Here is a 127,873-nt window from a genome sequence, read left to right on the forward strand (position 1 = left end):
GACTTCAGCTCAGGTCATGATCTCACAGTCTGTGAGTTCGAGCCCCGCGTCGGGCTCTGTGCTGACAGCTCAGAGCCTGGAGCCTGCTTCACATTCTGTGTCTCCCTCTCTCTCTGCCCCTTCCCTGCTCATGCTCTGTCTCTCTCTGTCTCAAAAATAAATAAACATTAAAAAAAAATTTTAAAAATAAAGTAAAATAAAATGCTGTTAAATGGTAGGCATGGAGTGAGAATCGTAACAATGGAGCATGATTCTACATTCAGTTTGTTTTTCAAATGTTTTGTTCCCCCTCTATTTTAAAGGAACCCAAATTGGGAATCATATCGGAAGATTATCTATGCGGAAGAAATCTGAGGCAGAGGACCCACATCCATATAAAAGGCCTTAACCCTGAAGATAGACACGGAGCACATGAATAGATACAGTGTGTGTTTGTTGTGTTATCAAAATTTCATAGGCAATGGGAGGAAGGATGCTTTTAGGATAAAAATAAAAGTCTGAAAAAGCTCTTTAGTGAGGGGTGCCTGGCTGGCTCAGTTGGTAGAGCATGAGACCCTTGATCTCAGGGTGGTGAGTTCAAGCTTCACAATGCGCATAGAGGTTACTTAGGAAAAAAGAAGAAGAAGAAGAAGAAAGCTCCTTAGTGAGAAATAGTGATTTATAAGGGATCTTTAAAAAATAATGTTTAGGGGCACCTGGGTGGCTCAGTCAGTTAAGCAGCCAACTCTTGATTTAGGCTTAGGTCACGATCCCAGGGTCATAGGATCAAGCCCCGTGTTGGGCTCCACACTCAGCAGGAAGATTCTCTCTCTCTCTCTCTCTCTCTCTCTCTCTCTCTCTCTTCTCTCTCTCTCTCTCTCTCTCTCTCTCTCTCCCTCTGCCCCTCACCGCAGCTTGCACTCTCTCCTTGTCTCTCTAAAAATAAAATAAAATAAAATAAAATAAAATAAAATAAAATAAAATAAAATATTAATAATAATGTTTAAAGCATATGTCATTATCGTCATGATCCCTGATTTATTTAGTTTTTCAATTAACCCATCAACCACTATCCTGGTCTGGTCAGAAAAGAGGGCTCTCCTGTGTGGCAAGTACAGCGAGCATAAAGGAGGATGGGTCTAAAAAAAGAGGAAAGGATTCACAGAAGACAGCGTTCAAGCTGACTATGGGAGAATGAATACAGATTTGCTGGATTGATAAGACTGAGACAGGCTTGGGGGAACAAGGTATGAGAAAGCAATGTGTATGAACGGTACTACAAGTAATTCAGTTCTGCTAAAGCTTAAAGTATAGACAAGAGACTATAGATAGATGAGAGTGGACAGATAACCAGAGGAGGGCCAGATATTAAACAGCTTTACTTAATAAGAAAAGGCATTTGGAATTGACCTTATAGGTAAAGCCAAGACATCAAAACATGTAGACTGTGGCAGTGACACGATCAGATCTACACGCTTAGAAGATCATTCTGGTAGTGGTGTGGGATTGATGGGTCAAAACAAAAGGAGGGAAATCTGCAAGAAAGTTATTTCAAAAGTCTCAGTAAGAAATGTCGGGTGCTGAACTAGGAACGTAGGCAGACATGGCAAGGAGGGATATGGTGACCTTTATTAGTTTCCTCCCCACTTCAATCCCTCTTGGCCCCACCCAAAGGGACCCAAGAATTGACTCTGCCCCCAACTGTCAGGGTCGGTCCTGAGTAACCTAAGCCAACCAAGGTATCACATCATTCTAAGCATATGTTTGTTTCATGGATGGCACATATCTCTTCTAGGACATTGGGGTTATAGAAAATATTTGCTGGGTGCTTCTGGGAGAGCAGCTTTTTCTCTCTTCTGCTAGACATGAACAGAGAAGCGTAAAGACCTAACTGTGGTTGGCAATCGTGGGACAACCATGAGCTACGGTGACCATTTTACTTCCCATCTCAAACTAGGTTACAGGTGAATGAAAGTCAATGCTATAAATAATTACGTTAGGACTTTAGGATGAAGCAAACACCGTTGAAAGCCACAAGGAGATTAAAAAGAAACTGAGGCCCTCATGATATTAACTACTCTTTCAAGTTTCAATTAAAGTCTACCTCATCTCTGAACTTCTTAAAGTAAAAATACCCTTTCTTTTAATTTCTCTTTAAGTATTTAAAAAGCATAAAGGTAGTAGAATGAACCCTCATATTCCGCAAATCCAGATTCAACAATTGTCAAGATTCTGCTGCAATTCTTCATCTATTTTCCTTTTCTGATGAAGTGTTTTAAAGAAAATCAAGGTATCATGTCATTTCTGATTATTTCTGATTATTTCAGTAGGCGTTTCAGTGTGGACATGTTCTAATGTCACGTCATTGTGAACCTAACAAAAATTGTTGATAGCCTTTTGTGTTGTCGGGGAGGAAGACTGTCCTCTGCCTTTCACAGTTCTTCTAGCTGGACTTGGCATCAAATTGACATGAGACGGATTAAGAGGAAAAAATCAAATTTGACAGGTGTACGTATGAGGAATCCATACAGACATCGAATTCCAAAGACAATGAGGCAACATGAAGTTTATATGAGCTAAGGAGAGGGGTAGGGTCTGAGGAGACAAAAAGTAGGAAGGCCACTAGCAGGAAGGTGAAAGGAGATGTTTTGGAAAAAGTTTGCTCTATTATACAGGTAAGTTTCTTAGGTAAATGGGAATTTCTGTTAATAGCTCCCTTTCTGGTACGGGCTCTTCTTTCCAATGTATATCCAGGCAGTTGAGAATCAGGAAGAGGGCTTTTCCTCCATCTGCTGTGTTCAGATTATATTTAACTCAAAATAGTGTTCATGCCAAGGAAACCCACCTTGGGGCAGCCTGCCCTTGTACAGTACAGTGTCATCTAATATCCAGTACTTATCCAAATTTCCCTGATTGTTACAAAAAAAAACTTTAAAATAGCTGGTTTGTTCATGTTGGGATCCGAACAAAATCCAAACAAACATGCAGCAGCTGATGTTTATGTCACATTAGTCGCATTTAATCACAAAAATCCCTTTCCCCACATTTTTCATACCATTGACTTGTTGAAGAAACCATCACCCTAGTTTTAAGCCAGGTTTTAGTGGGATTTTCCATATTTGTCACCAAAGTAGTGTTACTAATCCAAGGGGAGAAATCTAAGGAGTGAAGAGATAGTGTCAAGAAGACAGGGGATTGAGCAGATAGAAGGGAAAAGGAAAAGGGAAGAGTTCGAAGTGATTCTTAGATTTCTGCCAGTGGCAACTACTGGGGTAGGAAAACACATATAGAACAAAAAGAAAGAAAGAAAGAAAGAAAGAAAGAAAGAAAGAAAGAAAGAAAGAAAGAAAGAATTAGACTCTGTGCACACCAAGACTGAGAAAGCAGATGGGAGGAAGGGAGAGAGGAAGGAAACTACGAATAAAAAGCCAGAAAGGTAGAAGAGGTAGAAGTCAGGAGAGAGTGGGGTCATGGAAACCAAGGAAATTTCAAAAAGGATGAAACAGTGGAAAATGCCAGATACCTGTAGGTAAACCAAGTAAGATGAGGGTCTAATGTGCCCATTGAATTTGACAAGTAGGTATGACATAGGCAGGCCAGACCCGAGGACCCAGAAGGGGTCCCATAGGACCAGCCAAGGGGGTCCTTGGCTTCACGTAGGATAGAAATCAAACATCAGCTGGAAGGAAGTGAGAGCAGGATTTATTGAAGATAGAGAAAGAATGCAGATACAGACAGAGCATCTGGGAAATTGGGAAAGGAAAGGAGAGTGAGTCTCTCCTTTGCTTGGGGTCTGCGGGGTTTTTTGAGGATTGTGGTCTCATGTACGTGTCCTCTCAGGCAACCAGGAACAAAGACAAAGACAAGCATCTAGGCATCCTCCATAAGTCATTTATGTCCTGCAGCCGGTGGTGGTTGTGTCAGGTATCTGGAGTCAGGGGTCTGGAAAACACACATGACAGTCTTAAAGTGACCTGGTCACTCCTCAGATGTTATCTACTGTGCTGGAAGCTTCCAAAGAAATCATGAACTCTTTGACCCTTACAAAGAGGACATACCTATTATAAGGCATGTGGGGGGGGGGGGTGCAGGTCCCAGCAAAAAAAAAAAAAAAAAAAAAAAAAAGGCTGGAAAATGAACAAAAAAGCAATTCTTCATGGAGTCCCCTTAGTTTCCCTATCTCAGGTGCTCACTTGTGACCAGAGCAAAAATAGTTTCATCCATCACCTCCCATCACACACTCTAGAATATTCTAAAAAATATTCTTCTAAAAAAAAAGTATGAGTTGAGCAATGTGGAATCCTATTCCCCTGTGCACTGATATCAGATAGTTTACGTAGCACAAAGAGAAGGCAAAAAACGAGTTAATTTGGATTTTATCAACCATCAGATGATTAGTTTTTTAAAATGACTATTGCTCACTCCATGATGGCTTGGATAATTGCTACAAAGTTCATCCCTTGGAACTTAAGTAGGAAGACAGTGAAATACTCTGCCTTCTTCCCCGTAATAAAATTCACTGAACTACCTAAGGCAAAGAAATACAGCTGAGGCGTGGTTTCAGGACTGTATTTCTAATCTGATAGGAGATTTTAAAAACAAAGAAATAAGCCTCCAGGAAGTCACTAGGGGATAAGCCAAACAAAAATGCATTTTCAGTTTTTCGCTTCAACACGTATTTTCAGTTGACTGACTGCCAGTAGCTGGAAAGCTGGTTCTGGCCTATGTCAAAGGCAGTGAAGTAAGTGCCCTTCATGGAGGTGTCCACTCATGGAAAATGGGAGTCTACATCATGTAGGCTCGTCTAATGGTCACCCAGAGCAGCTTCTGCTGTTCAGGTGCCAGCTAGAGATAATCCCATGAAAGAAAAGCTGGCGCCCGTATGCACATGTTATTTTCTGGAGCCAATTTACATTTTGTGCTTTTGTCTATCTGAGCCAGAACAGCATAAACAATGCCAAACCCGGTTTTCTGATTATTTTCAGGCTGATTGAATCTGGCACATGACATGGTTTTATCTAATTAACCCACATGTGGTACAAAACAAAACAAATTTGAAATGGAAAGCTCTTTCTGCTTTTATTGAAAGACGGAGGTGAATATATAATTATTTTGTCCTTGTCTCTCAGCCAGATTTATAGTTGAGAGAGGAGGTCTTTCTACCAGATACCAAAACAAGTTCTTTGTATTACCTGACTATTATAATTAGAATTTATTATGTTTGACATGTTCCCGAATCTGGCCCTTCCTTTTTCTCTCTCTGTTCCAAAAGGAGAAGAAATGTGTGGAAGACGTGTTCCTAATTGTGGTATAATAAGAAATATAGTTGATCTTTGCCCTTGGTTCCTGTCACAGGTCTCCTAAAACCCTCGGAATTGCTTCAGCAATACAGAGGAGCATCTCTTGCTATCCAAACTAAATTGCTTTGGGGCAGTCTGAGTGTATGCTAATGAGTGGCTTAGGGTGGGGTCCCTGGATAGCCTCAGGATAAGGGGGTCACAAAAACCAAGTAATTAGAAGGTTGCAAATTTCAGCCCCACCCACCAACCTCTGCGAAGGAGAAAGGGGCTGGAGGCTGCACCTTAGGCTGTTAAAAAGTGCTGAACTAGGAGATTTGATGAGCCTCCTGGTCGGTGAACTCAGGAGCAACCTGCACCCCAGTTCTAAGGGGATAGAAACTCCTGTGCTTGGCACTCTTCTGGACTTTATCCTATGCACCTCTTTATCTGTATCCTCTATAACATCCTTTAGAGGAAACTGGTTAACAAAAGTAAATGTTTCTCTGAGTTCTGTGACTTACTCTAGTAAATTAATCAAACCCAAGGAGGCAGTCTTAGGAACCTCCAAATTCTAGCCAGTCTATCAGAAGCACAGGTAACAACCTGGACTTGTATTTGGCATCTGAAGTGAGACTGAGGTTGCAATTTTGTGGGTCTGAGCCCTTGGCCTATGAGAGGTACAGATACGAAAAAGGGAAGATCAGAAAAACCCTGTGGTATTCAATCAGAATCAGTGTAAATTCCGTTTTATATTTATCTCATAGTCTATCTGTATAAGTTTCTATTGCTACTATAAAATTACCACAAATTCAGTGACTTAAAACAACACTCATTTATTAATTGGCTCTTAGTTCTGTAGGTCAGAAATCCAAGGGAGTTCAGTTGGGTTCTATGTTCAAGGTCTCACAAGACTAACATCAAGGTGTCCGTCAGGCTAGGCTTTTATCTGGAGGCTCTGGGAAAGAATCTGTTTTGGTCAGGTTGTTGACAGAATTTAGTTCCTTGTGGTTGTAGGACTGAGGTCCCTGTTTCTTTCTGGCTGTCAGACAGGGCCATTTTCAGCCACTGGAGGCCACCTGCATTCTTCAACATATTGTCCCTTCATCTTTATCTTTAAGCCAGCAACATTATGTCAAACCTTCTTGTGCTTCACATCTTTGACTTCTCTTCTGCTTCCAGCTGAAGAAAACTCTCTACTTTTAAAGAACTCACCTGAATAGGCAAGACTTACCTACCTGAAGCATCTGATTTGGGGCCTGAATGATATCTGCAAAACCACTTAAGAGCAGTACCTACATTAATGTTTGATTGAATAAATGAGAGACAAGAATCTCAGGGAAGCTATCTTTAGAATTCTTTTTTTCCCCATATTGTTATGGGAATCAAGGGAATTAATCCCAATGGATTAAAATATCTGTATGGATGGATATGGAAGAGTGTGTGTGTGTGTGTGTGTGTGTGTGTGTGTGTGTGTGTATTTCCTATACATGTCTTTGGAAAGAGCTTAGAAACAATGATACCCCAATAAAAATATATACACCTTGCACTCAAATGGTTTCTAAATATCATTCCTTACTAAATGGAGAGAGGGTTTCTTGGATAATTGTATGGTTGAAGCAGGAAAAGTACAAGATAAGCCTGGAACATCTTGTAACAGAAAGTAAGGAAGTACTCAAAAAATGATGGGGACAGGTCAAAAGTATCAGGAGCCAGCATGAAGGGATTTCTCATTGGCCAAATGTGACAATCTAAATAAATAATGATAATAATGGATTATAACCCATTGAATAAAATAGATACCCATGAGTCCTTATTTGTATAAATGGATATATAAGGGAAAAGAGAAAACTCTTCCTTAAAGCAGAATGTCACCTAATAAGTGTTGAAGAGATGGTGGAGCCAGAATTAATTTTGCAATCACAAATGATTCAGGAAAAAAATATCAGTGGATGTTAAAACCAGTGTGTAAAAGTCTGATGAGGAAAGGGATATTTACATAGTCTCAGAGTATCTTCCCACAGATGACAGACCAGTTGCTTATTAATTATTCATTAAGTATACAATGGAGAAATTGAACATGTACTATTTTCAGCAAATGATAATAGCATGACCAATATTGGAATAAACTGCCATAATACATTTCCCAATCTGGTGTACTGAGGAAAAAAGACAACCTCTGTTGTATTTCTGCCAAAATGCATAGCTTTATTGGAATCTTGAGGAACCATCAGACAAACCTTTGCAAAGAACACTGCAGAATTACTGGCCTTTACTCTTCAAAAAATGTCAAGGTCACTAGCAACAAGGAAAAATTGGGAACAGGTCTAGCTTGAAAGAGATAAGAGGCACGACAGCTAGATTGTTCTAGACTGGATCTTTGATCACGAAGAAAGGGGTCATGGGGGAAAACGTTTGCTCTTTGTTTGCTTAGTTATGAAGGATTTTTTGAGGCAAGTGGTAAAATTTAAGTGGCATATGTGGCCTAGATGGTAGTATGGTATCGATGTTAATTTCATGATTTTTATGTGTATACTATGGTTATGTCGAAGAGTGTCTCCATTTTTAGGAAATGCATGCTCAAGTATTTACGTGTAATGGGGCTGTGTGTTGCTGAAGGTTGAATTACGATCCCCCAAAGAGATAATGTTGAAGATCTAACCCTATCCCTGTGAATGTGTCCTCATTTGGAAATGGGATCTTTGCAGATATAATCAAGGTAAACTTGAAGGCATACTGGTTAGGGTGGGCCCTAAATACAATGACTGGTGTCCTTATAAGGAGAGAGAGATTTAGAGGCACATGGACACACAAGGAAGGCCATGTGATGGCAGAGGCAGAGATAGGAGTGATACAGCTATAAGTCAAGGATTTCCAACAAATACCAGAAGCTAGAAGGCAAACACAGAACACATTGTCCCTCAGAGTATCCAGAAGGAACCAACCCTGTCAACACCTTGATTCCAAGCTTCCAGCCTCCAGAAATGTAAGAGAATACATTTCTGTTGCTTCAAGCCACCCAGTTTATGGTACTTTTGTTACAACAGCCCTAGGAAACTAAGACAAATCAAATCACTTGCTTGCTATTAACAGCAGCATCATCGTATGTATATGATTTTCTGAACTTGAATATTTAAGAGGAACTGAAAGAGCTATACAATAATGTATTTCCATGTACATGTAAAAATATTTGTTCTTTCTCTATGCACATATCTTTTATCCACATACCAATGGAAGTCTTGCAAGTGATGTCACTGTGTCTGCTGTGGTCAGAATATGTGTGTTAGGGTTGAAATCCTAACCCCCAAAGGTGATGGCATTAGTGGGTAGGCCTTTAGAAAGGCAGTTAGGTCATGTAGGTGGAACCCTCATGAAGGGGCTTAGTGCTTTTATAACAGAGATTGACAGAGCTTTCTCCGCTCCTTTTGCTATATGAGGATACAAAACAAGAAGTCTTACCCAGAAGGCCCTCACCTGACCATGCTAGCACTTTGATCTCGGACTTCCAGGCTCTGGAACTGTAAGCAGTACATTTCTGTCTATAAGCCACCCAGTCTGTGGTATTTTGTTCTAGTAGGCCCAAACGGACTATGACAGTATCTTTTAATTTTTATTTTCTTGCTGGATAGTATCTCCTTTAAAATGCCCAATACGATGAAGCAGAGTAAGATAGTGCAGAGGGTAGTAGAGAATTAGAGGAATTCGATTTGAAGCCTACTTTGGGAACTGACATAACACAGGTAAAAATGCCTGACCATGTCTGACACACAGCAGTATGTACCAAGTAAATGTATATGTAAATATGTGTGTGTGTGTGTGTGTGTGTGTGTGTGTGTGTGTGTGTGTAAGAACTCTTATGCAATAGTTCTGAATTGCTTGCTTGAAATTAAAGATCAAGAAACTAACATTCTTCACAGGTTGTGTCAGGGTAAATAATGAGATAATAAATGGAAAATTTCTTTTTAACCTTGAACCTCTCCTGCAGAGAACATTTCCATTATCTGTAAAAATGCTACCATCACACTACTGCATGCTTACGATACTATTTATAGATCCAGATTATTGGGTATGCCATTGTTAACTTGTTAAGTAATAACTATAAAAAACAAAAACCTTTATGATTTCCAGTGTGGAAGGATCGCATTTGGCCCTGAAGTCATGTAAAAGCAAATGGGGAAGAGTGGTTTTACACAGAGGGAAACAGTTTCAGAGAGTCGCATAATTCGCTCAAGGTCATGCCACTTTTAAGAAGACACAACATGGGGAACTTTTCTTGTTTAAAATTCCTAAAGTGCCCGTGTCAGTCATCTCTTTGGAACACATCCTAGCCAGAAGTAAACACCTGGTTTGAAGCACAGATTGTTGATGGTACCAGAGAACGAATCCACCTATTACTATCATAACAGAATACTTTTGTTTGCTTCATTTATTTTCCCAGTGGGTTGAACATTCCTCTTGGCATATTCCGTAACTCAGGAGCATGTTTTTTTTTTTTTTAATTTTTTTAATGTTTTTTAATTTATTTTTGAGACAGAGAGAGACAGAGCATGAGCAGGGGAGGGGCAGAGAGAGAGGGAGACACAGAATCTGAAGCAGGCTCCAGGCTCTGAGCTGTCAGCACAGAGCCCAACGCGGGGCTAGAACTCATGAACTGCGAGATCATGATCTGAGCTGAAGTCGGTCGCTTAACCGACTGAGCCACCCAGGCTCCCCTTTTTAATTTTGTTTTAATGTTTTGTTTTGTTTTTTTTTGAGACCGAGAGAGACAGAGCATGAGCAGGGGAGGGGCAGAGAGAGAGAGGAGCATGTTTTTTTTCTTGGATTAAATACACCCCCTAAAAGGGAATAACAGCATGATGATGCAAGGCCATTTGCGTCTGAAAAGCATTGCTGACAAACACAACTAGGAAATACAAAACGTTGGTTTTTTGTTAGGGTCCTGACTTCGTGTTTTGTGGCAGCCTCTGTGTGAGTATGTGAGGTTTTGAGACCAAATCTACTGGGTTGTTTTAATCTACCGTGAGCAGTAAAGAACCCCTATCTAGTACTGACAGAGTACGAACTGTGCCACTTCCCGCACATTTTTCTTGTTCTTCCTACTTTACAGCCGTGATAAGTTATTGAATGCACAAGGGAGTATGGCTGTTGTGGGCTTGCTCTTCAAAATACTTTTATTTCTATAACACTGTGCCACAAAACTCATGTCATCAAGCTGACGTCCCCATATTCCAGCCACAAGAACAGTGTGAGCTTCTCAGGGTCAGCTGCACGGGGGCCAAGCAGAACCCACAGAATCTCTGACGAACAGATTTCCCAGATGTGTGTTCAGAAGGAGTTTTGAAAGCACTGTCGAACCAGAAATTTCTTACATCGGTAAACAATGTTTATATCCTTACCTTTTCCACATTCTCCTAAAAAGTGTCAGGTATTCCATTCACGGAACAGCCTGTGTTTTAGAACACTCTGTGTGCATATTTTGTTGTCCTTTGTTCACAGGCCAGCCGATGAGTCTGCTCTATGTGGTACAACACCTACTCTATCACAAACCTCAAAAAAAAAAAAAAAAAACCCGAATTGTTGTTCTGCGAGCAGCCAGTACTTAGTCTAGGCCTAATGTTCTGAGAAATGACCTACGGGAAGCAATACAAAATATAAGTTCAAGACTTCTCCCTATATATATATATTTTTTTTTCAGTCTTCTAAGCTGTTGTTTTGTTACAGTTTAGTAACTTCTCTGTAATGTCCTTCTGGACAAAAAGCAAGCCAAGAGCTGCTCCTAAAGGAGCTGATAAGGATGCCTTATGAACTGTAGTGTTGTTTTTCATCTACAGTGCTGATTCTCAACTGTGGCTGTACATGGGAATCCCTGGCAAGTATGTAAAACCCCCAGTGTCCATGCCGTACCCCAGACCAATGAAATTGGAAATCTGGGGTGGGACCCAAGCCTCAGTGATTCTAAAGCTCTCCAAGTGATTCCAAAGTATAGCCAACATTGAGAACCACTGAGCTAGAATATAAAGAGTTGGTTCACCAACTGCAGTGTTGGTCAACAGGTTTTCCACCTTGTCTGTGATTGTGTTCCTGATCGGACTTGAGTTTCAGAGGTTCGGGTATGTCTGTTTGTTCTTACACTCTCAGTGTTCACCCCACACCACCAAAACATTGGCCTGACTTGCTAATGCCCACTCCTGGATACCTATACATTCTTACTAACTCATGGGCCTAGATCTGGAGTAAGCAGGGAGAGAATTCTAGTTCTCCTTCGATATTGATGTTTCTCTTCCATAGTGATAAAATTCCTTCTATAATTTAAAACTAGGGAAAAGGACACCCAAATTCTCTTTTCTGTTTAAAATTTTTTTTTCAACGTTTATTTATTTTTGGGACAGAGAGAGAGACAGAGCATGAATGGGGGAGGGCCAGAGAGAGAGAGGGAGACACAGAATGGGAAACAGGCTCCAGGCTCTGAGCCATCAGCCCAGAGCCTGACGCGGGGCTCGAACTCACGGATCGCGAGATCGTGACCTGGCTGAAGTCGGACGCTTAACCGACTGCGCCACCCAGGCGCCCCTCTCTTTTCTGTTTAAACTCACTTTCTAGGTAGTCTCATCCAACCACTTGACTTAAAAACAGTTCATAAGCTAATGAGTTCCAAACTTGTATCTTCAGTCTGGACATCTTCCTTGACCCCACACTTGAACTTCAACAGCTTACTCTACTTGGATGTCTAATAGGCTCTTAAAACTCGACATGTCCAAACGTGAGCTCATGACAATACCCTTCCTCACCACCAATACCAGAAACACCCGTCTCACAGCCTTCCCTAACTTCACTGATGTTAACTCTATCTTCTAAGGCTGGAAACCTACATATCATCCTTGACTCTTTTTCTACAAGTCAAATCCAATCTGTTTCTGTTCATCCTACACTTAAAATCCTGTTCATTATACTTTTAAAATATATCAAGAATCTAGGCATTTCTCACCACCTCTACTGTGTGTGTGTGTGTGTGTGTGTGTGTGTGTGTGTGCACGTGTGCACGTGTGCATGGTACAAGCCAACATCATTTCTCATCTGGATTATTGCAGCTGCCTCTCAACTTGCCTCCCTGCTTCTACTCTTGCTTTCCTTCCTATCTGTTCTCAAAATATCGGTGACAGTGACCTTGTTAAAACATGCTATATCATGTTACTCCCCTGCACCAAATCCTCCAAATGTTTCCCATTTCACACAGAGTAAAAGCCAAAAGCTTTACTATGACTTAAAGGACCCTACATGGTCTGGCCCCATATTAGGCTTTTATCCTCATTTCCTAGTACTCTCTCCTTCTGCTCACATCAAACTTTTTGTTGTTTATCAAAGACAGACATTCTCTCACTTCAGGATATTTGACTATATTCCATTTGCTCAAGGCTGAAATTCAGCTGGGTTTCAACATGGGGCCCTAGGGAATGTTTTTGAACTGTATTAGCTTTTATTGGGTGGGACACATGCTGTGATTGGTCAGTACCTGTGTCATATTGGTTGTTTAATGTTTTGAGTATCAACATGCTCTTCCTGTACCCTTGTATCCCTGAGATCCCTATTGAGAGGTCACAAGAAGATATTCCCTGGCCACCCTATCTAAAATTTCATACAAATTTTACTTCCCATTCAATTTCCACTTTAATTTTTCTCCTTGTACTTGTATTAGTTATCCATTGCTGCATCATGTATTACCCCCAACATATAGTGGCTTAAAAAAAACATTCAGTATGTGTTTCCCCCAACAGTTTCTGGAAGGCAGAAATTCAGGAGCAGCTTGGCTGTGTGGTTCTTGTTCACGTTGCACCAAGATGTCAGCTAGAGTTAGGGTCATCGTGATAGGGGCTGGAGGTTACACCAGATGGTCGTCTTCAAAGTTGGAGGAAACTACTTAAGGGCAAGAATAGCAGAACATAAGAATCATTGGAGGCCACCTTGGAGACCAGCTACCACAATACGACCACTGGTCCCCACAGGTTCACATGCAAGTTATCCTCATCTCCTCCCAAGACCCCCTCCCCCCAAGTCTCATGCCATTACAGCATCAGCTCAAAATCTAGGATCTTGTTATCTAAAGCAAGTCTGGTGCAGGTGAGACTCCACACATGTAGTTCTCGCGTATAGCTCATCCAGTATGGTTTCTCTTGACCTGAGACCTGTGAAGTAAAGGGTCAAGTTATCTGCTTCCAACGTATCCCACATAAAATGGTAGGATGTGCATAGGATAACCAGTATAGGTGTTTATTCAAAGGGGGAAAATGGGAGGAAGCTGGTGTCATTGGGCTATAGCGATTCTAAAATCCAGCAAGATAGGGGTTGGTACTTCCTTGATTAGGACTCAAGGCATGAGAATAATTGTTTGTGGCATTTGGCTACACACTGTGGGCTTTAAGTTCTGCCCTTTGAGTTATGTTTCCTTTTCCATGAAAAACAACCCATGTATGTGGTTGCTGGTGTTCCCCGCCTGATCTCTGTCATAATGAGACTTTTCATTTCATCATGAATCTGTCCCTTTCAGTCCAAACTGGTGGTATTTCTGAAAATACAATTGTCTTAAAAAGTCTGAGGGGTTTTTTATAAATCTTACTTGGGCTTATCCCATTGGACAAAAACCATATCTTGTCTTCTGTCTTCTTTGGTCTTCTGCCAGACTGTTAAAGGACAACATTTTTAAGCTTCTGAAAGTTTTATTCTTTGACTGAATGGTTCCTTGAGATATTTATTTCCTTGGATCATTCTGATGTCTTAACAAAGGAATTAATAGCCACTCTCGCATTTTCCACTTTAAATCAGGCTTTCATGATGGTTCTCTGATTTGATCTCTTCCTGGAGCCAATTCTTAACCTTAGCATAGTTTGCCATTTACAGAGGTTGAGAACTACCAAAATCAGCAATTCCTAGCTCCTTTTTGGGCAATAACCTTTCATTTAGGCTATCTCTATCTTCCCACATCTTACTATAAGCAGCAAGAATGAATCAGGCAGGACCTTCCACATTCTGCCTGGCTATCTCCTTACCCAGCTCACTTAGGTCATTAGGTACCTTTGCTTCCCACATCACCACAGGTAACGGTGCTCCTATCTAACACCAAATAACAGGGACCCCTTCTATAATGTTCCTAAACTTGTGCCAGCATTGTCCTCAAAGACTTTCCAGCTTCTGCCCTCAGACCAGTTCTGAAGCCAAGCCCATGTTTTCATTTTAGACTGCACCACACTTCCAGGTGCTATAATCTATAAGTTGTTTCCTGCTGCATTACAATTTATCCCAAATTTGGGGTAGGAAGCGAGAATCACTGGAGGCTGGCTTGAAATCTGATTACCTCAGTATTTAACAGTATCTAACACATTATATATTTTACTTACTTGCTTTGTGAGTTGCCCATCTAGAATGAAAGAATGTGGCAGAGGGATTTTTTTTTAATGTTTATCTATTTTAGAGACAGAGAGAGACAGAGCATGAGCAGGGGAGGGGCAGAGAGAGAGAGGGAGACACAGAATCGGAAGCAGGCTCCAGGCTCTGAGCTGTCAGCACAGAGCCCGATGCGGGGCCAGAACTCACAAACTGCGAGATCATGACATGAACCAAAGTTGGACACCTAACCAACTGAGCCACGCAGGTGCCCTGAGGGATTTTTGTTGGGTTTATCCACTACTGTAGCCTCAGTGTCTGGTTTATACTAGATACTCAAGAAATGTGTGTTAGGTGACTAAAGTAAGACTACACTTCCTGGCCTTTCTTGTAACTAGGTGTAGCTGTGCAACTAAATTTGACCAGTGAAGTGTGAGCAAAAGTGATGAGTACAATCTCTGGGTTGTACACCTAGAGGTAAACTCGCCCTGCAGTTTCCCTTTCTCCCTCCTCACTGGCTGGATTATTTATGCATTTGATGTAGATAAGGGAAGCACCCTAGAGAAGACAGAGCAACACAATAGAAGCCTGGACCCTTGACACCATAGTAAGTAACACCATCACTGTGCCAGGCCTGGCCTGCGTGTGCTGAGACTAGCACCTAAGAGACAATTTCTAAGCTGCTAAATCACAGTTATTTTGAGTCTCGACTATTGCGGCTGAACCTGTAGTTTAATCTAGGTGACGTGAGTGAGAGGGGCTGGATAGAAACACCATCATGCCTGAAAAGAGCTTGAGGAAGTTAGAGAAATGGCGAACTAGCCCTTTAGGACGACGACTATAGAACTTCTCATATGTAGTATTACACTGTAGGAATATACCACCGTTTATTCGTCGGTTATCTTGTCTTTGCCTTATTTCGCGTAGTTTTCTGGTTTTGTTAAGATATAATTGATATCCGTCGCTGTATAAGTTCAAAGTATACAGCAGGATGGTTTGATTTACAATCCATCTACTACTGATAGGTATGTAAATAGTTTCTGTTTTAAACTCTGATGAATCATGCTTGTACTGGACTTGGTGAGCACGTGAACAGTGGAATGTCTAGGTATGAAAATACTCGGCCTTAGAAGGTTCTGCCAATTTTCCAAAAAGGCACTAATTTACCAGTCCTCTAGTGGAGCACCAGAATTTCAGTTTCCCATCCTGACGCATGGTAGCTTTTTTTTTTCATTTTAGTAATTCTGTTGAGTGTATAGAGGTATCTCATTGTAATTTCAGTTTGCATATCCATATATTTACTAGCCATTTGGCTGTCTTCTTTTTTTTTGAAGTTTATTTACTTATTTTGAGGAGGGGGGAGGGGCAGAGAGAGAGAGAGAAAGAAAGAGAGAATTCCAAGTAGGCTCTGTGCTGTCAGCACAGCCCAACGTGGGGCTTGAACCCACGAACCCAGAGATCATGACCTGAACCAAAACCAAGAGTTGGAGGCTTAACTGACTGAGCCACCCAGGTGCTCCTGCGAATTTAAATAGTATTGATCACTATATTTATTGAGGATACCATGTTGGATACATGGTACTGAGCACTTTATGCTTACCTAACATGTATGACAACTATCATCAGTAGGTTTAGAACTCATTCCATTCTATAGTTGAAAAAAACTGAAGCCCTGAGATGTTCAGTGGTTCACCCAAAGTCTCTCGTGTTACAAGTAGTGGAGACAAGATCTAAACACAGGTCGATCTGACAAAGCCTGAAGCGCGCATGCTGAACCCTTGTTGAATAACACGGGATTCACTCCCTTTCTTCAGACTGCATGAAACTTCATTATTGTAACCATTTTCATCACCCTCCCTTTGTTTTACTGGAGCCCCAAAAGAGAAGCCATAGAGTTGGGTGGCCGCTGAGGACTACTCAGGAGAGTCTTGAACTCTAGCCGCTGTGGTGTGCCTGCAGGGAATTCCTACCCCACATCGCACTCTTGGAAGCCTGCAAGGCCAAGGGAATTTCTAACATGACTCCTTTCTACAAGTAAAGCAAAATAGGAGGATCCTAAGTTTTATCCATAGAAATGGAACTCTTGTTGGCTGCCAGAAGATATTTGGGATGGAATACTGCCCCAGAATGTCTACAGAGTGCTCAGGGCCTTCCAGTTATGCCAACGGAATTCCAGCTTCACTGGGGACTGTACTCCTGTGACAGGCATTTATATAGTGGTAGGTAAAACTATATACTGCTTTATTTCTATTCTGAAAGGGATTTCAAGATAAAACACACTGAGGATATAGCCCTATGAGGTTTTAGCAATTGAAAGCTGGGAGCTGGTAGAACCAAAGTTAAGAACTCTTTGAGGACAAATTTAAGTACTATTGGAAAACATATATAAAGTGCTTGCATGGACAGCTCAAAAAAAGCCACAACACGATCTTCCATTTATATGGCGTCAAGGTACAATTTACGAACCACTTCCACAAATGTTATCTCATTTGGCCTTCACCAAGCCCCGAAGGTAGATTGGACAGCTGGTCTTATTATGATTAATATTTCATCTTACAAATGAAGCAACCAAAGCTCAGAGAGTTTCAGTGTTTGCCCGAGGTCACAGAATTCTTAAATGGCTCTGCCGGGTCTCAAGTTCAGGTCTTTCTGCCCTTTGCCCCTATGCCATACTCTCTGTTACATACCTGGCTATACTTACAAAGGATGTGAATACCCACAGGAGTTGGCTTGGAGTTAAGACATCAGGACAGTCAGAAGTTCCCTAAGAGAGGGCATTTTTGGAAAAGGCATAGTGGTGGGGTTTAAAATGGGCAGTGCATAAAACAGAAAGTTTCTGTTTGGTTCATTTATCATGGCTAAAGAAACTCTTCAGGGGAATTTCTCTCCCATGCCACTGACAGAGTCTTCAGAACTTTCCCCAGTGAAGGGAAATTTCTTTCATCCCTGTAGCCAGCAGAGGTCTGGTGACAGCTACCATACAGTGTGACAACTCAGAGATGGAAGCCATTACGCTTTCCTCAGATATGAATTTATAAACAAAGAAATGCAGCCACCTTCCGGAAGATCGCAAATATTATTAAAAGCACATTTCTCCTCATTTCCCCAAGTGACAGTATTCATTGTCATCAGAAAAACAGAGCGAACAAATGTACATCTTTCCGTTTCTACACTATGAAGCTCACTATTTTAACACAGTCAAAGAAGAGGAATTCTAACCCAAATTTAGCACGTTTTCTATTCACAAAAATTTGACATGTTGTACAAAGCACTGTCTATTGTAAAGATTATTTGACCACATAATTATAGGGATGAATGTTGGAGTGCAACGGTTTTTATTAATGTTGATTCTAATAGGTTTACAGACTTTGCCATAACCGTTCTGGGAAATAATACAAAGCTACTCGTGGGGAAATTATAACAAATGAAAAGCATTCCAAATTCTGGATTTTGTCAAAAGATATATATTGTCACAATCATCTTCCAAAATGTAGAAAGCTCTATGTGGACTCAGAAGACCTAAATTCAGTTCTGCCACAAAGTTGTCACACAATACTGGAAGTCACTTGACTTCTCTAAGTCTCTGTTTCCTTCTGTCTAAAATGAGGTGATCTTTATCAAGGGGTTAGCATAAGAAGGTTCTGTCTGTTCCCCACTGTAGCTGCTGGGTCTGATGGAGTGAATGGTCTGTGCTTATTATTAATAAATATTTATTACCTGAACTTAAGGTGACTTATAATTGTAGCATTCCATGATTTATGGCATAAACTTAAAGAATTTCTAAAGAATGTGATATTGCCACAAATATGCTCTTATGCAAACATACACACACACACACACACACACACACACACACACACACACAAAATGAGGAGTGCCTAGTAAAGTAGTCACTGATTCACGTAGATCCTTTGTTGGAAGAGAGAAATCAAATCTTTAACTGCTGTCCTCACCCTACTGGATTAATCTAACTTTTCACTGCAGAATCAAATTTAAGGAAGTATGACTTTTTGGAATTTTCAGAAATTAAGATTTTTCTCTTTCTTTCTTTCTTTCTTTCTTTCTTTCTTTCTTTCTTTCTTTCTTTCTTTCTTTAAGTAGGCTTCATGCCCAACACAGAGCCCAGTGTAGAGCTTGAACTCAGGACCTTGAAATCAAGACCTGAGCTGAGATCAAGAGTCCAATGCTTAACCAACTGAACCACCCAGGTACCCCTAGAAACTAAGATTTTCACTGAGACATTTTATGACAAGAAACAGCTGAGAATCTATGTCTGTATTTATTCACACTAATGAGAGAGTAATCGAAGGCAACTAATTTAAAAACCAGATATGTATCTTCATTTAGATCCTTGGAAGATAAAAGACATACTTGGATATGTTAGCATAAGCCCAAATTGGTGAAGTTTCTTTTTGATTTCATCTTATCTTTAATCTTATCCCAGCACGCTGGGCTAAAACTGCTCATTGTAGCCTTGAATTGCCATTTCCTATCAATGTCTCATTTTACAACGTTTTCCTTTGTGTATCCTTTTGAATCCTCTTTTTCTTTCCACTTTAGCTTCCCTCTTCCCCAACCAAAATATCTTTTGCTTAGATTAAACTCCTTTACCTAAGGAATGAATAAATGATTATTTCCCGGATGCAGTTACATTTTAAAAGAAAGCCATTTCCTAAGGGAATCTTTAATTGGCCAAATTTCAGGCCATTTAACAATCTCCCTAGATTCCAGGTAATCCCCCTTGTCCCTTAAAATATACAGGTAATTGTCTAGTACAATGATTCCTTGAACTTTCAAAGCCATGGAGCTCTTACTCAAACAAAACCAGGTAGCAATTCAGTAAATAGAAGAGATAAGGGCTGAGGCAGGGGTGGGGGTCCAGAATCTTCTCCACTCTCCCTATTTCTCTCCACTAGCCATTGCTGCAGAGGCACACATCTCTGAGCAACCCTAGTAAAAGGCCAGCCCATATCTTCACACAAATACACAGACACATAAGGTGAAAGAATATGTGATATGCAAATAGATAACCCACTCTCAAGTATCCTAAAGGAGCCTGTAATGTCTACTGCAATAATAAACCACATTCACATTTTTTAACACTTTAGGAATGTAGCAAAATGACAAATGAACAGAATAAGCAATCTAGATTTTGCCTATTATCCTCTATTTCTATTTCATGTTTGCAACTTGGGTGTGCTACGCGGTTGGGTTTTAAAATAAATACGGTCAACCGAGTGTATTCCTTGAAGTCAGCGTTACTCGTACTAGTTCCTTTAGAAGAACTGATTTTCCTTTATTCAAACTTTGAATTGAATCCAATCACCAAAACAACTTCTTTCTTATCCTCTGAAATAAAAGTTCCAGTGGTATTTTCCCAGCAGTTGACAATTTGAAGAAAATTGCCTCCAGGAAGATCACCCAGATCCACTTTTGGGGGGACTCTGGAACTGCTTTTCTCGCCCTGCAGGCACCTACAACCCGGAAGTTCCCCAATCAAAGTCTTTCACCCTTGCCAGAAACCTGTCCCTCCTCTTGGTTACTGATGAATGGTTCCGCTTTCCTCCTATACACAAAGCTAAAACCTTACAGTTACCATCAAACAGCAACCATTAAGTTACTGGGACTCTAAGCTAGGCATATTACCTAGATCAGCATTTTCCAACCTCAGCACTATTGACTTTTTGGGCAGGATGATTCTGTGTTCTGGGAGGCTGCCCAGTCCATTACAGTATATTTAGCAGCATCCCTGGCCTCTACCCACTAGATGCCAGTAGACATACCCCTCTCCCCCTTCTAGGCTTCACAAAAAATGTCTCCAGGCGTCGTCAAATGTCTGCTGGAGGCAAAATCAACTGCGTTTGAGAAGCGTTGATGTGGATTGTCTCTTTATTCCTCACAGTATCCCACAAGGTACATACTGTAACTTCATTCCACATAATGCAGATCAGGAAACTGGGCCTCTAGGGAATTGAGTGACTTGTCCTTGGTCATGGGGCCGGTATGTGGCAGAGCTGGGTTTCAGAGTACTGTACAAACTGTCTCCCCATCTGTCCCATTTGCTACCTCTGGAGCTCAGGTCCCTTCTGCATCTAGTTTTGTTTTTTTTTTTTTTAATCAGACTATGTTAACCTTTCATTTGGAACGTCACGGTTTTGTCCCCTCCTTCCTATTTCCCATGCTGTTGCCTTAGCTCAGATTTCCCACCTAGATTATAATAACTAGGCTTTTAGTTTCTCTCTCAGATTTCAGCCTCTTCGTTTTTCAATCTTTCACATTGCTGATAGAACTTTCTCAAACATATTATTACATAACTGCCCTAGGGAAAAACCTTCTGTGCCTCCCACGTTGCCCACAGCAGGGTTCTCGAAAGGTGGTCCCAAACCAGCCCCATGGGTATCTCTAGGAAACTTGTTAGAAATGCAAATTCTTGGGCAAGCTGAGGGCTAGGCAGCAATGATTCTCCAGGCAGCCTTGCTCAGTAATTGATCAAACATTCAAGAAGTATTAGTTTCATACCCGGTCTGTGCAAGACATTGGGCAATGATTCGACTATGGAATGGAGATTTTTTTCCTTCCAAATTTGGACTTGCAAGACTCTGTATCTGTAGGTCTGGGGGGTGAGTCTCAGCATCCATATTTTTAGAAAGCTCCCAGACGATTCTGATGTGTAGTGGGGTTGATCATGACTGTCCTAATGCTGGCTATACAAAAATGAGAGAAATCTCTTCCCTCCCATAACCTATGTGGTAGGAGACACGTAAACAAACGCTAATGCTGCCATCATAAATAAAAAGAGCTTGCTTCCCCTCTTTTGGGCTTTCTTTGGCTTTTGATTTCACTTTTGGCTTTTGATTCCACTTTACATTTCCTTTAACTTGAAAGTATGTGCACAACCAACGTAAGGCAAAATTTTGTTCAGATGATTTTATTTATTCACCTAATCTCTGGCGTTCCAAGGTTAATCTATTGTTCAGGGTCTCAAATTTCCAGCAGTAACCTCAAATTAGGGGTTACCTATTACACAGCCCTAAAGTACCTTTGAGGGTTCTAGTCCCCTTGCGGCTACCTCCTCATCAGGCGTCCGTGGTTGATCACAGGTCTCTTCATTATCCTCTAAGGGGGCTGCGAGACCTTGAACCATCACGGGTAGGGGCGGAGCAGGCTCACTTCTCCCCGCCAGGGCGGCGCAGCGAGAGCCTTCACCCGCGCTGAGGTCAGAGGGCGCCCGAGTGGAGCCCGAATGGGGAAGTCCTCCGGGGGCGGGCGCACCTGCCGCTGCTGGCGGGAAATCGAAACTCAAGCTGTTGAAACCGCTGCCCCTGCCCTTTCGAATCTCATCTCGAGACTCCCGAGGCGTCCCAGCCCGCGTCCCCGCCGCAGCGGCGGCCGGGCACCCGCGGAATCAGAGCTATGTTCACCCGCACTCCGGTGGTGGGCTCCGGGCTCGGCGCCCCCCCCGCCCCCCGCCCGGCCCGGGACCCCCCCGGGCGGCCTCGGGAGCCGGGCCAGCTGCAAGGTCCCAGACCGGGTTCGCAGGCGACCCCCCAGAGCCCTTCGCAGGAGAGCCCACGGCTCGCCGGCCAGCGGTGGTAAGTACTTAACAACCCGGCTTGGGGGCGGGAGCCCAGACCTCAGACAGACTCGCGAGCACTTTCTTGATCATCGGAGTTTGAAACCACGGGGGCCCAGTAACGGGGTTTCTGAGAGAGTGCAGGCTCGTTTGCCTACCCAAAAGCTTTCAGGAATTATTACCTTATAAATTGAGTGTGCCAGTCTGCGGTTCTTTGCTAAATAACAGCTCTCGTTCCTTTCAAGAACATTGCTTCCCCGATTCTCGTGGCTGGCTATAGGATTGAAAAGACGTGTGGAGAACTCGCCTGAGCTTCCTACGAACTTTACAGGTGTCTCCAGAACTCCTACTCTTTAGCATGAATTATTGTTTTCCTTCCTGGTTTAAACCATCGATGCCCTTAAGTGGTGTCTCCGCGTCAGCTGCCGGGGCAAGGGCGGAGAGGGAATGTGTTATGGGGTAGATGCTCCAAATGCTGGCTCTGGGAGCACGCTTGCATCTCAACCAAGTTCCCAGATAAATGACCTCTTAGGACCAGAGGAGTGGGACCGGGTGAGGTCGAGAGTGGCCGCAGGGTTTCCTGTCATATAGGTAACCTTGATCTTGGTCTTTGGTTCAGAGTCTACAGTTGGTACCCTGAAAACGTTTGTTACGCCGCGTCAGTGATCCTCTCTTTCCTCCCAATGGAAGGAGCTTCTTTAACAGGATAGTATGGCTACACAGGGCTCCGGAAGTGCTGCTTCTGTGCATTGGAATCCTCTGAATAGTTTCATTTTCAGTTCCCCCCTTTCCATCAACTTGTAGTCGCACAAAAGACCTCCTGGTTGCCAAGGAACAGTGTATCACCATATGACCCGTAAACAGTAACTTTTCTTTCATCCCTTAACTTTGAAAGAAGTCATGAGTACTGGGCTTTTGATATTATTCCACTTAGGGTTGCCCTTAGATGGGGTGGGTGACCCGGGTGGTTGCAGTTAGAGATTGCAGCATTTGTCACCTTTGCGGAATGAGAGGTGTCTTGCTACGATAGAGGTTCATTAAATTCAAGTAATCTCAGTAAGCTGTAGCATTTAATGTAGCAGAGGTCATGGGCATACAGTCTCAGGTTGATGATGAACGCCCTTTACATGCCTTTTTGTTGTTAAAGAGCATCTAGTTAGATACAATCATTTATTTGCAAGCTCATATCATCTCATAAATATTAGCATTTGCATCTATCTGTTTTTTCTTTTCTTTTCTTTCTTTTTCTTTTTTTTTGGCTGTCAACATCCCCAGAATCTTGCTGGACCAAATTGCTCGGAAAGGGGCGGTTTTCTAATTCATTGTCCAGGCCTCAATACCTGAAGACCTCACTGCATACTATTTTGTGATTTTTAAGATTTGCCGATAGACCATTAGAGAGTACATGGGAGAGTTGGCTTTCACAGAGCTCTTTTATTTTTAAAAAATGAGAACCGGTTGCAATAAGTAGAGTGTTATTTATTTATTTATTTTTAACGTTTATTTATTTTTGGGACAGAGAGAGACAGAGCATGAATGGGGGAGGGGCAGAGAGAGAGGGAGGCACAGAATCGGAAGCAGGCTCCAGGCTCTGAGCCATCAGCCCAGATCCTGACGCAGGGCTCGAACTCACAGACTGTGAGATCATGACGTGAGCTGAAGTCGGACGCTTAACCGACTGAGCCACCCAGGCGCCCCAGCAATAAGTAGAGTGTTATAAGAGTCATTCCCTTTTAGGTGTTCAGTAGAGGAGATCCTGTTTGGACCACTCCGAATTCTTACATCTCCATTAGTCACTTCTATTGTTTATTCTCACTTGTATCCTTTAATGGAACTGGAAAACCAAGGAAAATGGTTGAATGGTAAATAATATCTTACTAAAATGCACACACAAACCCTAAAAGAGGGCTTTATTCTTTTTTTTTTTTTTTTTGAGCAGAATTATAGCATTTTCTGGTGGGAAGTAGAGAAAAAGGAAGGATGAAGTGCTTAATAAGCTTCATTTGTTCATTCTCAATATGCGCTTATTTACATGACAAAGGATTGGGATTTCACCTTGTATTGTGCACATCTTTCCATTAATTCCTTAGGGAAGTGCCAGTGAGGGCACAGGAGCATGGGCTTTGATGCCAGACTCCATGTTCTCATTCTGCCATTACTTGCTCTCTGAACTTCAGCAAGGTGCTCAAGGACTTTATGCCTCAGTTTCCTCATTACTTAAAATGAGATAATACCAACCTCTGAGGGCTTCTTTATTTGTGTGTAGGTGTATGCGTAAAACAGAGCTTCATGCCTGGCAGGAAGGAAATGTCCAGTAAATGTGGGATGCTGACAACCTGAAATTCATTTAACAGATGTTAATTGATCAAGTACTGTGCCGTCACCCTGAAGCGGAGTATTTGTACATTGTAAAAACACACTGGTTTAAAACACCTACTTCCATGTGGAGATGTTAAGGCAATCTCTTAATATTTTAAATGACTCCTGAGAACCTCCAAATAGACTCTAAGGCAAGGCTGTGTTCTTGACTATGTTTGGATTTAAATAATTATAAGTGCTAATTCATGTTGGCTTTCCCAATTATTTTTAGTTGGTGATTTTTATCTTGTCCCTAGGTATCATAAGCAATTTACACAGATTTAAAGAGAAAAAAGGCTTATATATACTTCGAATCCAAAGTAACAATTTACCTTCACTGTCCCTTTCAATATTTTGCTTTTGTAAAAAAAATTTTTTAAATGTTTGTTTATTTTTGAGAGAGAGTGAGAGAGCACTAGCAGGGGAGGGTCAGAGAGAGAGAGAGAGAGAGAGAGAGAGAGAGGGAGACACAGAATCCAAAGCAGTCTCCAGGCTCTGAGTGTCAGCCCAGAGCCTGACATGGGGCTCGAACCCACAGACTACAAGATCATGACTGGGGCTAAAGTTGGATGCTCAACCAACTGAGCCACCCAGGTGCCCCAATATTTTGCTTTTTTGTAAATATCTCCCACTCACTTATATAATTTCTAGATAAGTATATGATTAAAACATGGGTTTAATCTTATATATGAAGAAGGAGATTTTTCACCTGACTTTACCCAATTCTGGGCAATAGACTCTTGCTTGTGATAGCAACACAGGGTTCCCTCAATTCAGGTACTTGTCTATAGTCATACCCAGAAATAGTCCTTTAGCTTGATGCCATTTAAAGTGAATAAAAAGATATTCTCAAAATGAACCTATAATGTGGAATTTTGCTATACAATTTACTTTAACATCAGGTGAACTGAATTTGTATATAAATTAACATATTTGTGGCCTACTTTATGCTGAGAACTGAAGAGAGTTAAAGATAAGCAATAAAATAACATATGTAACAGTTAACATGTGAAAGTGTGTTACGTATATGAACTCAGTCCTCACAACAATCCTGTAAGAAGAGAGGATCTCTAGCTCTGGATATTTAATTATGAATTCAGGGACAAATAACTACTCAACAAGAGATAAGCCCTTATATGGCTTATAGTCTAATTGATGGGGTACACAGTTATTAGATAATTATAGGAATAACAGTATATGCACTATAAAGGAAAGCCGGGGTCTGAGTTCGTCTTGGGAGCAGGAGAAGCGTTACCAAGAAGTGATGTTTGCGCCGCAGTCTACAGGCTGGTTAGGAGGCGTGTGGTTTTTTTTCTGACATCAAACACATTATTCCAGCACCAACCAGCTTCAGTTCAATTCAGTTCTGACACTACCCAGAGTTAGTGCAGACCCCACAGGTTAGAGCTCAGTTTCCCAAAACTACCCCTGTTTCAGACACCAGCCACAAATGGGGTCCCCAAACTACCCACACTTCTGCCTGGCTGACTACAGATGTGGGGGTTTCCGTGACCTCTCTTCCCCTAGTTTTCTAGAACGAATCAGAGAAATCATGGAAACTGTTGTGCTTACGATTACAGTTTTATTATTAAGGATACAATTCAGGAACAACCAAATGGGACAGATGCAAGGGTAAGGTAGGAGGGTGGGGCATTGCACAGAACTTCCATGCCCTGTTTAGGTGGGCCACCCTCTCCGCACTTGGATGTGTTCACCATTCTGGGAGCTCCTCAGTCCTTATTCAAGAATTTTTATTCAGCTCCATTACACAGGCATAGTCGATTAAATCATCCTCTAATCTCATGGTTGGTTTTCCTGGCAAATCACTCCTATCCTGAAGCATTCTGGGGTCCTCTCGTTAGCATATAATCAACACTCTTATCACGTGGAATCCCAAGGATTTTTGGAGATCTGTGCCGGGAACCAGGGTTAAGGTCTAAGTATTTATCTGTTATTATACCACAGGAGTTTATGTGGCCCCTATGACAGCCAGGGAAACTTTGTGTTCAGATGTCCTTCAGAAGAACTTACTGTGGGGAGCATAGTCAACTGGTAGCCCCAGCTGCCACCGTCCATTATGCCCTTTGTTCTGAGAGCACTCTTATTCTGCACCCTTCCAGCCAGTGTCCAAACTTTCCAGGGTACTCATGGAAGCGTGTTCCTGGCCTATGTGGGACTTCTCTATTGGGCAGCTTTTGCCAGAAGAGTCCCCACTGAACTCTCCGAGATTTTCTCAGAACTATACAGCAGTCTGAGGCTCTTCCCGCTCAATCCCCGCCTCACCTCTCTCCTTTCATAGGTATCAGACCTGCTCATGTTCTTGAGGCTTTCACTGCCTACCCGCGCGCATTCCACTTTGGTCCTTCCTAAGCGTTTTCCCCCAAAACATCTTGCATGTCTAATCCTGTCCTGATGTCTTTGAATTGGAGGACCCAAGCTGACACAGCCTCTCAGATACACCACAGCCCTGATTACTAACTGCTTAGACTCGATGCTGTTGAAGTGCTATATAAGTATACTAGGGAAACCCACTCCTTTTTCTTATTTCCTCCCTTTGCAGTTCTAGTTCCCTCATTTCCTTACTCAAAACTTCAATACTTTTCCCAGTTTGCTGTGCTCCAGGGAAGGAAATAAACCTGGTAACTCATACCCTTTGTCCTTTTCCCTTTGTCCTCAAAGTCTCAAGGAACAGTGAAGGGAAATAAAGGATGGCTTGATAAGACCACTTATTAATGGCAACTTCCCAATTTTTCTCTTTTCTCCTTAAAGAGCACTGTCAAACGTTAGTATTAAGCATTTTATAGATATAGGATGGGGTATAAAGTGGAACATATAGTCATTAAGTTATAGCGTTCAATTTTTATGAGCATCACTATTGGAATAATTGTTGAGTATATTCTGAATCCTGAAATATAATGTCTTAGGTCTAAGACAGATCATCAAAAACTTATGTTCTTGACTCACCTCACTTGATTCTGAACTGGCTACATAAAATAGACTTAAATTAAGTACAAGTTTTTACAAACTTATAAGAACTGCTTTCACTATTTCTTCTTCACCGCAATGCCCCAAATTTCTCTTCTGAATCCTCATATGACTCTGAGAAAGTAAGCTTTTGTTTATAGATGTTAAATGGCATGAAAGCATCAGGTTATTATTCCTCCCTGGGGATGGAGAGCTCCAGGCCCTTTTAGTGCTATGAAATAATAGTACATGGGAAGAGAAAAATCTATGATTGATTCCGATGAGTAATCTTCTTGACGGCTCAATATAGATGGCTATTCATTAGAGGACTATAACTCAATCTTCAGGCAAGGCTCATAAGCATTCAGAAAGTTTGTAAAACAACAGTGTTTAACTCTTAATGATAATTATATGGCTCAATGAGCTTGTTAGGTGTCTCAATGATTACTATATTCTACTAGCAAACTAATCAGTAGAACTCTGCCTATCTGACTTATTTTAGAAATGAGCTGTATGGCAAAGCATTCCAATACTGTGGTAGCTTAAAGTAAATTACTTGTGACCTAGAATAGTCAAAGTGGGCACCCCGAGAGAATAAAACCGAAATAACAATCAATAGCTTGAACTCTTATGTCTTGAACTCTTAACCATGTACTAGACCTCGTACTATGCATGTCCTATAATTGCTTTTTCTTGATACAGTAAACACTTTGCCACTTTACAGTTGAGGAAACTGAGTCTTTGGAGATTAAATGATGTCCCGGAGTCTCGTGGCTTTTTTTTTTTTTAGTAAAAGAAGCAGCACTCAAACCTGAGTCTATCTACCTAAGTCTAGATCCCGAACATGATATGGAGCTGGAGGAAGGAGTGGGAGTGCAGCTAGCTAAGCTTCCATCAATTGTCATATTTTCACATCAAGAAAATAGAAACTCTGTAGGCTAAAGGGAGTGGCATTGTACAAACGGTAATGTGACCTTTATGTACAGCTTTAAAATTATTTGGACAAAGAAGTCGTTTGCAAGAATGAAGTTTCTGTGGGGGTTCTCTTGTCTCTGCTGCTTTTCTTAAATGACAGCTTGGTGGGCTTGCATTAAAATAATTCTCTTACTGTTTCTGTTTATGAGCAACCTAAACAGCATCCTGCCTTCCAGTGATCTTTCAGACTTCTGACCAAAGGCTAGTGTATGCAATGCATCTGACGTTCATGATCTGGTACAGGTGTGGGTAGGTAGGAGTTCATATATAACTGAAAAAGTCTTCACAAAACAACTCTCACCTTTCTTCTATGTGATGAACACTGACCTTTTCTACACTCATTTGTTAAAAATAAGCCCGTTAAATTGGTTTCATGACCCATTAGTGGGTTACCTGTATAGTGTGAAAAGCATGGTTCTGTGCGTGTCAGAAGAGATTGCTGGAGTGGATGGAAAGGAGAGACAGTCTGGTTTGCTTAGATCCACTTTCTCTTCCTGTTTAGACAGGAGGATCGAAATTATGGTTGTGTTTAGAAGGAATTTCCAACTTTTCTGCACTGGATTTCACCCCTCGGTATGGAATACATTTGGCAGTCCGCCAAGTCTTGGGGCGCAATCACTTTTGCTCAAATACAATATCAAAAATGAGTGGGCATTTCTCAAAAAGTCTTTGACAGCTAAAACAGTGAAACAATAAATCAACAGGATGATGAAAGCCTGAAAATACATAATACCTGCAATAATCAGTAGACGCATAGCAGAAATGAGAAAAAAGAAACTTAGTTCAATTACACAGTAAGGTTACTTAACTCAAAGTCAGTAGAATGCTGTAAGGTTATACATATTGTTAAGGTTAATTGCGTCTATTCAGAATCTATTTGAATCTGAAACAAAAGCTTAACAGGAAAAAAAAAATCATCAAAGATGAAGACTGCTTTTGAAGGGTCTGTTCTGTATCAGAGAATCAGCTAATGACGATCTTCCTTTGTTCTGTAATGTTCATAATTTTCCCCCCAAATATGAAACTTAAAAGGCAGTCTGTTAAACTCCGATAGAAAACCTAACGACGTTTATCATCATTAACACTCAAGGGCTAGTATTGCCCAGTGTATATTTTACTGGTGCTCCAGAGAGTGGAAATCCTATGCGACCTAATCTTGTAAGCAAATCTGAGCCCCTGCTTGAAGTCTTAATTTTAAATATTTCCTCATTGAAAAATTCTTTTTTTTTTGGAATGTTTCCCCTGATTGTAAAAGTAAAGTTATATCTGCTTATTATAAGAACTCAAACATTACAAAAATAATATACAAAGTGAAAGTTCCCTGCAATTCTAATCCTTAGAAATAAACACTTCAAATGGTTTGATATGATGACATTTTAATTAATTAATTAATTTTAATGTTTATTTTTGAGAGAGAGAGAGCGCATGAGTGGGGGAGGAACAGAGAGAGGAGACACAGAATCTGAAGCAGGCTCCAGGCTCTGAGCTGTCAGCACAGAGCCTGGTGCGGGGCTTGAACCCATGGACCGTGAGATCATGACCTGAGTCGAAGTCAGATGCTTAACCAATTGAGCCACCCAGGTGCCCCAAGACATATTTATTTTTAAAGTGTAGGCTGTGCTTTTTGACTCTTTAGGCCAAGTAGAAAGTCTTAGAGCCATTATGCCTTCTGATTTCTATTGCCAATAGAAGGTGACAGGCAGGAGAAGATATGTTCTCTTTCTAATCTTTATTTTATTTTATTTTATTTTTTTTTTTTATTTTTGGGACAGAGAGAGACAGAGCATGAACGGGGGAGGGGCAGAGAGAGAGGGAGACACAGAATCGGAAACAGGCTCCAGGCTCTGAGCCATCAGCCCAGAGCCCGACGCGGGGCTCGAACTCACGGACCGTGAGATCGTGACCTGGCTGAAGTCGGACGCGTAACCGACTGCGCCACCCAGGCGCCCCTCTAATCTTTATTTTAAAATGTGATTGCCTGCTAACTTACAGGCAGATTCTATTCTCACATTGATTTATTATTTAGTTGTGCAAGGAAACAGCCCTTGTTCTAACAATGGAATCTTGGATAATATCTTTTATGTAGTACTCTTCCCCCACGTTTCACCTGACTATGTAATCATGAGGAAGTCATCAATGTTTCACATTCAGATTGTGAGGCATTCTATAAATTCTATTAGACAGTTTACCTGGTGTATTAGGGTTCTCTAGAGAAACAGAACTAATAGATTACATATATGTACTATATATTATATAGATTATCATTATAAATATATAATATTTATTACGTATATAATATGTATTATATATGTAATATGCTTATATATTGTATATGTTTGTATTAAGAGATTATTATTTCATATATATAAAGAAATTTATTATAAGGTTATAAGGTATTGGCTCACATAATTATGAAGGCTGAGAGGTCCCACGATCTGTCATCTGCAAGTTGGAGACCCAGGAAAGCCACTGTGTAGTTGGAAGTTCTAAAACCGAGAGAGCCATGGTGTACATTCCCCTCTAAGTGTGAAGGCCTGGGAACCAGGAGTACCAAGGGCAGGAGATCAATGTCTCAGCTCAGCAGTCAGGTTGAGATTGGTTTCCACCTTCCACTGCCTTCCTTGTTCTGTTGAGGCCCTCAAGGGACTGGATGATTGCCCCCCCCCCCAAAGAGGAAGAGCCATCTGCTTTACTCAGACCATGGATTCAGATGCTTACATTTTTCAGAAACACCCTCATGGACAACCCAGAAATAACGTTTAGCCAGACACGGGGGTATCCTGTTGCCAGGTCAAGTTGACACACAACGTTAACCATCACACCTGGACTCTTCAGAATTGTTAGTCGTGAAAGGAAGAAAAAAGTCAAGGAAACAGTCCAGGATTATAGGAGTCTATAGAGACTTGTCAAAAAACAGGCGTGTGTAATCCATGATTGGATCCAAGGTGTGGTGGGGGTAGGGAAGAATACTTAAAAAATTGGAACAGTTTAGAAATTTGTACAGAGACTACATAGTAATATTAATTTCCTTGGGTGTGATAGTTTTTAATGTGTAAGTAGGGGAATGTCTTTGTTCTTGAGAGACACAGGTTAAAGTATTCAGGGTTATGCATTAATGACTCTGCAGCTTGCTTTTATATCGTTCGGAAAAAATAAACATGAAGGGAGTGAAAGAAATATGGCCAAACGTGAGCAATCGGTAAATATAGGTAAATAGTATATGGGTTCTCATTTTACTAATATTTTAATTTTGCTTATAGGCTTAAAATTTAAGGTACAAAAATAATTTCAGGTGATATTCTAAAGTTTTTTATGCCTCTCTCTTTTTTCCTTTATTCTTTTGGAATCTGGATAAATTAAAAGGAAGTTTGTCATGGAGCTGTATACTTAAGATTTGTGCAGTTTGCCTAAAAATATTATATCTCAATAAATAATTTAGCAAAAAACCTGGGCTCAGAACCATGCTGTCTTCTACAGAAGACTATATACTAATCTTTAACGAGAGATTTATCAACACTACTTTGTTTCATGTAGTGGTTCTTATGACTCCTAAGACATGGATGAAAGGAAAGAATCAGGAACTAGGATATAGATGTGAGTGGCAAATGCCAGAACCAGGAAGTAAAAAGACAGAAAAACTAACTCACATACATTGTTGAAGAAGATGGGGCAAAGAAATGGAATCGCAGCATATGATTCAGGACTAGGTTTTATTACATATGGTAAAGGAGGTGTCATATTACACATAGGTTATATGTAATTATTATATTACAATTACATATAATACAGTATCTCCAATTAGGTATCTTGAGCAGAGATGGCTTTGTCTATTTGTTTCTCGCCTATGAGAGAGGTCTGAAGGTAGCTAGCCTATGGGTGATGTAGTACAAATAACAGGAAGCCATAATAGAACATATATTTTCTAGCATTGTCCCAAGTACTTTATGTCTGTACTCTAAGAAGTAGGTAGTGGTTAGCCCCATTTCACAGGTGAAAAAAATAGAAAAACTTAGTAATTTGCCCAAAGTTGTAGTTAGAACGTAACGGAATTAGGGTTTCAAGCCAGGCAGTTTGGCAATAGATTACCACTAATGTGGAGGTTTTATAGTCCCAGAGCACCAGATTGCTTTTGTCTTTCTGTTCTGCAATTTTTAAAAATGTTTATCTATTTTGAGAGAGAGAGAGAGAGCGCGAGCACGCGCATGCACACGTGGGGGAAGGGCAGAAAGAGAGGGAGAGAATCTCAAACAGGTCTGCACTGTCCGTGCAGAGCCCGACACTGGGCTGGAACTCCCAAACCGTGAGATCATGACCTGAGCCAAAATCAAGAGTTGGATGCTTCATTGACTGAGCCACTCAGGTGCCCCTCAGTTCTACCATTTCTTTTCTTTTTTTTTCATTTATTTTTATTTATTTTGATAGAGATAATAGAGAGCGAGTGGGGGAGGGGCAGAGAGCGAGGGAGACAGAATCCCAAACGGGCTCTGTGCTGATGTGGGGCTCAAACTCAGGAACTGTGAGATCATGACCGGAGCTGAAGTCAAGAGTCAGATGCTTAACTAGTTGAGCCACCCAGGCGCCCCATTTCTGCCATTTCTGATGCATATCTTCCATATTCAAGTTGCCTTGTTGACCAAGATACCTGTCTGAGCACCAGCTACCACTTCAGCCTTCCAGGTAGGAGAAAGCAACAAAAAAAGCTTTTCCTGCCTGTTTCCATTTAAAGGAGCTTTCCTAGAAACCTTTCTCAATAGCTTCCCCTTACATTTCAGGTTTCCCAAACTTAATAGCATGGTCACACCTAGCTATAAAAAAGGTTGTGGACTGTAGTCTTTTAATTGGGTACTTTGTGAAGCTGAATAATACAAAGGTGCCATTTAATAAGAAGGAGGTGAAAAATCAATGGTTGGGTAGGGCCAGCATCTTTCCTAGTTTAAGAATTGAGGAGAGTCAGGCACCAGAACAGAAATTAATCATTTGATCATACTGTTTCTGGGATTTTGGAAATGCAAATGAGATAGCTAAGGAAGAAAAATTTAAATGTCCACATTCCTGTTCAAAGTATTGATTTTTGAGGACTATTGTTTATTTATTGTTTTAGAGTTTTGTTCTGGTTAATATTCTGTGCAAAGCTGTATTTTTATGCTTTGTACATGGTGCAGTATTGTTTAAAACTGTGAACAATTGAAACACCTGACATAGTTGAGTGGCTACATTATGATGCATCCATGTTATGAATACTATGTAGCCATCTAATATTAAGCTTGTTACATGAATAGTTGGGAAAGCACCTACAAGTGAACGTAAGACATAAAATTGGACTTAAGATATGTTTGCAATGGTGTAATAATATGTACAGAATATAGATTGGACTGAAATTCACTCAAATGAAACTAATTGTGATCTCTGAGGCGTGGGATTATGAGTGCCTTTTAAATACTTAAAAATATATTTTGTGATTTTCTTCTATAAGCATATGTCTTTCAAAATCAGAAATAAAAGATGAATTTTGTTTTTAAATGTTTTATGCAGAGATTTAGATAAAAATCCCTCACGCCTTGCATTTATCTCTGACCCAGGAGTCTCGTGGCTTTTGCCAGTATCTATGAAACAGTAACATGGCTAAGGTTAGCTTGTTAGGTTAAGCAAGTAGTTTGCAAGTAGGCTCAAATCAAGTCCCAGATCCAACATCTCTATGTTCTGAAAATATGAATTCAATTTCATACATTTTGCAAGTATACCTAACAGTTGGTCCCCATCTCCACTCCCATCATTAGTTTTTGGCCTCTTAAAGATGGTGAGTCTCAATAATACTGTTTCATATATATTCTTTGTATCTTTAGAGTGAATCCTTCTTGCTTTTCTCAAAGCCCTTATCATTTATGTCTGTGTATGTGTTTTAAGTGATGAAATGTGACATCTTTCAGGTCTACCCTGTATGGTTGTGCAGGTTGGTAACTACACAAACTTGTCTGGCGAAGGTAGTAATTTGGAGCTGAAATACATACCAAACCATGCACCCTAGTGTAGGGTTACCTCTACCTGAAAGAAGGAGCACTTTTTTCTCATTTGCATAAATTTACCATATCCCACTAAACCACGAGCCTACATAGGAATGCTGGGATGGAGGGTGTGTGTGTGTGTGTGTGTGTGTGTGTGTGTGTGTGTGTGTGTATACCTTTTCGACTTTCCATAAAGTTATTCTATGCACAAAGGTGCTGATGACCTGTGATCTCTTGCGTATCTTTTCCCTCTGGGTGTCTGTTCTGCCCTCTGGGTATCTATTCAATTGTCCACCAGAAGCTGTGAGTTCAAGAACTAATTTGCTTCACATCAGCTTCTTGGATGTGTAGACAATGTTTTGGGCTCTGCAGATTTTGAGGTCAAAGAATTCATGAGCCCTTCCTCACTGGAGTTGTGTAGTGCTGGATCAGGGTTGGTGTAACAGGTGTAGTGGTTAAGTATGATTTACTCAGCCGGATCTTGTTATTTTTGGTTTTTCTTGGGAATATGGTCTGTTTATTAAACTTTTGGAAACCCGAATGCTTCAAGTTTTGACACATGTTGGCTAAAAACAGTAAGCTTCAGATGCCTATATTGAAGGTCATATAACAAAAGCCAATATGGAAAGCCATAGCAAGAAAAATCCAGTGCCTTTGATTAACCAAAAATCTTTTTTTTTTCAAGTTCATGCAAGGTTAAGGTTTTCTTGAACTAAGAAAACCTCAAACTAGTTTTTTGAAGAATGGTAGACTTTACATGTCTCCTGTACTGCTTGAAAAGATCTGTTTGTTACTTAATCTTCTGTTTCTGAATTTTTGCTCCTATGTTTCTTTTTCAGTCAAACCAGTGTTGTTCCTAATTAGAAATTTAAATTACATCTGCTGCAGTTTGTACACACCAGGGGATATATTTATGTAATACTTTTAGCCAGCCAAGATATTTTTCATAACTTCAGCATAACATTTTCATAGGGCGCTTATTGATGAGATGTTATAAAAATTGTGCAAGAATGGACACGAGAGAAGCAATTGTGTAGCTCAGGAGAGACCTTGCAAGAAAAACATTTCTTAAATATATTTTTCTTCTCTCTATTTTTTTTGTATGGTGCAGGAACACATTTTCTCTTTGTCTTCTGCTCTTCTTTCTATGTTCTCCCTCAGTATGTCTCCTGGATGTGTGCTGTTGGAAAGTGAAAATAATCTTACAAATTGCGAGATTTCATTAAATTTCAATGAGGTAATTAAGGAAACTCATTTTCAAAGATATACATTTACTTCAGTGGCTTGAATGTTGCTTAATCGGGAGATGCCCAGAATACTAAATATAGGGGCGCCTGGGTGGCTCAGTCGGTTGAGCGTCCGACTTCGGCTCAGGTCATGATCTCGCAGTCCGTGTGGTCCGTGAGTTCGAGCCCCGCGTCGGGCTCTGTGCTGACAGCTCAGAGCCTGGAGCCTGTTTCGGATTCTGTGTCTCCCTCTCTCTCTGACCCTCCCCCATTCATACTCTGTCTCTCTCTGTCTCAAAAATAAATAAACGTTAAGAAAAAAAAAAAGAATACTAAATATAGGCAGGTTGGGCTTGTCTGGATCTTTGAGAGTCAGGCTGTTGAAAGGGAAGACATGCAGGTTAAAACAGCAGAGGCCCTTGCTGTGGGTGGAAATTAATTGGCTGAAAACATGAATAAGTTATACTTGTTATTCATGTCAAGAAAAAGGGAGGAGAGAAGGGACGGATATTTGTATCTATCAAGGCATTACTCTCTGCCACATGATAATAAAAAACCTAAAAAGCAGATCCTTAGAAGTAGGCTCCTCTTTCCATAGCAAGTCAGAGGACTAGAAGCCCAAATACTTGCCATGCTTTCTTCTGGATATTATGTGTCAGATTTGGCAATTTCAGCCGAGAAAATGTTACTAAGAAGGTTACTAAGGAATTCTCTAACATGAAACATTTATTACTGGGACCTCTCCTTGAGCCTGGGGTTATGTTAAAAGGCTTTCAAGTTAGAAGGCTTTGAATTTAGGGTTGGATAATTCTTTCCCTCTTTTCATGGCCCCACACTATGTCTGGGTACGTGTAGGCTACACAAATTGCAATAGATTGACCGCAGTTCTATTCCTAAAACTAAAGATGCTACTGTGATGTTATCAGACTTGAACATATTCAGATTAGATATTGTGGAATAAGATCTTTTACCTATAGAATGATTTTTCTTTCCAGATCTTTAACGAAATTTAAATTTTGGGCATAAGGGAGGCCCATGGGACTTGGAAAATTCTCTGTGAAGCTGCTCTTGGTAAAGCCCTAGCAAAGGAACCCTTCTTTGGCCATTTCAGACCCTGTCTTTTAAACCTCAGCTGGCTATACTTCTCATTTCTATCCCTCTGTGACTGTCCCCCACCTTGAATTTCTACTTAATGTCCTCTTACTTCGACATTTGTTTGGATATTCTTGTGGTATGCTCCAGAGGCTTCAGAAATTGTTCCTAACTAAAATATAAGTTCCATTAAAGTGGTTGGTCTGCTTTTTCATATCTCCCTTCATTCTTCATCAACCCCTTAATGTGAGTCCATAAATAGGTGCTCAGTAAAGTAGGTTACTTTGGAAGTCTATCAAGAGGCTGGGAATGAGTGACGATCATATCTTCTACTCTCTGTGTCAAGCTGAAGGGTTAGCTGCAAACACCCAACAAAACAAAACAAAAGTCCTTGCACCCAAACAAAAGTCCTGCATTTGAGTCTGAGTACCATTGCTTAATTAACCTTGTGACCTTTGGTGTGTATCTGTATCTATATCTTTATCAAGATATTCCCATAAGTCTAAATGTTCAAATATAACTTGATTGATCTACAGCAGTGGTTCTCATAGTGTGGTCCCTAGATCAAGAACATCAACATTGGGGCGCCTGGGTGGCTCAGTCGGTTAAGCATCCGACTTCGGCCCAGGTCATGATCTCGTGGTCCGTGAGTTCGAACCCTGCGTCGGGCTCTGTGCTGACAGCTCAGAGCCTGGAGCCTGCTTCAGATTCTGTGTCTCCCTCTCTCTATGACCGTCCCCCGTTCGTGCTCTGTCTCTCTCTGTCTCAAAAATAAATGGATTTAAAAAAAAAAAAAGAACATCAACATTACCTGGGAACTGTTAAAAATGCCAGTTCTCACCCCTCGCCCCACCCCCAGACCTACTGAATCAGGAACTCTGCGCTTTAACTGACCCTCCAGGTGATTCCGATGCGTGCTAAAGTTTGAGAACTGCTGATCAGTGTAGAGTCAAATCCCTGGGATGGCGAGAATCTCTGTGCCACGATGTTGCTAGACTTGAAGGATTGTGCAATCGTGTCACGGCGAGCATTTAAATCCAGTACCTTGCGTTTCATCTTTAAGGCTCTGTACAATGGCTCACCATTGCATCATATTCAAGTGTGTAGCCATTACCCACAGAATTGCAGCTCCCAAGCTCCTGTGAATTGAGGAGTGAAAAATCTTTCTTAGGGTGAACAAAGAATGTGCAATGGACAAGGGATTAATTTTCAGTAGCAGCCTCCTCATTTTGTATTCATAACGTTGTATGCATGTGAGGCTACAAATGCAATGTCTGCTGATATATGTTAGGTAATTGGGCATCTTGCAGCCCCATTTGCATGCAAAGGTGATTGTACACTTCCCATTTACAAGTCTAAAATTAAAGCCCAGTTTGAAGCAGGCTGAAGTCTCACTGCTAGGAAAATAACAAGATAAGGAAGAAATGACTTCTGTTAATCAGCACTTTTGGCCTCTACTGTTCAATCTTTGCTAATTTGTCCTTTGAAATTGTACATTCTGTGTTGAAGAGAGAGAATTCTAAGAGTATCTGGGGTTTTTTAAAAAAACAACCTTCACTTACAAGCTGATTGTGTGTATTCATAGCATTCCCCCTAAAATTGTGCCCACACATATGCTGCAGTCTGTTGCTCTGTGAGGTATTGGTGCTCTTGTGGGGCCACATCCATCATCTCAAAGAAGAGCCTCTCTCCCCCTGCCAAACAGATTTACAGACTGGGTCTGTGGCATCATTTCATTTCAGTTCAGCCCACAGTCCTCCAGCAGGTACCCTGTGCCAGGCATTGTGCCAGAGGCTGGGTGGGTACAGATCAGTCAAGTTCCAGCCCTCAAAAGCTCACAGTATTTTAACAGCCTCCTGGAATCTCAGTGCTGTGTATATTTGGTTAAATGCCATCTTCCCAGATCCGCACCCCATGAATTAAAATGCTTCAAGGATGCTTCTCTGAGCTCCTGATTATGTTCTGTCTGTGTCCCCAGGAGAAGAGGAGACCTAGTAGATCCATGCCTAGGAGAGTCAGAGCCTGGAAGTACAAGATGTGGCCACATGGCCACTCAGATGGGTCATGAAGAGAAGGTGGCTGTGTTGCAAGTGGCATGGATTTCCAGTTTGTAGGACCCAAGAATGCATGAATGTTTTCTGTACTCCCAACGTGGGTCATGATGGAAGAGAATGCCCGGCTAACGCCATCTCAAAGGGACTTGCCCCTGAGTGCCACCTGGAGGAACGGTGGATCCCTACAAAGACAGTTTACTAGAGCGAACTGTGAAGCAGTCCCTTGTCGGTCTTGATCGGTTGCTTTATATTTTCATATTTGGCCACGTGTACTCGTTTTACTTGACAACTAGATTGTAACCTCCCAGAGAACAGAGCTGGGTCTTAAGAAGATTATCTTGCACAGTACCTATTTGATGGTGATGATCATAAATACAGTATATTAGCAGCAAGAGTGTCTGGAAGTTATATGTATTAGTTTCTCATGATAACCAATTTTTTTCCTCTTTATTCCAGCACAGGCGCATATACCTTGATAACACCAAATGAAAACCGAAGAAATCAGATACAGAGGAGTATGTATATTTATTCATTTAACATTCAGAATGCTTCTCATCTTATAGAGTAGGATTGATTTACTTTGGTTTATAGTTTTATTTTCTGGTACGAATAGACTCACCACATCTTACAGAGTTTTTTCTTTTTTTAACTTTAGCAGCTTTAATTATAGCTTTTAAAATTATTCTATTGTTAATCCTTCTAAATTAGTTTCTCTATGTTAATAGCAGAACTCATAGCACAATGGCAAATCTCAGATTTCTGTTGGACTTAAACAATTTCACATCTATTGCCAATAAATTATCTAGTTCCCATGAAATTGGGTTGACTGCAGATATTTTTACAGGACTATGAATACTTGCAGAGCAGATGAGTTATATATGAAACAGATCATGACATAATCTGTCCCCTTCTTGATCTGTCCTGTCCCATCCCTTCTTAATGGAATTTTTCTTTAACCTCTGTGCTCCCATAATTTTGTAAGTATCAGAGTCTGCCCTCGGCTGTTTTTATTTGAGAGTGTCCATTTCCTTGTTCTAGATTACAACCTCTTTGAGGGCAGGGACTACACTTTACTCAGTTTTTCCCTCCTTGTACCTAGTGGGTGCATAGCCTATTTGAAGTTGTACCATAAAATAAATGCTGCCATTTAAATTACAGCATTATAACTTAGAGGTAGATGGAGAACTCAAGTTCAACCAGTTCACAAAGAAGTTATGAGGCCTGTTCAATTCAAGCTGTGGGGCTAGCCCTGACATTCTGTGCTCTCGTGTATTAGATCTTTTTTTTTTAATTAAAAAAATTTTTTTAAATGTTTATTTTTATTTTTATTTTTTTTAAATTTTTTTTTCAACGTTTATTTATTTTTGGGACAGAGAGAGACAGAGCATGAACGGGGGAGGGGCAGAGAGAGAGGGAGACACAGAGTCGGAAACAGGCTCCAGGCTCCGAGCCATCAGCCCAGAGCCCGACGCGGGGCTCGAACTCACGGACCGCGAGATCGTGACCTGGCTGAAGTCGGACGCTTAACCGACTGCGCCACCCAGGCGCCCCTAAATGTTTATTTTTGAGAGAGAGAGAGAGAGAGAGTGTGTGTGTGTGTGTGTGTGTGTGTGAGTAGGGTAGGGACAGAAAGAGAAGGAGACACAGAATCTAAAGCAGGATCCAGGCTCTGAGCAGTCAGCACAAGAGGCCAACACGGGGCACAAACCCACAGGCCGTGAGATCGTGACCTGAGCCGAAGTCAGACGCTTAACTGACTGAGCCATCCAGGTGTCCCTCTCCTTTATTAGATCTTGATAGGAAATTTAGTATTGTGACTAAGAATGGACATACAGGCACAACAGGGAAGCAGTTGTCTAAATTAGAGACTTGAGTCTCCACCAGACATGTTGCACCCTGGATGGTACACCTGCATCAATGCAGAGTATGACGGTCACAGCTATGCAGAGACTGTGGGTATTGCCAGCAACTGAACCAGCGACCCAACTGAGTCCCAAAGGTTCTGGCATTTTACGAGCTTGTGATTTAAATACTTTCCAGGAATTTATGCCTTAGTGTGGTCTGGATTTGGGGTATGTTTCAGAAGTTTTTTCCCCCCCTCTAATTAAAAATACTACATATGGACGTTTGAAACAATGGGGTCTAAGGTGGGGGAGATCTGGATGCGCACTGAAGAACAGAATTAGTATCTCGGGCGCCCCCTGCTGTCATGCAGAGCGTGTATTTGGGCAGTGAGCACTGCTCCACCTAGAGGAGGCTTTCCTGCCTGGTGGTATGGAGTGCAAGGGGCTGGAGCCCTCACCCCTAGTTGCGGTAAGCTTGGGGGACGTTTGAAACACAGTGCTGTGGGCATCAGAATTCTCTGGGGCTTTGTTTACTGTGTGCAAAGAGTTCTTACTGACATACGAATATTCTAGTTTTATACACACTCTCTATAGAAAATTCAAAAAGCTAATTGGATCTAGGGTTTTAAAAATGCCAGAATGAGAGGAAAAACAAAACTCCTTTATTTTAGTAAGAGGTCAGGATTTTCCAAATTTGGACTTTCAGTTCATACTCTTGGAGAGAGAGAGAGAGAGTCTCAGGGGTGGGCGCAGCGTCGCCCCAAAGGGTGCCTTCCTTTACTGGCTATTTTGTGCACTCTTGCTTGCATGGAGTTAATTGCCCTCTGATGCTTGTTTCTTGTGCTATCAACGGAACTGTTTTCTTTTCACATTCTAATAATTGATGATTTGACATTTCTCACCTGGCTTAGTTGCTGAGAAAGAGCTGGAAAATCTTGAGAAGTGGAAAGAACAACAGCGAGCGAAGCCTGTTACCCTGGTCCCAAGGCGCTTAGGTAAGCCAGTAAACCAGGTCCTGGACTGGGGGAGACAGGGCCACCCAGGGATCCTGTTAGCGCCTTGCCTGCATCTGTCTTTGAACGTGCGTTATTGGTTTGGGGGTCATTGTGCTGCTTGGAATACAGTGCATTTAAACTTGAAACTCTTAGGTATGTAGGTATGTTGTTTTGGATCTTCTGCAAATGTATGATGCCCCAGTTATGTGGGAATAAAGTGATGGCTTAATTGCTGAATAATTTAGAGTCTCTTAGAGGATCACTTCTGAAGAAAGTACCTGGGATGCTGCATATGCCTTGTCATAGCACTCGACAGGATGGGAGTAAAAGCTATCACAAGCATATTAATCCTGGCAATATTGAATGCTAATGGGAAAAAAAAAAACAGATGGAGATTCAATTCTAAAACGAAGATGAGAGTGAGCTGGGGACATGGTGGTGGGTATAAAGAGAACTTCACCTGTGTTTTCATTCTACAGATAGAGACCTTTGGGCCCCCAGAGCACATGCCAGTGTGATGAATTGTGTGGGCTGCCTGTGCCTGGTGTTTGAATCATTCAACAGGGATGCCACCTAATGGGAATCATTCACATCCTTTCTTCGCTTTTCCTTTCTCCAGCAGCAGCTGGGAACTGAAAAGACTGGATACACGGTTCCCACAGATTTCGTTAACAACAAATGCATTAGAGTCAGGGGTTACTTACTGTCACAATAGTTTTAGGAAAGTATTTTTTCCAGGACAAAGGTAAAAATAAGCTAATTCGGAAATGATTTAATGGGTGAACGTAATGGTATTATCACTATCATTCCATTGTATTTCACGAGCGTCTAGGAGGTAAAGAAGAAAATCCTAGAATATATGAAACTTTGAGATGAGTTTGGAACAAAGCCTTCACATTCTTAGACATCTGACTTTCATTATTTCTTTTTTTAAATGTTTTTATTTATTTTTGAGAGAGACACAGAGCGAGCACATGCATGAGAGCATGAGTGGGGGAGGGGCAGAGAGGTGGGGGGCAGAGGATCTGAAGCAGGCTTTGTGCTAACAGCAGCAAGCCCCACGTGGGGCTTGAACTCACAAACTGTGAGATCGTGACATGAGCTGAAGTCTGGATCTCAACTGAGCCACCTAAGAGCCCCTTTCTTTATTTGTTTTAACTCTCCACTCCTCCCCTGTTCATCTACCCTTTAAAATATTGGAATAGTTCCAGGAGATACTGACAGTGGCTGTAACATTAGATAATAGCTTCCATATTCCTCACTGTTTCTTTCCCTTTCCCCAGTTCCCCACAACAGAGACCGAAGGGCCACAACCAACTAGGCCTTATATATCTTTTGGGACTCAGGATAAATGTCTCTGTGGTGTGTTTATCAGTTCAATTACAAAAACTACAGTGAATGCAAATTGTTTTAATGCATCTTCTGTGCGAATGAATCTTTCAGAGAACTGACACTTTTAGTGACCAAAGCACCAGAGAATCATTTCAAAGGAATCTTTATAATACACATACCAAGCTTGCATAAACACCAAGAAATCCCTAAACAGCAATTCTTAGATGATTGGCAAGCTGCAAGGATTTCTGTCCCTGAATTATTTTAGGTTTAAGAGAGAATAGGCAAATAATCTCACTTCCATATTTTTCTCTTGAATACCTCAAGAAAGAAAACTAAGGGGTATGGATTGACAGTCACTAACTAAAATATTAGTAGTTTTAAAAACCTGGTTATAAAGACTATGTAATTTTCTGGTGGCAAGACCCCTGAGGATTTCCTACACTATGCTACTAAAGAATGAGGCAGTAGGGTCAGGAGAAGACAAGACAAGCAAAGCAAAGCATCATCAGCCTGAGTAGGCTAAGGAATGGCCATCCTCAAGTAGGAGGAATGTTCTAGAGTATTTAAGACCGGCACTGTTTAGCATGTACCTTCAGGTGTAAATTCAGTCTAAGTGAAGACGTGACTACCCACATGACTGAAAACCTTTGTAGGATTCTCCTCTCCTTTTAGGCATATGGTATCATGCTCTGTCCAGAGCATGTTTCTCTTTTAAGAAATTCCCATTCTCTAATGTCTTGTTAAGAAAACTGTTTATATCCTCATTTCCAGGGGCATGAAAATGTTAAAGAAACTCCTGGCGTAGACTTATCATGTATTAATTAGTCTCTGATGGCTGACATTTGAGCTTAATATTCATGTTTCACCTTTGTGACTTTTTTCCCCGTAGGTGGAAGCCAATCGGAAGCTGAAGTCAGGCAGAAACAACAACTCCAACTGATGCAATCGAAATACCAACAAAAGGTCAGAATCCGTCTCTTTTAGTTCAGTTTTGGCAAGGAATTTGAGTACTGGCACTTTCAGTCGCCATGAAATAATACATTTACCAAAAGCATAAAACCTTGAAACCAATTACAAAAGGAAACTCTCAAAATCAAAGAAGTCAGGAAGTAAGAAATGAAGAGACGACTCTCTAGACTTCTTATCCAAGCCATACATCAGTCAGCAGGACCCTTCACAAAGGGATTTATTTTTTATAGTTCAACCCCTGCCACGTTTTGAAGGTTTTGCACCAAGAACATGGGTTTGCACAAAAGTAGTACAGAAAAGATTGAAGATGCCAGTGACTTTTTAAAAATAATGAGGCATGTGAGTTTTATAATAAGGAAATATCATCTGCTGTCTCTCCTCCCCAACCTGGGTGGGTGGGGTGGGAGGACAGAGAGACAGAGACCAAGGAAGAACCATGAGAGAAATGTCACGGACAGGAGATGCAGCCACAATTCTCTGTGATCTTAGTAGTGGGAAATGCCAGCCTATCATCATGGCGAGGTAGAACACAAACAATACTGTAATTTGTCTCTCATCATAATTTCGTGTTCCAGAGGTTCAGACTGAAAGATAGTAACTGTTTTTTGTCCTCTGTAATTTCAATACAATTTAGCTAAAAAGAGAAGAATCTGTAAGAATCAAGAAGCAAGTGGAAGAGGCCAGAATACAACAGATGAAGGCAGTTCAGAGACAGAAGGTAAGATAGTGGCAAGGATGCTGAGCTACCACTGACCGAAGGCTCCCTGTGTATGCCAGGCTGTCTTCTGCACACCGCCCATATGCAAATTCGTTCAATTCTCGAAACAGTCTTACGAGTATAGATTATTCTTTTTTTTTTTTTTCAACGTTTTATTTTATTTTTGGGACAGAAAGAGACAGAGCATGAACGGGGGAGGGCCAGAGAGAGAGGGAGACACAGTATCGGAAACAGGCTCCAGGCTCTGAGCCATCAGCCCAGAGCCCGACGCGGGGCTCGAACTCACAGACCACGAGATCGTGACCTGGCTGAAGTCGGACGCTTAACCGACTGCGCCACCCAGGCGCCCCTAGATTATTCTTATTACTTGCATTTACAAATGAGGAAACCGACACAGAGAGGGTAGGTAACTTGCCCAAGGGCTCACGGCCAGTAGATAGGAGAAGTAGGATTCAAATACAGGCAGACTGGCCTCAGCGCTAGGTTTTTTTGTTTTTTTTTTTTGTTTTTTTTTTGTTTTTTTTCCTGTGTTTGTTTAGTTCTTTTGAGAGAGAAGGAGAGAGGGAGACAGAGGGAGAGGGAGATGGTGAATCCCAAGCAGGCTCTGTGCTCTGGGTGCAGAGCCCGACGCACAGGCACAGCTCAAACACAGGGAACTGTGACATCGTGACTTGAGCCGAAATCACGAGTTGGATACTTAACCGACTGAGCCGCCCAGGTGCCCCTCAGAGCTGGAGTTTTTAGTGACCACACAATCTCACCTCCCAGGCAAGTGATCAAGTAGTGGCTGTGTATTTGACCAGAAGGCAAAGCGGTTAGTAACACCAGCAATTCACGGTGCACTGCCTTTTCCAGGGTGAGTGTTAGATAGGTGAACATGCCTCTCTTACCGGTGCAAGAAAAAGTGTGCATTTGCATTTCAGTATTAGTGACGTGATGAAGCTCACAGTGATGTGTTTAGTTTTGATAACTCTTTCTGGAGCTTGGCAAAAAATCTCTCTTAAAACATACTTTTCTGCTACAGAAGAAGGAAGAATGTAGTGTTGTTCTACCCCCACTCTTCTTCCTCCTCCCATTCCCACAAGGTCCTAAGCTGTAGTAGGTTTTAAGTATTGGAAGTATGGGGGCGAGGGGTTGGCTCATGATACTGACCACCAAGTATGGCACCTGCTCAAGTATAAGTCATGGAAACACACTTCCTATTCTTGCTGTCCTCCTGCCTGTCTGTCTGTGCAGCTCTTTCTCCCTCCCTCCTTCCCTTTCGTTTTTTCTTTTCAAGATTGAGGGTTGGTCAAAATTTAAGCCTGGTTACCAAGCAATGGATATTTTTACCAGTCACAGTTAATGAAGCCGAAAGGTGATGGCCTGTAAAACACATGAGAGTATATGAGCCTTACCTGCTGTTTACCTGGCTGGTGAGCAGACAGTCTTTCTTTATAAGGTGTCTTGTTGTATGATCTCGGGCAACTCTCTGCCATGCCTCTACACTAAGCCCCACCTCCTCTTCTTCCCTCACGGCTCCGGGAACATCTGTCAAGTGCAGAGATGTGGGCTCTAGGGTAGAGATAAGACTGGACTTCTGCATGCGGAACTGTAATGAAATGCTGGAGGTGTAAGACAAAAGAATATAGGAACTTTGCTCGCAAAATTTGATTTGGCAGTCTGTTTCCAATTGATCAGCTATTACACCTTCACTGAAAAGATTTTTGTGACACTAATTTGTTTTTTTTTTTTTTGTTTGTTTGTTTTTTTTTAATTTTTTTTTTTTTCAACGTTTATTTATTTTTTTTGGGACAGAGAGAGACAGAGCATGAACGGGGGAGGGGCAGAGAGAGAAGGAGACACAGAATCGGAAACAGGCTCCAGGCTCTGAGCCATCAGCCCAGAGCCTGACGCGGGGCTCGAACTCACAGACCGCGAGATCGTGACCTGGCCGAAGTCGGACGCTTAACCGACTGCGCCACCCAGGCGCCCCGACACTAATTTGTTTTTAATCTTCAAAAACATGATTTCGTCTTTCTACCTCTCTGTTCCCCATTCTTTTTCATCCAACCGCCCCCTCCCAATTTTTCTTCAAAGGGAAGTTCACACTTTGGTCTTGTGATTGTAGAGGAGACGGCCCCTTTACATAGTCCTTCTGCATTTCAGTTGGAACTAAGAAAATCGTCAGATCATCACCAGGAATTGAATTAAGAGTCTTGTAGATCCTGAAGAACTACTGTGTTGCAACTTCTTATTCTAAAAGCCATTTATTAGTTGTCATTTAATACCCATAATTAGCTGACTTGTGGGTTATTTATAGCTCATTTCTTCATGGGATCAAATAATGTATACTATTCAGAAATGTTAGTGGCCAAAATGGTCTTCATTTTTTTTAAGCTTGTTTATTTATTTATTTTGAGGGGGGGGTGGGGGAGAGAAAGGGGGCAGAGAGAGGGAGAGACAGAATCCTAAGCAGGCTCCACACTGTCAGCACACAGCCCAATGAGGGGCCTGAACTCAGGAGTCGGGAATTCATGACCTGAGCTGAGATCAAGAGTTAGATAGATGCTTGGGTGGCTCAGTTGGTTAAGCGTCAGACTTTGGCTCAGGTCATGATGAGTTCAAGCCCAGCATCAGGCTCTCTGCTGTCAGACTTATGTCCCCAACTCTCGCTCTGCCCCTCCCCTGCTGGTTCTCTCTCTCTCTCTCTCTCTCTCAATACATAAATAAACTTAAAAAAAGAATCAGAGTCTTACCCAACTGAGCCACCCGAGTGCCCCTGAAATGGTCTTATTTAACACTGAGTAAAAGCAGCATTTTCCTCTTTCCAAGTTGTACTATAACACTAGGTGTATAACAATCATTAACTACAGAAATCTTAATTGGATTTGCTTTTCTAATGTGATAATTGTAATGATTATTGGTATAATTTTGTCCAAAAATGAGAGATGGGGAGAGAAAGTTGATATGTTGATCCTTCCCATTCAAAAGATGTTCCTTGAACCAGCCCCATGGGCATCACTTGTTAGAAATGCAGAATCTTGAGATCCCCAAACCTTTGAACCAGAACCTGCATTTTAATAAGCTTCCCAGTTTATTCTTGTGCATATAAAATTGAGGAGCATTAATGTAATCTACATAACAAGATAAGGAGCAGCCTCCCCTGGTCCTTCTACGGACCTGATTTCTTTGGTTAATTGCCCTGCACTACCACCGTGACCTAGCTGTTCTTATTGTACATAAATCTGTGGCTTTTCGTAGTAAATGTGAGCCTATTTAGTAGCATGTGTCAGATAAAAGAAAAATGGACATTAGCCATCTAGAAATGGCATACTTCACATTGCCAGTGTGAAAATGGCCAAGGGAAGCAATAATGGCTGTGCTTATGGAGCATTTATTCTTTAAAATGCACGGCAAACACACATATGGACACCAGCCTGCAAAATACCGCCCTCCTCCCCAGGCGAATGGCTACTGTCCAGGAACACCGAGTCAAATAGAAGCTGAGCAGCCTGTTGCCACCCGAGAACCCCTAGCTTGGCCTCTTGTCTTAACCCTGTTGCCCTTCAGTTTTCCCCTCTCCCAAGAGGGGTCACCTCCCCCCCAACCCTGGGCCTCTAATTGCTTACCACCTGTGTGTGAGTGAGGGTCAAGTAGACTATTCTCTGCTAGCACATGGGGGTGTTCTTTGATCTTTAATAAGCAGAAGGTTGTGAAAGGCAGCCAGTCCTTTAGTATCCGGTCTTGTCAATGGGTTCAGGAAGAGTTAGCCCTATAGGTGAGGGGGAAATTTGGAAAGGGCACTAGGATACGTTAGTCAAACTTTTATTCCCGGTCCTAGACTAGGTTGATGTTATGTATTCTTCCCCGGGTGTACGAGAGCCTGCTCAAATCCACCTGTGAGAGTGGATTGTTACGTTTTCAGGATTTTTGTAAACTCATTGACTTCACTGTGGTAGCTTGAAACCCTCCCTGTTGGGAGTCTTTTCACCACGGAAATCAGTAAACGCTGCAAATCAACCTCCCCCTCCTCCTCTTTGCTAGAGGAGGTTGCTGAGTTTATCAGTATACCCCTGCTTGGCCCTAAGCGAGAGAGGGCCTCGCTCACCTCCCTCCACCACACACATTCCAAAGCCAAGTGCCTGGGGGCTAAGGAGGGCAACAGTTTTGTGAAGTATCTGGCATATTATATGTCTGGTACTTATTGACTTAAAACTAGATTATAGCCCATATGGTAGGCAGAGTAATGACCCCTCCCCTGCCCCTCCGTTCTAATCCCTGGAACCTAGGACTATGTTACGTTACGTGGCAAAGTGGAGGGATTACATTTGCAGGTGGAATTAAGGTTGCTAATTAACTTACCTTCAGGTGGAGCTCTGCACTCTCCAGGTGGGTCCAGGGTAATCACAAGGGTCCTTAACTTGGAAGAGGGGGGCAGGAGATTGAGAGCGTGAAGAGATGTTAGCAGGGGGAGATTTGGCCTGCCGCTGCTGGCTTTGAGATAGAGGGAAGGGACCACGAGCCAAGGAATGTAGATGGCCTCAAGAAGCTAGAAGAGGCAAGGACAGAGATTCTCCCCTGGAGCCTCCAGAAGGAAAGCAGTCCCGCTGACGCCTTGATTTTAACCCAGTGAGACCACCTTGGACTTCTGATCTCCAGAGCTGTAAGATTATTAGTAAACTCGTGTTTTTTTTTTTTTTAATTTTTTTTTTCAACGTTTATTTATTTTTGGGACAGAGAGAGACAGAGCACGAACGGGGGAGGGGCAGAGAGAGAGGGAGACACAGAATCGGAAACAGGCTCCAGGCTCTGAGCCGTCAGCCCAGAGCCCGACGCGGGGCTCGAACTCATGGACCGCGAGATCGTGACCTGGCTGAAGTCGGACGCTTAACCGACTGCGCCACCCAGGCGCCCCTAAACTCGTGTTTTTTGAAGCCACTAAGTTTTGGCAAATGCGGCTTCATAATGATGTATTCATTTCTCTTCCTGGAATTCCATGAAACAGAGAGAATACTTCGAAAGTTAGAACGTCAGAGTGAAAGGAAGTCGTTACATAAAAGCAGTGTACGAGTACTTTGTACATACGACTGCACATACAGGGGTACAAGTATTTTCTTTGCCACTGGATCCTGCAGCATAAGTAGACAGATTTTCATAATCCTCCCAGAAAGCCTTTTACCTGCAATTCTGCACTGTGGGAGCAGACCTCCACTGCGGTTTCCCCCCATAATCCTATTGATGAATTAGGTAATACTTCGATTCCTCCTCCAACCCCCCCCCCCCCCGCTTTCATAATACCCACAAACTTGCAAAATGAAAACCTTCCGGTTCCGTGTTAAAGAACCTCCCTACCTCCCGGATTACTCTGATTCTGCCTTTGTTCTACTTCTGTTTGAAATAGTATTACACAGTGGCATCTAGTTTGTAAATACTTTCACTTAATACACAGACCCTCCTGGGGTCTCATCACGTCAGAAAGGGCAGAAGCCAGCCCGAGATCTGAGTGGCACCTGATGACTCTCCTTGTTTTTTTCCGCTAAACCAAAAGTCATAAAGCTGATAGTTATTTGGAGCACCGGGAGTCACTGGGTTTTATGCAGGCCCTGAGAAGCCTTGTGAGTTAATTTTCATGCTGTAAACTGAAGTGGGAACCAACGAGTAGAAAATAAGTAGATGCAGAGATGCATACTTATACATATTTTTAAGGAATCGTGTGTCACTATTTCTAGCAAGGGCTAACAGTTTAAGACAGATTGCAGGGTAAAGCCACACTGAGGAACCACTTTCAATATTGTCTTTATAAATTAGGAAAAATGTCCATTTCTGACATCTCAAGGAACACTAGTATTTCCCAGAAATATGGTTCCTATGTTTTGCATTTCATGGTGGATGAATTAGTGTGGGCAGTTAGCGCCTATTGTTAAAATCTAGTAGGATCCCGTTAATCCCCTAACGTTGGGATGTCTGTCTTTGAAATATAGAGGTAGTACTAAGAAGGTAAGCTGTTAGCTTCTCTATGCCTCACTTCCCTTATCTGCAAAATGGGTACAGTAATAATACAATGGACCGGAAGGCTTAGAGGATACAGTATGTGCAAAGCCCTTAGTACAACGCCTAGTACGTAGTAATTACCGACTAGGGGTTCCTTAACCTAATTCATTGTAAAGGAAAAGAAGTGCTTTAACACTATCTCATTTGAGTCTGTTGTATCAAGCTGTTTTGTGGAAGGCAAAGAATTATTCTTGTGTTACATATGAATTGGTTCCATTTTTTCATTTTTACTAAACCTACACGAACGAGGTTGCTGGCGAGAAACAAACACACATGACGCGCGCGTGCGTGCGTGTGTGTGTGTGTGTGTGTGTGTGTGTGTTGTAATTTTGCCCCACCAGATTTGTGGGCTTCCCGCTCAGCTGGGTCTCTAACAATACCTACTCTGCATTCCTGGCCCACCCCTAAGTACCAAGATCTTCCTCTCCTCATGTTCTTCTTACTGTCTTCTTTCATTTTCAGCTCACGATCTCCTCTCTCACTTGCTAGGCAAAAAAGTCCATCAAGCATAAGCACCTTTATCTCTCTGTTTCCTTTACTCTTCCTTTGCTGTTTTTACTCCTATCCCATCTCAGGAGAAATAAGAAAGGGTTTTCTTCATTGCTACGATAGATGCTTCCACCTGTGTTTGTTATCTCCTCAGGAACCTTGCTGCCCCATCTGTTAAGCCTCCTTTTGTCCTGTTTTGTCCCTGTCCCACCCCCACTCCCTCAGTCTCTTGGTGTAAAATCCTGCTCAAATCTCTTCTTTTAAAAACAAAGGATCTCTCCCTGTTCTGGTTTCCTTTCAACTCCTCTGTGCCACGCATCGTGGTTCAGCTGCTTGAAGGCCTTTCTACCACATTTGGTTCCCAAGTGCCAGTCTGTGAACTGACTTCTAGCAATCACCTGAACCAAAGAATCTCTTGTTTTAAAAAAAAAAAAATGTCCCTTAGGTGATGCTGAGCGCAGCTGGCCTAGGAACCTGCTGTCTTTGTGTTCTCCCCTCTAATTGTTCCTTGGTGGACTGAGTTTGACTTCTGTCTCTAGTACTCCACAGTACTGATCTAGCTAAGAACACCAGAGGTGCTCTTAATTGAAAAAACCACCACCACCAACACAATGGAGACTCTTTAATTCCTACCTTACTTAAACTCTTCGTAATATCATAACTGTTAAGTACTCTGTCCTTCGAATTCTACCCCTCTGGATTTCCAGATCCGTTTCCCTCATGTTTTTCTGCTACTGATGTTCTACCCAGGTGCCACCTGTGGGGTCGTCTCTCATCCCTGTGCCTGTGCCACCATAGTCTTAGGTGAAAGTCCTCACTTTTCCACATTTAAGGATTAGTTATTGCTTGTGCTGGCGATTTTTGGAACCCGTATCTCTAGCCCATATTCCTGAGTCCCAGAACCATGTATTATACCGTATGCTCGATAGTTCTTTCCAGATGTTCCCCAAGTAGAGCTCAAATCCAGTAAGTTCAAAATGAAACTTCTGTTCATTCTGATGCTCTTAATGGCCACCCTGTACCATTCCCCCTTGCCTCACCCATTCTCTATGGATGTAGTCCTCCTCCTATTTTCCCCCTGTCCTATTATATCTGGCCCCTGAATGTTTCTGGAATTTGCCCGTCCTTCTCTGTCCCTGTTGCCGTAATTTGGGACTCCTAATTTATGGGCCGATTACCGTGAGAACCGCTCCATTGGTTTTTATGTTTGTGGTGCTTTCTGCAGCTCACTGTCTACACTGCTTCCAGAGTGAGCTGCTTACTGTCCTGCTTAAAATAACATAATGGCTCATCATTGCCTTTACTGAAGCCCAAACTCCTTCACTTGGCATATAAATTCTTTTGTAACTACCCCTTCCCTTTTCCTCAACCTTCTCATCCACCGTGTCACTACAAACACCTTTTAATTTATCCATGAGCTGCTCCAGGCTTCCTTAAATTGGCTAATTCTCTCATGCCTTTGTGTATTGAAAAAATTGTAAGTTAAGGGAATATCCCTTCCCTCTCCAGGGCCACCACTAGCCCATCATTGCCTTTGTGCAAATTACAAGCAGATTCTTCATCCAGGTGGTCAGTTCTGTGGGTGCTCAGGTTGGTGATTGATAGTACTTTTGTGGAACATAGAAAAAGATACTTGTGCTGCGCTGAAGCACCCTGTGCTGGGATCTAGGGTTTGGTGAGCTGAATGCCAGCCCTCCTTTAGCCTCCCCAATCCCTTTGCCGGCCCCATGGGTAGTGAGCAACCTGTACAATGGAGTTAAGTTAAGCCCTGTTCCCATCACCTCTTCCTCCTCCTGGAAAACTTGCTTAGATTTGTCTAGAATTTCTACCTCTCGTTAGACCATGGTTCGTATCCTTTAATTTGGTCATTAACCCCTTGGTGAATCTGAACAAAGCTATGGATGAGCCCACTCTCTGTAGAAATGAGCATACTCTTAACAGAGTTAAGGGGTTAGAAACTACATTCTGAATGTCACTCAACTTGGCTCCTGTGCCCAGGGTGGGGTCTGCCACTTAGTAGACGCTGAATGAATGTTCATGGAACTGTTGAAAGAGTACCTACTTCCGTGCTTTTTCTCTGTTCATATTATTTGCAAACCTCTAATCCCCCAACGTATTTTACAGACTGTCATCATTGGTTCCTTGTCTGTGTTCCCAGCTAGCCTCTGAAATTTTCCAGAGGAGGCACTACTCTGCTCATATGTATTCTCAGCATCTAACATAGGACCAAGCATATAATAGGCATTTGATAAATGTTTGAGCAAATGAGATTTGGTAATATTAAATGATTTGTTTCAGGTCACTCGGTGAGGATGGATCTAGAGCTGGTTACAAAATTTTTTCTTTTAGACCCCATGCTTCTAGACATTTTATACTTGTGTATATATGTATAAGTATGGTTGGATGACTTCTTAACTCTGTGCAAAATGAAAAGACCTAAACAGTATGACTAAACTTAAGTATTTGGATTATTATACTAAAACAGCTCCTACGTTGTTAGGTATTGAATATAATTTTTTTTTGCAGATACTCTGGTATTTTGCAGTACTTCTCCATCAACCTCTGAGAGATAAACAGACCTTTGTTGGACAGAATTTAGCTACTGAATAACTCATGAGTTAAAAGTTATCAGTTATTCATGAGTTGAATTCAATGCTAATCTATTAGTGACAAGATTAAAACTGGGTTTCCATTTTGTGACCTTGCTAAAGGAGCCCCGGTCTCCAGATCCTTGTGTGGTTTTCTTGCCATTTTTGAAGTAGCATTTCTAACAGTAGTCTAATGAATACCTACTGCGTGCTTACTGTCTTTTACCGCCCCCCACTTTTTTCCAGAGATGTAGGGGCTCCTCACAGTCCGCCATTTTGGTCTCATGAGTCAGGATATTTTCTAGGTTGAGATCCTGTTCATTTATTTTCACAATTCTCTATTTGTTTGCTTCCTAGAACTTGTTTAATTAATAATCCAATTGCTTTGTATTCTTCTTTTTTTTTTTAATTTTTTTTTTTTTAACGTTTATTTATTTTTGGGACAGAGAGAGACAGAGCATGAACGGGGAGGGGCAGAGAGAGAGGGAGACACAGAATCGGAAACAGGCTCCAGGCTCTGAGCCATCAGCCCAGAGCCCGACGCGGGGCTCGAACTCCCGGACCGCGAGATCGTGACCTGGCTGAAGTCGGACGCTTAACCGACTGCGCCACCCAGGCGCCCCGCTTTGTATTCTAATTGGTTCCTTTGGCAGTAAATTTCCTTTATGTTTTTTTTTTTTTTCCTGAAAGTGAAATCCTCTGTTTCACCTTTCAAAATGGAACCAGTAAATGGTTCTGTGTGAATGAAGACTTTCATGGAAATGAACAATATGAACTGTTTCCCCCCCTCTTTGAAAGATGGGAGCCAAACTAATGTCAGGGTTTAGAAATGATGAGTTCCATTATTCCCTTTTCACAGGTCTTTCTGCCAGGAAAATCCAATTCCTTTTAGTAAAGTAAACCCAGCTGCTTGCTGTCTCCCTTGGATTCATTTAAAACTTCAAGTCTCTCCTGTGTTGTAGAATTTGTTTCAACTCCCCATTAAGCTTGTTTTCTAAGAACTTTACTTGTTTTTCATAGGCAAGTTTTAAAAAACAAAAACACAACAGTTTATATCATAGTGAACAAAAAGCTCCAGGATTATTTAAATTGGATTAAAATATGCCAGAGCCTTGGTGACTGTAATCTCAAATATGAAGTCCTTTGTTTCTAGATTCTCCAAACAACTAATTAAAAAAAAGAACTCTTTTCCATTCCATTTTTTATGACTTTTGCTGTTCAGTCTCTCAACAGCTTTAAGTATATGATTCTGAGTCAGAAGGGACTTGAGTTGGCTTACTGAAAATCTTTTTCCGAATGCTTTAGTGGGATGTGGGTTTATATGTATAAATTTTTTATGAACTACTTAACCATTGCTTATAATTTTCATTTAACATACTTGGGTGTGGAAATTTCATGTTTCCCTTAAAACATCTTGAAAACACTTCTTAAAATATAAATGTTGCTATCATTTGAAGTAAAGAATAAAAATGTGAATACTGATTCTGCGATTATACCAATCAAGTTGGGAGAGGGGAACCATGGAAGGAACTTGGGACTCCTCACTTTCAGTAAATAGTGACCGTGGGTTGAAAGAGCACATCTGGGAGCAAACCATAAGAGACTCTTAAAAACTGAGAATAAACTGAGGGTTGATGGGGGAAGAGGGGTGGGAGGGAGGGGAAAGTGGGTGATAGGTGTGGAGGAGGGCACCTGTGGGGATGAGCACTGGGTGCTGTATAGAAACCAATTTGACAATAAATTTCACATTAAAAAAAAGAAAAAGAAAAAGAAAGGGCACACCTTGGAAGCCCTGGTAGGTACCAAATTGTATAACTGAGGCCACTTGAACCTAAGGATTTGGGACCTTGGATAACTTTAATACCACGATTCTGCCTCAAGTTTCCCTAATAGATTGCATTTTGATACTTGCAATTTCAGAGCAATAAACTAGAGGAGAAAAAAAGACTTCAAGAAAACCTCAGAAGAGAAGCATTTAGAGAGCACCAGCAGTAGTAAGTTTGTATCTTCAGAACTTTGTACCTTTAAGACATTGTTTACTCTGCTTTTGAATTCTAGGTAACTTTCCAAGACCTCTGGTATTGGATTATGGGCTGTTATATTAATTATGTCATTGAACTCTGTCATTATGTAAGGTTTGAGGTTGGATACCTCTGTACTCACCAGAGTATTCGTCATCGATTTGAAATAATACTGCTAAATTTGAGAAATCCTTGATTCTAAATAACTTGGAGGGCTGATTCTTTGGCAATCCAAGGTACTTCTGATTATGTTGACTTTCAAAACACTGATATAAGGAAGATAATATTTGAAAAGAAGCACTCTCAACAGTAGCCAAATTGTGGGAAAAGCCTAAATGTCCATCAACTGATGAATGGATAAAGAAATTGTGATTTATATACACAATGGAGTACTACGTGGCAATGAGAAAGAATGAAATATGGCCCTTTGTAGCAACGTGGATGGAACTGGAGAGTGTGATGCTAAGTGAAATAAGCCATACAGAGAAGGACAGATACCATATGTTTTCACTCTTATGTGGATCCTGAGAAACTTAACAGAAACCCATGGGGGAGGGGAAGGAAAAAAAAAAGAGGTTAGAGTGGGAGAGAGCCAAAGCATAAGAGACTGTTAAAAACTGAGAACAAACTAAGGGTTGATGGGGGGTATGAAGGAGGGGAGGGTAGGTGATGGGCATTGAAGAGGGCGTCTTTTGGGATGAGCACTGGGTGTTGTATGGAAACCAATTTGACAATAAATTTCATATATTAAAAATAAATAAAAAATAAAAAAAATAAAAAAAATAGGGATGCCAGTATCTCTCCCATAAGCCATTTGTAAGGATGAAATAAAATAGTTTACATAAATGGCTTAAAAGTGCCTGAATTCTATGGAGACAGAAATGAAACTTACAGGAGTCCTTGTTGAATGGATCAGCCAACTTATATTTTGTAGAAACTGGATAGTGATTCTGGTCCCACCCAGAATTAGCAATTGGCTTCCACTTTCAGATGGATTATCATCTGACTCCCTCCTGTTCTCTCTTCCCGTTATTGTACCTCATTTTCAGAATTTCAGATCATTCTAATGTGGAGGTGAGCATATGTGACGCCCTAATGCGTGTTGCTCTTCTAAGTACAGGGTCCTCTGTTTTTCTCCTTCCGCCACAATTATCCTGCCTCTATCCTAAGCAGCTCCTCCTTGCTTTGAGTCTCAGAGAGAGGAGTGGGAAGAAGTTTCTCAGCGCTTTACTTTGCTTCTTGGCAAATTAGGTTACTTGGCGTCTGCTACCCAGGCCACAAAATGGGAGATGGGGTGGGTTGGGTACAAGTGCCAATGAGTAACGTCATCTTTTTAAAGTTAAAATAGGCATTGCCCTCATCTGAGTCATTGATTCCATAGCGTGTCTTTCCCCGCTGTTCTTCTAAGATAGGCATGGGGGTGAGGGAGCTGGTGGGAAGCTAAACACCAGGAAAGATGAACTGTCTTAGAGCTGGCAAGAGGGAGGCAATAGACTAAGGGTATATTATTGCCTTTCCCTTCATTGCTTAGAGGATGGATGAGTGTATTTCTAGGCCAACCAGAGGAGTTGAAGGAAATAAGGGTACAGTTGTAGCCTAGAGACACAATAAGAACAAATGTATTTATCCCCGTGTCATTCTAGTTTTAGGCTGGAGAAGGGAAGGCCTGCTTGTCAACGAGGGGTCTTAAGGACAGGACAAGGAAGTTGAACAAACCCATTCTCTGGAGAGTTTTAAACATGGTAAAGTGGAGAATAAGAGGTTCTCAGAGTCTGAAAGGACATGGGAGGTTGTGATACTCAGTCACCTTTCTTTCATAGTCCAGCTTTTTTTATTTTTTATTTTTGAGAGACAGAGAGGTGGAAAGAGGGAGAGGGCAAGGGGGGGAGAGAGAGAGAACCCCCCTCCCCCCCACCTCATGTGTGCACAGGGGAGGGGCAGAGAGAGGGAGACAAAGGATCCAAAGCAGGTTCTGCCCTGGCAGCAGAGATACCCGTGCGGGGCTCAAACTCACGAACTGTGAGATCATGACCCGAGCTGAAGTCGGACGCTTAACTGATTGAGCCACCCAGACGCCTGTCTTCCAGCTTCTTGAGGTGTGTTTTACTAAACACTGGAGATCAATCACCCTTTTTCTCTGAAGAAAAAAGTTTTACCCTTAGCCGCCTCCTATACCATCAGTGGAGCTGAATTCAATTACACGCACATTTCACTCTTGCTCTTTCTTCTGCTTATCATGAAAGTCCCAGTTAACCAGGCAAAAGGAGTTGAGTAAAAATGAGAAGTATCTCAAATTGATTTTTAAAGCGTATTGAGAAACATAAAAAATATATGTGAGGGGTTTTTTTTTGAAGAGTATTTTGTTTTGAACTACTTTTGAAATTAAAAGACTAATAGCTCATGAAATGAATGATCATTATATAGCTAGAAATATGAAAGGGACTCCTTGGAAAACATGGACCCTCTGTATAACAAGCCTTTATCATACCTTCTTATAATCGATTTTTTATGGTACAAAAATTGCCTAGGAGAACTGTTAGGATTGTTTTTTAAATTTTTTTTACATTTATTATTTATTTTTGAGAAACAGAGTGAGACAGAGCGTGAGCGGGAGAGGGGCAGAAAGAGGGAGACACAGAATCTGAAGCAGGCTCCAGGCTCTGAGCTGTCAGCACAGAGCCTGAGGTGGGGCTCAAACCCACGAACTGTGAGGTCATGACTTGAGCCGAAGTTGAACGCTCAGCCGTCTGAGCCACCCAGGCGCCCCAAACTGTTAGAATTTTAATAGCACAAAGATTTCACCAGACCAACCAGGCTACTCTCCGTTCCCCAATGCGCCCTTCCCCCACCAAAAAATTTACATTATCCTGAAGCTGTCAAACCAAGGAACACAAAATAGAACACAGCTAAAATTCTTTGAAACCCGTCAATACCTCATGTCCTTGCTAGTTTCAGCGTGCTGTGATATGTGGTTCAAATAGCAGACCAGGAACAGTGGTATGTGTGTGTGTATGTGTGTGTGTGTGTGTTGTAGAGGAGTGCATCCATGGACTTGAGCAGACTATAAATCTAAGCTGCTGGAGAAAAAGCTCACGATAGTATCCTGGGGCACCACCATGAGAATCTTAATGTGCTCTTTCTTAACACCTTATTCCTGACTTCGTTCATTTGCTTCTGATTATTTTTAGTGTTGTCAATTATTTAGCTAACAGGCAGAAAACTAGGCTTTTATTGACATCCAAAGGGACTCTCCTGAGTGTAATAATGAAGGCAGTTTATTGAATGCCTGTGAGGTTGCTTTCTAATTGTACGCATTAATCTGCCCATGCAAGCTGGCTGGAAATACACAAGCAGATTGCGTGTGCAGATGGAGCACACAGGATGGCTTTTGTGAAAAGACCTCTGGAATGTACTTCTGCAGTACTGTCTTTTCCTTAAAAATCGAAGGACTGTGACTATTTCAATTGGCAGCTGAGAGCAGACCAGATTAATGGTGCATTAAGTCTGCTACTCTGGCTGGGGACAGATTCATTTCACAATTTAGAATTAGTTCTAGGATTCTTGAGCATGGAAAGCAAAGGGCAAAAATAGGCATCTAACCTTGGTGTAGTTTCCCCCATTATTTTTACTGTCTGTAACTACCTATAAAAAGTCAAATGTGGCACTTTTCAGGAAGGCCTTTTCTATTAATCATTATTACTGGTGGATTTGAGGGTTTGAGGTGATAGTTAATAAACTTTTGATTGTGCTTTTTAAAAAATATCAAAGGGAGGACGTTGGGATATAGGTGATTTAAAACACAGAGTAAATATATCTCCGCATTTAAAAATTTGAATAGTAGCTGATTTGGGGGGTTCTAGTCGTTTTTCTAATTATGTTTTTTACATAGATATAGAGACAAGTTTGAATTTTGAGCCTATTTAACCAGTGGCGGGGGCTCACATAGGGTGGGAGCAATGGGATACATTTTGTGTGTGGGTCTTAGGAAAAAACAAGGTTCTCTTAAGGATATGCTGGAGAGCTAACAATTGGGTATCTTCCAAACATTTGAAATGTTAATTCATATCTAATAACCATTTAATGTAATAGATTATACATTTGCACAGTTTTTTTTTTTTAGATACAAAATGCTTGGCTCTTTGAAATAAGCAAAATAATAATAAAAGCTGCTGTATTGCTGAGAGCCTCTGGAGTATCCGGAGTATTAGGTATATTATATGCATTTTTTATTTTTTATTTATTTATTTTTTAATTTTTTTTTTTAACGTTTATTTATTTTTGAGACAGAGAGAGACAGAGCATGAACGGGGGAGGGTCAGAGAGAGAGGGAGACACAGAATCTGAAACAGGCTCCAGGCTCTGAGCAGTCAGCACAGAGCCCAACGCAGGGCTCGAACTCACGGACCGCGAGATCGTGACCTGAGCCGAAGTCGGACGCTTAACCGACTGAGCCACCCAGGCGCCCCTATTATATGCATTTTTTAATCTAACTTTCAGATCAGCCCTATGAGGGGTATATCCTCCTCATTTTACAGATGGAGGGTTGAGTAAATTACCTGAAGTCCCTAAGACCATAAGTGATGCAGCCAAATCTTGGTCTTGAGATTTGGGGGTCCAGGGGGGCTGGGGAAAATAGGTCTTTGAGAGGCATGATCTAGTTGGAAGGTCAGGAATATCTGGCTAGGGTGGGGGGTGATAAGCCCTGGAGTTAAGGGGGGGGGTAAAGTTCAGTTCAGAGAGCAAGATTTGGCCAGTGTTGACTTCTGTTTCCTTCTACCAAGATGTACATTTTGCCTAGGTTAGATGAAAGAAAAACTGAGGAAATAAGTTGACTTTCTCTGATTTTCATCGTAGATGAATGCTATCCTTTTCCAGTCCCAACACTGGGTTAGTACCACACTTAAACCTACTGTAGGGTATGTGGGTTTTTGTGATCTTTCCAGGCAGTGCTCTGCTCCTACGTACTGTTTCCAATATTTCTAGGGGATGGGGCGGGGCTGGGGGGATGCTTAGTTCTTTAAAAAACTAGTTGAAAAAGCTCTTGGAACCAAGCTCATTCCAAAACAGGACCTTCCTATTCCTCAACTGCCAAGCACTACCTTGAGCTCAGCCTGTCGATTGAAATGTTGGGAAGTTTACTTCACTTCCACCATCGGAACCGTGCATCTCTTTTATTTCCATTTGAATAATAGTGTGATTAGGTCCTAAGAGGCACATCTTCATCTATTTTAGTTTTCTAAGAATGGAGGATCTAGGCAGGTCTGCTGAATATGCACACTTAGGCCCCAAGTTTGCCTTCTAATGTGCTCACAAAACTTCTAATGCCCTTCATGGGAGCTTGCAAAAGACACTTAAGGGCTAAATCGATCCCTTATCCATATGGTAGGCTTAAATCCAACTTCACATTTTATAATCCAAGTAAGGTGAATTGAAAGTCATCCTATTCATAACTTTCTATCTTATGCTAATGAAGTGAACTTATAGATACAAAAATCCCCTATTTTGTTCAGAATAAGACTGAATATTTTATGGGAAATCTGATCTGAGAGAATCCTTGCCTACTGAATGTTAAATCATGCTGATGGTATCAATATTTCTATCACTGTCCGTTCTTCCTGTGGATGTCCCAGCACACATTAACTTTTTCATTCCCACTGCCACCACCTTCCGATAGGTGTTCCTCACATTCCACTTGCCTTATGGCTTCTGTCTCCTTGTCATCCCCTGGCATACTTGAATGGCTTCATTTCTGTCTTCACCAACTGTCTTTTCTGTCAGTTATCTTACATGTTTTGTTGGATTTCATTTTCTAAAGCACGGCTTTCATCATGTCACTACCCTATTCTAAAAGGGTATTATTTCCCATTGCTTATAAAATGAATTCTAAACTTCTTAGCTGCATCTTGGGGGAACTGTGGGCCACCTTGGTAAGAAGATGTCAGAACATGCTAAGATTTGGGCCTGTGTCAGGTGACTGCAGGAGACTTTGCGGAAACGGGGCTTCATTCTGGGTTGAATGTTATCAGGAGGCAGGGGTGATTGCGATTAGGTATCTTTATTTTATTTAAAAGGAGGGAAGACCTGAGTGGTTAATTGCATTTGTAATGTAATTGATAAAGAAGCACTGTCACACAAATCAGGTAGGAATTTGGGGGTGTTTGGTCACTTCGGTGGTTTAGACAGGTTCGTGTATCTTTTTTTGCTCAGACATGTTAATGAGGGGGTCTTATTTTTGTCAATATCCATCACAGCCCCAGGGTGACTCTTTTGATGTTGATACTGTGTGAATTGCTTTCACCAGGAGAACACCAAGGCCTAGCTCTGAGTGCTAGACTAGCTCCTGCATGTCAGGGACAGCTTCTAGCTTTCGCAATATGTAATTAATAATTAGTAAAAGGTGAGAGTTGACTAATGTCCTTTTTATAAACTAGTTTCCCTTAGTTATCTCATCACTGTGACCTGGTATACCTGGGGGGATATGTGTGCACCTCCCCTCCACCCTTCAGAAAAGCTGGCTGCAGAGCCAACTTTATCACTTCTGTGTGAGTTCTAAGATCCTTACTGGAAAAAAAAATTAACACCAAATGAACTCCGACCAAACAAAGAATGAATCCAAGAAAAAGGAAGGGAGTAGGTATTAGAACAGTTGTGAACAAAGAATATAGTGACATGTATAGTCAGGTATGTGATAGACTTTTCTCTTTTCTAAAAATTAAGAATAAGCATGATCAAATTAATATAGAGGATTTTAGTGCTAGAAGAGGCACAAGGAAGAGGAGATAGGAAGTAACGTTGAGTGTTTTTTTCTTTGTACGAGTGAAGGCTTGTGAATTCTGCATGTTGATAGAAGACTAATTTGTGTTTTATGTGTTTCATTATATGGGATATAGGAAATATAACATAAAAACAGGTGAAAAAATACAGTGAAATACAATGAATACAACGAAAATTTGATCATTGTAACATAAGGCAGAAAAGAGGAAGAACTATGAACAAGTCAGCAATCACAGAAAAGGTATACACGCCAAATCTCCTTATTAAAAGAAATACTCTCGGGTGGCATAAAAAGATGAAATTCTAGCTATCTGCTACTATAAGAGATGCCATAAAACAAAAGAGATGAATATAAAGGAATGGAAAGTATAACCATAAATGCTAACAATAGAAGGCAGATTAATTAATATCACTGTTAATAGGAGACAAAATTAAATTCAAGGTGAAAAGCATTCAACAGGATGAAGAGTATTTTATAGAGATAAAATATGTCAGCCAAAAGATAATGTGAATAATGGGTCTTTATCAATTTGAAACCTATAAAGCAAACTGCTAAAGTCTGTAATATAGATAATGGATTTGTCACCTTCTCTCTTTTTTTTTAAGTTTATTTTTGAGAGTGAGCAAACATAAGCGGGGGAGGGGCAGAGAGAGAGGAGACAGAGAATCCCAAGCAGGCTCTGTGCTGAGCCCACAGAGCCCGATGCAGGGCCTGAACTCATGAACCGCAAAATCATGACCTGAGCCAAAATCAAGAGTTGGACGCTTAACTGACTGAGCCACCGAAGCGCCTCAAATTTTCCTTTTTAACTAATTCTCCATTGAAATTAGCAGATCATGTGAACCAAAAAATGATATAAGGAATAGAAGATTTGAATAATAATCAGTATGATTATATAGACAGTTATAAAGTGTTGTACCTAGTTTATGAAAATACAAAATCTTTACAAATATTGACGTAACTACAATTGGCCTTCACTAAGGTTTCAGAGTTTCTCAGAAAATCCCCCCAGTACTCCCAAATCCTAGAGAACCACCACTCCTAAGGAAAATGTAATAAAATCATAAATTAAGCAATAAGAAATGTTAATGTCAGGGGCGTCTGGCTGGCTCAGCTGGAGGAACATGTGACTCTTGATCTCGGGGTCAGGAGTTTGAGACCCATATTGGGTGTAGGGATTACTCAAATAAGCAAAAAAAAGAAATTTCGTGTCTATTCACATAAATGTTTTTCTAATCACTTTTCTGAATGACTGTTAGGGTACAAGTTGAAACCAAAACTGAAATTACAAATTACTTGGGGATAAAAGAATACAAGTTTTAAAGTATCCCATATTATATAAATCTATAGAATGTGGCTATAAAATTATTTAGAAAATAGTTTTAAAAGCATTTAGTAAAAACAGAAACAAACTAAACATCATATTAACATAGTAATAGAACAATAAAATAAGTACAAATAGGTAGAAGGAAGGATAATACAGGAAAAAAAGTTTTAAAATGTTTATTTATTTTGAGAGAGAGCACATGTGCAAGTAGGGAAGGGGCAGAAAGAGAGGGAAAGGGAATCCCAAGCAGGTTCCGCGCTGTCAGCACAGAACCCTACGCGGGGCTCAGTCTCAGGAACCATGAGATCATGACCTGAGCTGAAATCAAGAGTCAGATGCTTAACTGACTGAGCCACCGAGGCACCCCCACCCCCCCAAATTTGTTTAAATGATGTAGAAAACAAATTTATCATCTGTAAATTAACCCCAAAACTAGTTTTTTGCTTTTTTAAAAAAATTCTTATAAAATTTCAGGCCAATTTTGAACTTGTCTGATTTAAAAATAAAGAAGAGCCCCAAGGATAAGAAAGGAAGTACAACCAGAATTCTGGAAGAGCAAAATACTCCTAATTATCCTACTTCTAATTGTTAATTTTTTGTCACCCAGATTTCCTCATTTATTTCCTGGGGAAAATATACATGACTAGACTTGAAGCCTGAATAGAGTAATAACTAGAAGTGGAAGAGAAAATACAGTTTGGTTTTTACCTAAAAAAAAAAAAGCCCAATTGGGTTTTTGTTTTGTTCTGGTTTTGTTTTTTCAGTGAGTTCTACTAAACCTTCAAGGAAGATGTTAGATTTCATTTGAAATCTTAAGAAAGAAGCCAGCTTTTCCAGTGAAGTCTGGAACAGGGTGATGAGAATGCTTGTTATTACTGCCCTGTAACTAGAGACTGTTTCTATTTTTAACAAAGAAATAATCTAAATATTGCAAAGAAAGAGATCAGTGTCTCTGATTATCCGTCTAAACCATCCCGAAGGGATCAACCAAAAAATTACTGGACCTAATACTAACAGTTCAACTAACATGAATGAATCTAAAGCCAATATGCAAATATTTGTCTATCTTCTATACCATCAAAAGCTCATTAAAAAATATAATTAAAGAAAAAGCCCACTTAAAATAATCATCCACTGTAAAACAGGTGAGTCGAATAGATAGATCCTACATAAGATACCTAAAAGAAGATGAAAATAAATGTAGACCATTAACTCTAGAAGGAAAAAAAAAAGTCAGTATTATAAAGATAGTTCTCCTGAACAGGACCTTTTGTGGAATTTGATAAATCAAGTTTAAAGAGAAAATACTAAAAAAACAGATACACTTGAAAGAGAGAAATTGAATGGAGTTGGGAGAGGCTTGTTGTACCATGTATCACATGTATTAATATAAAAGTATGGTAGTAATAAAGTGTTATTGGCATTATAATTAATCTATTCAGTGAAAGAATCTAGAAGCAGGCCCATGAATATAAGGGCATTTGGTATTTAGGACTTCAGCTATTGATAAAAGTATCCTTTCAAATCAGTGTCAAAAAGACAATTTGACAAATTGTATTGAGCCAACACAATTAGAATATGATGAAGAATGTTTTTGGAAAGGAGATTCTACCCCCTAAATCATAAGTCACACACATAACTCAGAAGCCATAAGGAAAAATACAGATTTGACTGCAGGAAAAAATTGTGGTAGGTGACAACAGTCAACAGTATTACAAGTGAGTCTAGGAGAAAATATTTGCCTCAAGAGTAATGGACAAAGGCTTAATTTCACAAAGAACTCTTATAAATTAGTAAGAAAAAGACAACTCTAGAAAAATTGACAAATGGCTTGAACTAGCAGTTCAAAGACAAGAGATATAAAATCGATAAAAATATTTGGCCTCACTGATAATCAGAGAAACATAAAACATTTTATTTTGACACTGGCCAAAATGTAAATGTATTGATAGTATCTAGCATTAGGCAATGGGCTTTCATGTATTCAACTGTGAGCACCTGGTATAGATCAAGCACTATACTAGGTTACTAGGTTCTAGACACGTATGATGAATAAAGCAAATCTAGCCCCATGACCAAGTGTGGAAATTCAGATAATAAACCAGATGACCAAGGAGTATACAGGATAATAGACTATAATTCCTATGAGAGAACATAGGGGAAGATAATGATCTCTACCAGTGATCAAGAATACTGAAACTGGGAGGGGAGAATGTAGGGAAGACCTGCATCTCTGAGAAAATGACAGTTGAGTGGAGGGATGAGAAAGGAACGAGTCCTGCTGAGAACCAGGGAAGTGGGTCCTAGGCTGCGGGAGCAGCACCCAGTATATTCGGAAAGGAAGCTGATATATTTGGGTTGAAGTGGGGGAAGAGAGATCATGAAGTTGACAAGATTGATAGGAGCCAGAGAGATCATGCAAGCCATGGCACATAGTTTGGGTTTTATTTAAGCTACAGGAGCAAACCTTCAGAAGCTGTTTTATTGTTTTTAAAGAAGTGATTACTGCTTGCTGTGTCAAGAATAGATTTGAGGAGGCAAGAATGGAAATGGAGAAGCTAGAGACAATGTTACGGCGGTAGTCCAGGCAGGAGTTGGTGTTGGCTCTGATCAGAGTGATGTCCGTGTTCATGAATTTCATGTGAAGCCTGTCTACACCCCTGCCCCCATCCTCCTCCATGTCTACCATCCCCAAACACCTGATAGGTTATTTTTCCCCAAGTTTGATTCACTTGCTCTGGTGCCCATGCAGAGAAAGCAGATGGTCGACTTTATCTTAGAGAGTCAAAGACATTTGTAAAGGAAAGATTGTAAAAATGCACTGTGGGCTCTAAGCTGCACAATAAATAGAGATGGGTAGGAACTGATGGTGAGAAAAAGGGAGGAATGATGGCTTGGAAATCCCAAACTGGGGAGAAAATTGTTGTAGTGACGATCTTTGTGCCAAGAACACGGAATGATGGAAAGTTCTGTCCAAGAGTGGTGTTTGTCAGTTCTTCTGTTGGAGGGAGGATACTTGTTCATGACGGTAGAGTTTAGGGTAGGACTCTAGGAGTGTGGCTGAGGCAGACTGAAGAGGTGTTGGAGATGAGAAAATAAAAAGTGGAGCCTGGGAACTGGAAGGCGAGGAGGCGATCCGGGACATCCATGTCTCCAACAGTAGTTGAGATAGGGAGGAAGCCTGGTCGTGATGAATGAGAGATGCTTCGGACCAGAAGGTTTGGAGTGTGTAATAGCAAAGAGGGGAGAAGAACGTAGGGTATACTGATGTCAAGGGCACTAACTGGAACAGACTTTTTTTTTTTTTTTTTTTTTTGCAAGTGATGGAGGGAGAAGTAATTGTCTGAAGTAACGTGAGGAGCAAAGAAGAGGCCTGTGTTCCCCCCCACCCCTGCCCTCCAGGCACTGAGGAAAATGTATGAGAAATAAGATGCCTCCATTTAGGGAACTCGGAGGCAAATGCTGTCTTTAGGTTTTGTCTTCTCTTGGTTTCAGGTAAGGAAGAGAGCTGAGGGAGATTCCTTTTTTTTTTTCTTTTGAAATAATTTTCAGCTTAGAGAAAGGTTACAAAAATAGTACAGAGTTTTGCACTGAGACTTTTTAGCTTCCCTTAATGTTAAGATCTTGTATAAACCATAGTGCATTTATCAAACTAGGCAATTAAGATTGACACAATAAACTACAGGCTTTATTAGAATTTCACCAGTTTCTCCTCAATGTTCTTTTTTCTATTTTAGGATCTGATTCAGGATCACATAATATAATTAGTGGTCATGACTATTTAGTTTCCTCTAGTCTGTGACAGTGCCTCATTTTTGCCTTATGTTTCATGACCTTGACACTTTCAGTCAGTACTGGTTAGTTACTTTGTAGAATGTACCTCTAATTTGGGTTTATCTGATATTTTATTATGATAAGATTGAGGTTTTAATTTTCAGAATACTAAGAGGTGATCCTAGGGGCACCTGGGTGGCGCAGTCGGTTAAGCGTCCGACTTCAGCCAGGTCGTGATCTCACGGTCCATGAGTTCGAGCCCCGCGTCAGGCTCTGGGCTGATGGCTCAGAGCCTGGAGCCTGTTTCTGATTCTGTGTCTCCCTCTCTCTCTGTCCCTCCCCCGTTCATGCTCTGTCTCTCTCTGTCCCAAAAATAAATAAACGTTGAAAAAAAAAATTAAAGAGGTGATCCTGTGTCCTTGGAGCATCCTATCAAGAGGGTATATGATGTTGATGTCCTCATTACTGGTGATACTAACTTTCATTATTCGGTCAGGGTGGTCTCCACTGTAAAGTTAATTGTTTTCTTCCCTTTGTAATTGATATTTTGTAGTTGGGGGAAATACTTTAAGACTATTCTAATATCCTGTTATCCTCAAACTTTTCCCCACTAATTTTATCTTTGAGTGCTTATAAGTATATGAATGTTTTTTGTTCACACCCACTTAAATGAAACTGACTCAGTCAAAACCATCTCTGTTTAGTTTATTCAATAACCCATATTACTAAGCACAAAGCAGAGACTGAGGAAGAATTTGTTGCTGGCGCAAATGCGTCTGTGAATGTAAGAATGATTACTTGCTCACCTAAACCTCACAGTGGCCAAGTTCAGGTTTGTGAAGTTATTGTGAAAGACAGGAAGAATGTATTGTTAGTCCTCCTAGAGAAGGATTTCTAAGACACGCTAAGATTGTGTTTCCAAATGTATGTGATAGCATGATTTAATCATTAAGTCAGAATCATTTGGACCTCAGAGAATTACGCATGTTAAATATCCATCTGTACCTCTATAGTAGATCCCAAGATCACCAGGGGTGCTTTTGAGAAACACGGGTTCCTGGATCCAATACCAGACATGCTGAATTGGAAAGTTTAAGTCTTGAGTCCAGGGCTTAATAAGAAGCAGCGTAGATGATTCTTATGGTGTCAGCCACACGTGGGTCTTCCTGGTGGCATTTTGGAAATTATTGCTCTAAGGAATCCAGAATGGCATCTGCAAAACTTTTCCCCATAAGCACCACAATAGTGTGTATGCTTTTTCTCTCCTTGAGAAGCATTGCAAAATCACAGAAAATATGTATCAATCACTAAGGTCACACTTACGATTTTGCCTACATTTGTTTCATTTTTAAAAAAGAAATTAAATGGCATAGTGATGGCTAAAGTGTTAGTTACCCTTTCACTCTCATCCCTTCCCTCCATTTTTTCTCTAACAGCAACAGTGTTCTGGTGTGTAACATTTGTCAGTGCCCTTCAGCAGAAGACCACCAGGGACATACCTGTAGTTGAACATTATGGGTTTATTACAAAAAAGGAAAACAAGGGACACCTGGGTGGCTCAGTCGGTTAAGTGTCAGACTTCAGCTCAGGTTATGATCTCATGTCTCATAGGTTCAAGCCCCACGTCTGGCTCTGTGCTGACAGCTCAGAGCCTGGAGCCTGCTTCGGACTCTGTGTCTTCTCCCCCGCCCCCTCTCTGCCTCTCTTCTACCCGTGTTCTCTCTCTCTCAAAAACAAACAACTAAAAAAGAAAAAAGGGAAAACACACACTGTAAGAAATGGAGGGATATCTCAGTAAGAGTGTTAGAAATAACTGATGAGGATTTAGGTTTCAGTTAGGTAATTTGGGGAAGGGTCTAAAGAAGCAGGAGATTGCTCTAGATTGTGTGTTGTCAGCATGTGGGGACAATTCTGTGATTGGATTTCTCACTAAATGTTACCTATAGGGAGGACAGCCTAGATGAGTATGACACTGTAATTGGTAAGAAAGTCTGCATTCATTTAGCAAGATGGGGGATATTTGGTAATTTGTGAGGTCTACTTGGGTAAAGTGGATATTCTGTGGGACCATTTATGTCCATCAGTAGAACAACATGGCTTAGCTGTAAACGTCGGATTAGTTTGTAATAACATTGAGATTAAGATGTGTCAGAACAGTTCCTAAATATCTTGGGCTGCTTTTCTTTTTCTCATCATGTACATTTTTCCAATTTTATTACATATATGTGAATCCACACAAGGTTTTATGTCCTTCAGATACTTTGATCACTGTATCATACCTTTACAACTCCTCCCCCCGCCCCCCCGCGCCCCGACTGGATACTGTTTTTTGAGATTTCACCATATCGATTCTTGATGTAGATCTAGTTCATTCTCTTCTTCCTTTCCATTCTCATCTTCCCCTCACCCCCACTCTACATCTTCTTTCTATCTCTGGGACTCTCTCTCTCTCTCTCTCTTTTTTAATGTTTTATTTATCTTTGAGAATGAGAGACAGAGCACTAGCAGGGAAGGGGGCAGAAAGGGAGGGAGACACAGAATCCTAAGCAGACTCCAGGCTCTGAGTTGTTAGCACAGAGCCTGATACGGGGCTGTGAGATCAGGACCTGAGCCCAAGTCAGACGCTTAACTGACTGAGCCACCCAGGCGCTGCCCCCCCCCCTTTTTTAAATTCTATCTCTGGGACTCTTATAGCAGTGCTGGATTAAATTACCTTGTTCAGGTGTCTTTAAATACCTATGCAAGAGTTTCTCTAGAGTTGGTACCTAGGCATTATGCACATATTCATCTCTACTAAGCACTGTCAAATTACTCCCTGAAGTGGTAACACCAATTTTCCCTTCCATTAGCAATTTATAAGAGGACCAGTTTTGTAAGACACCCTCCCCAGTATTTGGAAGGTTCATGCTTTTTTATGCTCTGAGCCTAGGTAGCTCCTAGGCCTAACAGGAAGACAGCTCTAGAATGAAGCCCCTTTCCCACCTTCCCTTCCCCTGACTAAGGTTCTGAAATATCTGCTTAGCTGAATCCTTGAGAATCCTTGTTTCTCATCTTCCTCAACTCTTCTTGGCTGCCTCTTACACTTTTGGAATTGATCACTTAATTGAGAAATGATTCTCTTGTACATATTTCTTTTCTTTCTTTTTGTTTTTAATTTACATCCAAATTAGCATGTAGTGCAACAATGATTTCAGGAGTAGATTCCTTAGTGCCCCTTACCCATTTAGCCCAGCCCCCCTCCCACAACCCCTCCAAAACCCTCAGTGTGTTCTCCATATTTATGAGTCTCTTCTGTTTTGCCCCCCTCCCTGTTTTTATATTATTTTTGTTTCTCTTCCCTTATGTTCATCTGTCTCTTAAAGTCCTCATATGAGTGAAATCATATGATATTTGTCTTTCTCTGACTGACTAATTTCACTTAGCAAAATACCCTCCAGTTCCATCCATGTAGTTGAAAATGGCAAGATTTCATTCTTTTTGATTGCTGGGTAATACGCCATTGTGTATATGTGTGTATATATGTGTGTACACACACACACATACACACACACATATATACACACATATACACAATGGAGTATTACAATATATATATATAAATATACATACACACACACATATATATATATATACATATATATATATATATATATGTATACACACACACACACACACACACACACACACACCACATCTTCCTTATCCATTCATCCATCAATGGACATTTGGGCTCTTTCCATACTTTGACCATTGTTGATAGTGCTGCTATAAACATTGGGATGCATGTGTCCTTCAAAACAGCACACTTGTATCCCTTGGATAAATACCTAGTAGTGCAATTGCTGGGTCATAGGGTAGTTCTATTTTAGTTTTTTAAGGAACCTCCATACTGTTTTCCATAGTGGCTGCACCAGCTTGCATTCCCACCAACAATGCAAAAGAGATCCTTTTCCTCCGCATCCTCCCCAACATCTGTTGTTGCCTGACTGTTAATGTTAGCCATTCTGACAGGGGTGAGGTGGTATCTCATTGTGGTTTTGACTTGTATTTCCCCGATGATGAGTGATGTGGAGCATTTTTTTCATGTGTCGGTTGGCCATCTGGATGTCTTTGGAGAAGTGTCTATTCATGTCTTTTGCCCATTTCTTCACTGGATTATTTGTCTTTGGGGTGTTGAGTTTGATAAGTTCTTTATAGATTTTGGATACTAACCCTTTATCTGATATGTCCTTTGCAAATATCTTCTCCCATTCTGTCGGTTGCCTTTTAGTTTTGCTGATTGTTTCCTTAGCTGTGTTGTACATATTTCTTATGTTGTGTTATTAGGGTAGTCTAGGGGTTGTGACAGACTTTAAAGTATAGAATAGTTTGAATACTATGTTGTTTTTTTCTTGCTCATTTAAGGAATGGGTGAACAAGTTTGGGTGGAGGCCCTCTCCACTCAGATATTCAGGCACCAAGCCATATGGGCTCTCCTACCTTCAATATACAACTTTTGGGTTTGTGCTGGGGATTGTCTTTACTCCAGCCAGCCAGAAAGAGAAAAACATATAGATGTGTAAGAAGTTTGTAATTAGTCCTGGAAGGGGTGTGCATCACTTCCTTTCACAGTCTATTGGTCAAGACTCAACCCCGTGGCCAACCTTCACTGCAAGTGAGGCCAGGGTATATAGTCAAGTTGTGTCACTAGAATAAGAGAACATGAATCTGATGGACATTTAGCAGTCCCTGCTGGATCTGAATTGTATTGAAGTGAGGTTAGGATAAGCTATGGGAATCACCCTAACAACAAAGTACCCTTGAAGATCTTAAGTTGGATGTGAGCGAACTAAATCTTCTAAACCAAGTCTGACTTAATTGGTTCATCCACTCTGTGGAGAGTAAAGGAAGGAGTCCTGTATTTATGCTTATGTCAGAATGATGAACAAAAGAGGGTCATCCCTTCTACAGGTGGCAGAGTCACAGGGATGACAAAGAGCAAGAAACTCCCAAGGGAAAGGTGACCTAGTGCTGCAGTCAGGGTTCTCAGTCTTGTTGGACTTCCCACCAGGAGATTCTCCTGGGGGGAGGGGAAGAGAGAGAGAGGGAGACACAGAATCTGAAGCAAGCTCTAGGGCCTGAGCGGTCAGCACAGAGCCCGACGCGGGGCTCGAACTCACCGACCATGAGATCATGACCTGAGCTGAAGTAGGGTGCTTCACCGACTGAGCCACCCAGGCACTCTGAGATTCTCCCACTTTTGCCCTCAAGAAGGTTCTTCTGTATTTTATTTTTATTAAATGTGACCATAATTGCCTACAAGTATCCCAGGTCAGTTTAGTCAATACATGGAAATTACATTCTATACCTAGGCCTATACTAACAGTTGAGAAATACCAGTCAGTTAGTTTAGTAACTTGGAACGTGGCTTGTCAATATGGTTCATCTTTGGGAATAATCCACATTCTCCACAGACCCGTACTTGAATTTCTGTGGCAGTCCTGTGGCCCTGTCATTATGATTTAATCCTGTGGCATAAGTGGGGCAGTGATAATTGGTAGAAGGTCCATGGCTAGTGGTTGGCGACGCAGGCAGTTTTGTCCTTGGCACCAGCAGGTAAGAAGCCACTGTCAGAACACAACGTGGGGCTGCCCGTCAACTTGGTCTGAGGTTCTTTCCTTGTTTATCGCAGTGTTTCTTTTTCGCCGCTTTTCCTAGGTCTGAACTCAGGATATTCAGCAATCTCATCCAAACTTCTGGCAACTCTCTTCTTTTCACACTTTTGACTGATGACTTCATAAAGCCCCAGACAGTGGGGCAGCTTCCAGGCTCTGAGACTTCATTAGTCTCCTTGTCTATTCCGGGCAAGATAAACAATCCTAGACAAATGGAGAGGCTGTTTGTCTCCAGTGCCGAAGCCTTATGTTTCTCAGGGTGATGTACGTCGCTTACCTTTTTGCTCTTCCTTTCCCAGCTCAAGCTTCTGACCTTGTTCAAATGCCATGTTCTATCTAAGTAATTATTTGAAGTGATGTTGGCATCCCTGTTTAGTTTTGAATTCCTTGTTTTGATTTTCCTCCACTGGATACCATTTATTTTTACCAGACCATTGATGCGTTTTTGGGTGTCCGTATCTTAAGTGCTTGACAAGTTGAGGACTAAAATATCAGGGGGGAAGAAGGGGGATAACTGAGGGAAGGAGGCAGGCAGTGAGAGGGCTGCAAGAGGCTGGTGCAATATGCATTAGACCTCCATGAATGAAGTATTTGGTTGTGCATCGGAAATAAGGGGGGAAAAAATCCCACAAATTACATGGGGAGAGGACAAAGAAACGGAGATCAGTGGTAGGCCAAATGGGGAAGTCACTGAAATGAGGTCTAGGGAACAATGCTAGTGTTCTCTGCTTGACATAGGTGAGAGGAGAAATTGGGGTGATGGTTTGGGGTTTTTAAGGGAAAAACAAAGACCTTCTCAAAACTGAGGCTATTTCTCGGCCAATCTTTCTGAGCTAACAAGAGATGTCGGAAATGCAGGCCAGAACCAGCAGCATTTCTTACCTTCCATGGAAGGTACAAATCAAATGCAAAGGTGTGTCTGTGTGCATGTGTCTGTGTAAGGGGCCATAACTGCTTTCAGAATCCCATAGGGGCTCCACGATCCATATGTGGTTAAGAGTTACAGGATTGGAGGGCCTGTATCCCGAGAGCAGCCAAAGCCATGAGGGCAGCGAGAGGAGGAAGCGGGCGAAGGGCCACAGGAAACCAGCGTGGAATGCGGTCTCACAGGGGACCCAACGTGCCACGGCTCTATCGTGCGGTCTGAATGTCAGGCTTTAAATACTGAGACGGGAAGTTAGGACCCCACACTGTAGAATCTGAGGGAGCATTTCTCTCCATGTCAAGGAGATAAAAATGAAATCCCAGTTCCACATGCCACAAACCTAATTTTATACTTTTCAGATGAATGTTCTTCAACAAGGCGGTCTTACGGTAGCGTTTTATTTTGGTTTTCTACGCGACCTTGTTCTCACACTAACCTTTTGTTCTACCCAGGACACTTTAAGTCATCACCCAATGAATGTCTTGGCTAGTATCCAGAGGCACGATGAGTAATGATATTTCTGTTTTTATGAAGGCCCTAACACCCGTTTGTGTCCCTGCTAGCAAAACTGCGGAGTTCCTGAGCAGACTGGACACAGAGTCGCCAGATAGAAGTACCTGTCAAAAGGCTCTTCATGACTCACAGTCTTCAACTTGGGTAAGTGGGAGGCCATGCAGGGTTGCTGTCTGGTACTTTATAAAGAGGCATTTGGTGAATGAAGGCTAAGGGCACAGAGTGAGCTGTGTATAATAGATGGCTGGAACTAAAGGCAGATGGACCTGATCTGAAACTTAACTTCAGCTGTTGCTTCCTTGAGCTATAAAACAATGCTTGCACTTGGTTATCTACATTATGGGCACCTGGACTAAACACCACCCTTTGAAAAGCCTTTGATCTCATCCAGTCATCCATCCATTTATCCTCCAAATTTTGTGTTTACGTAAGGTTACGTAAGGTCTACCAAGTGCATACAGTTTCTGCCTGGAAGGACTGTAATTTGGGTGGGACAGTTCATTGTATGGGCTGCCGTGGGTACTGTAGGATGTGGGCACAACATGCTAGAGGTGTCCCCCAGACATCAAGACATCCAGAAATACCTCACATGGGAGGCCAGCAGAATACCACTGCAGAAATTTGTATGCTGCATTGGAGATCTTGGACCTCATTCTGTGAGTGCTGAAGGCACTAAAAATTTTCAAACAGGGAAGGTTCAAGGTCAGGTTTGTGTTTTAGTGGGATCACACTGGTAACCATGTGAAGGATGGCTCTAAGGGAATGGAGAGGCAGAGAGGCCTCTGAGAGGCTCTGCGTTAGTCCAGGTAAGGAATGATAAAGACATGAAATAGGGCAGTGGATGGGAGGATGGAGATGAGAGCACAGGTCAGAGAACCGTTTAAAAGGTGAGTGGAAAGAGCCTACATGTCCATCAACTGACGGATGGATAAAGTAGATGTGGTTTATGTATACAATGGAATACTACTTGGCAATGAGAAAGAATGAAATCTGGCCATTTGCAGCAACGTGGATGGAACTGGAGGGTATTATGCTAAGTGAAATAAGTCAGTCAGGGAAAGACAGATACCGTATGTTTTCACTCATATGTGGATCTTGAGAAACTTAACAGAAGACCATGGGGGAGGGGAAGGGGGGAAAAAGTTGGAGGGAGGCAAACCATAAGAGACTCTTAAGGACTGAGAACCAACTAAGGGGAGATGGGGGCTGGGGGAGAGGGGAAAGTGGGTGATGGGCATTGAGGAGGGCACCTGTTGGGTGAGCGCTGGGTGTTGAATGGAAACCAATTTGACAATAAATTATATTAAAAAAAATAAAAGGTGAAGTTGGCAGGGCCTTGGTTATTGACTGGTTAACTGGGGACAACAAAGTAAGTATAATTCAGGATGCCTCTGGAAATGGTTGTAGTTGAAAAAAAGGATGGGTTTAAGTTTTTAAAAGTGTGCACTTCAGTGACCATGATTTAAAATGTTGAGAAGCTATTATGACACTCCTTAGGATAAGTTCATTGTACTCTTACTTACAAATGTTTAAATGTTCCTCCCCCCACCCTCATCCCCCGCTTCTAAGGTGGTGCTCCAAAGTCTAAGATTTGCCATGGGTCCTGTCACATCTGTCCTCTCTCCTCTCACTGCAGGGCATGAAAGGACAGACTTGAAAACTGTAGGTAGAGAGCTAAATCCTGTGTAGGGACAGTCCTTGACGTCTGTCCAGATACCCTGTGGCCGTGAGGGAGGGAGAGAAGACAGGAATTGGATAACTTTATCAACTGGGTGCTTGGCTGCCAGGATGGTCTTGACCCTGTTTGAAGGCTTCCCGAATCCTACGAAACACCCGGCAGAATTGTGTGTGCCTGGCCTATTGATTTTGGTTTGTTTCTTCAAGTTAACAAGATCATCCTGAATTTTAATACTGTTGTCCATGACATGAGTAATGTCTCCCAGGACTGCGTTTTCTGTGGATTGATTAGTGCATTAGTCACAAGATCCTCAGAGCTATTAATAGAAAATATGGAGCAGCATTGGACCCAGGATGATTCTTTATGAACTGCATTCAATAGCTGCTCCCATTTCGACAGCAAACTATTAATAATTTGTTGGTGTTCAATATATTTAAGTGACTTTTTTTTTTTTACCAATATTGTACTCTTCTTCTGTCTAATCCATCTGCGTAGAATTCCTCTGAGAATGCTTTGCAAAACCATTTCTAATGCTTTAGGAATGACACGCCTTTACAGTGCACTTTTGTAACATGGAAGGAAGACACCTGTAGTTTGCCTTAACTGTGGTCAATGTATAGAATGTCAGCGCTGTGTGACCCCCATTTCTATGGGGGTGTGATAAGCTACAAGCTTTCAAGTTTTTTAAAAAAAATTTAATTCTCACATAATGTACCTTTTCAGAGAAAGTTGTTCTTATTACATTTATTTACGTGTGGATCTTCCATGGGCAGCTGGGAATTTAATACATACTCTATAATTACATCAGTGGAAAAGACGACAAGAATGTTCCTTTAAGCGATACGTAAGAGAACTTCAGACCAAAGATACTTACAGTGTTTACTTACACATGGGTTGATACAGTTCTCTGTACCGTTGTGAGAAGTGCCAGAAAATATGCCGCCTTCCTCAATCATAATCATTGAATATTTCTGGTTGTACACTAAATGGTTTCCAGTCTGCTTTGTTGCCTCTTGCCACCTCCTCTACAGCGAATAGTCGTTTAGAAACATCTCATCCGGTTGTTCCACTGCCCGTGGCTCCCTGTGTCTTCAAGGATAAAGTCAGAATGCCTTAGCTTGAGCACAGAGCCCTTTCTGCCCTCTGCCTTCCTCCCTTCCCTCACGACTCCTTTCTGTACGTAGAATCTAGGTCTTGGCTACTCTAAGTAGGGTCCATGGACCAGTAGCATGGGCATCACCCGGGAGCCTCGAAGGGTGTAGATGAAGCTCAGGCGCCACTCCAGTCCTGAATATGAAGCTGAATTTTAACACGGTCTGTGGCGACTTGTGCACACATTAATGTCTGTGGAGCGCTGCTCTGTAGCTTGTGCCTTTCCAGCCATTTCCTCTCACTTCTGCTTGGAACTCCTCGTGCGGATGGTTTAATTTTTATCCACGTGCCACATGTGTTTTCAAAAAAAGCCAACACTTGAAGGCCTGTGTCCCTTGCACTCCTTTAATCTCACTCCCGCTCCCAGTATTTTAAACTCTGTGTATTGGGGCGCCTGGGTGGCGCAGTCAGTTAAGCGTCCGACTTCAGCCAGGTCACGATCTCGCGGTCCCTGAGTTCGAGCCCCACGTCAGGCTCTGGGCTGATGGCTCAGAGCCTGGAGCCTGTTTCCGATTCTGTGTCTCCCTCTCTCTCTGCCCCTCCCCCGTTCATGCTCTGTCTCTCTCTGTCCCAAAAATAAATAAACGTTGAAAAAAAAAATTAAAAAAAAAAACCTCTGTGTATTAATTTCCTATTGCTTATAAAATAAGGCCTGGCGATGTAATGCACAGCCTGTGGCCACAGTTAACAATACCGTACTGCGTATTTGGAAGTTGCTAAGAGAGATCTTAAAAGGTCCGTCACAAGAAAAACACTTTTGTAACTACGTGTGGTGACGGATACTAACTAGACTTATTGCCGTGATCATTTTGCAGCACACACGAACGTTGAATCATTATGTTGTACACCTGAAACTAATATAATGTCATGTCAGTTATGGCTCAATAAAAAAATTTTCCATCGCTGGTGTAACAAATTGCTAAGGACTTAGTGGCTCAACACAGCACAGATGTATTGTCTTACAGATCTGGAGGTCAGAAGTCAGGAATGAGTATGAAGGGGGTAAAATCAAGGTGTCAGCAAGGCTGGCTTCTTCTGGAGACTCTAGAGAGGAACCTGTCCCTTGCCTCTCCTAGCTCTCCTTGGCTGCGGGCACTCTCACCCCCCTGGCATGTGGCTGCGTCCAACCTCTGCCCTCCTCCTCATGCCGCCTTCTTCCTGCTCTTTGGCTTTCTTGCCTTCCTCTTACAGGGACCCTTGTGATTCCACCCGGATCATCCAGGGTCCTTTTCCATCTCAGAATCCTCAATTTCTGCAAAGTCACCTTTGCTAGATAAGGTGACGTTCACAGCTTCCAGGGAGTGGGAAGTGGGCATCTTTGGGGGGGCCGTTATTCCTCCCACCACACTCGCCTAAGCGGTTTCTTTGTTATGTGGATCCACGTACCTTTCAACGTAGGTATGGCTGTTGCTTGGCTAACCAAGTTCAGATCTTGTTAATTTATCCCCTCCCCTCCATTCCCCTAATTATTCAGCATTTCAGGCTTTCTCTTACTGTAATGACTACATGAATTTTTTTCTCACTGCCAAGCCAGTTAGTATACTTCACAGTTTCTTTCTGTTAGGACTTCTTAAAATTTTTGCTTTAACATTTGCTTGGTTTCCTCTGAACGTTTGACTGGCTTCCTTCAGATTTTGTGACCGTTCCACAAAGTGTCTCTGATGCAGATTTCCATACAGTTTTCCGTTTTGTGTCTGTCAGGTAACTTGTCAGTTTCGGATTTCTTTCCCTTCTGGAAACATCCCTCTTCTGCCTTAACCTGGCTGGTGGTTCATTTGGCCTCCTACACAGCGGTTGTTCTGGGACTTTGCTTTCACAGAATGGTTCTCAACCTCCTCTACACATCGGAATCATCTGGGGGACTTTAAAATTCACCGACGCCTGGGTCGTACCCCCAGAGATCCTGCTGTATTGTGGCCTGGGCTTCAGGGCTTTTAAAGCTCCCCCGGTAATTCTAATGTGCAGCCTAGGATGAGAATCATTGTTTTAAAGTCATCTGGGGAATTGTTCTTACTGCTTTCCTGTGTTGGGTCCCCTGATTTCTAGGCCTCCTGTCTTCTATTTTCTTGTTTTATTTCCTTGTTTTGATGGAGCATATTATTTAGTAGCTTCCCAGGAGAAGATGTATGGTCAGGTCATTGCATATCTGAAGGTATCTTTATTCAGCCCACACACTTAGCTTGTAATTTGCTGGTAAGTAATCCAAATTGGGAATCCTTTTCCTTCAGAATTTTGAAGGCCTTTCTATTCTACTTTTGAGTATTTGTTCTTGAGAAATCCAAGGCCCTCTGAATTTCAGTCCTTATATATAAGGGCTTTTCCTTGCTTCCCCTGGAAATATTTTAGTTATCTTCTTCTTTTTTCTGGTATTCTGTAATTTCATAATGATATGCCTTGGTATGAGGGTCATTAATATTCATTTTCAGTCTGGAAACTCATTTCTAGTTCTAGGTGATTTTCTTGTGTTATTTCTTTGATTTATTTCTCTTCATTTTCTCTAAGGAATTCTTACTGAAATCCTAGGCCTCCTGGATTTATCTTCATTTTTGTGAAAAAAAATTTTTTTTCTCCTTTAATTTATCTCTGACATTTTTTTCTACTTCTTGGCATATTGGGTTAGAAAAAAAAACCCAGTCCTTTCCCCACTGAGTGTCTCCTTTCTTCTCACATGACTACCACATGCACACTTCTGACAGCAGATGTGGGGGGACTTGCTTTACCCCGAGTAATTCTGTGACACCAGCTGGGGATCCTACAATTTAATTCAGTTCTGACACTGTCTATCTGGAGGTTCCCAAGGTAAAGGGACCCACAACCCTGCCTTCCCCTTAAGATGCCAAATTGCAAGTAGTAGGTCCCCAGGTTACCCACAACTTCTGTCTAATATGGCTACAAGTTGGGGGTTCCCATGACCCCCTCCTGGGTTCCATTAATTTGCTAGAGTGACTCACAGAACTTGGGGAAGCTTTTACATTTACCAGTTTACTAGAGGATATGATAAAGGATACAAATGAACAGCAAGATGAAGAGATACCTAGAGCAAGGTCTGGGAGTGTCCTGAATGCAGGCGCTTCTGTCCCTGTGAGTTGGGATATGGTGACCCTCGCAGTGTGAATGTATTCACTTACCTGGAAATTCCCCACCCTCAAGTACTTTTGGGATTTTGTGAAGGCTTCTTCACACAGGCAAGATCAATTATTAACTCCATATCCATCCCCTTTCCCCTCTCTGGAGGATTGGAGGGGATGGTTGGGTCTGGAAATTCCAAGCTTCTAATTGTGGCTTAGTCTTTCTGGTGACCAGTTCCCATTCAGGAGCCCACCCAGTGAGCCTCATTCGAACAAAAGATGCTCCTACTGCCCTGATGGCTTAGGAAATCACAAAAGTTTGAGGAGCTATGTTCCAGGAACTGGGGTGGAGACGTGTGTGTGTGTGTGTGTGTGTGTGTGTGTGTACATACATGTATATTTTTTTCTGTTTTCTCACACATTTTCTTGAGTATCTCCTAAATATTTTACTGGTCACATTTTTGTGAGGGGAGGGAAGATCTTTTTATTTTCCAAGAACTTCTTTTTTCTCTGTTGCTTCGTAAAAAATAGCAACCTGTTTTTGTTTCATGGATGCAATATCCCCTTCTAGCTCTCGGAAGGAACCGTGCAGGGAACAGAAGACGACTTCAGAGAAGGGGGCCCAGAGGCTCACCACTTAGTATACAGCATTTTATACAGGCCTTTCATTCTCAACCTGGGTTTAACCACTGTGACCTTCTGTGCTAGGTGTGTCCGATTTAGTTTATCCAGAGAATACACTTCTGATTTACTGTCTGGGTTGGGAGAATTAGCACCTGAATTCTCAGGGTGGTAGCTGGCTTAGGTACTTTCCTATCATCCATCTGTCATCCTTGATAGCTGTTACATGCATGTCTTGAGCCCTCATGTTGCTCTGTGGAGAATATTGGCTTCTTGTGGGTATCCTACATCCCTACCAGAACACCTTCTGTTTTGTTCTTTTCCTCTTAGTCACTTACCATTTCTTCATCTACTTTGTCTTCATAGATTTTTGTCTGAGAATACAGATGTCTCTTGGTTTCTGAATGTAGAGCTTGTTTCATTTTCTCTTCTGTTTAGCATAATTAAAAAAATTTTTTAATGTTTATTTTTGAGAAGGGGGGCAGAGAGAGAGGGAGAAACAGAATCTGAAGTAGGTTCCAGGCTCTAAGCTGTCAGCACAGAGCCCGACACAGGGCTTGAACTCACAAACCGTGAGATCATGATGACCTGAGCTGAAGTCAGACGCTTAACCTACTGAGCCACCCAGGTGCCCTAAATTTAGCATAATTTTTGAGAGAAGGATGGTGCAGAAACATTTTTACTCCACCGTCTTGAAGTGGGGACTTAATGTTTGTCAGGGATTGATCTGTGATCTCCCAGGCCATCTCAGAATTCATATGTTGAAGTCCTAACCCTCACTACCTCAGAATGTGATCTTTCTAGGAGATTGGGGTCTTTATAGAGGTAATCAACCTCTAATGAGGTCATTAGAAGGGGGCTGTAATCCAACAGGAAAGATGTCTTTATAAAAAGGGGAAATTTGGGACAGGACACGCATAGAGGGAAGATGATGTGAAGACACAGGGAGAAGGTGGCCATCTACACGCCAAGAAGAGAGGCCTAGACCCTTTCCTCACAGCCCTCAGCAGGAACCAACAGCACAGATACCTTGATTTTGGACTCCAAGCCTCTAGAACTGCGAGACGATAAATTTCTGTTTTTTAAGCCTCCTGGACTGTGGTACTTCACGGCAACCCTTAACAAACTAGTGCAATGCTATTTTTCCTTTGTTCACACACTGCCCCTCCCCTGCTCAGTCTGTTTCCTATTCACTCTTTAAAACACAACTCAGTGTCACCCACTTTGAGGAGGTGTTCTTGATCCCGTTTAATTAAATGTCCTTTTTAGCTTCTTCTGTCATAATACCCATCACGCTGTGTTTCAATCCTCAGTCCTCGCATCAGCCTTCCACACTAGGCTATTAGTGACTTGCTGTCTGAGAGATCATGTCTTATGACAGTGCCTGCACATAGAGGCTTAAATGTTACTTGTTGACTGGACGTATTATAAGCATAGCTTTTGGGGTAAAGCAAGTAAAAACGTGTATTTTAATTGAATAACAAAAATTTAGTATTAGTATTATACTAATACTTAGTGATAGTGAATACAATGTTTTCAGCACAGTAATACTTAGTGTACGTGAACACAATGACAGAAATTTCTGGGATTTAGAACTGAGAAAAATAGTGATCAAAGGTTTTTTTCCTCCCTGTTATTTTTGAACAGAAACTTCCTGTCCTGCCTGGGAATCCTACCTCGGTAAGCCTTAAGATAGCAAGTAACTTTGAACTCTTCATAGTTGATGTGCCATGTGACTGCCCTTTTAAATGACATTTTGTGTCTAATCCCTCCTTTTTTCTTCTGAGTCAAAAACTAGCACCCATATTCTGATAAAAGACCAATTAAGTGGTTACATTTTTTGTTTTTAATTTTTTCATTCATTTCGTTTATTCATTGTTGAGAGACAGAGTGCGAGCAGGGGAGGGTCAGAGAAAGAGGGAGACACAGAATCCGAAGCAGGCTCCAGGCTCCGAGCTGTCAGCACAGAGCCTGACACAGGGCTCGAACCCGTGAACTGTGAGATCATGACCTGAGCGGAAATCAGATGCTCAACTGACTGAGCCACCCAGGGGTCCCTAAGTGGTTAAGTTTAAAAGGAAGGTATGCAAATAGAATTTAGGTTCTCATCTCTTGAGCAGAAGTTGTGTCCCCTGGTCCATTTTCCTCTTTGAGGTCGTATATGGAGTATTTGTGGCAAAGACTAGCTCTCTCTAGTGTAAAGCGAAGAGGTCATCGGAGAACCACTCTCCGCTTTCAGTGTCTTATCACAGTCCTCCTGTGTTTAGGACTTAGATAAGAGAAAATCCGAGGATATGTTTGTCTGTCCCATGAAGCAGGGTGTGAATGTGTGAGGACTTTCTGAACACAGCTGGAGTTCCAACATTCCGGTTGGTAGTGCTGTAGATGATCCCATTCCAAAAGCCTCCCCTCTTTCTGGCAAGTGCCTATTATTTGATGGAATATGGGTTTTTACAGTGACATAAATGGGGGAATGAATTAAGAAGTGCTTGAGAAAAATTATAGTAAGGAAAAAGGCGGGAACCAGCCTTCATAAGCTTTATGGATTATTAGTGTGAAGAACTAGGCCTGAAATATGTGGTCTGCTGCCATGATGCCTGCTGGTAGTTTTATGACAACAGTGGAATTTCCTACGTATTAGCTTATCAGGCTGCCCGCAGAGGGTGGGCTACAAATCACTGTGAGCAGAGAAAGCATATGACAAATGAACAGACAAACTACTTGGAATCTCATAAATTCCAGAATGCATGGTCACTTTGCCAGTGTGTGAAACCCCGCCATGGTGGGTCAGTGGGGCTGAAGGACACCTTACTGCATGTACTGGTCCTCCTAAGACTGCCCCTTGAGACTCTAATTCAGCCAGAAGTAATGACTCCTGTGTTCCTGAACAGCCTTTGTTTTTCTTCTCAGAAATAAAAATAAGCTTCAGGTACTGCTTAGGGAGGCACCGACTTGGAAAGAAATGCATCTCTGGAATTCTATGGTATCAGTCACCAGTTGACAAGCTATTTAGTAGGGTACCATTAATGAGCAGTAGGCATGTCAGTGATTCTTTTTTTTTTTTTTTTTCCAACGTTTATTTATTTTTGGGACAGAGAGAGACAGAGCATGAACGGGGGAGGCGCAGAGAGAGAGGGAGACACAGAATCGGGAGCAGGCTCCAGGCTCTGAGCCATCAGCCCAGAGCCCAACGCGGGGCTCGAACTCACGGACTGCGAGATCGTGACCTGGCTGAAGTCGGACGCTTAACTGACTGCGCCACCCAGGCGCCCCGGCATGTCAGTGATTCTAAAGTCACTGTCTCTATTGCTTATCTCTGATATTAACTGATCAGCTACTTGGAAAATATATATATATATATATATATATATATATATATATATGTTACACACACATACATACACACACATACACACACACACATACAGAAGAATATAGCTTTGCTGGGCAAGGCCCACCTTCCAGAATCTACATGTGTGAGGCATTGTTTGAGTTCTCTGTATGTTGAATGCAGCAGCATTTTAGCTGAGCAGCAAAGCAGTACGAAGGGCTGAAGGAAGGACATTCCAGGCAAGGATGAGAACAGTGGATTTGGGGCTTCAGCGTCAGATAAACAGGAGTTTTAGATCCATCTTCGCCTCATGATCTTGTCAAGTTATTTCACGTATCCAAGTCCATTTCCTTATTCACAACATGAGGATAATATCTACTTCATAGAATTTAAAGGTTAAATAAAATAATAGAAATAAAATGCCTGGCAGTTTAATGCATTGACACTGCCGTAAGCGATGTAAAGTCTCCTCTTTCTTGGTTAGCTTATTCTGAGTCCAGTTGGATCTCTGTGCTCTCTCCTTACCAGAGTCTAGTTAGAATTGTTGCCAGTTAGTTGGAATATCCTTGAAAAACATATTTAACTTTCCTCTGTTTCAATCCTTATCACTAGAAGAATAAACCATGTTGATTATCTCTGAGGGGACATTTTTTTTAAGCTTAATTAAACAAACATTTAGATCATCCTTTAAAATGTGCTGGATGATTATGCTTATACTAGCCTTCTTTTTATATATCCCCAGGGACATCTTCAGATGATATGCATAAATCACTCATTAAGCAAGTGTGTATGGAGAGCTTAGTGTATGCTTAGTACAGAGGTTGAGTTATTAGAACCAGTCCCATGGTAGGGAGACTAGTAAATTGTGGTGGTGATGTTTTTTCCTATGGTTTTTTTTTTCCTGTACATTCACAGGCCAGAAGCTGGGCTTACAAGGATTCTCTAAAGGAAGAAGAAAATAAGAAATTGCAAAAGATGAAGGAGGAACAATGTCAGAAGGTAGTCACAAGACCTTATTGGTCACTGCTAATTGTTTGCTTGTAATACTAGATAATTTTTAAAGTTTTCTGAACAGAAATACTTACATATATGAAAATTGTGAAAAAAACCCATTAAATATAAAAGGTGAGATTTTGGTGTGTTTTAAGAGTATGGTGGGGTGTGGTCAAAACTTTGGGTCAAAACTCTCATGACACTTAGCCTCATGGGGTTTGCCATCTAGTATGTGTGCTGGAGGGAGGCCAGCAGTTTGCAGAGAAGTTCTGATTTGCAAAATGCAATCACTGTCACTGCCGTTTTTTCAAACCAAAGATGTATGAAATTACAAATCATGTCCATAGAATAATGAATAATAGATATCCATACAAAGTTATGAAACTGGCTTAAATGTTCACCTAAAAATACACCTGTTATACAACGAAAGATACTCCACACATATATGTGAGTTTGTGAGGTATTCCAAATTATTCTGAGCAACAGAAATCAGGGAAATGAAGGCAGAGCTTCGTAAGAAGAGCGCTTAAAGGGTAATTCTCGTTAGAATCTAAAACTTCTGGTATGTTGACTGAAAACATTCAGTGTCGTGACTTGATGGTCATACCTGCCTTTCCTACATCTGCTCAGATGGGGCCAGCGGCTCCTCAGCAAGGGATCAGATGATGATCAGTGGTTAGCTCCAAGGCACCACCTCGTTCCAGATCCTTTAAAGAAGCAAAATAGACTATTCAGCTAGTTGGACACCATTACCTTCCCCACCAGTATTTTCCAACTTGCCATATTGGTGGCTGATAAATCCTGTCCTTTTGTCCAGAATCTCTCTCAAAGCCATTTCTTCATTTGTACAATTAACTTGACTTCGAACTCCCATTTGATTTCCTTGATTCAGTTCAAATTATTTTCCTTATGCCTTTGCTGCACAACATAATTTATTATAGCAACTGTGTGTAAAATCGTTTTATGAAATAGGCTGTATGTATCGTCACTGCTATAATTTGACCCTTCTAAGTGCTACCCTCCTTCCAACAGTGGTCCCCCCCTTCCTTGTTTGTTGTTTCTGCCAGCATGCAGTCTAAATGACTGTGTCACTCAACTGCTTTGTGCATAGGAGGTAATAATTAAATCATTGAAGGAAATAATGTAAGTTGTGTATTTAGTTATTAAGTTACTATGTAAAAAAGGAAGAAACCAGAAAACATTTTTATTCCTTGGTGTTTTTTTAATACCTTTGTTTTGACAAAGACCTCATAATGAAAGCACAATTAAATAATATTATAGTAACAGTCAGCAGTAATTAGCACATAGAAGCTAAGTCTGGTATATACTCGTGGTGTATTTTCAATAATGTCTGTCAAGGGATATGTAAATGTTAGTCTGTTTCTGTGACCTTTGAAGTCAGTATCAAATCCTGAGGTGTTTAGATACTGAGGAGAATGTTGTGAAGTCAGCGTAGGATATGATTTATATAAAAATAACTTCTAGTGAATTTTAAATAGTACTTTATAAAGTTTGGGAGCATATTTGGAACGTGAAAACCATTAAAAGTAGAACATTTCACAAAGAGAATGCTCAACAGATTAGAAAATCAGATCTGGGATTTAATTTTCAGGTTGAGCAGTTATTTTAAACAGTGAGAATTAAGCTTTTTATTTCTTAATCTTGTTTTTCTTCTAGAGTTAGACAAATATTGATACATACATATTTTCTGGTTATTGACTGAGCGTATGTTTCTTTTGCATAAATTATTTCCCTTTACTTACTGTAGCTTTCAGTAAAATGAATAACTTTGACATACACATAATTCCATCATTAGAGTTTTCAGTATCAGTAGAATATATGAGGGTATTTACCTTATTTTTATTTCTCTACTTTTTTCCACTCTATTATTTACATGTCCACAGAAGGGCATTTCTTGATTGGTAGAGTCTCATTCCGTATCACTTCAATGATTTAGCTTAAAAAAATAAGGATCATGTTTATGGTAAGAAGATACAGGAAAAAAAAACATGTATAACATCACATCTATTCATGTGTTTGTTCTTTTCATTCATTCAACAAATATTTAGTGAATTCCCGCCATGAAGTGAGTCATCAGCAAATAATCTAGGTTAGGTTGAGATGATAGCACATTTATTTTGTTCTGTGTCTCTTTCATATTCTTTCATTACTCTGGGAACAGTAGGTTCTTCCTTAAGGTTTCAGTTTCTTCTAGAAATTTTTTTATAATTTCCCTTTCCCCCTATACACTCAATATGTTCTTCTCTTTTCACTACTTTGTGTGTGTGTGTGTGTGTGTGTGTGTGTGTGTGTGAACAGTTACACTTACTCTTGCCTTTCTAAAATAACCCCTTCCTTAATTCTGCTATCCTCAGAGATACTATCTTTTCTGTTTCTACCAGAAAAAAAAAAAGACAAAGACAAAGGTAATCTTCCTGTAATCACATATTTATTAGCCATTTTGCCCTTTGTTCCTTATGTTCTGGTTTACATTTAGTAATGATCATACTGAAACTGCTCTCCAAAGGTAAATCCCTTCTGACCATTCAATTCAGTGGTCTTTTGCAATCCCTGTCTCCCTCTCTAACTCTGTAACAGTATTTAATACCACTTTATTTATTTATTTTTTTTCAACGTTTATTTATTTTTGGGACAGAGAGAGACAGAGCATGAACGGGGGAGGGGTAGAGAGAGAGAGGGAGACACAGAATCGGAAACAGGCTCCAGGCTCTGAGCCATCAGCCCAGAGCCCGACGCGGGGCTCGAACTCACGGACCGCGAGATCGTGACCTGGCCGAAGTCGGACGCTTAACCGACTGCGCCACCCAGGCGCCCCTATTTAATACCACTTTAAAGCTTTCCTTTTCTGGCTTTTTTTTTTTCACTCTATTACTCTGGTGGATCTACCTCAGAGTAATCTATCCCAGTATTCAGCCAGCCAGCCAGCCAATCAACAAACATGTATTGAGCTCCTATTATATTTGGAGTCTTTTGTAGGATGCTAGAGCAGGATAGACCAGAACCCTAACCTCCCAAAGTTTACTTTTTAATGGAGGAGATAGACAATTAAAAGGAGACAGAGAAATAAAACACTATATTTTTACATTTATAGTGATCAATCACTTTGTAGTAATTAATGCTGTGAAGGGATAAATTGTGTGTTGTGATAACTTCAGGGTGATGTATTGAATGCTATCGATTGCCTGCCTTTCTCTTAAAACACTGATTTTTTTTTCCTCAGTATACATTTTACTTGGCATGGGCCATGTTTCAGAGAAGGCAGGCACTTCCCGGTTCCAGGGATCCAATCCCAAAGGGTCTAACTGCTCCTGGGAGTTCCATTCTCCTCAATGTGATTGGTTCAGCTATGGACATAGGAAATAGTTCCAACCAATGAGACTTACAGGAAACCTGTCATTTAGTTCAGATTTTTATCAATATGAAATGGACTAGTCTTCCTATTCGGTGATTTTCAGCTTTATTTCTTTTTTTGTCTTTTTATTTTGTCTGATTCTAATATTTTCTCTGCTAGCTTTTTTGTTAGAATTTGGCAATATCTTTTTCTATCACTTAATTTGAACCTCTCTGTGTCATTTGGTTTAAATTATATTTCTAGTGATAAAAAGTGGCTGATTTTCTTCTTACCCAGTATCATAGTCTCTTTTAATTTAGTATATTCTCATTTATTGTGATTACTAGTGCTTTTGCACATATTCTTGGTACATAATTTACTTTGTAGCTATATTTTCTTGTTTTCTGTTATTTTTTTTTGACTCTTTGAATTTTCTCTGTTCCATTTATTTACCTTTCCTCTTTTCTTTCCTCTCCTCCTTCCTTTCCCCTGGCTCCCTTCCCCAGTAGTAAGAAATTTCAGTGTTTTTATTATTTTATTTTTTACTTTCTATAACTTATTTATTTTTTATAATTTACATCCGAGTTAGTTAGCACATGGTGCAACAATGATTTCAGGAGTAGATTCCTTAAGCCCATTACCCATTTAGCCCACTCCCCCCCCACACACAACCCCTCCAGCAACCCTCTGTTTGTTCTCTATATTTAAGAGTCTCTTATCTTTTGTCTTCCTCCCTGTTTTTATATTATTTTTGCTTCCCTTCCCTTATGTTCATCTGTTTTGTATCTTAAAGTTCTCATATGAGTGAAGTCATATGATATTTGTCCTTTTCTGACTAATTTCTCTTAGCATAATACCTTCTAGTTCCATCCACGTAGTTGCAAATGGCAAGATTTCATTCTTTTTGATTGCCAAGTAATACTCCACACATACACACACACACATATACATACCACATCTTCTTTATCCATTCATACATTGATGGATATTTGGGCTCTTTCCATACCTTGGCTATTGTTGATATTTCTGCTATAAACATGGGGGTGTATGTGCCCCTTCGAAACAGCATACCTGTATCCCTTGGATAAATACCTTGTAGTGCAATTGCTGGGTCATAGGGTGGTTCTATTTTTAATTTTTTGAGGAAACTCCATACTGTTTTCCAGAGTGTCTGCACCAGCTTGCATTCCCACCAGCAGTGCAAAAGAGATCCTCTTTCTCCGCATCCTCCCCAACATCTGTTGTTGCCTAACTTGTTAATGTTAGCCATTCTGACAGGTGTGAGGTGGCATCTCATTGTGTTTTTGATTTGTATTTCCCTGATGATGAGTGATGTTGAGCATTTTTTCATGTGTCGGTTGGCCATCTGGATGTCTTCTGTGGAGAAGTGTCTATTCGTGTCTTTTGCCTATTTCTTCCCTGGATTGTTTGTTTTTTGGGTGTTGAGTTTAATGACTTCTCTATAGATTTTGGATACTAACTCTTTATCTGATATGTCCTTTGCAAATATCTTCTCCCATTCTGTAAGTTGCCTTTTAGTTTTGCTGATTGCTTCCTTGGCTTTGTGGAAGCTTTTTATTTTGATGAAGTCCTAGTAGTTCATTTTTGCTTTGGTTCCCCTTGCCTCTGGAGACATATTGAATAAGAAGTTGCTACAGCCAGGGTCAAAGAGATTTTTGCCTGGTTTCTCCTCGAGGATTTTGATGGATTCCTATCTTACATTTAGGTCTTTCATCCATTTTGAGTTTATTTTTGTGTATGGTGTAAGAAAGTGGTCCAGGTTCATTATTCTGCATGTCTCTGTCTAGTTTTCCCAGCACCACTTGCTAAAGGGACTGTCTTTATTCCATTGGATATTCTTTCCTGCTTTGTCAAAGATGAGTTGGCCATACGTTTGTGGGTCCATTTCTGGGTTCTCTATTCTGTTCCATTGATCTGAGTGTCTGTTTTTGTGCCAGTACAATACTGTCTTGATGATTACAGCTTTGTAATACAGTTTGAAGTCCGGGATTGTGACACCTCCAGCTTTGGTTTTCTTTTTCAAGATCTCTTTGGCTATTCAGGGTCTTTTCTGGTTCCATACAAATTTTAGGATTGTTTGTACTAGCTCTGTGAAGAATGCTGCTGTTATTTTGATAGGGATTGCATTGAATATGTAGATTGCTTTGGGTAGTATTGACATTTTAACAATATTTGTTCTTCCTATCCAGGAGCATGGAATATTTTTCCTTGTGTGTGTGTGTGTGTGTGTGTGTGTGTGTGTGTGTGTGTTCTTCAATTTCTTTCATAAGCTTTCTATAGTTTTTAGTGTATAGATTTTTCACCTCTTTGGTTAGATTTATTCCTAGATATTTTGTGGGTTTTGGTGCAATTGTAAATGGGATCAATTCCTTGGTTTCTCTTTCTGTTGCTGCATTAATGGTGTATAGGAATGCAACAGATTTGTGCATTGATTTTATATCCTGAAACTTTGCTGAATTAATGGATCAGTTCTAGCAGTTTTTTTGTGACATCTTTTGGGTTTTTCATATTGAGTATCATGTCATCTGCGAAGAGTGAAAGTTTGACCTCCTCCTGGCCGATTTGGATGCCTTTTATTTCTTTGTGTTGTCTGATTGCTGAGGCTAAGGCTTCCAATACTATGTTGAATAACAGTGGTGAGAGTGGGCATCCCTGTCTTGTTCCTGACCTTATGGAACTGAGACCTTAAGCTCTTAGTTTTTCCCCATTGAGGATGGTATTAGCAGTGGGTCTTCCATATTTGGCTTTTATGATCTCGAGGTATGATCCTTCTATCCCTACTTTCTTGAGGATTTGTATCAAGAAAGGATGCTGTATTTTGTCAAATGCTTTTTCTGCATCTATTGAGAGGATAATGTGGTTCTTGTCCTTTCTTTTATTTTAGTATATGTGCTGCCGAAGTGAGCACTGTCCTTTCTTTTATTGATGTGATGAATCACAGTAATTGTTTTGCAGATATTGAACCAGCCCTGCATCCCAGGTATAAATTCCACTTGGTGGTGGTGAATAATTTTTTTAATGTATTGTTGAATGCAGTTGGCTAGTATCTTGTTGAGGGTTTTTGCATCCATGTTCATCAGGAAAATTAGTCTATAGTTCTCCTTTTTAGTGAGGTCTTTGTCTGGTTTTGGAATCAAGGTAATGCTGGCTTCATAGAAAGAGTTTTGAAGTTTTCCTTTCATTTCTATTTTTTGGAACAGCTTCAAGGGAATAGGTGTTAACTCTTCTTTAAATGTTTGGTAGAATTCCCCTGGAAAGCCGTCTGGCCCTGGACTCTTGTTTTTTGGCAGATTTTTGATTACTAATTTGATTTCCTTACTGGTTATGGGTCTGTTCAAATTTTCTATTTCTTCCTGTTTCAGTTTTGGTAGTGTATATGTTTCTAGGAATTTGTCCATTTCTTCCAGATTGTCCATTTTATTGGCGTATAATTGCTCATAATATTCTCTTGTTATTGTTTGTATTTCTGCTGTGTTGGCTGTGATCTCTCCTCTTTAAATCTTGCTTTTTATTTATTAGGGTCCTTTCCTTTTTCTTTCTGATCATACTGGCTAGGGGTTTATCAATTTTGTTAATTCTTTGAAAGAACCAGCTCCTGGTTTCATTGATATGTTCTATCATTTTTTTTTTTTTTTTGGTTTTGGTAGCATTGATTTCTGCTCTAATCTTTATTATTTCCTGTCTTCTTCTGGTTTGGGGTTTTATTTGCTATTCTTTTTCCAGCTTTTTAAGGTGTAAGGTTAGTTGTGTATCTATGACCTTTCTTCCTTCTGTAGGAAGGCCTGGATTGCTGTAAACTTCCCTGTTATTTTTTTTTAAATTTTTTTTCAACGTTTTTTATTTTTATTTTTGGGACAGAGAGAGACAGAGCATGAACGGGGAAGGGGCAGAGAGAGAGGGAGACACAGAATCGGAAACAGGCTCCAGGCTCTGAGCCATCAGCCCAGAGCCTGACGCGGGGCTCGAACTCACGGACCGCGAGATCATGACCTGGCTGAAGTCGGACGCTCAACCGACTGCGCCACCCAGGCGCCCCAAAACTTCCCTCTTATAACTGCCTTTGCTGTGTCCCAGAGGTTTTGGGCTGTGGTGTTATCATTTTAATTGGGTCTATGTACTTTTTCATTTCTTCTTTAACTTCTTGGTTAGACCATTCATTTCTTAGTAGGTTGGTCTTTAGTTGCCAAGTATTTGTTACCTTTCCACACTTTTTCTTGTGGTTGATTTTGAGTTTCATAGCATTGTGGTCTGAAAATATGCATGGTATGATCTCAATCTTTTTGTACTTGTTGAGGGCTGCTTTGTGTCCCAGTATGTGATCTATTCTGGAGAATGTTCCAAGGGCACTGGAGAAGAATGTGTATTCCACTGCTTTAGGAAGAAGAGTTCTGAACATATCTGTTAAGTCCATCTGGCCCAGTGTGTCATTCAAAGCCATTGTTTCCTTGTTGATTTTCTGTTTAGATGATTTGTCCATTGTTGTAAGGGGGGTGTTGAAGTCCCCTACTATGATGGTATTATTATCAATGAGTTTCTTTACGTTTGTGATTAATTATATATTTGGGTGCTTTCACACATTTGGAGCATAAATGTTTACAATTGTTAGGTCTTCTTGGAGTATAGACCCCTTAATTATGATATATTGCCCTTCTTCATCTCTTTTTACAGTCTTTATTTTAAAGTCTAGATTGTCTGATATAAGTACGGCTAGTCTGGCTTTCTTTTGGTGACCATTAGCATGATAGATGGTTCTTCATCCCCTTACTTTCAATCTGAAGGTGTCTTTAGGTCTAAAGTGGGTCTCTTGTAAACAGCACATAAATGGATCTTGTTTCCTTATCCATTCTGTTACCCTGTGTCTTTTGATTGGAACATTTAGTCCATTGACATTTAGAGTGAGTACTGAAAGATATGAATTTATTGCCATTATGTTGCCTGTAGAGTTGGAGTTTCTGGTGGTGGTCTCTGGTCCTTTCTAGTCTTTGTTGCTTCCCACCGTCCCCCCCCCCCCCCAGTCTTTTCTCCCTTCAGAGAGTCCCCCTTAACATCTCTTGCAGGGCTGGTTTAGTGGCTACGAACTCCTTTAATTTTTGTTTGTCTGGGAAACATTTAATCTCCCCCTCTATTTTGAATGACAGCCTTGCTGGGTAAAGAATTCTTGGCTGCATATTTTTCTGATTCAGCACATTTGAGTATATCCTGCCACTCCTTTCTGGCCTGCCAGGTTTCTGTGGATAGGCCTGCTCTGAACCTCATCTGTCTTCCCTTGTAGGTTAAGGACTGTTTTTCCCTTGCTGCTTTCATGATTCTTTCCTTGACTGAGTATTTTGTGAATTTGCCAGTGATATGCCTTGTTGATGTTTGGTTTTTGTTGGATCTAATGGGAGTCCTCTGTGCTTCCTGGATTTTGATGTCTGTGTCTTTACCCAGGTTAGGAAAATTTTCCTCTATGATTTTCCCTTCTACCCCTTTTTCTCTCTCTTCATTTTCTGGGGCTCCTATGATTCTGATGTTGTTCCTTTTTAATGTCACTGATTTCTCTAATTCTTAAATCATGCTGTTTTGCCTTAGTCTCCCTCTTTTTTTCTGCTTTATTGTTCTCCATGAGTTTGTCCTCTATATCACTGATTCGCTGCTCTGCCTTATCCATCCTTGCCGCTGCAGCATCCATGGAGATTGCAGCTCAGTTATAGCATATTTTATTTCATCTTGATTAGCTTTTACTTCTTTTATCTCCACAGAAAGGGATTCTAATCTGTTTTCAACCCCAGCTAGTATTCTTATTATTGTGATTCTAAATTCTGTTTCAGACATCTTGCTTGTATCTGTGTTGATTAAGTCCTTGGCTGTCATTGCTTCTTCCTATTCTTTTTTTTGGAGTGAATTCCTTCATTTTGTCATTTTGAAGGAAGAAAAGGAATTAATAAGGTAAAAAAAATTTAAAATTAAAAAATTAAAAACAACACAAAATAAATCAAATAAAGGATGCTTGATCTTAGGTGTGTTATGGTCTGGTTGTTGAAAGGAGCTTGATAGATTAGAGAATAAAGGGAAAGATAAGAAAAGAAAAAAAAAGGAAAATGTTTGAAAATTTGAAAAAATGAATACAATGTAATAGAATAAAATGAAATTGTGGCAGTATAAAAATAGAATTTGAAATATTTACAAAAAAGGAAAACATTTAGTGGAAAAAAAATTAAAGAAAAATATTTTTAGTAGAAATGGAAATAAAAAATAAATTTTTTCTCTTTCTGTATTCAAGTATAAGAAAAGAAAAGAAAAAAAAATTGAATAGATGGACCAGCAAACAAACTGAAGTACAATTGAAATGACATCAATTTCCCGTAGAAGTCGAACTATGAAGCACTTTGTAGTCCATAAACTAAGCAGGGTGGAGAGACTTGTGTTGTTCCTGAAGAGCAAGATTGGCCAAGTTGGGCAGGGCTTAGTGTAATGGCTCCATTCTCCACTAGATGGTGCTGCTCAGCTTACTGGGGTGGATTGTTGTGGCACCTGTAAGATGTGTATGCGCATGTGTGGGAGGGGGAAAATGGCATCACCCAGCTACCCAGTCTCTAGTATTAGAACTCTTTGCTCTCCCCAACCAGCAATCATGCTCTTTTGTCTCTGGCTTCCATCCACTCCCCGCTTCTACACTGTCTGTGACCAATCTGTTAGGCTGCCAGGCGGCACTTCCCTCCTAAGTTTTATTTCAGCTGCGGCTGAGTTTCCCAACCCCTCACCTCTGAGGGACTGTGGCTTTGACGTGCTCAGTCCCTCTATGGGAGGGTCTCACTAAGCAATAGCCGAGTACCAGCCAACCCCCAGGAACATTTGGGAGACCGCGCTGCTGATGTCCAGAGACTGCGGCTGGGTGCTAGCCCACTCAAGAAAAAGTTCCACGATCATGTAGCAGCGGCATTTCGGGGGTTATGGAAAATCTCAACACACATCTGGTGCCAGGTTTCCCCCTTAATGTCCTTGTTCCATCTCCAGGTAATGTGGCTGTTCTCTGGGGTTCACTGGGACCTTTGCCTGTGAGGATGCTGAATAGCCTCTACCAGATACCCTCCCAGCAGGGCAACTGCCTCTGCCCGTGTGGCCTGAGGACCCCTCGGACCTGGCTCTCTGCTCCTGGAGATTTGCCCTTCCCACCAGAGCACCACCAGTATCGAGCTGCAGAGTTTCAGACTCTGCACTCCCTGTTTATAGAGTCTTAATGGGATTTAAACTCCTTTCTCCTTTCTCCCTTTTTTTTTCCAGTCCCTTGTGTATTCTTTCTTTTCTCTCTAGCTGCTTTCGGGTGAGGGGCGGGGGGTGGCGAGGGGGGTGCTTTCCATGCTCTCCCCTCTCTCTGTCCTCTCTCTGCAAGCAAAAACAGGTCCCTGCCCTCTGCAGCTGTCTCCCCTGGTTCACCTCTCCATGCTGCTGGTACCTGCAGAGTTCTGTGGTTCAGGTTGTGCGGGTTGTTGTGTTTATCCTCTAATCAGTTTTCTAGGTGTGCAGGATGGTTTAGTGTTGATCTGGCTGTATTTCAGGGATGAGAGGCGCAAAAAAAAACCTTCCATGATGTTCTGCTATCTTGGCCCCTCCACCTCAGTGTTTTTATTTTTAATCTTGTATGACCTTTGACCCATTTAATTTCAAAATATATATCTCACTTTAGGGAAATTTCTCTTATGTTTATTCTACTATATCGTCTCTGTTCTTTATTATTGGGATGTGTATCAAATGGATTTTGGAAATCTGTTCTTTATATCTCTTAATTGTTTTCCTGATACTTTCTGTCCGTTTGGCCTTTTTCATTGTGTTCTGGGAGAAATCTTTGATTAGATCATCCAGCTCACTAATTTATTTCATAAGTTTCCATTCTGCTTATTTGGCACATGTATTGAATTTGTTTCTTTACCAAGATTGCTGATTTGTTCATGACCATGTTATGTTTTAACAGTGCCATATTCTTTCTAGTCTCTTCATTGAGGGTAATTACACCAACATTGAAGTTTTCGATTTACTATTTTAGCTGTACTCTTTTCCTTTCCATTTTAAGTTTTATCTCCTGTGGTTTTCTTTCTTAAATGTACGATTCTTGGTTATCTTCTTTCTTTGGGCGTGCTGTCAAGTGGGGTATGTGGGAGCTCAGCTTCTGGGAGGAGTAGCCTCTTTTCCTCCTACAGTCAGTAGGCGTCAGGGACATCATCCCATTTCTCTGAGCCCGGACACCCCTCCTCTATTCACTGGTTAGCCAGTGGGCCATGTCCATGCTGTCTCCTGTGTAGTGCAAGTGTGGGAGGAGAAAGGGCCCAGTTCCCAGCTGCTCTCACTGCACTTCTCCAACTCATCCTCTTAATGACCACCTCAGTATTCCCTCCTGGAGCTCTTTCAGAAGCACAGCTAACTCAGTCCAGTTTATCCTACACACTTGTTTCCCTGTGTAAGTTATCCTGCCTCCTTCCTACCATTCAGGAACTTAAACTTCTGATAGGCCAGTTGCACGTACCTATTTTGCATGTTTATTGACTTCTATGTAGCCATTTGGAAAGTAAAAACAAGCCGAAAAGTAAGAAAACACTGAAATAATTGGGTGGCAGAGAAAATTATTGTAGAATATATCAAAAAATTATGAGAGCATTTTATGGGGCGTGCTTGCAAAGTTGTATTTTGAGATGTTGTACTCAAAAAGGAAAAATCGTAACTTTTAAATCCAATCAGTACTAAAAAAGAAATGAATTAAGCACCCAATCTAAGAATTTAGAACAAGAACAATAAACGACACTGAAGGAAGTAATTAAGATAAGAAACATAAATTAATAACAACTTCAAGAAACAGCTGTTATAAAAATCCAACAGTTTATTTTTTGATAAGGTCACAAAATGAACAAATCTATGGCAAGTCCAATCAAGAAGAGATGAGTAAAAATGCAAATACGCAACATTAGAAATGAGGAGCCAGGACCGTACATTTGGAAAAGATTAAGCTTATATTACTAGAGATAATGCTATGCTAATAATTTGAATATGTGGATTAAGTGAAAGATTTTATAGGAAAATATAAAACTCTAAAATGACTCAGAGTTAAAATACATAAAGACAATTGCAGATGCATGTGATTTGTAAAGTTTTATGAGAATTACTCTCCCTCAACAAGCTAAACTTGGAAAATTTTACAGGCAAGTTCATTGGAATTTTCAAGGAACAGGGTTTTTTTTCCTATGCTTTACAAATGGTTTTTGAGTAAGGAAAGAGATTAATGTAGAATTAATATTGAACTCGAATCTCTATATGTCACAGCCTGATAAAGGGAGCACAAACATGGAAACTTGTAGAAATTAACATTTGAAAGAAAACTTTAATGATATTTTTTTCTCTTAGATCATTTACCAAGGCAAAGTAAGGTTTATTCTAAGAACATAAAGATGACTAGCTATATGTTATAACTTTTTATATCTTTTCCCTCCGGTAGGGTAGGTTATGAAAGAAAATCCATTGGATTTTAGCAACAACAACAAAAAATGCATTGATAAATTTTAATCTTTACTACTAATTAACAACAAAAAAACAATTATCATGAACTAGATATTTAAAAGATTGTGTTAACCTACATATAGTTTTCCAAACCAATAACCAACATTAATTCAATGGTGAAATATTAGAGCACTAAACAGTATCAGGATATCTGCAACACCTACTACCAACCAGTATTGTTCTGGAAATTCTAACCTAGTGCTTCATGGGTTAAAGTTATTTGATGGAAAAAAAATTTTTTTAAAGCTGAAAACTCTTAACATAGCATGGAACAAAGTTTGGGAATTGTTTTAGCTAACTTGATAAGGCAAAAATACAAAACGGACCTTTTCTCATTATTGGAAATAAGTTCTTATTTTTGGGTGAGAGCAATTTGCCTGTACAGCCTAAGAGAGTCTACTGAAAAATGATTAGAGCAAATGAAATAAAAGAATTGGTTATAAAATAGAGGAATCAACAACTTTCTCAAATAGCAGCAAACATTAATTAGAAAATAGAATAAAAAGTCCTTATCAAAAAGCAACTATGTAAAGAAATTACTCCATTCCCTCCCTTCCAAAAAAAAAAAGTGAGTAAGCCAAGAAAAAACCCCAGAACTTTCCTATGATCATGTCAGTTTGAATAATATAGAGATGGGTGATGGTTCCGAGTGGTAAAATTCAATATTGTCATAACTATAGTTCTGTTCAAGTTAATTTGTGAGGTTAGTGCAACTCCAATAAAATTTTCAGGGGAATGAGGTGGTTTGAAAAGACTGTTTCTACATTTCAACCATGAGAATAATCACAAGACTAAACAAGAAGCTTTACAGAATATGGATAATAATTTGTGTGTGTGCTGGGGCAAGGAGAGCTTAAGGTATTAGCTGTTTAAAAATATCTGAAACTCCCTTGTACTGCTGTGCATAAGAGGTGAACTGAAGGGCTCTTTGACAATATCAAATTATAGTTTCCTAAATGTGAAAGTATTAGGTATAAAAGGTGTAAGTTTGTTCTGTGGAAATAATCAGAGGTCAGAGATAAACGCAAGGTGTACATACAGTGTTGTTTATTTTCAAAATGATATTACTGGAAAGTTTGAAACCATTTGCTCAAGAGGTAAGAGAGGATTTGAGGACTTTGACGTTCGGAATACCACGGCGCAACTGCTGTGGTTTTTTTTTTTTAATTTTTTTAAATTAAAAAAAATTTTTTTTCAATATATGAAGTTTATTGTCAAATTGGTTTCCATACAACACCCAGTGCTCATCCCACAAGGTGCCCTCTTCAATGCCCATCACCTACCCTCCCCTCCCTCTCACCCCCCATCAACCCTCAGTTTGTTCTCAGTTAAGAGTCTCTTATGCTTTGGCTCTCTTCCACTCTAACCTCTTTTTTTTTTTCCTTCCCCTCCCGCAACTGCTGTGTTTAAATGACATGGGAATGTGATCACCCATATAAAAATGAAACAAATAAGTTTTATTAAAAATAGACTCTGGGTGAATTTTGAAGACTGCCTCTTCTTCTTGTACTTTGTGCAGATTATTTCATCCCCCTAAGCTTTATTATGTACGAGAGTTATTTGCCCCGTGATACTGTTTCTAGGGTCAGCGGAGAGAAAGCTTGTAGAAAGTTTATCTTAATGCCTGGCACGTGATAAGCACGTGATAATGCGACCTGGGGTGCTGATAGGAAGTTATAATCTGTGTATATAAATCAAGAGATGAAGGAAATACACTGACATGTTATCAGTAGAGAGATTTTATGAGTGATTATTATGTCTGGCTTTATCGCTTCTGTACTTTCTATGCTTTCTACAATGAATAAGTAACTTTTATGAGAAATATTTTTTTAAAAGAAGAAAGTTGACAGGCAATATTTCTGGGCTGAGAGAGAGCTGTGTGATTCAATGATTACTAGTAGCTGGAAGTCCATATGTCTTTAGATTAAAATGCTAGAACTAACAATAATAGGTAAAAGGGGAATGCACATTATTGCTATTTTTTGACTCCCCTACTTTACCCCTTAATATTTACTTCCTCTGATTTGGTTATCTCCTCTTAATTTCTTGAAGTAGTTTCCACTTTGTTCCCCAGTGAAGGCCATCTTTGCCCTTCTGGGCAAAGGTATTCCCGTGGGGGGCCCCAAAAGCAGGAGTTCTCTGAACTGCCCCCTCCCCCTGGAGCTCTGTCTCTTCTATTAAAAAACATTCAAAGGAAGGGGCTCTTTAACATTCATGACATCACCTCTCCTGCTTCCACTGTCCTCTTCCTCTTGAGTTGAGAGAACATCCTCTCCTGGGAAAAGTTTGTCCTGGCCAGGCGATGGCACTTCAATGTTTACATAAAGCGGTCAAGCTGAACCATGTCGGAACGCGCCTCACTGGGATTCAGACATGATTTCAAAATGACCCTATCTTCGTCTTAAGTTACTGCACAAGAGCCTTCCTCTGGAGTATCCCTGTCCTTCTGGCCTCATCAGGTTTCTCCAGCGTCCAACTTGCACACACCTAGCTGTTGTGTGGTTGACCCTTTGGTTCAATGGACCACAGAGAAGTGATTTCTACAACCTCTGGCAGGAAGTGGTGAGCCCTCTACTTATTGCTGTTAGCTTGGGCCCCGGCACTGATCCTTAGAGCTCCCCAGCCCTGTAGCCCATCCTCTGGCGAGAGCAACACCCCCCCCCCCCCCCCGCCCAACACACACCCCGGAAGCGTGAGCAAAGGGAGAGGCATGGATGGCTGTGTTGTCTGAATTTCCTCCCACCACTTTGGCCAATGTTCACAGCAGATTCTGCTGTTAGCATCTCCAAAATGGTATTTTATTTATCCTATTTCTTTAGTGCCCTCTTAACGTGGAGCTCTGTTAACGTAGGGAGACGTGGGAAGCGTGGGGAGACATGGTCTCTTTCCTCTGGGAGTCTTCACGACATGCTTGCATTGTTGAGCCACACCCAGCACCATTTACTCCTTGTTTCTCGGCATCCCTTCCTGTGTAGCCCCAGGCCCTATTGCTTGAACTGGTGTTCAGCAATACATTTCTTTGGGCTCTGTCTCATCGTTGCTTCTGGGTCTGTCTCCCTCACTGCACTTTGGTGTCCTTCAGGGTGGAGCTGTGTCTGTTTGCATCTGTACCTTCAGCATGAATCCGGGTGTCTGGAAAATGCTCGCTGCTTAGCAAATCGGTGTGGAGCGGGACAGGACTTGACAGCGTCTCAGATGCCGTGTGTCACATTCCTCCTGCTTAAAGCATTTTGATTTCCTTAACGTCCAAAGCTCAGCCCTTGGAACAAGAACCACTTATTTGTATCTGTCCAACTAGATATTGCACTTCTGTATGAGAAGCCAGTAAATGAGCCAAGGATGTGTTTATAAGGCATGCAGATGCATCTGCAGTGGCTATCAATTCAGCAGAACAAATGAATTAGTCGAAATTATCCTTCGTGGTACCAAAGGAGAACCAGCCTCTTCCTAGTAAATACGCTTTGCTAGATATAGAATGATAACCCTGAGTGTGGTGACGCCAGAGCCTCCCCGCTGCCATCTGGAGCAATGTTCTTGCATGGTGATGCCTCATCAGCTCTGCCCTGGTTTCCCGCCTGCTCTGGGTTTTCTCCTCTCCCTGGCCTTGCTCTGTCATAGGATGATGCATGTCACTCTCTTCCCGTCCTCTTTTCTTCCTGCCTGGCAGTTCTTGGCTTCGTAATGTAGTGTTTTTCCTTTTTTGCACCTTCATGTATTAAAAACTGTATGAATTGATGAGGATTCTTTTTAAAGTTCATTTATTTATTTTTAGGGAGAGAGCTGCGGGAAGGGCAGAGAGAGAGAGAAGAGAGAGAATGCCAAGGAGTGCACAGCCCGATGTGGGGCTCGAACCCACAAACCACGAGATCATGACCTGAGCCAAAGTTGGACTCAACTGACTGAACTGCTCAGGTGGCCCTCATTAGGATTTTTAAATAGAGGAAAACCTACAGAACCGGAAATGGTCTCCCACACAGATAAACCTCTGTGGTTGGTATGAGAAAGTAATATATGCACATGGATTAAAAGTCAGAAAGCAAAAATTATATACGATGTTAAAGCTTCCTACCCTGCCCATGCACTCCACGCTTCTCTCCCCAGCGATAATCACAGTTAACATTTTGGTGTATGTTTTTTTTATAAAATTGTTTTAAATATGATACACATCTATAGATAAAAGTTGAAATGATATATGTATATCTTTTCTATTTACGCGGAACAGTCCCAAGAAAAGTGCTCTGAACCTACCTTTTTTTCTATTTATTTTATTTATTTGTCCCATAAAAAATTTTGAGTACTTGACACACAATGTTACATTAGTTTTAGGTGCACAACTTAGTAAATTGATAAGTTTATAATGTTGTACGTTATACATTACAAGTGTGGCTACCCTCTGTCCCAATACATCACTATTAAAATATCATTGACTGGGGGCGCCTGGGTGTCTCAGTTGGTTAAGCGTCCGACTTCGGCTCAGGTCATGATCTCGCGGCGTGTGAGTTCAAGCCCCGCGTCGGGCTCTGTGCTGACAACTCGGAGCCCGGAGCCTGCTTTGGATTCTGTGTCTCCCTCTCTCTCTCTGCCCCTCCCCTGCTCACGCTCTGTCTCTCTCTGTCTCTCAAAAATAAATAAACATTAAAAAAATTTAAAAATATATCATTGACTGTATTTTTATGTTGTACTTTTTATTCCCATGACTTGTTCATTCCATAACCGGGAGCCTTCACCCATTTTGCCCAACCCCAAACCCCTCCGCTCTGGCAACCATCAGTTTGTTCTCTAAACCTTTTATTACTTAATGTATCTTAGAGATCCCTCCATAGGTACCTCTCCTTCTCTCCCATCTACCTTATTCTTTGTATCTCCTGCATAGTATTACATTATGTAGATGGTTTAACTTTCTGGTCCAGTTCCTTATTAATGGGCAGAGACTTTCTCTTGAACTTTTACTGTTTCAGTAATACAACTGTGACTATCCCTGTACGTATATCTTTGAACAGTTCTGCAAAGGATGTGCATGTTTTCCATGTTGATTGTTGTTGCTAAATTGTCCTTCAAAAACTAAATTGGTTTTCACTAATTTAGATGTACCACCAAAGTGCTTGAGTGTACTTGATTCCCTGTCAATCTTTTCTAGTTTTTGCCAGTATGATAGAAAAGTTTTCTCTCCTTGTTCGATATCTCTTGGATTGTGTGTGAGGATGAGGACCATTTTGAATTTATAAGCAATCTGTACTTCATTTGTGAATATTCTCTTCCCATCCTTTGGTTCTTTTTCTGTTTGGTTGTTTTTTGTTTTTGTTTTTGTTTTTTCTCATTAGTTTAGATGAAGTCTTATCAACCTCCTCAGACCTTTCTTGAGCCTTGATCTAAAATTGTAACTGAGTCTCACCTCAGTGTTTAATCCTCTGCATAGGATTACAACTGGATATATTTCCCACTTGTTTGTGGGTTTCTCTTTTTCTAGAGTAGAGACTCTTAATCATGGATCTCATCTGTCTTGTTCATTATTGTATCCCCATCACATAGATGCACACCTGGCTCATGATAAGCATTCAGGTGTTGTTGAGTGAATGAAAGAAGAATTGAATTAGCCTACATGGGTTATAAAAATTTTTTGTTTGTTTCCTAATTTTGTTTGTGGAATTTTTCCCAGTGGCAGCTTTGAAGTGTTTATGCAACCACATTTATCAATCATTTTCCTTGATGATTTCAGAAACTTCCTTGTTCCACATTTATAAATAAATTTACCTCTGCCTCCTTTAAAGACTCTGTGGCTCCATCTTCTAAGTTCAAGTGTTAGACGTCTATACAATTTATTTTGATATTTTAAAAATCTAGTTTTAATTTTTCTCACAACAGTTGGCTAGTTCCTTGTCATTCGTTGAATTGGCTCTCCTGCATGCATTTAGCATACAACTTTATGGTAAACTACATTTCCACGGGTTTCTGGCCTCAGTCAGATTGTTTTAATTGCCGCAGTTTCATGATATGTTTTCATATCTGGCGAAGCTGATCTCTCTCCTTTCTTTTCTGTTTTTCATGGTATGATTGCCTATTAGCTTTTTTCCAGATGAATTTCAGAATCATTTTGCCAAGGCTGAAAAAATATTTTAAAGCAATGCATAATAGCATTCACATATACTCAGAATATATGCCTTGTATAGTTTTTGTCTCCTGTTTCGAGCTGATGAGAATTTAATTTGTTCAGAATTCATGTTATTAAACTTAGGATGGGCTGGATATCAGAAGTTGCTTGCTGGAGAAATGCATGTGAGAAGAGTTAGCATCCTTTGGCAAGAGGGATTTTGATTTAGGCTGGATATGCTCTGTTAGAACTTTTGAGTGTCAGTGGGTGCTATATTTCTGGATGTGGCGTTTATACTTGAGTGTGATGAACTACTGACGAGTTATCCTTAATCTTAACTTCCTGTTTTGGATGCATCTTGCAAGAGACACTAGATACAAAAAAAGCCTAAACTTTAGTCTTTCTTTTGCTACTAATGAGCCATTTAGCTCTTGATAAGTTAAACTGAGTTTCTGATCGTGTTCCCTCATCTGTAAAACGAGCATAATCTGCACTCAATTCATTCACTCATCAGATAATACCTTATTTTTCTGCCTACCTTTGGGAGTTACTGTAAGGAACAAATAACAGAATTCTGGTAACATTTTTGTCTGAAAATGTTAAGTCCTGGTTAAGCATTGTTCCTTGAAAAACTTTTCATTTGCTTACCTCCAGTCCCCCTCTCCCCAAATCCCATCGAAAAGATGATAAAGGAAAAAAAAAAAATTAAAGCCATAAGCCAGGAAGAGCAAAAACAAAAACAAAAACAAAAACAAAAACAAAAAACAGGCCCGCAATTGCAGCAAAGAAAAGAAATCGGCAGAATTTCGGGAGCTGAAAAGTAGAGCAGAAAAAGCCAAAACTCATTTGCAAGATGTAGTGAGGTGCCAGTTGAAGCAGTCCCAGTGCCATTCTGGAATTGGAGGCACCTGGTGCGTCCAGAGCTGGGGTTGAAAAGATGATGATGAATTGGAAGTCTAAATGAGGACCTGTAGGACCCCAGGAGCCCCTCCCTTGCCACAGTGAATGTTGGAAAACGTGGTAAAGATGAGGGCTGAGGAAGGTGATGTACTTGGGAGGGGAAGTTGGGACTGGGATGGGGGTAGTAATAGAGACATAAATCTTCTCCCATAGCAGGAAGTCAAAAGATAATATGTTTTTTAAAAGTTAAGACACAGAAGACTTTGCATGCTATTAAGAAGGAGGCAATTGAGAGGTGAAACGACACACAGGAATTGAAAGTGATTCTGTGGGAGGGGCGCCGGGGAGGCTCAGTTGGTTTAGCGTCTGACTCCGGCTCAGATCACAGTCTCGTGGTCTGTGGGTTTGAGCCCCACATCGGACTCTGTGCTGACAGCTCAGAGCCTGGAGCCTGCTTCGGATTCTGTGCGCCACCCCCCTCTGCCCCTCCTGCACTCGCACTCTGCCTCAGTCTGTCTCTCAAAAATAAATAAATGTTAAAAAAAAAAAAGAGAAAGAAAGAAAGTGATTCTGTGGTTGATGGGGAGGACAGGAGCTTCTTCTTTTTTTTTTTTTTTAAGTTTATTCATTTATTTTAAGAGAGACAGAGACAGGGTGTGTGGGGGAGTGGCAGAGACAGCAGGGGGAGAGAGAGAATCCTAAGCAGGCTCTGGGCTGCCAGTGCAGCACCCAATGCGGGGCTTGAACTCAAGAACTGTGAGATCATGACCTGAGTCAAAATTAGTGGGTCACTTATCTGACTGAGCCACCCATGTGCCCCCTTTTATTTTTGTATAAGCCTTGGTAGTATTAATAACTAGCACGTTGCTTGGTAGACTTTTAAAACTAGGTACATGTATTATAGTGACAAAAAATAAAATGAAATAAATGACTTCATGCCATTGTAGAAAAGTGAGTCTCTAGCACAAGGCTTGCATAAATGCCTATAGAATAGTTGAGTGAATATTATTCAGTTATTTAGAAAACTCTTTTTCCCTTGTTGATGGTGCTAGATAGGAATTAGAATTAAATAGTGTGCTTTATGGATTGACAAGTAATATATGTGGAATATCACAGTATATAAAACCAGTCTCTTTATTTTGAGGACTATAGCATGTCAGAAGGCCTTTGAATAAAGTTAAAAAAAATACAAAATGTCAGTCTGGACTTTGGATTTACTTTATACTTTTAATTAAGGAAGTTTTAGGGTTAAAAAATACATGTGTTGGTATGTTTTTATCAAGACGTGTCAGTATTTTCTCTACCAGAAAATTCTCTGACTCAGGCATTAATTTATGACACGGTCCTGATAACGCTCTTCCCTTTGCCTTTTTCTGTTTTTGAGAAGAGGTTAAAAATCAGTCTGCCTCAAGGAAGGCAGTTGAGTACTGGAGAAATCCTGGCACCTAGTTCTTTGGTTTAATATCAGAAACAGAGTAACAAAGTTTGGAAGTTGCCTCTTCTAAGAGAATAATTGGAATGTCAAAAGCAGAGATCTAGTTGTAGTAACATGATCTCCTACCTGAAGCAAAGTACCCCTCCAGGGAGTCCTGAGTTCGGCTGGTATTAGAAGTAACGAGTCAATAATCGGTAAGTTGGTTATTTTCCAGGATGAAGGATGTTTTACCAATGGAATTGTACTACAAAATTGAGTCCAACATTTATTTGCAAGTTACTATAAATTTGGGGGGAAAGAAATGCTAGAGAAATACCCGGAAATAGTACTGTGTGGCGTTTCTTCAAGAACTAATTTGATTTTTCTTTGTAAGACACAGGTGAGTTTGACTCACATTGCATTTTCCTCTGTGTATGTTGCACCTATTAGTCTAATATCTTGAGCATGCACACTGGCTTTTTAATCTTACGATTTTACACTCACAGAGCTATTGTTTGACTGAGGCACAATCATTTTTGCTACCTACTTATGTAAGAAAATTCACATGGAAATGGTACTTAAGTAAAAGTTTCAAAAATGAAATATTATACCAGCTAAGGTTAAATATGTAATTGATTTGGGTATCTTCTGTACAACCATGTTACTCGAAAGCCTTATTTTAAAACTTTTATTGTTCTTAGAGTGAATTACTGGAATTTAACTGGCAGCAACAGGAGGAAGAGAGAACCAGAACCCACCAGGCTGAACACAAGAGGTATAAATGGCTAATAAAATTAGCATCTTTGGTTAAAACAATTACTTATAAAGTTTCTGCAGTTGTTTTAAGACATCACTATAGTTATATTGAATGTGTTTTAGAACCTGTATTACCTTTTTAATCTTTATATTATTGGGTATTATATGTATATGAGGATGCCCACTGTTACACGAGTGGGTGCACACACACACACACACACACACACACAAAATCCAGTTTTTCTGGATAGGTGGCATAAATTCACACTAGAAAACAGAATCATGCTCTCAAGCTATTTATTTGGGTTATACTTAATTTGCCTCCCAGGGAACAAAGCATTTTAATACTTTGAGATGATCCTTTACTGTTTGTAGACCATTTTAGAATAATTGAACTCATCCAGATGGTGAGATACTCATACGAAAGCTCAGACAAGAACTATCTTATATTGACTAATATTGGGGAAAATAGCTTAAAATAGAACCACTAAGCAAATTTCAAGTACTCTCTGTCTTATTCCTAACACCCAGTAAAATATCATACTGATATTGGCCTGGTATACTGACTCACATTGGTATACTGATATGATAGATACCTGCCATATCTGTCCTTATTCTAGGATTCTCCTGGGGGCACTTGGGTTATCCTAGTTTATTGCAGTGTGGTTGAAGATCTCAAAAGTATTTAATGTAGAGGCTCTCGTGATCTAAAGGAGCAAATTCTTTTTCTAAAACCGAGTGCTTTCACTTACAGGTTTAACCTTCCCACTGTTGCTAATGTGTGGTTTTAAATTGTGGTGCTTTCATTTTGTAATTGAGACTTTAAAAAGTGTTCACGGAAGCTCCCAATTCTGCTGGAGCTGTGAACTATGGATGGGTACTCATATTCTTTTGACTGGATTATTATTGTGCTTCCATAATCCAGTCAAAATAGTTTTAAAATGTCAAATGTGAATTTATATGTTTTTTTTCCAATTAAAAGAAAACATCAAAACTCTGAGACACTGGTTAGGCTATTTTGTTAGGTAAGGGGTAACGGTTACTGCTACCTTTGTTTTTGTTTTTATTTTAATAAAATAGGTTATAAACTAGCTTAGTCTCTTATTGGTTTTTCTCATTTTCTGTTTAAAATTCTTTCTATTAAAAAAACTAAATAGGGGCGCCTGGGTGGCTCAGTCGGTTAAGCATCCGACTTCGGCTCAGGTCATGATCTCACGGTTTGTGAGCTTGAGCCCTGTGTCGGGCTCTGTGCTGACAGCTCAGAGCCTGGAGCCTGCTTCGGATTCTGGGTCTCCTCCTTTCTGTGCCCCTCCCATGCTCATGCTCTGTTTCTCTCTGTCTCTCGATAATAAATAAATAAATGTTAAAAAAATTTTAAAAAGCTAAATAGTGTATTTCTTTAACACCGGTTGTTAGTGGTAGCCAGTTATTTTTCTTTATTTCTCCCCCCCCCCATTTCTCTTTATTTCTGAGGACTGATTGGATTGTAAAGCTTTAAACATCTTAAAGATAGTGTGATATGTCACATTAATAGGCCCTGTTGCTAAGAAATTCATCTTCAATGGGCCTCCAATAAAAATGCAAGTTATTTGATCAGAGGTGGAAAGGATTACTTTCTTGTTATAGGAAACTTGTTCCTCATTCTTTAAGTGTATTTCCATACTGCTGCATACCTAAATATTGGGGGGGGGACTATTTATTTTCTATACTTTATTTTCTCTTTTTATGGATTCTAGTTAAATATAGATACAAATTTAATAGGAAATCTCTCTGGGCAATAAACTCAGTAACCAGTTTTGAGATAACTGATCAAGGTTTTACACACATATTTTATGTTCTCAATCAGTTTTTGAAGACAGTGTGTGTTTGTATTGGGCTTTAGAGTTTATAGTGAGCTTTCCCATATTATATGAAAATACTCATTTGGTAGTCTTATAATGAATAAAATGCTGTGACCATTTCTGCTGAGGGCAGCAACACCAACTGTGTGTGTGTGTGTGTGTGTGTGTGTGTGTGTGTGTGTGTGTGACGTAAGTTAGATTTTCTCCAGGGACATAATTTTATTGGAGTCAAAAAGACAATGTGCTTTCTACTGTTTAGAGGTGAGTTTTATAAGAGAAAGTTTATGGTATTCCTCACAAGTTTTTCAGTGTATCCAATACTGACTGAGCTTGGCTGCACCTGACCTGACCCATCATAACTTTTTGAGTAAGAGAAGAAAGTTGAAACCTCAGAAAGAAAAGACAGAGCATGAGGGTCAAGGACTTGAAAGGATCTGGGCCATGAGCTGCAAACTGGAGTGAATTGAATCAATTTATTGAAACTTGAACCATCCTTAAGTAGTTTTTATCCATATATATATATTTTTTAAATCTTTATTCACTTTTGAGAGAGAGAGTGTGAGCAGGGGAGGAGCAGAGAGAGAGGGAGACACAGAATCCAAAGCAGGCTCCAGGCCCTGAGCTGGCAGCACAGAGCCTGACGCGGGGCTCGAACTCACGAACCGTGAGATCATGACCTGAGCCAAAGTCAGACGCTCAACCGACTGAGCCACCCAGGTGCCCCAGTTTTTGTCGACATTAACCCTTAGAAGAAAATCCAGAGTACTGCAGTAAAGGGCATGCACTTTCTAACGCTAGTAAACAAAACTATATAAACAGGTACTTTTTCTTTTGTTTGTTTTTCTTGATTCCTATTGAGAATTCAATCTCTTTAGTAAGTGATGTCCTCTTAGTAACTGGTGCTCAGAAGTGAATCATACCACTTGCATACATGACAAGACATCAGTCCTCCCAGTGTGTGAGCAAACTGAGAGCAGTGGACGACGGGCTGTTCTTCAGCCGGTACTCACCACCTTTGGGGGTTTCACGATGCAACAGAACAGAAGCAGACAGATGTGGGGACCACGCACCTGCATGATTCATTTATTCACCTTTTACGTATCAAGGCACACTGTGTGAAGGCTTCGTTCTAGGCACTGGGAACAGGCGTAAAATAGCAGAGAACATCCCTGACTGCATGGAAATTACAATCTGGAGACAAGAAATAGAAGTCAATAAGTTGATAGCAGTGGTATTTCAGACAATGATATGTACCGTGAGGAACACATCTGGGGTGAGATTAAGGGAGAGATGGGAGGTCATAGTTCCTCCATGAAGAGGTAACATGAAAGGACAAGAGACCATCACATAGAGATTGGGGTCCAAAGTATACACTTAGATGTCCCCTGTTATCTGGTATGGGAGAAAATGCAAAGGCCCTAAAGTGGGAGTGACTTTGGAGTTTGAGTCTTTAGTGATTGGATTGTAGATGGTGAGGAAGAGAATACGGTGAAATGAGGTTGGCGGGAGCCAGGAAGTACAAGGTTTTGGAAGCCAGTGATTTTATTCTAAGACTAATGGGAAATCACAGGAGGGTTTTAAGCGAAAGGAAGGCATGATCTCTTTTATAATTTAGTCAGGTGGTTGTGTGGAGACCAAATCATAGAGGGTGGGAGTGGAAGCAAAAGCCAGGCCTGAGAGGATAATGATTTGGACTAGAATGATGGCCATGGAAAGAAATGGGTGAATTCAGGATGTGTTTAGCAGGTAGAGTCAACAAAACTTCTAGTGGTTTGGATGTGGGGTGGATGGGGGATATTGAAGGAAAGCCCATCTTTGCTGACAAAAATACTAGATGAAAACAGTCCCAGGTACATGGGCAATCCAGAATACCCTTGGTTGTGTGGTTAAGGAGGATGAGGATCAGTTTTCTCTCTTTTCTTTTTCATCATGATAAGTGTACTCTTTAATCTCTATCATCTATTTTATCCATACCCCACCCACCTCCCCTGTGGTAACCATGTTTATTCGTGATAGTTAAGAGCTTGTTCCTTGGTTTTCCTCTCTCTCTCTCTCTCTCTCTCTCTCTCTCGGTCTTTCTTTTTCCCTTTGCTTGTTTTGTTTCTTAAATTCCACATATGAGTGAAATCACATGGTATTTGTCTTTCTCTGATTTATTTCTCTCGGCACTATAACTCTACCTCCATCCGCGTTGTTGCAAATGGCAAGATTTCATTCTTTTTGATGGCTGAATAATATTCCCTTGTGTGTGTATGTATGTCCATTCATCTATCAATGGACACTTGGGCTGCTTCCATAGTTTGGCTATTGTAGATAATACTTCAATAAACATAGGGGTTCATGTTTCCCTTTGAATTAGTGTTTTTGTATTCTTTGGGTGAATACCCAGTAACACAATTACTGATCATAGGGGGTAGATCTACTTTTAACGGTCGTGTTTCTCTTAATATTCAGGTCTCTAGCTCAGTAACACACTGTTCAATCTGCATGCTGAGAAGTCTAGAAAAGGGGACATAAATATCATACTCTTCAGTGAACCAGGCTGACTAGAATATGGCACTTGGGTATACTTTATGGTGAGAGAGGAAAAAAGAAAAACCATTCTAGCAGCTAAGATGTGACTACCACCTGATAGATCTTGAAGTTGTTGAGAAAATAGCAACCCAGTAAGCCAGAGAGAGCATTCTGGGTCAACGTGCAGTTGGCATTTTAGCTAGCACTGAACATTTCAGCTAGGCACAAAACAAACTCAGCCTCTGGCTTTGCCACCCAGCAGTCATTATCCTCAAGGTTCCCAAATTCCCCAGTCATTGACTTATAGCCACCTACCATGACTACTTTCTGTTAATCTTCATGACTGAAAAGGAGGCTGTGAATGGGGCCTGCCTACCCTTCCTTCCATAAACATATATTGATCTGCTGCTATGCATCAGGCACTGTGTTTCTTTTCTTTTAAAATATTTTATTATTTTGGGGAGAGCACAAGTGGGGAAGGGGCAGAGAGAGGGGACAGAGGATCTGAAGCTGGGTCTGCACTGACAGGCTGACAGCAGTGAGCCAGATATGGGGCTTGAACTTACGAACTGCGAGGTCATGACTTGAGCTGAAGTCAGGTGCTCAACTGACTGAGCCACCCAGGTGCGCCAGACCTGTTTCTGCCAAGAAGCTTACGGTCTTAATGATGCTATTCCTTAAGAATCAGTTGACATCATAGGGTACCTATTACAGCATTGTTTCTTCAGCTTCCACGTCCCTGACTCAACAATACATGGGCAACTGAGAGCATGGTGTTGCCTTCAATTTACTTTTTTTTTTAAAGTTTGTTTGTTTATTTTGAGATAGACACAGTATGAGTGGGGGAGGGAAGAGAGAGGGAGGGAGAATCCCAAGCAGACTCCATGCGGCCAGCACAGAACCCAATGTGGGGTCCGAACTCATGAATCATGAGATCATGACCTTAGCCAAAACCAAGAGCTGGATGCTTAACCGACTGAGCCACCCAGGCGCCCCAATTTACATTTTTTAATTCAAAAGTTGTAATATGTAACACACAGGAAAGTCCATGGATTAATTATAGGGGGAGCCTCTAAGTAGCCAGCTCTAGAAGTAGAATACAACCATCGGTTGTATTCTGACCTTTATGATAATCATTTTCTTGCCTTTCCTTAAGGTGTCAACTCCTATGTGTTAAATTTAATTTTTGAAATCAGTTGCTGCAAGCATCACCAAACACGAGGGAAAGCTCTGCCCATTCTTTCTTTTGAAAGGTCGAGTTTCCCTTTTCTGATATTTCCCCTTTCTTATGCTCTCTTCCCATTTTCCTTCTACTCTTCACTTACAGGATTTACTTTAGCGAGACTGACAGTGGGGTACAGGGCATACGGGAGGGACATCTGTGTTGCAGCAGCAATGCCACAGAGCTACTTCGGGTTCCCCTTCACGTTTTAGGTCTTGCTGAAGCTTCCGTCTTCCTTCAGCCTCCGGAGCTCACACCTGGCATGGCCCGCAAGGAGACAGTTGCTCGGGAACAAAGCTCTTGTTGAACTGGTAGAAGGTGAGGGAATGAAGCTCTGAAGTTCAGAACCGTTCCCCCTCTGCCCACATCTGGCACCAGCTCCAGCCGATGGCTCTTAACAGCCTGTCATATTGTCATATGGTTAATGTGAGAAGAAGTTTCTGTAGATTTCTTCTAAGCGGTGGGGGTAGGGGAAAGCAATCCCCACGGTCAGTTCATACAGCACCTTAGGTTCTCAAAAATCTCTCAGCCCTGTAGCACGCTTTCCACTTACACACATTTTTCATTGTTTTAAAGGGTAAATAATGCTTTTCTGGACCGACTCCAAGGCAAAAGTCAACCAGGTGGCTTCGAGCACTTTGGAGGCCATTGGAATATGAATAGTGGTAACAGCTGGGTGAGTTTTTTCTTGTCTCTTAAAAAAAAATCTTTGAAAAGTAAAAACAATGAGAATTTTAAAAATATGTTGGGCCTTCTCCCAAGATATTATTTTTTTGGTGTGCTGTTCAGCTGTGTGATGGGCAGTCAGCCAGGGTGATTACTGTAAATTCCACAATAGTTTCTAGAGAGAAGGAGAAAGTCCAGGTTTCAGCTCTGGCCAATCACAATAAAAAATGACACCTGCCCTTTGCTCTCAGGGTAATTGCCTGGACTGTAAGGATTTTTTTTTATCACCCCTTTCCCAGACCCTACAACAAAAACAAATGAAAAAAAATTTTTTCAAGAAGACTTTAAGTGCAATATGGTTATAAAAATAGTAAGCATTCTCTAGTAATATAGTCTTTCGGTGAAACTACCACATCAAAGAAACCAGTATTTAATTTTTCACTACAAAATGATTCTTAAAAAACGCTACAGCAAAAGGCACTTTCTGAAAATGAAATGTCTTTCTGGATTTCTGTGAAGAAAACATTGCAACTGTGTTGTAATATGTGTTTAATGTGTTTTGCATGCACAATATATCATCGAACCCACACCAGATCTTCTGAATGTATGATTGCAGGGTTTGCAACGCGTACAGAATCAAAACTAACTATAGTGGGTTTTATAATTTAATTTAAGCCAAGTACATATGTACCTACTAAAAGAAATGGAACAGGTAGAGATCTTTAAACTGGTAAAATACAACAAAACAAGTGCTTGCTGGCCCGGAAACTCTAGAGATCACCCTTTAATAAATATTTGATGGACAAAAGATAATTTTTGAGAAGACAATATGTTGGAAATCTTATGGATGTTTTCTTGAAAGGCGTTTAGTAGTTAAAATTGATGGATAGATCTAACAGTTTTCAGCGTATACACTGGGCATGTCTTTCCATAATGCGTGCCCACGTGTATCACTGTGGCATTGAGAATAGGGACAAGATGGAAGAACAAGAAAAGAATCAAAACACAGTATCTTTCCATCATGAATTACAATTTACAAATTATTGACTTCCTTGTAAGAATATATGAGTAGGAGTCATGTTGAAAATGGGGCATTGTGAGTGAGTTTGAGACGTTATCCAAATTCGTGGAATTTGTATGTTGTGAAACACGACTGGAAGTTTGATTTTGGACAGGACTTGGGAACTGTCTTCAGGTTCTCTCCTCTACCTACCAACTCTCAAAATTTAGAAACTAGTTAGAAAAATACCTGGGATTGAGGGGAGGATAATGGGAGAGAGTAAATGAATACCACATGGACTGCTGTTAAGGGAATGAGAATTTGGGAATCTGGTTCACCACTGACCATTGGTAGGCCTTATGGAAGTGAGCTATGAATCTCTGCTTAGATTCTTCATGGGTAAAAAGGAAGGAACACCATTTTCTCATGATAGGAGTGAAGGCTATTAAAGTTTCCTTAGTAGGACAATCAGAACCAAGTCCAAAGTGGTTATCGGCTCTTCCCTTACTTGAAGGAAGCTGTGACAAAGATGAGAGTTTCTTCAGGCTCCCGACTCCACCTCCCTATAGACATCCTTACCTATATGCCTATTTTTCCTTGGAGACCAGATTCTTACTCCTCTACCTACTGAGGGACTTTGCTCTAATGACACTCCCCTCTCTTCTGAATCATCAAATATTCATCTCAACTAGAAAATTCCCATCAGCATAAAATAGAGATACAAATTATATTGATATCCCTCTCCCTCTTGCTACTGTTCTATTTCTTTGTTCCTCTTTCAAGCAGAACTCCAAGAGGTATCTGTCCTTCAGCTTTTCTAATTTCTTTGTTCCCATTTCTCTTACACTTATTTAAATCAGAATTTAGACCTTATCCATCCAACCATAATGCTCTTGTCACGGTCACTTACAATGTCCACATTACAAAGTCCGGTGGTTATTTTTCAATCTTCGTCTTTTGATGTACCAGCATCATTTGTCATGGCGAGTCATTCCCTCCTCTCTGAAACTGTTTACTTGGCTTCTGGGGCACTAGTCTGTCGTGAGTTTCCACCAACCTCAGTGGCTACTCCTTTTCATTCTCCTTTGCTGAATCCCCTGCATCTTGTCGTCTCACCATTGGAGCACTCAGAGATCCACCTTGGACCGCCTTCTGAATTTTATGTTCACTTAATACCGTGGTGCCTTATTGGTTATCATTACGTTAAATACAATTTTTGTGCTTATTACTCCCGTGTTTCTTTTTTTTTTTTTTAATTTTTTAACGTTTATTTTTGAGAGAGAGAGCAAGCACATGAGCAGGGGAGGAGCAGAGAGAGCAGGAGACACAGAATCTGAAGCAGGCTCCAGGCTCTGAGCTGTCAGCACAGAGCCTGATCCAGGGCTTGAACTCGAGAACCACGAGATTATGACCTAGGCTGAAGTCAGACACTTAGCCGAATGAGCCACCCAGGCACCCCTTAATACTCTCACATTTCTAATTCCAGCCTCTACCTCTTCCTTGACTCCAGACTTGCATTATCGATTTGTCCACACAACATCTCTACTTGTATGTCTAATGGACATTTCAACCTTCACATGTCTAAAACTTGGTAGGACATGATTGTCCTACTAAAGAAACCTTTGATCCGCTCTACCCAAAGGCTCCATCTGTACTCTTTGCTGTTTATATAATGGTACAACCCATCTCACATCTCATAACTGATCCATCAACAGATCTTTTTTTTTCTTTTCCTTCAAAATATATACAATCCAGTAGCTTCTCACCACTTCCACCACTATTACCCTGCTTCTAACCTCCATTATGTTTATCTAGATTCTCGAAAAAGTCTCCAAGATGGTTACATTGCTTCCACACTTAGCCACTTAGAACCTATTCTCAATATAAGAGTGATCCCTTTGGAACAGAAGCCAGATCCTGTCACTTTCCTGCTTAAAATCCCCCAGTGGCTCCCATGACTCTCTAAATCCAATGGAGTGAAAGCCAAAGTCCATATAGTCACCTACGGGGTGCTACCTGATCTAGACCCCACTTTACCCCGCTGGTGCTCTCCTGCCACTGCCCTTCTTTCTCATTCCTCTCAGCCATGCTAGTTTTCTTGCTTCTCTTTGAAAACTTAAGGACCTGGATGCTTTCACCTTAAGGCCTTTGCACTGGCTGCTCCTTCTGTACCTTTCTCCATATGATTTATTCTCCAAGCATTTTGTAGAATTCCACCCCATTGAGGTTTCCTTGGCCATTTATTTAATGCTGCCACCTGTGCCCTCATCCCTGGCTCTGGCCATACGTTTTCCAACCTCCACTTCCTTTTCTCTGGCACTCTGCAATTTCTTACATCTTTCTAATATTATTTGCTTATATGTATTGTTGACTGTTTACTCTCAGTCTCTCCCTGTGATAATGCATGTTCCGTATTGTGTCAATCAGGGTCCTTTGATTGTTTTGCTCACTGATCTATCCCAAGCATAAAACAGTAATTGGAACTTAGCACAGACACAAGGAAACAGGTGGCTGTGATTGAAGGTTGGCCAAACAACAAAGATTTAGGACCAAATGATTTGATATACCAAAATGCTTAGATACCAAATTGAAAATAGCTATGTATAAAACATTCAATGGACCAAATTTTGGATTTGAGACAACAAGGGAAAACAAGAGACAAAGACAAACAAAAAGATTTGAAAAAAGGACAAAATAGAACTTCTAGGAATAAAGAAATTTAATCTTTGGAATTAAAGCACTCAATGAACTCATCACAATAAAAGGAATTCGAATTAGGAACTAAATCAAAATACCATTTCTCATCTATTATTTTGGCAAAAGAACAAAAGTTTGGCAATATACTCTGTTGGCAAGGCTGTGGGGATAAAGGTTCATTCACACACTGTTGGTGAGAATTCAAAATGATGTAAACACTATCTAAATTAATTTGTCACTGTCTTTTCATAAAATAAAAACCAGACCTAGACATATTGCAGAAAAGTTGTACGAAACGTTGAAGGAACAGATAATTTCAAATGTCTAGAAAGTTTTCCAGATAAATGAAAAAAGAGAAAATATTCTCTCAAAGGATTAAGCAAGTGAATATAACTTGAATCAAAATTACACAAACACTATACAGAAAAAAATATATGTATGTAAGCTCACTCATAAACAGATTGAAAATATCACAAATTTTGACAGATTTATCACAAATTAAAAAACAAAAAAACTGAGATGGTTTATCTCATAAATTATAGGAAAAATACCATATGATCATCTCAATAGATACAGGAAAAAGAAACAACTTGATAAATATCAATACTCATTTGTGGTAAAAATTGCTAACAAAGGAGGAAGAGAAATTACATTTCTTTAGCTAATAAACTGATCGAAATTCTATAATAAAAATACATCAAAAGCATTTCCTTTAAATCATATATAAAGGTTGAAAGGAAAAGAAACATTTATAATTAATAGATGATACAATCATTTACTCAGAAAATCTGAAGGAATTGATATTTAAGTTATTAGAATAAACGAGGAGCCAACAATGTTGGTAGATGCAGGATCAGTATGTAAAAACTCACTTCATTTTTATACATTGTGAATAAACAAAAAATTTAATAAAAAGATAAAACCAAAAATGCACATAACCTTTAAAAATATATATAAATTTTTTATAGAAAGACCCTAAGGAACAAATGAAGGAAGAAGTTATACCTTGTTTAATGGGTAGAAATAGGAACGAACTCTCAAATTATCTATAGATTTCATTAAATCCTAATCAAAGCAAAGAACCAAGAATAGCCAATTCACTCCTAAAGATAAAGAAATATGTACGGGGATTTAGTTAAATATTTAATATGGTCTGGAATTGGCCCAGGTGGACCCAGCCATTTCTGGAATTCTGATGTATGACAGAAGGCAGAGCACATCATTGGGGGAAGATGAACTCTTTAACAAATTGCTGGCGGGACAAATTGAGAACCCACATGGCATTGTAACCAGTTAATTCCAGGTGGATTAAGGCTTATAAGTAGAAATGAAGACTTTTTAGATTTTAGAATAGACTACAAAATTGAGGATTTTGTAAGACCCCAGGTATAAACCAAAAACTAATGATAAATATGCATTAAAATGAAACATCTGTTCATCAAAGGACACCGTACAAAAGAAAGAAGTCACATATGAAGATTTTTTAAATAAGTGGACAAAATGTTAGTATACAGAGGTGTTTAGACTCTGTCAGTTATTTAGAAGTTGGTTGCTGACACCTGAGCTACCCTGGGAATGATCGAGAGGAGCTCACAGATAGGGCTTGGAGGAAATACTGGAATCAGTAAAAGGTTCAAAAAGAAGAAAAGGAAGAAGGCAGAAAATATGACAAAACAATAATGAAAGCCAAAGAGAGAAAAACTTGATTTTTGAAACATCATATAAGCACTTAAGTAGCAGGCCTTTAATAAGTATATTTTGGGTAGACAAATGAGATTGATCTTTATCTTTAAATCTTTAACATTTAAGTCACATTCTTCTCATATTGCTTTATATATATGTATTTTTTTCTTTGATAATTTAAAATTGCTGTTACATTTAAAAAAATTTTGGTTTTCTCGACCCCTCTACTTTTCATGATGTACGTAGGGTAGGATGTTGAAAGAATCACTTCAAATTCTCTTTGATGTCAGTAGGTGAGACCCTTTGAAATGCTGTGGAACCCTAAATCCTATGTCTTCAAGGGCATTTGAGCATTTGCCATGACCTATGACGCAACCTGAGATTTTAGTTTCCCAGAATGTTAGAACAGCGATAGTCTGAATGCCAAGTGTAACTTGGCCCCAGCATTCTGGAGGCCTGATGGAGAATTCTTGATCGTTTGCACATGGTAGGGGGCAGAAGGAACTCATTTAGTCCATCTCCCTAACTCAAGGTCCCCTTAGAAGTCAGCTTTCTGCTGTATAATATGGCGCCATTCTACTCCATACATTTCCATTTAAATTGTTCTGCTTCACACTGTGCTTGTCCTGTCCTTGCTGTAACTATGGAGGTGGGTGACAATATTTGTGAACACTATTATTTGTGACCTATGTTAGCCTATCTCTAAGAACACAGCTGATGAGCTGTCATTCAACAAGCCATTACATTGTTGACAGAGACTATTTTGTGAATCCAATGCAATGGGACTTGAAAATTAAAACATGTCACTGGGACATTAAATCATTAAAAAATAGGCATTAAACTCAATATAGTAAGAGTATTCTTTGAAGGAGCTTCAGATTGGACTTTAAAAGGTTTTGAATTTTGTTTTGCTGCTTGTACTAATTTTTGTTTTCTTTTGCTTCCAGGATGTATGAGAAATATTTACTTACATCTGTCCTTTGTCAATGGACCTTGAAGAACATCACTCAATGCTTTTCCTTCATGCTGCTTTGTTTATCCTTACTGTTTTCACCTTGACTTCAACTGCCCACTCACTCAGCTGAACACGTGGGAATGACCCGTTTTCCCCTGTCATTATTTACACATGCTTGCAGGAGCTGATTGCTGAGCTCATACTTAATTTCTACTTCCAGTGAAATGTTGCACTGTTTTTCTCATTGGTTTCACATCTTATTGGAAGTATAATTACAGCCATGTTAGTAAGATGAAAAAGGAGGGAATCATTTGCTGCTTTCAGGTGTATAAGAGCTATACGGGTGCTACAGGCTTATCTCTCTGAGTAGCTAACTCTTACATAATTCTCAGATCAGGTTTGGGGAATCTTGGGCATTTTTTTGGATTTTAAGCTCTACTTAATCCAGGGTACAAACTTGAGAAAAAGATAAAAAATAAATCTTTTATATTCTTTTGAACACACTTTTAAATAAATTTTGAAATACTTCTGTGTAAATGGTTTGTTTTATTTTTAATGAAAGGCTCTTGAGTTTTTCTCTCTTGATGGGTCTCATTTTTATATTCTTCTTCGTAGTTCATATAGATTAATTGTAAGACCTTAATCACTATCGGATATGCCTTTGGTCTTGATTTACTTACTAATACTGTTCCTCTGCTTTTTCATAGCGGTTCAGTTAATTCCCTGAAAGGATGTTGTTTATATGAAAATCAACTAGATACAAATGTAGATACAAAGTGTGCTTTATAGGTGTTCGGGAATCCTGTCTTTTCTCTATGCAACCTATTTATTATTTATGATAGCTAATTCAGTAGGCTTCTCTATTCTACTTTTATGACCTTTAACCAAGTTAAAAAACCTTAGAGTGTAAGAATATTGGTTTTCCATGCTTTATGCTCCACCCCACTCCATGGTATATAGGAAAGCATTGCATTTAGTCTTAGAATGAAAGTTGGAAGAGCAAATAATTTTTGCAGGTGGGCAATTAATACTGTTTTTTTTAATGACGGGTAGTTGACATACAATGTTATATTAGTTTCGTGTGTATAGTTTAGTGATTTGACATTGTATACATTGCAAACTGATCACCACAATTAGTCTAGTTACCCTCTATCATCTCACAAAGTTAATACAATATAATTCAGTATATTCTCCATGTTGTACATTCTATCTCCATGACTTACTTATTTTATAATTGGCAGTTTGTGTTTCTTGATCCCTTTCATCCACTCCCCCATTTCTCCAAAACTCCTCTGACAACTTCTAATCTGTTCTCTGTATCTGTGTGTTTGGGTTTGTTTGTTTTGTTTATTTGTTTTGTTTTTAGGTTCCACATACAAGTGAAATAATGCAGTATTTGTCTTTCTCTGACTTATTTCACTTAGAATAATGCCTTCAAGGTCCATCCATGTTGTCACAAATGACAAGATTTCATTCTTTTTTATGGCTGAGTAGTATTCTGTTATATATATCTACCACATTGTCTTTATCCATTCATTCATTTTTTTAAAGAATTTTTTTAATGTTTATTTATTTTTGAAGGTGAGAGACACAGAGTGTGAGTGGGGGAGGAGCAGAGAGAGAGGGAGACACAGAATCTGAAGCAGGCTCCAGGTTCTGAGCTGTCAGCACAGAGCCCGACGCGGGGCTCGAGCTCACAAACCGCTAGATTGTGACCTGAGCCGAAGTCGGACACTCAACCAACTGAGCCACCCAGGTGCCCCTATCCATTCATTCATTGATGGGCATTTAAGCATTGTTTTCATATCTTAAAAAAATTTTTTTAATGTTTGTTTTTGAGAGAGGGAGAGAGAGAGAGAGACTGTGAGCAGGGGAGGGGCAGAGATGGAGACACAGAACTCGAAGCAGGCTTCCAATCTCTGTGCTGTCAGCACAGAACCTGACACAGGACTCAAACTCATGAACCATGAGATCATGACCTGAGCTGAAGTCAGACACTTAACCAAATAAGCCACCCAGGTGTCCCTGTTTTCATATCTTGGCAACTGTGAATAATGTGGCAATGAACATAGGGGTTCATACATCTTCTCCAATTAGTGTTTTCATTTTCTTCAGATAGATATCCAGTAATGGAATTGCTGGATCATATGGTAGTTTTATTTATAAATTTTTGAGGAAACTCCATACTGTTTTGCATTGTGGCTGAGTTAATTTATATCACTACCAACAATGCATGAAGTTTCCCTTTTTCTCACATCCTTGCCAACACTGAATTCTTGTCTTTTGGTAGTAGCCATCTGACAGATGTAAAATGATATCTCCTGTTGTTTTGATTAGCCTTTCCCTGGTGATTAATGATGTTCAGCATCTTTTCATTTGCCTGTTGGCCATCTTTATGTCTTCATTGAAAAAATGTCTGTTCAACTCTTTTGCCCATTTCTTATTTGAGCTTTTCGTTTTGTTTTGTTACTGAGTTGTAGGAATTCTTTATATATTTTGGATATTAAACCCTTACTAAATACATGATTTGCAAATACCTTCTTCTATTCAGTAGGTTGCCTTTTCATTCTGTTGGTTTCCTTCACTATTCAGAAGCTTGATGTAGTCTCATTTGTTTATTTTTGCTTTTGTTTCCCTTGCCTTTGGAGTCAGAAAAAATATCCCTAAGACTGATGTCAAGGAGCTTACTGTAAAGAAGTTTTCCTTTAGGAGTTTTGTGGTCTCACGTCTTATATTCAAGGCTTTAATTGATCTGGGATTAATTTTTGTTTATTGTATAAAATAATGGTCTAGTTTCATTATTATTATTATTTGCATGTAGCTCTCCAGTTTTCCTGGCGCCATTTGTTGAACAGTCATTTACCCATTGTGTATTTTTGCCTTTGTCATAAATTAATTGGTCATATATGCACGGGCTTATTTCTGGGCTCTCTGTTCTGTTCCATTGATCTATGTGTCTGGTTTTATGCTAATACCATACTGTTTTGATTACTACAGCTTTGTATTTTTTTATTATTTTTTTTTATTTATTTATTTTTCAATATATGAAATTTATTGTCAAATTGGTTTCCATACAACACCCAGTGCTCATCCCAAAAGGTGCCCTCCTCAATACCCATCACCCACCCTCCCCTCCCTCCCACCCCCCATCAACCCTCAGTTTGTTCTCAGTTTTTAAGAGTCTCTTATGCTTTGGCTCTCTCCCACTCTAACCTCTTTTTTTTTTTTTCCTTCCCCTCCTCCATGGGTTTCTGTTAAGTTTCTCAGGATCCACATAAGAGTGAAAACATATGGTATCTGTCTTTCTCTACTACATCTTTGTATTATAGTTTGAAATCAGGGAGCCTGATACCTCTGGCTTGTTCTTTCTCAAGATTGTTTTGGATATTTGGAGTCTTTTGTGGTTCCATATAAATTTTAGAATTAGTTGTTTTAGTTCTGTGAAAAATGCCATGGGAATTTTTATAGGGATTGCATTGAATCTGTAGATTGCTTTGGGTAGTGTGGACATTTTAACAATGTTAATTCTTCCTTCTAACATATGAGCACAAAATACTTTCTATTATTTGTGTTGTCTTCAGTTTCTTTCATCAGTGTCCTACATCTTTCAGTGTATGGGTCTTTCACCTCCTTGGTTAAATTTATTCCTAGCTATTTTATTTTTTGGATGTGATTGTAAATAGAATCATTTTTAAAATTTCTTATTGTTCATTATTAGTGCATAGAAATGCCACAGATTTTTATATATTAATTTTGTATCCTGCAACTTTACTGAATTCATTTATTCTAATAGTTTTTTTTTTTGATAGAGTCTTTAGGGTTTTCCATATATAGTATCAAATCATCTGCAAATAGTAACAGTTTTACTTGTTCCTTTACAATTTGGATGCATTTTATTTCTTTTTCTTGACTAATTGCTCTGGCTAGGATTTCTAATATTATGTTGAATAAAAGGGGGGGGGAAGTGAGCATCCTTTTCTTGTTTTCGATCTTAGAAGAAAAGCTTTCAGCTTTTCACCATTGACTCTAATATTAGCTGTGGGTTATGAATGTTCCCTCTATACTCACTTTATTGAGGTTTTATCATGAATGGATGTTGAATTGCATCAAATGCTTTTTCTGCACCTACTGTGATGATCATATTTTTATCTTACATTTTATTAATGTGGTATATTGCAATTGATTTGTGGGTGTTGAACCATCCTTGCATCGCTGCAATAAATCCCACTTAATTGTGGTATATGATCCTTTTTGTGTTGTTGGATTTGGTTTGCTAAAATTTGGTGAGCATTTTTACATTTGTGTTCACTAGGGACGTTGGCCTGTAATTTTGCTTTTTTTGTGATGGCTTTGTCTGGTTTTGGTGTCAGGGTAGTGCTTATAAAATGAGTTTGAAATCATTGTCTTCAATTTTTTTTGGAAGCCTGTCCCTCAGGCTGAAGCTCCAAGCTAAGTAAATAAGCCTTTTCATAGGAAGACTGGGTTGTTTTTCAGTCTGCCATCTGTACAGTACCCTGGGGGTGATGGGCTTCCAAGAACTGTCTTTCTTATTGTTCTATTCCTGGGAAGCTCACAATGCTAGCCTCCTTGGCCACCAGGGCCAAGTGATTAAGGGGAATTCCTGTGTGTCCCTGTTGGCTTTAGCTAGGCAGTGGAAAGTGGGGTGGGGAATGCTCTCTGGCTTCAGAAAATGTCTTGACTGAATGTGCCCCAGGGGCTTCAGAAATGCAGCGACAGAGTGCCTTGTCTGTGTGCATGTACCAGCTTTAGGCTGGGAGCAGAATGCCATGACTGCTACACTTGTTAGCCCCAGCCAAGGATTGGGGGAGTATTGCAACCTTCCACACTTCATAGACTTTAGCTGGGGAACAGGAGAATGCTGCCACTGTTCAAATTTGCCGGTTCCAGCCAGGGACTAGGGGAATGCTATGGCCACCTGTGCTCTCTGGCGTCAGCAAGGCGGTAAGATAGTGCTGTGACCACTGGCTTCTGGCTGTCTTAGCAAAGTGCTGGGAGGGTTCTGTGTCCAGGCTCACCCATCTGTGCCAGCGGGCTAGACAGAGGGTCCAAAAATGACATCTGCCAATACCTCCATCTCTGGGGGGCGTTTCAGCTGTCTCCTACCCCTCCAGCAGCTATGTTTAGGTTAGTAAATGTATCTCTTTCACATATAGTCTAGGTGCTTTTCAAACTGCTGTTTATTCCTGCTGGGTCATGGGACAAATGACACCGTATTGAGCCCTTTACATGGAAAATCTCAGTCTCCTACAGTACTTTGAGTCCCTTGGATGTCAGCCCTGTTGATTTTCTAAGTCAGATGTTTGGTGGAGGCGGGTGTTCATCTTTCTGGTGCAGATCCCAGGGGTTTGGGTACCAACCCCTCACTCCAGCAGAAGTGCCAGACTGGTGAGATCCCTATTGTAGGTCCCAAGCTGGGGGTGGGGTCTTTTGGTGAGACTGTGCCTGTACTTTGCTACCCATCTCAATATTGGTCTTTTTATCCTTTTTGTGGAGAAGCAGTTCATCTAGTTTTCAGATCTTTATCAAAGAAAAAAAATGATTCGTATGTAGCTGTAGATTTGGTGTGTCCTAGGGAGGAAGTGAGTTCAGGATTTTCCTATGCCACCATCTTGTGGAAATCTCCCCAAAACTAATACTTCGTAGCATTAAGAGATCTCCTGTGCTGCCAATCACTCTTCAAATTGACTTTCCAAATGTGTATCCAGGGAAGCGTGGGGACTTCAGGTTCTAAGGCCAAGACCGAGGGGGCTCATCGAAGCACGACAAAGGTATAGTATAGAAAGGGCTGCATTGGGGGTGATGGGGGCTGAGAACAGACGGCGCTCAGCTAGCTTCTCTGGAGTAAATAAGGTAGATACGCTTGGTTTTCCTCTCTTCTGCCAGCTGAAGCTGCGTTAGTGCTGTTGACGCTAATATAAAATGTTTGGTCCATTTGAAGTCTTTGTCATTGCCTAATATGGGGAAAACGAAATCCCTCAGCCTGGGCTGGAAGCTTCGCCAAAACGACTGTAAATGTGTGAATGTTGCAGGCATTTTACTGCTGTGGCATGCCGCCATTTAAGCCCTACACCTGCCAGCCTGGCTACCTCAGAGTCCATAGTCATGTTCTGGTGTTTGCGTCTCGGGCCAACATTCTTCACTTGCTGCTATTTTCCAGTATGTAATCAGGAGTTGATGTAGGGGAAAGCGATGCCTTCTCACGTTAGTGGACCTCAGGACAGTTGGCATGAATTTCTCTTCCCCTGCCTGCTGTATCCTGCCTCCCCAAGTGAAGATTTTGTTCAGGTCTTTGGTCTCACTAAAAAAAGAAAAAAACCATTGTGCCATTGTGCAGGTAGGGAAAATTGTGACTTCGTGGCCAAAATTATCTAGAATATGTATGGGGTTGTAAACATCTTCCTTGAACAATTCTCTCTGTAGGTGGAAGGAAGCAGAAAAGACACACGAGTTGCTGTGTAAGGGAGCCTCCCATCAGCTTTTCACATTTAATCTGCCCTGTTGAATCAATTGGAATAAAATTTTGACTTGTGGATAACTTTGGAAAGGAATCTCAAAGTTCTCATCACAATGTCTATGCTTTTGAAGTGCTTTCTTCTTCTGAAAAAGAGAATAAAAATGAGACAAATTGTTACAAAAGAGGTGTTTGTTACAGAAACTGTAGACATATGGAGGAGTAATAAAAAGCAAAAAACTAGTGATTTTTTCAGGTTATTTGTGAATAACCACAGTTATTATTTTGGCATGCACCCTTTCAGATACTTTTCTGTATGACTGTATATCAAAATCCCTGCAATAAAAATCCTTGCAGATACTTGTCTGAAGATTGGATAAGGACAAACACCTTAATTAGAATTGGTGGTTTAAAGTAATCCGCATTTATAGAGGTTTTAATGTAGGTAGTCAAATTACTTTCTCAAAAGGTGGCACAAATATTTATTACCACCAGAGGCATGCCCTATAGCTAATACTGTTAGTGGTTTGTAAGTCGTTGCTTATATCCTAGGCAAAACAAACAAACAAACAAACAAAAAAAAACCCCACATCATTTGGAGAGCTTAACTGTTCTATTTTCCACAGGTTTACTGGTCATTCTTTATCTTCTGTGTGTGTGTGTGTGTGTGTGTGTACAGTTGATTTTTGTTTAATGTTTTTATTTTTAAGAAAGACGGTGTGAGTGGGGGAGGGGCAGAGAGAGAGAGAGGGAGACACAGAATCTGAAGCCGACACGAGGCTCCGAGATGTCAGCACAGAGCGCAATGCAGGGCTCTCCTTCCTGAACCATCAGATTGTGACCTGAGCTGAAGTTGGATGTTTAACTAACTGAGCCACCCAGGTGCCCCTGTGTATAGTTGATTTATCAAAGATCTATGTAATGATACTGTGTTGTAAATATTCTAATTTTTATGGATCTTTTAATACAGCATTATTTGACTTAGTATTGAGTTTTAAATATTTATGTCTTTGGATATATCAGTCTTTTTTCCTTTGTGGTTTCCTCTTGGTCTTATGTTGATAGATTTTTTTTTTAATTTTAGTTAATT

At 40.6% G+C, this 127,873-nt stretch overlaps 1 protein-coding gene across 3 annotated transcripts; it reads left to right on the plus strand.

Annotated features, from left to right (window-relative positions):
* The first annotated feature begins 21,937 nt into the window (after positions 1–21,937).
* EPSTI1 (epithelial stromal interaction 1) lies at positions 21,938–120,830 on the plus strand. 3 transcript variants are annotated; one of them, XM_047080184.1, is made up of 12 exons: positions 21,939–22,222; positions 39,331–39,389; positions 41,630–41,713; positions 43,938–44,011; positions 44,652–44,735; positions 55,766–55,839; positions 74,885–74,978; positions 83,001–83,033; positions 85,600–85,683; positions 107,679–107,752; positions 113,887–113,986; positions 120,304–120,830. In XM_047080184.1, exons 1-12 carry the CDS (start codon positions 22,044–22,046, stop codon positions 120,310–120,312), a joined length of 948 nt encoding a protein of 315 aa, XP_046936140.1. In that variant the 5' UTR covers positions 21,939–22,043; the 3' UTR covers positions 120,313–120,830. The 3 variants fall into 3 exon arrangements, with proteins under 3 accessions (XP_046936156.1, XP_046936140.1, XP_046936148.1); XM_047080192.1 differs by lacking the exon at positions 83,001–83,033; XM_047080200.1 differs by lacking the exons at positions 83,001–83,033; positions 85,600–85,683 and having other exon boundaries at positions 21,938–22,222.
* Positions 120,831–127,873: the final 7,043 nt, after the last annotated feature.

The sequence above is a fragment of the Lynx rufus genome, unplaced genomic scaffold, assembly GCF_022079265.1.
Source record: "Lynx rufus isolate CCGP_SWC_20201006 ecotype Redwood Valley unplaced genomic scaffold, mLynRuf1.p SCAF_1, whole genome shotgun sequence".
Taxonomy (NCBI): Eukaryota; Metazoa; Chordata; class Mammalia; order Carnivora; family Felidae; genus Lynx; species Lynx rufus.

Bases quoted from the DNA above. Each gene is read 5' to 3' on its own strand.
- EPSTI1 (XM_047080184.1), top strand. From the start codon at position 22,044: ATGTTCACCCGCACTCCGGTGGTGGGCTCCGGGCTCGGCGCCCCCCCC. The intron at 44,012-44,651 runs GTCAGAATCCGT...AATACAATTTAG, and splicing joins AATCGAAATACCAACAAAAG to CTAAAAAGAGAAGAATCTGT. The intron at 44,736-55,765 runs GTAAGATAGTGG...TTGCAATTTCAG, and splicing joins AGGCAGTTCAGAGACAGAAG to AGCAATAAACTAGAGGAGAA.